This window comes from Theobroma cacao, chromosome 9 (genome assembly GCF_000208745.1).
Source record: "Theobroma cacao cultivar B97-61/B2 chromosome 9, Criollo_cocoa_genome_V2, whole genome shotgun sequence".
NCBI classification, from domain to species: Eukaryota; Viridiplantae; Streptophyta; class Magnoliopsida; order Malvales; family Malvaceae; genus Theobroma; species Theobroma cacao.
The window spans coordinates 2,735,983-2,857,419 of NC_030858.1; the positions used below are offsets into that span (position 1 = coordinate 2,735,983).

Below are 121,437 nucleotides of genomic sequence, written 5' to 3' on the forward strand. Positions count from 1 at the left end.
GAAACTAACTAGAAAAGAGTGATTGGGTAACCTGGGATCACAAAAATAAGAACATCGCAACATGAGATCAAACCAGCAGGAACATGAATTTACTTAGATGTACCAAACGAAACTTAATAGAAAAGAAGTCAAATGAGGGTTCTTGCCTTGTGATCATGGGGTTTTGATTCTTCAGGTTTAGTCACTGTTTGATCTTGATGAGAAGCAGTATTACTGTTGAGGAAAGTGGAAGCAGACAGAGAAGTAGCAGCTTGTTGGGGTGAAAGAAAAAGCTGGAGATGTTGCTCCTCTTTTAGCTTCACAAGGGGAAAAGGAAGGGGTGGTGGATTCAGATACACCGGCGTCATGGCAATAGAGAAAGAAAGAGAGAGAAGATATTAAGATCGTAGAATTGTAGCTAGCTAGCTGCGTTGTCCAGTAAAGGGACCAATATATAAATGGGATAGGGCAAAGTGCCTAATTAATACTGTTGAAGGGGTCTTACAAAGGAGGAAGGGTAATTAAAGAAGGGGGCAAGGAGAGGCCTGAGAGGCATTCACGTGACCTCATGTCACCCAAACAAAACAAGATAAACAAGACAAATTGAAAGGGGGTGTAGAATGCTACTACTCAACCCCAGTATGACAAAACCCTATCTGCTCTTTGCCCGTCAAAACCATTTCAAAAAATTTATATATATATACTCTCTCTCTCTCTCACACACACACACACACACACAGAGTACTATATAAGTGATAAATATCAACCGATAGACATTGCTCTTATTATAAAGCATTTGCTTTTGTTGCCCTCCACGCCCACATGCCAGTATTTGTCCTCAATGTTATTGCCCAAAAACTCATTAATGTCTTCCAATTGCAAGCTGTTCTACACTGATGCACCACCCATGTATATCCCATCATCAAGTGAAGCCGATGAAGTTTTAGTTTTCACACATGAGTATCTGAGCTAGCTGTAGCAATTTAACTTTACCCAAAAATCTTACTGCGACTAGTTCCGTTGGACGTGCAAACATAAATAAGATCCCTGTTTTTAGTTATAGAATCCCTTGCATATGAGCAAATTAATAATATTGAAAATGAAATCGTGGTAATAGGTTATTCAACTTTAATTCATCTTCGAAAATTCCCTATAAAAGACTAATGAATTAACCCCCCTTCACCTCCCCCCCGCCCCCCAAAAAAAAAAGCATTAATTTCTTTTTCGTTTCAAATTAATCTCTTATAACCATCTGAAAAGACAAAAAAAAAAAGAAAAAAAGAAAAGGATTATATGCATGTGTCTGGGATCTCGAGCTCTGCAAAGTGCAGAGATTACCAGTGAAAGAGAAGATATGTACAATTCAATAACAAATTAAGATTACCTCCATTTAGATCAGTCATGACCATTTTGTTTCTTTATAGATATATGCTGCACAAGTAAGTAGTATTAAATTTGCTTATCAGCGGAGCAGTGAAGAGATGATTATCAGATGAATGTCAAGCCTTTTACTAGTTTGTCTTTGGGATTATTAAGTAGTCTTGTTAATAAAGAATAATGCAACAGTACAAACCTGTAAAGAAATAAATGCAGTTTGGGAGGATTTGGGAAGGAATAATTTGAGAGGATTTTCCAGATATGAAGAGATAGGTTGTAGATTTGCATGGGAGCATCTTCTGCTCAAAGTCTTGCCAAAAAGCCATCATATGCTTTGTGCAGGCTAGCGACAGTGGCTACCCTTTAGTCCCCACACCTTCTGCCAAATTGATCCTCCATTCTTCATCTTTCAATTTCCTTCTACCACCCTCCGTTTTAACTTATTCCACTCTTAACTGTCTCCCTTTTATCCTCTTCACTGATCTGTCATTTGATGCTCAAGTATCAGGGGCAGTTGTGCACCAGAACAATGGTAACCTATTACAAGTTTGCTTTGTCTGAGACCAAAAGTTCAACACAATCCGAAAATAGTATATAAAATTATTAAACTAAAGCTTCTTTTGGAAACCCAAAGTTCTTTATGTCTTCCATCTTCAAGCTAGCTAGCTGCTCACGTTAGAAAGCAATGATTACATGAATCTGCAGATCCAAGACAATCTGTTTTCTACCCCTTATATATACTTTGGTCCTCACACAACATTTCGCTTTCTTGTCCCATATCGCCTCCCTTTTGTTGTATGTTTATTAAATTTAATTTATGTATTCCCTATATTGATATATATACGTACATATTTAATATGTTTTATATAAACATCGTATTGTAAGAAAATTAACATCTCAAAAATTTACACAACATCTCACAAAAATTTTATAAAATTCGTATTTAACTCAAACTACCAACGTATATAAAACATATCCGATTTATCAACACCGAATTTAGTAAAAAAATCAACAACTGCATTAATCTCATGCATGAAAGGTATGTACGAAAACAGCTTCACCGATACTCTTCCACAAGCGGTGGATAGTTAGCATCTCAAAAAACAGATACTAAAACTACAAAATTCATAAAAAAAAAAAAAATCTAAAGATAATTAGTTCAAGCATTTTAACGTTAAAATTAAGGGGAATGTGATCAATGGCGATAGACTGAGATCCATGAAATCAAATAATTGAAGTCAGTTCCATTATGTATTCATGAAAACCAAACAAACAACACCTATACAATAATTTTGAAAGAAAAAGACAAGATTGTGTTCTTTCAACTTGAAGGTACCTCCGACAAGCAAGTGAATCGTCAAAGGGTTTCTGGCGTTGGCACCACTCGATTTGTTTCACGTCAAGTCATCTCAACATATTAGCGTATGAAGGTGTCTTTGGGTGAGACAGACAAAATATGAGTGATTTTGAGGATCTCCCAGACTAATCTCGACATGTAACAGATTCAATGGTCCAAAGACATGCTACGTAGAGTGTTGTGAATCACTCCCTATGTATGCATCGATGTCTGAAAGCAGATAACTATTACAAATGCGATGATAATAGTAGGAGTATATATATATATATATATAGACAGAATTTGATGATTCATCATGATTGGCTTCGCTTGATTAGGGGGTCCTGCCGCCGTGGCATTTCGGCTACGCGACATTTTCCTCACTAGTACAAGACCCCATATTCCCCCCGCTCGCCATTCATAAAATTTATATTTAAATATAAACATATATAAATGCATTTATTTTTAAAAGAGTAAAAGTTTAAAGATGAAATCTATTTTAAAGATGTTAATGGGCATTGTATTATCTAACTCCATTAAGTAAGATTAGGGTATGTTTTATAATTATATTTGGAAAATTATTACTCGTTTTGGATTCGAGTAGTATTTATATGGTGATTTTAGAGTATCCATTATCCGAACTTGATTATAAATAACGATTTATTAAATTTTAATTTCATGTATATATATTTTTGTTTATAAATTTTTTAAAATTAATATAATACTTATTAAAATTTATTAATTATTTTAAATATGATTTTAAACTTTAATTTATTTTTTATGAACTAACTTTAATATACATAAAAACTTAATTTAAATTTATTTTATTTGAGTATTTAACTGGACTAGTATTTAATTAACGGATAGTGTCTAAGATATTAAGGTAAGGGTTTGAGTAGCAATTTAATAATTTAATTGAACATTTATAAAGCTCAAGTACCTTATAAAATGATAAAATTCAAATTAAAATATTTAAAAAATAAGGAATACCCTATTTATGGACATCCCACATCCAAAACTTGATAAAGCTAACACAAACCAGAAAATCTTTCGTAAGTAATATGCTTTAGGGCCATTTTAGTAATTCAACAGCTTTGCCCATTGGGCATCAAGAAGAGCATTTTTTATTAGAATTGGGCCGCCCACAAAAGTAACAATCCGCACTATCTGGTTCTATCCTACTGTTCTAGATTCATCATTGTGGGCTGTAGGACTATAACACTCCGAAGCCGGAAAAGTCAACCCATTTCCATTTATAACTACGTTGGAAGCAATGGCCAGTGCCTTGGTTCAAGCTCGATTGTTGCCAAAAGTAACGAGCACGTTCGATTAGCTAGGTCGAAAAGTTCGGTCGTTTTGAACCCGAGGTCCAACCTTGGAATATAGGAATGGCGACCTATGAGAATAATGGTTGCAAGGGCTAATTAAGACGTGGAGGTTTCTTATTATAGAAGCCTAAACCTGAGAACCACTGAACCCAAAAGGGTAGTGGAGATTGATCATGGTCCTCAACCTAGAGGCAGCAACGGCAGACGATGGTGGACCAAAGTCTCCAAATTCAGCAATTTAGATAGAGGTTTGCAGCAGTAAGTTGCGTTGTCAAACCACTGAAGCTTTCCCTTTCTTATTTTTATTTTTTAATCTTTTTTTTTTTTGTATATAACCCGTAGGTTCACCCAATTGATTATTGTGGGTTGGGTTGTCATGTTTTCCAGCTTATTCTTTTCCGGTGAGGACTAAGCAAGATTAATGATACGAGCAACAAATGCATGCCGTCATTATGGATTTGAGTAACTTTTTTTGGTTGGTTGTTGATTTCTCTTTGAATCTTTTTGCCCAAAGTCTCTTTTGATTGTGTTAGAATAAGCAGGCAGGTAATTATCGACCAAGCAATCACGTACGAATTATTAAGCAATGAAGAAGAGAAGTTTTCAACATACTCCGTGACCGAAACAAGATGTATTCGTTAGCTTGTATCTATAGCCAGCAAAGTCCATCGTCTAAAAGGCCTAAATGGCAACAATAATTGACAAAGTGCAGTAATATCCAATGTTTTTAAGCTGTTCAATTCACTGCTTGAAAACCAACCATGGCTTTTGTTATAGCCCCATATGGTTTATCAACTTTCATGGTGCAAGAGGCAAAAGGCAAAGGGTTCCATCTGTTAAGTAGTTGACTGGGTGATGTGCACACATCTTCTTAGGCAGGAAATTAGGTGGATGGGTCTAGAAATGACCAAAAGAACTAGGCATTGGGGGAGGTTCAGCAGTAAATTTCTCGGGGGCTTTGCTCCAGCAATAATTTCAGTTACCAGAATTATAGACAAAGCAATGCAAGTTTCGTATACATTTCTGGAGTTGCTGCCATTGCAAGCATACTATTTCTTTCGTCCATTTCAGGAACAATTCTCATCTGTAACTATTTCATGACAAGAAGTTGTACAATAAGTTTTGGAAGTAATAGCATTGTGTCCTTTGATAAGGCTTGAATACAATAAATGTTGAAATGTACGTTATAGTCTTGTAACTGATGTAACTCATAAAGTAATTGCAAGATTGTCGAAGGATGGAAAAACACATTTTACCCATAGTGATGATTAGTCTGTTCTTTACCATATTCCTTGGCTACTGTTGAATTAATATCTATAGTCAAAATAAGCTTTAATTGTATCATCTCTCTGTCTTGGCACCTTTTGCCAATATGATGCAAAAATGCCTAAGCAGCATCTCGGAGGTAAAGCTACATATATATCCTCCCCACCCCTCCTTTGTCTTCTCCCATTTTTTTTTTCTTGTTGGAATGCTTTTACTGGGTAAAATGAACAATGAAGAAGATCATTTCCTTCTTTCCCAAGACTATTTCCGAATGACCCCTTGTTAAGAAATAAGACTTGATCTTGAACTTGTACAATTAGGTTATTATCCATTTAAATTATGCAAAAGGAACTTTGGGAACTTTTAATTTCTTCTCCATTTTTTTTTAATTTTTAAAATTTGAAGTAAATAAGTTACTTCAACCCCTGATCGACAATCTGTAAATGTGCAGTTTCTCTACTCATCTTATCGTGGGAAGCTTATATTTTAAATAGCACAAGATAGAAGTGATCGATGCTCGAACTCAAAATCTCTTAATATTGAGGCAAACGAATTAACGAATTGAATTATCTTCTGTGTAAACTTCTTACTGTGGAGACAAATTGATTGAACCAACTGCTAGTTGGTGTTTCATTCTCCTCCCTTGCAATAAGTGTTCAAAGTGTCTAAAACCGCTAGAATCAAGAATGATTCTCTGCCCTGAAATTGATGCAATAAGTGCTCTCATCAAGTGTTTGTTTCTGATCATTTATATACGAAGCGTCGAATGACTATCACATGATATATCTGATTATCTGATGACATCCTTGGTTGGAACGCATTACAAAGCTTTTGCCTTTCTGTGGGGACTAAATGTCTTGATCAAATCGCTATAACGCACACCCCCACAAAACAAGCATTCGTAGACTTACAGTCTTTTTGAGCTGAACCGTACCCACCTTTCTAAAACATGAAGGTTGAGGAGAAGACTCGATACATTCCACACATACTCACAAAGAACGATACATTTAATCTCATATTATTTCCAATGATTCACCCGAAATAGTCATCAGATTGTACGATTCCTGAAAGCAACATCATGATTGACCATGCCGTGAGCCCTAACACTACTAGCCACTTGCGGCACTTTAAAACAAGGCAATCGGGTGCCCAAATTTAAGCACAAAAATAAAGAAAGACTAGTTATTCTTAAGTTGGTAAGTCAGTATGATACTTTTCACATATCATTGATTAGGTTTTATTGTTTTTGGGTTCAATGTTTACTTGGATTGATGAGATGAGATGAGATAAACTCGAAGTTCGAGGTGAGTCCAGCATTGCTAGAATTCATGCAAGAAAGAATAAAAGTAAAAAAAGGAGTATATTGGTTTCCTATTGTTGTTTAGCAAGCATCCATTCAAAGCCTTATGACAGATGGAACCAATGCACAAAAGGGAAACTAGAAAAAAAGGAGAGAAAAGACAAGAAAGAAATCAAGAGAAAAGAAAATGTGACTGGTTGCTTCTGGTTCTGGAGTACTCTGCACAAGTGTGAGAGGATACCAAAACTACCATGAGAGAAAAGGAAAAAGGTAAGTACAAAAACTCTAAACCCCCCACCCCCCACATAGACACAGAATTACCTTTCCTATGGCCACTGTACCTACACCATAAGAGTGCTCTCTCCCCCTTAATACTCTGTACGGTAAACTTCATGATGGGACTCAAGATCATCAATCATCCCAATCTCAGCTTTCAGGTCAGGTCCACTCCTCGAGTTCCAGTGGACCCCACCCTAGAACTCTTGCCAGCCATTGATCATCACCAACCTCTCCTTCATCACAGCCCTCCATTTTTGCTTGTCCCAAACCCTGTACTCCTCCTCCTACTACATTACCGTCATTGTCGTCAAACCCCAACCCCATCCCAATCCCCATCCCCATCCCCATCCCCGTCCCCATTAGCCATAACTCATTCTCCAGTGGCCCGTTTCGGGTCTCCGGCAACCCTACCTTCACGTCAGGGAAGTTACCAGCGGGTCCCACGAACTCAATGCCAGCCATCACCGTGGATGCCGAGTCAGACATTGAAGCCCCACAGCTCTCACTCTTGACGTCGCTAACAGCAAAGAACGGCGGAGGTGATAAATGAAACTGCGATGAAGACGATGATGACGGTGACGTCAAAGTTGCCGTTGGTGGTGAAGTGTTGTAAGGAGAGCTTTGTATCTCTCTGTAAAGCTCTTGCATTATCTCCTCTAGTTTCTCTTCTCTGACCAAACCCTCATTGGAGAACTCGCTTTCGTCGTCTGAATCGGACAACAAGACGTTTAACTTCCCAGCAATATCGCCGTAAAGCTCAGTCTCCGGCGACTTCGACCCTTCTTCTCCTAGCATCATCATCTTTTTTAGTTGAGAGTTGAAGAGAGTACAGGAGAAGAGAGAGTAACGCGTATTATTATAAAGAGGAAAAAGGGAGAGTGAGAGTGACACGTTGGCAAAGGGAAGTGGTGATGCCACGTAGGATGGTAGGTGTAAGGTAGGTGACGTGGCGGGCAACAGTGTGAACGAGGTGACGAAAGTAGAGACAAAAGATTTGTCAAAGTTGTCAGTTTTGGGATGAAGTAGAAGAAGGAAGATTTGTTTTGAAGACGAAATAAAAAAAAAAAATGAAAAAGAGAAGACTTTTGTCTATGTTTACAGGAGAGAATCAGCTGAGCCAAAAGCCCAAAGGAGCGTTGTGTTGGGTAAACGACAAGGATGGCCTCGAGGAACGCAATTTTGCGTTTTAAGTTTACGAGATTGCCCCTTTCTTTAATTAACCGACAAATCTTGCTATCTTAATTGTATGACTTCTGCACCAATGGCCTTGTAATTTTTGGGATTTAAGTCGCATGTATAATTAAATACACAATAATTATATACATATTAATACTTATATTCACATTTATATGCAAAGAAATATTACAATCCTATCCACTAAATTTTTGACCTCACATCACAATAAAAAATTTATTTTACAAAAAAATTTCATTAACACAATGTAGCACATGTTGTGATATTAATTGTAATAACTTGAATCTAAATATTACTAATTTAATAATTTTTTGAATATAGATTAAGTGACTTTCAAAAGCTTAATCTAAAATTGATAGTAAAAATTAACTTAGACATTTATAAAAAATCTTAGCAATCGTGTATTAAGGTTGATGATTCATCAAAAATAAAATTAGGTAAAAGATATTTAGTCCAAATAAAGTAGTAGGAGTACCAGTTCCGATCAGGTGAAAAATGTACTTTTGTATTTAGATTGAATACTAGGACCAATTACCAAACAACTAGACTAAGTAACAAACAAGGAAGAAAAATAAAAAAGAGAATTTGTAAATTGAATGTCTTTAAACCCCATGTTGGAAGTCTATAATTAAAGTCTTAACAGACTTGAACTTGAATTGTAATGTAGAGACAAGTTTTCCTTGTAGGCTTTAAGCTATGCATTCAAGACTCTATCAGAAGCCTTGTGAAGAAGATTAGTATCAAAATGGAGTTGTAGTAGCAGTACTAGTAGTAAATGCTCTGAATTCAACAGTTAGAAAGTGGGTAAAATGCATGGACCATCAGCTAATACGTTAGGTAAGGGAATTCATTGCAGTCTTTTACCAGGGAACAAGGATATCTGGATATGCATCCCTAACATTGTCAGATAGTCTTACTTGCAAATGTACTTTTGCATTAATCAGAGGGGGGAGTTGCATCTTCGTATTTCCAATGTCTGCCCACTTTCATGTACCACAATTCTATTTAGATTCTCTGCAATTATTCAACCGAACATGCAATGTCGGTTTGAAGGGATCTTATGGTAGTAAGAAAGGGTGTGTCATGAGATATATGCAAATGCTGTTCCAGACAAAAAAAAAAAGGATATAAGCAAATAACATTTGTCTTGCTCCTTCCAAGAGATTGTACCCACCCGTACAACCACATTCATTTAGACAATTACTTGCTTACTACTACATCACTTTCCTTTGGGGAATTGGTCTCCCCTAGAAATAGATATGAGTTGAAAACAGGGTAAAAGAAATTGGCAGCTTAATACTCTGATTTTGATGGGTGAGTAAAACAATTACAACATGTACAGTATACAGCGGCCTGAGCACATTGGAATGATATTTGTACCTCAAAGAAACCTATGATCGAGTGAATACACACTTCTGTTTCATCTCCAAGATCTAATCTCCTTCAAAAGGATCATTAGTCCTGTACGCTTCCACAGCACAGCTATCTTTACATATTGTCTGATAGGACCTATAATGTATATATTTGATTACGGGTTTTTCTCATTTCTGATAGCTTCATCACGGCATGTGGGGAAAGAATAGAATGTTTCAACGAGTTTAGCAAGAACAAACGACAATTACCGCACCTGGAGGTTGCTTTAAGAAACCAACCTGCCTTGCTGGATTGACATCCTGGCTAAATTCATGCCAGTTATCATCTGTCATCAGGAGGCAATGTTGGGCTTTTGGAGCACATACCTATCTTATGAAGATCCTTCAGTCTGCTAGCTGGATTGCATAAACCTGAAAATGGACACCAATTTATTATCCAGGGAGTATTAGACATACAGATTATATGAAATGAGAAAGTGGTCCCAACATACTAAGCTTGGTGGTTAAATTCTTGTCCATTCCCATGATAATTTAAAATTTTCAGGAAGCTTCATTAAAGCATAGCATGAGCATTACCCAAAGAGTAGGATCAAAAGTATTTGCAGTAAGACAGACAGATATGGAACTTTTGTACAATTCTGAAATCTCTATTTGTTATTTTTATTTTTTTCCATTTTTCTCCACACTAATAACATGCAGAGAAAAGTAGCAATGTCTCCCACACCAATTTTGAAATTTGCTACATTACCATCGTAAGTAGAATTCAGCAGAAAATTCAATAACATCCAGTCTCAAAAATCTACTAAAAATCAGAGCAAAAGAACTTTTTTCAAATGGCTATAAGTAATAACAATATTAATGTAAATAAACAAAGACAGAGGTCATGGTGTGCAATAGAAATGAATCTGAAAATGTTCATTGAGTATCTAAAGTTGAATTTATGAAAATTGTAAGGATATTAGCAGAAACTTAACACAAGAATGGGCAAATCCAAGGTTTCTGGACCCATATAATAATGCCTGTGATAGAGCTTTTATAGGGAAAACACAAAGTGTATATACAACAGTAGCCTTGAGGCCCTGATGCTTTGTTAGGTAGTCTATGTTTTTACTTGAGATGAACATGACATCTAAGGATAAGAAATCAAAAGATAAACAAAAAGAAATAACCTTTTACTTTAGTGTTACAAGCTGATGCAAAGGATCTCCTATGACAGCCAGGTAGATAAATGGGAAGGCACAAAGAGACTGAGCAACTTTATGAAAAAAGGATCTTAATGACATGTTTTCTGACAACATTCACACTTTATATGAAAGGAATAGGAGAAGGAACAGGCATATCATAAAAATCTCAGCATGACCTCCGCATTCTAAGCATATATCACATTCAAACATTTTGTTTACAAAATCTAAAATAACAAGGCTTATTAATGTGATTGTGCCACCTGAGCATTTTGGAATATCCCAGACTGCTATTGATGTAGGTGTACATCGAGGATCACATATCGCTCGGTTATCTTCATGATGCACGTTCATAGCTAGCATCCATGATCCAATAGTGACATCCTCATTGTTGAACATTCTCAAACTGAAAGTGGAACAAAGCATTTTATAAAAAGAATAACTATAGGAGGAAAACAAATTGAGAGGTTAGAGAGCAGTGGAGAGAAATAACAAGGATAACAAACTATACAAATAACACCAAGAACAGGTTTGATTTCCATATTATGGATACAATTTTCTTTGAGAATCTTACAGAGGTGGTCATTTCTATTCCATGTTGAACAGAGCATGACAAAGATATCAGAATGCAGAAGTGAGACAATTGGAACTATATATTTGCAACATATCCAAACTTTTTGATTGAACTAAAAGGTGAAAGATGATTAAAAATCCGCAACTGTCTAACTGTCAACTGTCAACAGATATTTAATACAATAGATTTCAAATGAATAACTGAGAAGTTGGATTCTATGAAAATGAGCAGTGTTTAACAGCATGGTGATTCTCAACAAGTAGAAAAGTTGGGTGTAATTTTCACAAAAAAAAGAAGAGAAGTTGGTGTAGACGAGCTATAAGCACAAGTAAACCCATTCTATTATATTAAAACTCGTCCTCATGTGAAAGAACACCTAGCATCTTAGACTTATAATATTAAGTCAACAAACAACTATCCAATTTCCAAGAAAAACTAATGAAAGGGCCCTCACTTAAATAGTCAAATGTCAAAAACTATACAGAGGCAATAATAATCATTTCAGGAAGCATTTATCGCAAATTCACATCATTTTCATTTTGTCCAAAGAAATGCAATCAGGTACACTAAAAACCAAACACAGTCCAACAACTGCAAAGAATAATGCCTTAATCTGCATCTTAAAAGGGAAGATCATTAATTGCATAAGTAAAAGGGAAACATAATTCTATAGTCAGTTCAATATGAAGAACAATTAACAAATAGCAAGTGGAATCAAACTCAAAGCAAGGGCAAACCTGTTATTCCTAGCAGCTGCCAAGGAAGCCACCACCTCTGCAGAGAGAACATATATAGGACCATAAGCATGCAAGAAATACTCATTTCCTATCAGATGTCCTGATTTCTCATACCTGAAATTTTATACTAATAAATCCTCCAAAAACTTTACATATTTCAAGGTAGAATACATATCATCGAAGAGGTAAAAGTAACTAAATGAAAATATCATACCATTTCAATTTAGGGTCAGTGATGACAGGTCCCTTCTTCATGCACCCAATGTAAGTCAGAGAATGGCTTCGTTCCTTAGCAAGAAGAGTTGCGAGCCGATCTGATGAAGCAAAGAAATTTAACATCAGACTCAACACATTAACACTAGAAAACATACACACACACGCACACTCTTTTGGATACCTGGACGCAAATAAATGTCATCATCAGCTTTGACATAATAATCTGCTTCAAAAAGTCTCGAAGCTGCTTTGAAGAACGCCAATCTGAAAATGGAAGGGCAAAAAGAAAAAAAAATGGATTAACTTAAACACCATGATAGTACAAGCAATTGCTTATAATTTTAAGACAGTGCTAATAAAAGTTAAAAACTTTCTTACGTTTTGTAAGGAAGCCTATGATACTCTTCCTCAACATCTATAAGCATAAAATCTCTGTACTTTTCAATCTCTTTCTCAAGCTTTGCCATTTTCTTCAAATCTTTCGATTTCCCTATTACAAACCTGAAACTTAGACCCGTAGCTTGCTCCAGCCTAGGAAAAAGCATCAACTTGTCAGGTACCCTAAACTCAGCAGGGCAAATTACGTTTACCAACATCTTCAATGTCAATTTATATGAAATTAAAGAACCCCAATTGAAGAACTGTCAATCATACCTTAAAAGACCATCTGGGTCGGAGGGAAACCAGGTGCTCCGAAGGGCATCCCGTCGATCACCTGATTCGAACCCGGTTTGGATGCCCACGAAGCCGAGAAACTTGGGGCGATCAACTAAACCTTCGTTATTGTCATCGGCGAGCTTTCCAGAAACAGAGGAAGAGTAAAAGGCTCGGAAGGTGTCCTCGGATTTGCCACATCGGAAGACGGGTAAGGGTTGACGGCGGCGGATGGCGGAGATGGCGAAGAGTGTTCCGGAGAGACCGATGAAGAGGCAGAGGAGTGAAAAGACGATAAGTGGCAGAGGAGCGCGAGTTGAGGAAAGGGTTGAAATGGGCCTTGAAGGCTTGAGCGGTTTGGAGGAGGAGTAGAAGGAAGGGATTGGAGAGGAGGAGCGGTGAGAGAAGAGTGGCATTTTGGTGAATTGTGGGCTGATGGAGGGATAAGAATTTGTATGAACAAAGATTTAAGGCAGTCGGTGCGAGTGGAACAGTACCATAGTGTTACGCTGCGGGTGGGAGATCCAGCTTGAAAATTACCACACCCGAGTGTTTTTTCAGGTCAAAACCAGTTTTATTGCCTCTGAAGCTTTACCAAGAACTGAGAAGGTTTAATTATTTGGAGTTTTGGGCAGAACCCATTACCGATTTGAATCCCTCCTGATAAATTATGTACCAATACTTCTCTAGAGAAACGTAGCTTGTCAGAAATGTATTCAATATTCAGGGTGGAGACCCAGACTACCCAGCCTCACTAACAGTTGTATCGTTCTTCTGGTACTACTTTATCAGGTTGTCATTTAACATTGCCCGATTTGACTTGTAATCCTTCACCACTTCCACCCTTTCAATCTGCATACTACGAACTATAAGGAGTTCATATCATTTACTTTTGTTTTCATTAAGACAAGTACAGCATCATTTTTATCAACAAAATGTCTGTGTCAGAGTCTCATTCGCTGCTTCCCTACCTCTTTAATCATTTCTCTCTCCTAGTCATTGGCGACACTTGCCATTTTATGCACCAATGGAATCAAATCTTAAACAACAAGGAAATAAGCTTAAAAGAAGAGACATTTAACCATAGATAAAGGATCTTTCTTTCCTTCTCAAGGACAACTCTCCACCGTCACTACTTTGGTTCCGCCACTAACACACTTGGTCATCTTTATGGTCTTTTGTCTGTCTTGCCAAGCATCTCTTTCTCAGCCGTGCCCTCGTTCAAAATTAGCAACAAAGATCTTTCTTTCTTTGTTTTAAGGGTTGGAATTGCTAGTTTACACCACCAGGGCACCAACCATTGGTTTTTGCAAGATGCCTGCAAACCTTCCCTATAAAACCAATTTTTAAAGCAATTGGAGAGACAGAGATTAGTGACAGGGCCAATTCTTTCATCTAAAAGCAAACTATTTCAACTTCATACAGCCAATCATTGCCACTTAAGTGTTCAACGAAGAACCTCTTTGGGTAAAAAAACATAAAAACAAAGGAAAGGGAGGGAGAATTGTTAAGAAGATTGAACTATCAATTCCCTTCACTTTGGGGTATTGCCTTTTACAACAGGTGAAAATGGTGTGGAACCTGACAGTATATTATAAATCTACGGTTACAACAATTTTTTTTCTTTTTCTGCGGCCTTCATTGCCATTGTTGAAGAAATTCACAAAAAAAAGAATTTTTATGATTTCCGCAGCCTTCTTCCCAAAAAATTTCCCAAAAAAAAGAAAAAAGAACTAAAAACAGTCTCCTCTAATACTAAGATTTAGGCCCAGATGGCAAGGGAAGCCATCAAACCAGCTCCTAGGAAGAGCATAAAGTAAGATGCTATTTGAAGTCTAAAATTGCAGCTCATCCTCTTACTAAGAAAATCTGCAGCAATTAGATCTACTAAAGCCATATAAACTAGAATTCCAGCTGACAAAGAGTCTAAGATGCCTTCAACAACCAGAGCTGCTGGGCTGTAAGGGTTGTAGAATGAAGCAATGGCAGTCCCAATGCCAATTCCAGCTGGGGTTGTTATGACAAAAAAACATGCCATTATTGTGGTTGATAGAGTTTTGAATTGAGCTTGGGAGATGCAGCCTCCAAGTGCGAATCCTTCAAAGAACTGATGAAATGATAATGCTGCAATTAGAGGTCTTATCGTGCATGGACTCTGGGAAACACCCAGTGATAGGCCAATGATTACTGAGTGTGATACAATTCCAAGCTCCAAAATCTGCAAAAATAGAAAGAGACATGCCTTCATTTGCAAAGTTGTTCAAAACACAAATGCTGCAACAATTTTCACCAGTGTTGTTCCTCCTACAGTACACATTACAACCATGACAAATATGCAAATATCAACACCTCAAACTTTTTGACCAAAATTTAGTTAGCCAAGAAGAAAGAGCTTAATAAGAATTAAGACACTTTTGCAAGGCATTGAATGGAAAACCAACAAGGTGACTATCGGAAACAATGTCACTGACAATTAGGATAACTGACTTGACCGATCAAAGATAAGTGAAGAGCCTCGTGTGCTTATACACCAGTTAAATTTCGTCACAGCAGTTGCACAAACCAGAGATGGATGATTGATCACCAAAAGTTAATTAAACAAGGTTAAAAGATTTTCCTAGCAGTCATTATTTTGGTTAACAAATAAGTAATAAACGTATGCACTGCCATATGAGATGAAAATAAGCAGATAGGGATTGGGCTTGTGAACACTTCAAATCTTCAGACTTATGGCATATTCAGAGAAATAAAGCCAAGTTTGGGGGTGAAAAGGAGCAATTCTCGGCTCCACTGACTAAGCGAAAGGCACAGGCATATGTCGGTAAACATCCCACTATAATTCTACCATTAGGATAAGACAACACTTAAAAGGAAGTTAGATTTGTCTGCCAATGTCCAAAGAAGACGACTCCTAGCAAAAATAAGTTACTGATCTTACATCAACTGTCATTTTTTTTCAAGTTGACAACCAAACCAATAAAGCCGAAAATCCAAGTAGATCCCCAAGTCCCAAGCCCAAAACCTGTCAATAGTTGACCATTCCCTTGTCGCTTCTTTGGTGAAAAAAAAAACCACAGGAGGTCCCACATGACACAAATCAAATGCCAGTAGGTTCGGTGAAGTTTCTTACTCATTGGCGTTAACCCGCCCCCAGCAAGCAAGACCACAGTAAATTGCACTAATTTACTTCCAAACAACACCATAAATAAAGACAAAGCAAAGTAACTAACCAACACTGCAAAGCAAAGAGAAAAAGAGTTTAAGCACAAGATATAAATTACCTGGGAAACTACGACGTGCCTCACTCCACTATCATCATCCCCACCTCCTAAGCCATGCTCATGTCCATGTCCGTGTCCATGACTATGCCCATGTCCATGTCCGTGTCCATGACTATGCCCATGTCCACGGTCATGTTCATGTCCACGACTCCTCACTAGTCCATCACAACCATCCTGTCCATGTGGATGACTATGCCTATGATGTGCTGCATGAGCATGCATCCCAACAATGTGCATGCCCCCACCTTCCTCTTCCCCAAAAACCTTCCCCCCATTCCAATCCTTCCCTTCCACAATTGGCACATTTGCAGACTCCGAATCCGGCTCCACCGGCCCGACGCTACTCTGCTCTTCCATACTTCCCCTAGCTAAACCTTGTTTCCTCTCATAATACTGAGTCCCCACAAAATCCACAAGCAAAGTAACCAAAGAAGCAATCATAGCAAAGAACCCTGAAAATGGGAACTTTGACCAAGGGTATTTTGGTAAGCAAGGATCCGTGAGAGCATCGGTACCACCAGAGAGCATGTGGACGAAGCCGGTAGCAAGAATTACGCCGGCGGCGAAGGCCTTGGCGGCAACAAAGAGGCTCCCATCAGTACGGAGGAACTTACGGTGCTTGCCAATGAGCGGAATAGCAATGCCAGCGACGCCAGCAAGAAGGATGGAGGCTATTGCTATAAGCTTTAGCTTCAACGCTGCTGACTCGTCACGGCAAACCTCTAGCTCCGATGATTGGCAGCTTGTGTTGGTCATTGAATCGGTTACCGTCCCCAAAAGGGACTCTGGGTTTTTTTTGCCCAATGAATAAAACTCAGTCAGAGAAAGATTGAAACTGATCAAATGTCCATACAATTGAAGAATTTTGACAAAGGTAGACAACTAGGTAACTTTCTAAAAATCAATTGGGTTAACCTATGAAATCCGAGAACCCAAAATCAATGTTTTCGATTTTTTTCATTTGATTTTCAAAGTTTCCCACCTGTCAACAACCCAGAAATAGAAAACAAACAAAAGTGTATTGAAAATTACCTGAGAAAAGCCTAGTCTTTGATCCGAAACGATTAAGGTGGAGCAGCGGCCAGATTTCCTGACATATACACACCCAAAAAAATATTCAACACATTAAAGAAACAAAAACAAAAATCTAGACAATAAAAGGAGGGGTTTGAATCCCGAGAAGCTAACCTCAATGAAGAACATGGGAAGAGAAAATCTGAAGCAAAGCTGGTGGTGGGATCAATATATATACAAATATAAACAACCGGAGGTTTTCCTTTTTATTTTTTTTTTTAGTTTTACAACGACAAATGACTAATCAAAGTGAAGAAGACCAAGAATCTCTAGATCACAAGTATACGTATAAAGATTGTGTCATCCCTCAACCCCAATCAAAAGAAGGAAAAAAATAAATAAAAAGGGAGAGAAAGCGAACACGTCCGAGAATGATGGTATTGGAGTTGATGTATGCTGATGTTAAAGTCGTAGTCTTATAGGCTGCCGCATAGCAAGCTGCGTTTAGAAGACAGAGAAGAGAGAAAGCAACGGAATTTGGAGAGAGTGTCGACATAGGTTGACGAAAGGTAAGGTAGTGGGAAGAGGTGGAGTCTACAGTGGCGACCTGTTGTTAAAAAATGAGCGCGACTATGTCGACATTGTTTGTATATCTTTGTTTCCCATCTCTCTCTCTCTTCCCGAATGTTATCATTTCGCACTTCTTCTTTTTCTTTATTTGCGTGTCGGGTTGGTACTTATTCCTTCTTTATTAGCATCAAGAGCGAGTATTTATTCTTCTTAGGTTTTTTTTAACCACGATTGGACCGTAGCGAACTTTCGTGCCACACGCGCACAAAGTGTAAGCCAAACGGTTCTATGTTTTTCAGTAAAGGTTGCTCATTTTCGAAATGGAGTGAGGAAAAATATTACATATTATTATTTAATTATTTTAAATTTTTTAAAATTATAAATATTTGTTTTTTAAAAAAAATTAATTTTTAAAAATTATTTATTAATCAGATAATAATATTTCGTTTATTGATATCGTTTCAGTTCCAAAGGTTTTTTTTGTTTAGAAATCAAATATGGTGGGTCTTTTATTCAATGGAACACCCCATTTAAAATGCAACTATTGGTTAATTATTTACCAATTTAATATTCCCATCAGCTTGTCCTTTCGGCCTTTGGCCTTTGGGGAGGAGAAATGGGCATATAAATTCAATAATAAATAACATGTGGCAAAACCCATGCCTTTCGAAACGACAAAACCTATTCATGTCCAAAGCTCATCTAGGGCTGACTTGTCATGTAAATATTCAGATGTGGTAAAAGCCTAATTCAGCTCATCTGGGCCAAAGAATCAGTTGGGCTTCCTCAGACAGGCAAAAGAATCAGTCACAGAGGATAAAAGCCCAATTCAGCTCATCCAGGCCAATCAGTCCCTCATATGACAACAAAAGGATTCCAAACCCAAGGCAGCACAATCAAACTTTGAACGTTGTGCATTGGGTTTTTGGGCCATTGCACCTAAATTGATACTAAAGATTCAAGAGTAAGAGCAGGAAAATATAAATAAATAAATAAATAAATAAAATTAAGTTTTAAATCCTAAACCCTAATATCAGAATTTTGGTAAACATTTAATGTAAATTTATGAAAGAGACACTAAATCAGATATAAAAGATTTTTGTTTGGTGTAAAACCTATTAACACTGTTGGGGTTTCAGGTCATGAAAAGTTAGTTATTGACATAGACCAACATGATTGGAAAATAGTTGTTTTAAGTTACAAAATGCTGCCTAGAGCTTCCTTTTAAACAGTTTCAACGTGGGAGAATAAAATGGTCCGAACATGCTTGAAATGTTTGGACTTTACCAATCATGTGAAATGCTGCCTAGAGCTTCCTTTTGAAGAGTTTCAACGTGGGAGAATAAAATGGTCCGAACATACTTGAAATGTCTGGACTTTACCAATCATGTGAAAACCATACATGTTGGTCTTCCATACCCTTCATTTGAAACCAAGATATGTCTTGTCCCAAAACCCAAAGACTTATATGTTTTTGTACAAAACTTTCTGAAAAGAGTTGGTAAGCTGTTACATTCCACATCTAATTTCTCAAATATAAATATATATATATATTTCTTTGTTCAATTTGGTTTATTATACATTGCGAATGCAGTAATTACGACACTTTGGACCACATGGTCTCCCCCATCATTTTGAGTTTGCATTTTGCTTACCACCAACATTGGACCTGAATTAGTTTAACAACACCTTTAAGTGCTTTAGTTCTAACACTTGCAATGCTGTTTGTTATTGTCCATGGTGATGATAACAATAGTTTTTAGATGGTCAATGGTTTGGCTTTCCAACATTTAAGAAACACAACAAAGAAAGGAAAGGAAAGGAAAAGAAGAAACGAAAGAAAATTTTCAAAGTGAAAGAACATGAAATAAAATAACGACTTGGTTCTTTTGTTCAGCATAAAAGTTGGGTAATGAATGACAAAGACCGAGTACAATTGAAACTTTCATTACGTCACTTGTTCAAACATATCAATATAAATAGAATAGAAACTCTTTGTCTTGTTTAATGTTACATGTTCAGTTTTATAGGATCAATTGAAATCTCTAAAACCTAATAATAAAAAAAAATTTATGAATGAATACCGCAAAATAAAAAAAAAACTACAAACGAGGATAGAAGATTTTTATATAATAATAATAATAATAATAATAATAATAATAATTAACAAATGAAATAAAGAAGGGATTTAAGTGAGTGTAGGTGAAAACGGCGCCGTTAGAGGGTGAGCTGTAAATGCGATCCCTGTCAGCACCCCTTAAATGAGAGGCAGCTACGACCTCACATTTACTCACACTCTCCCACCAAAGCCACCCCCTGGTCCCTCGCCTCCTTTGTCCGTTTCCCACAGACCTATCACGCCCCAACACGTGCCTCTCCCAAACAAATAATTAACTAAAATATATATATATTAACCAACAACGCTGGATCCCCCTCCCAGAAAATATCCAAACTCAAGATAAAAGAGAAAACCCTCCTTTTCCACGTAAAAGAGAAAATAGGCAATAGCTGTTTTTATTAATTATAATAAAGAGAAAATGTGCCTTTTGAAACGGTTTGGGTGAATAGGCAATGGCCTTAACCCTCCACTCCTGGCTCCCACCCTCATCTTCATTATTTATTTTTTCTTCTCTCTGCCCTTCCATTGTGGTTGTGCTCTTTCTCTTTTTCTCTCTTGGCAAGAAACAAGAAAAGCAAGCCATGTTGGAAGAATCAATGTCGACTGCTGGACCGTCCATCTGGGCTTCCATATTCAGCTGGTTTACTCCAACTGTTTTCTTTGTATTCCTCAATCTTACAATTGGTACCATTTATCTTACTTCCAGCTTGGCTTCCAACAAGCCTGGTGTTGGGGAAGGGCAGAGACAGGAAGGAGAAGAAACCCCAAAACTTGTTAGACATCCCTCTGTGTTACAGAGGCTGAAATCTATCAACTTGTCTCCTTATAGATCCCAGGAACCTGTTAGCACTACTGTCACTGCCTATGAGAGAATCCCAGATGTGGATGATGCTCATTTCTCTTTTCAACAACAAACCCCTGAGCAAGACCAGAGGCAGCAACAGCCTTCCATCTTTAGATCTCCTTCCGTTTTGCAAAGGCTTAAGTCTGTTAACCTCTATAGTTACTTGTCTCCAGAGCGGACCACCGTTCACAAAAACCAAGAAATTTACACCCATTACACTCCAGCGCAAGCCCGTGAGGAAGAAGAAGAACAACAAAAGCAAGAATCTGAAGAAGAACAAGAAAACCAAGGAGGGCTGAAGGAAGAAGTAATAGAAGAGGAAGAGGAGAGAATCCAAGGTCAAGAGCGAACCCTTGATGAAATATTCAGTCAGCTGAAGGATGGTCATGTTAGGAGGACCAAATCCGACACCAAACCATCATCTGGGGAGATACCAACTAAGCTGCCAAAGAATATGAGGAAATCAGCTAGCGTTAAATCGGCCTTTTCACATTTTGAGGAAGAGGACATCGTGGAAACTCGTCGGCCAGCTACTGTGAGGGAAGGCAAGGCTAAAGCCACAGAGGAGGATGAGGAGGTGGACGCCAAAGCTGATGATTTTATCAACAAGTTTAAGCAGCAGCTGAAGTTGCAGAGGATTGATTCCATCCTTAGGTACAAGGAGACAGTGAATAGAGGGAGTGGACGGTGAGGTAAATTTCAAATTTTTCTTAGGGGAAGGTTAGGTTGCCATCCCTTTCTTGTTTTTTTCTTTTTGGTTAATTTCGGGGGTTTAATTATTGGGGTGTAATGTACGTGTAGATCTACTGCTAGTATTGTTTACGTCTGTTGAGCCTTCAGTTCAAAATATGGAACTTTCATTTCATTTCTGGTTTCGTACTGTCCTCTTTTTTTTTTTTGTTCCATTTCCTTTCAATGGCGTTCAGGTTATTTCCGTCATTCACCAGGCTTATATCCATTAATGCCCATAGCACTCTGGTTCATGAATCATGATTGTTGCCATTGCCATTCCTAGCATTAGCCTTAGCTGCTCTAATTGCTTAGAAGATAAAATACTATGTAGGGGCAGTTTAGTGATTTCATCAAGACTGTGAAACCCTGTCTGTTCAACTCTGGAAGTGGGGGAAAACTGGAAGGAGAAGGACTTGCTTTGCAGCAGAGAGCCAGTGTTACTAAAATGCCCACAGATGTTTGTGTTGATAGAGGCAGAAAGGGGATCAAGGAGATGGGGCGATTTGGTAAAAGGAGTTTTGTTAAAATTTGGTTGTCCACAAAATGCTGATCCATACTGTGGCAGGAGCTTGGCTGTGCTGCACGTGGGAGATTTTGCTTGGGTGCTGTGCATTAACACCCAAATTTAACGTGCATGTTAAGGAAGGATTTTTATGTAATGGGGAAGGGGGTGGAGGGGTTTCCAAAATGAAAGCTTTTAGTAGGCCAATAACACCAATCAGGTTGAATTTGGGGGATCTTTTCTTTGTTACCATTCTTTATGTTGGTGGGACTGATTAAATTATTAAGTTACTTGAGCTCTTTTTCATAGCACTATGATCGTGTGTTTTTACTTTGGATGAAAAGTGGGTCCATATTATCCACAGTAATCGATCCAATTTGCCATTACCACTGAGTAGTTTAAGTCATCGTTAGAGATGGAAATGACATCAAAGCTACCAAATACAAATTTTGTATTCAACATTAATTGACCTCTGTCGTCTTGTCACAGAGTTTTGATTTCAGAGTATCCAACACCATCTCCCCCCCCCCCCCCCCCCCTTCTCCTCTTTTTCCCCTCTTTGGTCGCTCGGATTGGTTCAAAGTAGGTAGATCTTGTGATGTAATGACATGAAATTTAGATGGTTGCTTGCTCCTTTGGTTAGCCAAGCGAAAATGAAGAAGGCCACGTTTATCACGATGGTTACTTGATGACAATTTTAATGTGTTTGCTTGCCCGTTCAGAAAGGGGCTGATTCTGGAGTAATAGCTCCCCCTGGACAAAAAAATCACTAGTCAGATTTGGTATGGCAGAGGTCTAGCAATCATTATATAATAAAATAAAGCAAAAATTGGGAATACGTGTAAAGTTGTAGAACATGGCAAATTGGCAATTCAACCTTTTCTTTTTTCCTCTTTTGTTTTCTTGCCTTAATTTATGGGCATCTTAAGCAGAAGCAGAATATAACAAAATGGAGCTTAAGAGAGGTGTCGTTAGCATAAGTACTCACCGCATGAGAACAAAAAGGGTTGTTGGCCAATGCCTTTTTCACTTCAACATCCAATTTAGAGAAAGTTTCATACAAGCCAGTGGAAATTGGCAAATTGGCCTGCATCAAGAATCAGGATTGGGCCTTCATTTTGTATCTAACTAGTTAGAAAAAGAATTGGGTTTTCATCCTATTTTCAGGTCCATGAAAAATGCAAAAAGCCCATGTAGGGAGCAACAGGGGACATATGAAACATCGTCAAATCAAACGAAAACAAAAGCAAATCGAACATAACGACATTCGGATTCCCCCACAAGAGAGCAAATAACAAAAGAGAAAATAGAGAGGGAAAAGTTTAACAGCTTCTTATAAAGAAGAAGAACAACACGAAAGGATGGTTTGGATGGTGAATCAACAGGTAACAAGAGGAAGAAGATGTCGAATATGTGGAATTGCATTGCTATGTTGGCTTTTCTTTATGATGGTTACTCCTAAGATCCCACTTTCTTATAGGCACCATCTCTTCGCTGACATGCGCAATTTCCTCGGTATCCCCTTTCAGTTCAAGCTTTTATTTTTTTCCCTCTTATGTTACATCATTTCATCACGTGCATATGCCGTGACTTTTTGTATGTGGGTGTTCTTTGGTTTGTCTATAGGAGTTCCTAACACGTTGAATGTGATCACCAATTTCCCTTTTCTGATTGTGGGTGTTCTGGGATTTGTTCTTTCCCTGGGAGGAGGAAGCTTTTTCAACATAAGGTCTATTTTTCTTTTCCTTCTTATTTCATTGATGTCTTCTAGTTAAAAAGGTTACATTTTTGTGATCATTCGGTGAATAACTGATGTTTTCGGGCATTGATTGCAGTTTGAGAGGAGAGGTGTGGGGTTGGTTGCTATTCTACGGAGGGATAGCTAGTGTGGCTTTTGGTTCTGCTTATTATCATCTTAAGCCTGATGACAATAGAGCAATGTGGGACACCTTGCCGGTTAGCATTGCAAGTTTACTTTTTTATTTATTTATGTTTTTAATTTTCAGTTTTAGTTTTTTTATATGATTTTCTATGTTTGATTTTCTTGGGAAAATGATATTGGAGTTAACAGCATTTTCTCAGTGGTGACTGTTAACAGTTCTATTAGAAAGTAGAAATGGAATGCCCATCACTCAACTATTGTGCCTAACACAACTATTTGCCATAGTTGAAATGATGAACTTTGACACTGTTGTTCTATTCTTCTGACGTTTCTGACGTTTCTTTCATTTGCCAATAACCAATAGTTGAATTTCACTGCTTTGTTGCTTTTGCTGTGTTTTTATTATTTTTTAAAGAAAAAGAATCGCAAATTGCGGATGACTTTCATTGCAACTTTGTCAATAACCAAGCGTCATTTGAAATTTTACTACTTTATTGCGGTTGAATGTATTCTAATGTTAATATCTATTGTATTTTTAATTTAATTCAAAAATTGCAGATGATGATTGCATATTCCTCACTATTCTCTAGTTTTATTCTGGAAAGACTAGGAGAGAGGATTGGATTAAGTTGCCTGTTTTCACTATTAGTTCTTGCTGTTCTAAGCACAAGTTATGCAAGGTTTGGTTCTTGTTCCAAATTTCTGTTTATCTGTTTGTTTAATTGGTTGAAGCTTGTTGTTCAAATTTCAATTTGTTTTGGCTGAATATGACTTGCTAGTTGGTTGCAGAACATTTAATGATCTTCGGTTGTGCATGACATTCCAGTTAATTCCATGCATAGCTCTTCCAATCATGACATTTTTGTTCCCACCTAAATATACGCACTCAGGATACTGGCTTTGGACATCGGGTATGTCCTATGTCTTCTCTTTCTCTCTCTTGATCCATTTTATTTATTTAAGAAAGACACATTCAAGTTCCTATTCCACGATGGTCCTTTAGTGTATTAGCAACTGTGCAAATCAAGTGGAAGGGGTAATAAAGTAAAGACCAACTTATGTGATGAGGGGATCTATGAAGGCATTGGGGTTTGCTCTGTGGCTCATCTGAATTGTAGTCCAATTTGGGCTCTGGACCTCATGGTTTTGCCTTTTATAAGGTGCCTTTGTGTGGATGGTTGGCCGGCCCTCTCTTTATATTCAAGAGACTCCCTTAGTTCTACTTGAGGCAGGATTCATGGTACTGAAGCAATTCCGGTGCACAACAGAAAGATTTGGCCTTTTGATTAAATTTTATAAATATATACCTTACCTGTTGTATAACCTATTGTTGAGTGCATTTGAAACACTAGTTAAAGTGTTTGCAGTTTTGTGCATGTTATAAAGTAGGATAGCAATCTCCCTTTGCCCTTCTCGAAATAAGTAATTATATTTATTAAGTCAAATCATGGTCGTAGTTTGATGAAACTCTTGAGGACTATAATTTAGGATTGGAGAGGGCAGAAGGCATTATAGGGCTTTAGGTCTATGCATTGCAGTGATACACTTTCTTGTATTTTTTTTGGACTATATGTGGAGAACGTCTTAGTGTTGGATGTTTGTTCGTTTGAATATTATTTTTTTTATTTTTTAATTTCTCCATCTCTGAGGCAAATCTGACTGAACCTGAGGTGGAAGCTCTTGCTGGAAGATATGGAGTGGTCTAATAATCCTCTTCGGCCCTTTGGATAGTCTTCTTTAATCTTTATGGCATTTAGTTCTCTGTCTCTGTCAATTTGTGAAAAGCATCAGCAGTTCATTGTATTTTTCTATCACTCTCAAGAGTGTTGCTTTACTTAGAAAATATGAAACCATCTGCTACAGGGGTTTGCATCCTAGCCAAAATCGAAGCTCTTGCTGACATGAAAATATACCGTGCAAATAATTATATTATCAGTGGACACTCCTTGGAGCACCTATGTTCAGCAATTGCCCCTGTTCTGGTTACAGTTATGCTCATGCATAGAAGCAGCAGATTTCAGAGGTATCCAAATTTTAAGATTTAGTTTGGAAATTATTAGAGGCAATTTCATAACTCATGTAAATGACTGAAATGCATGTTTCAAGGCATTGGAAGTGGTATCATTTCAATGGCGAATTCATAACCTCAGTGTGTTTTATTTCGCTTCTATTTTTGTGTTCAAATTATTAGAGAAGATAGTTTGCTTCTTCCCATTGTTCTGCAGTTAGAACATTGTTTTCCTTTGCTAAGTGCTATGGGAGGATCAAGTTCAAGATGCCCTCTTAAACATTTAATCTCTAATATGAATTACATTTGCTGACTGATGACTTGTGGAAAAAGTTAAGTGGTTTTGTTTTTTTTTGTACTTGTTACTCATTACAGATTAGGTGAAATCAAAGAATGTCCTTGACGAAGAATCCGAAGTGGATGAAGGCATTCCTAGGCCAATATGTAGATTGTCTGAGAAATTTTTATGTGAAGAATTATCAAAGATGACAAATGATCTGATTACCATTTAGCAGTTGCTAGACACATCTTAACCAATGAAGAACTCAATGAGATTTCTTCTCCTATGCTTTCCTCATGCTGAAAGAATGAAGAAGAGTAGCATCTGTCAGCCATCATACCATGTAACTTTGCTCAGGATGGCTTTGTTGTCTTTTGACCGAGTTATCACACCTTGTGATGTTGCCCATACCATGTCATTTTCCGGGTGTGAAATTGTGGCCATAGTGTACTGCACCATTTTGCTGGCATTGCGCCACCTTTTCCCCCTTTACCCCCTAATATGTTATCTGTACGAGTCTTTTGTGATATGAATTACACTCACCCTACTGACTGGTGAATTTGTAACAGCCTTTGGAGCTATCCTAGGAACTTACTAAAGATTGTACTGACCTTCACGTAGCAGTTGTCAAATCGAGATTCGAACAGGGAATCAAAATCTTAATTTTCTAAATAGAGAATATCAGTTCGGAAATGTTACTTTTTCCTCAACAGTCATGTCTCTTAACTATTGATCAAAGTTTTCCTTTCGTTTAAAGGGAAGGTTTCCCCCCATCTTTTCATCCTTTTCTTCTTGCCCATTGTCTATTGGGAATGAGGTTGTTGAATGATCTGGTTATGGAAAGCAGATTCACATGAGTAATCACAACCATATTCGTGTTGCTTGAAGGTGGAGAATGTCAAATGTCAATCTTGTTTGTGAATGTCTCCTATGATTATTTTCGTCAAAAATACATGATCATGACGATGGGAAATCGACATTAAAAAAAAATAAAATTGTGCCACATGCATAACATGAAGTGTGCTTTAGGTGACAAACATGCCTATGCCTCCACATGCAAATTGTTCTTCTTTGGACAAATGTATCATGTTCATATACCTCTGGTTACTATACTCACATGCACATGCATGTGCATAAGAGTCACATTAGCCATGGCTAAATTCTACGATTTTCCATATGGATCAAGTTTCTGTGAGGTAATTAAATTCCTTTACATCTTACCTGCCTAGTTGAAACTTTGGAGGTTTGGGAAAATAATCTGAAAGCTGACTTGTTATGATTATGAAGAAACAGCGTCACATCCTCAACTACTAAGACTTGCTTAGCCTCGACTTTTTGAGTTAAATTCAAGTGATCGAGCTGGAATTAACTTAGAAATGCAACAATATGCAGTAAAAAAAAAAAAAGAGAGAAAAAGATAAGAAGATAGTAGCTAGAAAGCAGCAAACCTGGTAATTTGGTTCGAGGAAGCACAAAGTCAAGCATGAAAGATCAGTTCGATCTTCCTACTGGCTTCTTCCCCGTGTCTTTACCCATAAACAAATCATTAAACTTACGTATGGGAATCGGTAAAATCAACTTATCGATGAAATGCCCCTTTCCAACTCCAACCCAATGCTTAATCCATTCAAGTTAATATAATACGACCCCATCACATGACAATAATGAAGATAATCATCTTCACCTTTTCAAGTTCGAGCTAACCCAAACTCAGTCCGAGTTCATAATTTTTCCTGATTTTTTTTCCCAATTATTATTATTATTATTATTATTTCTGGGGTCCTCTCTCTTCCTCCCGAAACAAAAACCTGGAGATAATATTGTCGCCAGGGAAAGTACAAAATTCATCATTCCATCTAAGGCCAACATCTCCAGTTTCCATAATCAAAAAGCTTAGTGCTTATAGATTCATAATTGGGGTTGCCCCTCCCCGCACCACTGACCACCCCCCCTTTTTTATAAATTAAGTAGTTGATGTTAAAGATCCTCCAATCTCGAAACCAGGAAATATTAATTAATGAAGTAATTATTGAATTTGGGTTTTAAGTTAATGCAACTGGTTGATTTGGATTATTTAACTACTAATTAAGTTTCTTTGCAGCAATCCTTTTGCATTTCAAACACCTAACCCAGACCCGTCGGTGGCCTTTCCACCATGTCTATCTTCTTCACTGTTTTAGCAGCTGGTCAAAACTTGAATGCCCCCCACAGTCTTTCTACTGTGATCCCCAAATGTATTCCTTTGTTCTACTACTTTTGCTTGGTTTAAAAGTTGTTTACTGTCCACCTTTGATTCTTGCCTTAACAGATGAGATTGGCAAACACAAAATCAAAAGCATTTTCTCCTGACAGAAACTGTCAAACTGGTCCTGGAAATATTCTTTAATTTGCCCTTTTTAGGACATAATTAAAACCAGCAATAAAAAGGGCAGCAAAAAAAAAAAAAGATAGAAAAATTGAATAAATGAAGCTTCTCCTTTCCTAACAAAGTTATTTATTTTGTCATAATTGACGTAAATCCACTTTGCAGAAATTGTCTGGAGACAGCTAGGGGAATTTAGTTAAACCATCCTATGAAGCTCACTCTGAGCCGTCTGATCTAAATGTGGACCCCATTTTATTATTTTTTTTCTCTTTGGCTGATAATTTACTCCATCATGACATCCAAAAAGCCCAAGTGATCTAAAGAAATTCACCAACGTGTGTCGAAGATGTTGTTTCCCTTTGGACATTTACAGACAAAAACACTTGACATTGAAGTTTGAAAAGAGAAAATTTTTACAGTCATACAAAAAAAAAAAAGAGATTCCAAATCTGGTGAGGTGGCACCATCCCCTTTGGGTGGAGAGTAGCTCTCCTTTGTCTACAATTCTTCTCCTCAAATTCACTCTTTCTCCCTTTACAAATCTCACCCCTTGACTCTCCCTTTGTCTTCCAAGAACCCTCCCAAGACGTACTTTCTTCTTCTGTTTTTTTTTTTTTGTTTTGACAATGTCAGACAGAGTCTTCCCTTCCTCCAAACCGGCCGCCGCTGCTGCTCCACCTGCCGCAAATGGTGGCACTGGAGGTGCTGCAGCAGCCGCTACAACCGCTACGACCAATGGTGGCACCACAAAAACCCACCTTTACAACCCTACTTCTCGCCCACCGTACCGTCCGCAGCCTCATAACCGCCGTCACCACCACCGTCCACGGCGGAACTATTGTTGCTGCTTCTGTTTCTGGACCATCCTCATAATTCTCATCCTTGCCCTTTTAGTGGCCATCACGGGCACCGTCCTTTACATCCTTTACCGCCCTCACCGCCCTTCTTTTACCCTTGCTTCTCTCCGTGTTCACCGCTTAAACCTCACGACCACCGCGGACTCCTCGGCTTCCCACCTATCAACCCTTTTCAACTTGACACTTTCTTCCAAAAACCCAAACTCCCATCTTTCCTTTTCTTACGACCCTTTTGTAGTCTCATGCGTAACAAGCAACAGCGATGCTTTTATAGGCAACGGAACATTGCCAGCTTTCTTCAGTAACAGCAAGAATGAGACAACTTTCAGGGGAGTGGTGGTAACGACATCAAGTGATCTAGATGCGGAGACGGTGAACAACTTAAGATCGGATCTGAAGAAGAAAAACGAGATCTTGTTGAAAGTTCGGATGGACACGAGAGTGACAGTGAAAATGGATGGATTGAAGAGCAAGAAAGTTGGGATTAGGGTAACGTGTGATGGGATTAAAGGAGCTCTACCAAAAGGTAAGTCACCATCGGTGGCTAATGTTTCTGGGGCTAAGTGTAAGGTTGATCTCCGGATCAAGATCTGGAAATGGACTTTTTGAGAACACACTCTCTCAAATCCCAATTGTTTTCCTTTTTTTTTTTAACTTTACATTTTCAATGCTTTTGATTTTTTTTTCTTTTACTTTTTTGGGGTTTGTAAAAGAAATGGCCAAAAGAGAGTCATGAAACAAATCAAGAACCAATAGTGGGATGAGAACTGTGAGTAGTTTTAGGGTGGAGGCTGAAGACTCTGAAGAACAAGATGTTGAAATTAGTTTTTCTTTTTTGGAGATTTTCCATATAGTTCTGGTGTTGTAAGTGATTTTGGATTTTCATTTTATTTTTATGAATGCAATGTTGTAATACCATGAAAGAATTACTATCCAATTATGGACATTTAATTCCTACCGTTACTGTATTCATCTTGTTTTGATTGCTGGGTTTAATCACCATAATTAATTAAGAAGCACAGCAACCCAAATGCCACCGCCATCTCATTAAGCAAATGACCACCCCTATGTGTTAAAAAGTTGAAAGGTTAAGAAATGGTAGAGCATTGGTCCAATGGATTGGAGAGTAAATTAATGCTTTTTGGCTCTTTTAGGAGGGAAGGAAAAGACAGAAAAGTGAGAAGCGGCATCAAGGGATAAATGGTAAGGGATTTTGCTTTACCCTTTTTTTAAGTAAATAATAATATATGTGCTTAACATTGCGTGGCCAGCAGTCCAATCATATTACTGAGGTTAAATTCGATGGTTATAGAATGTGGCTACATCCAGGCAATACCCCAATGCATAGAAGGTACTGAAATCAATGGCTCCATGCTTTTCCGTGAATCTGAATTCAAACAGCCCCATGCAGGAAAAAGGTCAAAAGTACTAGAAGAAAATCATGGGTTTACATCACTTGTTTTGAGTTCCCACGTTGTAGTTTGAAAGCTTGACGCTGTCGGTAGAACTTAACCATGATTTTTCTATTATGGCAAATGCAGCTGTTAGGCTGCATCATCGCCATCAAGCTGCATTACCTAGAATCAAAAGGGTAATCTTTTACTCTTTCATTTGATGTTTCCATTTCAACTTGAAGCCATAGAATTGCTATATAGACGACATCATGTTCAGTTTGATAGTAATACCTTGTAATAAAAAAAAGACGAAAATGATTAGAACCCAAGGGTTATACTGACAACAGCTTATATATTAGGGGAGAATGCCCCCTAAAACGACTATATTTTGATTTATGAGTATCATTTAAAAGTAGGGGCAAGGATCAAGGATGAGACTTGTCAATCTTATAATACGAGTATGATTTTATAATTAATGTTTTCAAGTGCATCCCATGATGGCGAAAGGAAGTAAATTGGTGTGCACGTGGTTTCTGTGTGCTATTGGTCTGCTTAGACAGGGGCAGTTGGAATTTTGTCAGATGTTTGCAAACCTTTCTTTAAGAGTTCTGATCACAAGCGCTCAAATCCCACTGAGCTTGACTACTACAAGTATGGGTTTGGACCATTTTGGCTGGACTTTGTTAAGTTTTTTTTTTAAAAAAAAAGGAGGTTTAAGATCATTAAATTTCAGTTGACTTTTTTCCGATTTACAATGATAATATATATTCAGAAAAATTTTTGTCATGAACAAGAAGCAAAGCAAAGAGCTTATCGATTGGAGGGGGAGGGAAATGTAAGATTCTTTGCACCCTGTTCTCTGGCTGAACACTACCGTTTGCTTTCAGGTAAAACACTAGAAAAGCCGTAGCAAAATGACAAAGAGCAAGAGGGAAATCGTGTCAGTGTCACCCACTAGATCTTGGAATCTAGGCCTTACTTCTGGACCTTCGTATATTTGGACCCGAGTAACGCGTAACCAGATATCAAATATGGTTTGGAGGTGGGCCAAGTCTTTGGAGCTAAATATCTTCCTCGAAAATGTCAGCTTGGGCTGTTGAGCCAGACATGGCCTGGCACCTTGTACTATTAGAATTTGTCTGTCCATGATCTGGGATTCTAGAGTTGGCCCATAGCCAACCACCGTCGAACCAATTCAACAACAAATCAAGCACAGAAACTATTTGTACTAATATTTTCTACATTGTTACTGGTGTAATTTCAAAGGGTGTATCGAGTTCAGATCCTAATCTCCCTTTCTTCTCCGATGCAAACTTTAGATTAAAATCGTGCATTTACTTCAACTGTTACTATAATTTGACTTGGAGAAACTTCATTTCAAGTCAATAATTGATCCTGATGATAATGATGAAACCCCTTAGTCAACAAAGCTGACACCTGAAACCCAAAGTCTTGAGCAGTAGAATTTTGGTTTATGTTTCGTTAGGCAAAGAAAGCTGCGATTGGTTGTTGAGAAATTTTATCCGAGGTTGGGACTGGAAGGAAAACGAAATGCAACCAAAACAAAACCAAAATGTGTTAACAGTGATGGACAAGGCTGTCCACTTCAGGCTCTTGCTGGAATCCCTCTGGCGTTGTGGATGCTACTACAAGGAAAGTCTCAATCACACTACTCGCAAAGCCAACCCCTTTTATGCTCTGCTCTTCTCCTTTCATACCCCTGACCTAATCTCGTGTTTGGCTTTTATGGCAGCACGCGCTTGTCCCACGCTCCCTCCTCACGTGCCACCTTCCTATTATCATCAAATATCAACGGCTACTTAAGTCTCACTCGCTCAACTCTACTCGTCTCTTCCATTCTTGATTCTTTCTTTTTTTTTTTCCCCTTCCACTTTCTCGGGAAACTTACAGAGAAAACGAAAGGCAAAAAGGAGAGCAAATGTTAATCGCAATTTACTTCTTGTTCTTCTCTCTGGGTCAATGTAGTGTTGATTTTAACGCATTATTGTCTTTTAAAGACTCTGTTTTTGACCCCTCAGACTCGCTTTCCTCCTGGGTTAACTCATCCAATCCTTGCAATGATTCTTGGTATGGTGTCACATGCAACCCTGCCACTCACCGAGTCACAAGACTCGTTCTTGAGAACCTAAACCTTTCCGGGTCAACTCAGCCACTGAATCAGCTTTCTCATCTAAGACTCCTCAGCCTCAAAAACAACCGTCTTTTCTCTTCCTCCTCTGTTAACTTGTCTTCATGGCGTTACATAAGGCATCTTTACCTCTCTGGAAACCATCTCTCCGGAGTATTCCCCACCGGAATGTCCACCCTCAGGCGGCTCCACCGGCTCGACCTTGCATACAACGATTTCCACGGCGAAATTCCGATGACCGAATTGACTCGACTGCCTAACTTGTTGACTCTCCGTCTCGAGTACAACTCGTTCACTGGACCCCTCAATTCAATTGCGTCATTTTCTTTCATTTTAGACTTTAACGTCTCGAATAACAACCTCTCCGGCGAGATTCCTGCGTGGATGTCACGTTTCCCCGCCTCTTCCTTCCAAGGAAACAAGGACCTCTGCGGCCAGCCTCTGCCGTCCGATTGTTTTAATCGGACGGCTCTCCCTGCGCCCTTAAAACAAAAGATTCGTCATCCTGAAAGCAAGAGGTTAGGCGATGGGGTGGTGCTGATGATCGTCGCCGTCGATGCAGTGGCGGTTATAGCCGCGCTGGTGACAATCACGTGGTGTTGTTACAGGTACAACTGTCGCTCTGGTGGAACCCACAAGGAGGTTCTACAAACAAAAAGTGGGTCAAAATTGCAATGGCGAAGAAGTGGGTCCAGGGAACAGGAGGTGGAGGCGGAGGAAATGGTGGTGTTCGAAGGGTGCGAGGGTTTTCGAAAAGTGGGTGATTTGCTGAAATCTTCGGCTGAGTTGTTAGGGAAAGGAAGTGTGGGGACCACTTATAAGGTGGTGATGGACGGCGGTGATGTGGTGGTGGTGAAAAGGGTACGGCAGAGGAGGAGGAGGAAGGCTGTTGATGGGTGGTTGAGAATAATTGGTGGGTTGAGGCATGCTAATCTTGTGAGCCTTGTAGCATACTATAATTCCAAGGATGAGTTGCTTTTAGTTTATAAGTTCTCACCAAATGGAAGCTTGTATTCCCTCTTGCATGGTAAGTACTTTGGTCGCACTGCAATTTGCATTTACTGTTTTTGTAATCTTTAAGGTTTTGATTATCCTGTAATAAATTTCCTTTGTCTCAATTTGTTTTGCAGGAAATAGGGGACCAGGAAGGACGCCGTTGAGTTGGAGTACGAGGTTAAAGCTAGCTTCAGGGGCTGCCCTAGGCCTAGCTTTTATCCATGGTTACAACAAAGCCAAGATCTTTCACGGACACCTAACATCCTCAAATATCATAGTTGATCGACAGGGCAATGCCTGTATTTCTGATTGCGGTCTTCACCAAGTCTTGCATGCCCCATCTTTATCAAACGATGACTACAAAGCCCCGGAGCTCATGCTGAGCAATGGTGAAGATGGTACTAAGCTTAGAAAGTACACCCAAAAATGCGATGTTTACAGCTTTGGAGTGATCCTGTTGGAGATATTGACAGGGAAAATGGTGAGCGGAGAAAGTGGGATGAGTCTGGTGAAATGGGTTCAAAGCGTGGGAAAAGAAGAGTGGGCGTGGGAGGTGTTTGATTTTGAGATGTTGGGGGACAAGGAGATGGAAGAGGAGATGGTGGGTCTCATGCAAGTGGCGTTGCTTTGCGTGGCTGTGTTGCCTAAAGATCGTCCAAAGATGAGCATGGTGCATAGGATGATCGAAGATATTGGGTCTAAGGGTGCAACAAATGGTGGGACGATTTCTATTTTGAATGATTTCTCCTCTGATTCTTCTCCTGCTCTATCAGAAAGAACTCTTGGCTTCATATAGGTAAAAATCAGTATAGCATTAATAAGTTTCATGAGACAGAATGTGGAAGGAGATCAGTCATGAATGACAGTCTTTTCTTTTTTCCCCTTTGGGTCAATTGAGATTTGTACAGAGTAGTGATAATATTTGGTTGTCATTCTTTCAGTGTGAGTTACAAGCATTTGATTGAATCACATTCCTTGAGACAGTTCCCTAAATAAAATCCCAACGAAAGGATTAATCTAATTTAATATGACACTTTGTTTTCACTGAAGTAACTTTTCAACCTCAAGAGAAACAGGACTGCGTGGGGACACTAGATGGTAAGATGTTAGTCGTTGCTGAGGCAGAAGATGGTGTCAGACCATGGAGGAACAAGAATCTGAAATCGGATGCTTCCAAACATGGAAGAGGGGCCGATCAAATCTTGCCATGCCCTCTCATCCATACCTCCAAAAAAGAAAAGTTTAATTGTAGAAGGAATAAATTATTTGTAGCCAATGAAATTTCTGATCTACCACAATTAAGACAGCACGACTTGTTTTGCTGAACCTTGCCAGGGGAAACAAGAGGGACCTGGTAGGGGCCGTGCTGAATTCCTTCAACCAGAAGCTGACTTGAGAAAACCTGAGAACCAGTTAAAATGGCTGTAAATGTATACAAAAAGCAATGCTGCAGTGTCACATGGTGTTGTCGCCTTCTGGCAAGCCGAGAGTGCCATTTTTTTTCCTATCAAGTCAGTGCCTATAGGCTGGCTTTAGGGTCCAGTGGCTGCCGTTTGCAATCTGGCAAAGAAAAATAGCATAGCTTTACTCTATTCCGAATCCAAACTAAACCATTAGGGCCTATTTCGTGGTCCACGAAAATCTTTCACACGGCTAGAAATTCTTTTCTTGCTTTCATAGTTTGTCCTTTCTAGTAAGAGTAAAACTAGTCTTTATTTCAACACCCACTCTTGAGATAATTCATGGCCTTCCAGAAGGGAAAAACCAAAATAATTAGAAATTGTATCTCACTGTTTATTTTGCACTAGGGAAACAGTGTAAAAACATAATATTTTCCTCGTATGGATAATATGAAACAAGAAATACAACTTTGACTGTACTCTGAACAAGATTTGCCCCTTTTGCACTATTTCCTCTGTCACCATTTTTACACCACAGAGAAAGATACCCAAAAAAAAGGAAGGCTAAGTAAGGACTACAAAGAGACTTAGACAGTGCTAGCTGTGGATTTTTCTAACTCATCTATCTCTTGCCATTTGTGAGAGTAAACAGGGAAGCAGCAGACTTGAGATCATGCTTCAGCTCATGTTGAATTGACCCAACCTCTTCCTTTGACACAAGTTTGTCACTGAAGAAAAACCATATGTTATTAGATTGTTAATTGAAGCAGCAGTATGGAGAACAATGATTCATTTACTTAAATATGCATCTACCCTTTTACTAAAAAAACCTAGGAAAAGCTGTCTATACTCAACTATGCCAAACATGGTCCAGAAAAAGATCTTCTATCTCTTCATACATGTTACAATCCATTGTAAACCAAAATAAACTTATTCTACATGCAAGAGCATCAATCACATCGACATTGTTCTACATGCAAGAGCAGACTTAATTAACATCTCCCAGCTTTAATTTCTACCATGGCTTAACCATTCGTTGCAAATAAGTACCAAACAAGAGCAGTAGTAAAACAAGAAAAAAAAAATAGCTTCCATTGTAAACTCATGGGTACATTGCTGCTTCATATATACGTGGTATATATTTCACGAGATGTTATACTGAACTCTTTGATAATACACAGAGATATACAGGTTGCACAGTTACTAATTTTATTCAAGCTTGACAGAAAATTTCAGGTGCATTGCAATCAGGTATTCTACGCTTTGATTAAGAATATTACCAAACTTTATTAGGCAAGTATTTATTAAAGAATATGCCTAAACCTGGAAGGAGTTGTTTTTACCACAATATTCTTGACTGTAAAGGCTGCACTGTCTACCATTAGCCAATGGCAAGAAATTGTTTTGAAAGAGAAGGAGAAATGCACATGCTGACAATAAATACGAATAACTGAAAAACATGAATCACCAATGTATCCTTATTGCAAAACTTAAATGCTTATAACTTTAGCTATAAAAAATGATTAATCCATTCATTTAATACGTTTAACTCCTTCAAACCACTTAAAATTCCTTTCTACCAATTTAAAAATCACATAATACATAATCAGAGAAAATGAAAAAATTACTGGTACATATATATTTGCTGATTATATACGATACCACAATGACAACTTTGATGACTAAAAAACATTACTGCTTGGTTAGTTGAAGACATGAAAATGAACTCCTAGTTGTTAATATACAAAGGGTTTTCTTTGATCCACCCCACTCATTTCATATCAGTAACTAATATTACGGTGAAATTTGAATATGTAGCACAAACCTGCATTGAATCGATACTTTGGAGTCAAAAGGAAACGATCCGGCTCCCTTGTCATCAAACACCGGGAGAAGCGGTTTAATATCTTCACCTACATCTGACAAACCCGGACTCGGATTCAACTTCTACAGAATTAAGATCAAACACGGTATAAACTTGCAATAAAGATAACGAACCATCATAGTTACCCTGAACAAGGTTAACCTCTCCTTCTCGACAATGAACCGGCATGGCATCATATACAGTCAAACCCTCTAAGCACTGAAGAGCATTGGCCTCATGATCACCAACTTGAACCATTTGCTGCTGCCCTGATTGTTGTTGACTGGCAGCAGCAGTCTGGGCTTTGCAAATGGCAAGCTGGTGGAGCACGAGGTCACGCTCAGCCTTGACCCAATCAATCTGCATTTTCAAGTCGGAAATAATCCCATAGCAACCACCAACAGGGTCGTTAGCCCTGGTGTTTGCTTCAAAAACAATTGATTTCATGGCAATGAGTCGCTGTGGCGGGTCGAGGTTTCTAATGATTTTGACGATGTTACTAACGCCGAAAAGTTTGTGGGCATTAAGGAAATCCTTTTGGTGATTGGCAGGAAAAAAAGGAGCCAAAAGACAGTTACGGGTGCATTTCCTACGTTGGTATTTACATGCAGCACAGGCTGGAGAACCGGCGGAGCAGTTGTTCCCCTTGGGCCGTTGCATGTTTTTGTAGGCCGGGGGAAATCTCTTTGGGGTGCTTAAGATTATTTCGCCGTCTTTGCAGGAAAAACAGAGAGAAAAGAGGAGAATTAAAGACCTAAGAAGAAAATGGAGGGGCTTAACCGATTTGTTCGGCCGGAGATAAATTAGGGACGTGCTACTCTACGTGTCATGGGGGTTTTATTTTTTTTTTAAATTGGATTTTAAATATTTTAAGATTATTATGATAATATTTATATTTTTGGGATAATTAATTTATCTCATTTTTTTAATTATCAGAAAAATTCATTCTCTTTAATTTTTTTTTAAGTTTAAATGGCCTGCATTTGTGGCAAATTGTCAATTTTAAAACACGTTAACGAACTAAATAATGTTATTTCGTTAACAAATAAATTTAAAAATTAAAAATTTAAAAAAATAAATATTCATAAAATTAAAATTAGAAGTTTTGCTCAATTTTTTTGTTTAATTGAATAAAAAGATTTTAATTTATTTAATTAACCATAGGTAATCAAATAAACTAAATTATAAGTGACTTTTTTTTTGGGAACTTGAATTAAAAAGTTTGAAGAATGAAAAGTAATTGGCTAAAATATCTTTATTCGTAATTTTTATCTTCTTTTATTAAATTTATCTGTATTTTCTTTTTTTTAATAAAGATATAATGTGGTAAACAAATTTTAGCTTTAAAAATTTTAATAGAAGAAATTATCTTACTATTTTTTTTATTTTGGGCCGTTAATGGGACCATTACTACATTTAACTGAGCCCATCAATAGATAATTTTCAGTGCTTTTTGATTCTCGTAATGGACTACTGGGCCCATTGGTCCATTATCACGTAGCCCATATTTTTTCCAAGTATGGAAGGGACTTAGCTAAAACTTGGCTGGCCTTCAGCCATTTCAGGAATAATCCCAATTTTTCTTTGTTCTTTTTTGAATGACAGAAGTTAAAATATCTGGAAAAGAGTGAGTACAATGAGCAATTATCTTGCAGGATGATTATCTCATCTTCATGCTCAATCCTTTGTATGTGTTCCTCTTTTCAGTTCTGAATTATAGCATATAAGAGATTCAGTAAATGATAAAATCTTTTATATTGCTTCAGTTCATGGATTTTGTGTGTGTGTGCGCGCGCTCTTAGATTGTTCTCAGTAGCCAACTCATGACCGTATGGTTACAGCTGTTTCAAGATGCAAGCCAAGCATGTTATGGACTGTGGGAATGGCTTGAGTTGAACTACTGCTCACAGATGTGAGAGTGTTTGTTGGGAGTGGAGGGCTGGGGTTTTGGTCCTTTCACCACTAATCAATCATCTCATAGGTGTATTTCATTCATTGGCTAGCTCCTCCCCAGGCTTCAGACCCCTCTCTTGTGGCAACCAAACTTTGGGTCATTACATGTAGAGGAGCCTGGTTGGCAACTATGAGAGAGGATTTGCAATGTCCAATTTTCCAGAACAAATTGTATGTTTATTGATGCAAATTGCAAATCAGAACTTGTCCAAAGGAGAGAATTTGTTTGCAGCAAACAGCACTACATATTTTGAATGGATCTGGTGAGTAGTAAGGATCTGCAATCTGCCTGTCGAAACAATATACATGATAGAACTAAAACCAACAGCATTATGAAGAGAGAAATGTATCAGGAAATCCAACAGAGAAGACCACTGTTAAAGGACACATCTTCAAATTCCAAATTGACTTAGGCATTGAAAAACATCAAATGTTACATCTATTGATTTTGAGAAACTCTCAAACAATCATACGAATCGACCAGAGCCTATCAAAATAAATCACTAAAATAGATGCAATATTTTACATTCAAGTTCCAACTTATCCTTGGCTGCACTTTTCAGCATGAACAGAGGAAAATAAGTATGCAACCTTTTAAGACCTAATGATAAAAACATAAGCTGATCCATAAACATGCAGCTCAATTACAAATAGTTGAAGCCTCCAAGAAAAAAGACAAAGATGATTATTCCTACACTGAAACCATGGATAACCACCCTCAGATATCATTCGAAATAACCTTACTATACCCAATTCATGGTTGGACTAAATAACTCCAGCTGCAAAACTTAGAGACCTTCACATTTTCCATCTTATCCATGAGTGTTAACCGCTTCCCAAACTAAGTTCTTTGGAACTGGGTTGGTGAGATCCCTAGCCTGCAAGGCTGCTGATCGAAGAGTCCCTATTGTCATTGCATTAGCCTTCCAAAATGATGCACTGTTGTATGGTAAACTGTGTTTCTTGCATAGCTCCTTAACGAATGGGGAAATTTTCCTGAGATGGCAGCGAGGCAACCTTGGAAACAAATGGTGCTCAATCTGGAACTGCAAACCGCCATGAAACCAGTCCATCCAAGATGAGCACAATATATCAAGTGTCCCAGCAGTTTGCATCTCAAACCAATCGTTCCCACTAGGAGGTCCAACGTAAACACTCGATGAGAAATGATTCAAACAGAACTGAATATGTTGAATTCCAGTTACAGAGAAACTAGCAACAACAAACATCACTCTCTCACCCCAATTAGGCAAGCAAGAAACAAGTAGCGGATACCAAGTCCAGAAAACAAGAAGCCCCAAAATCTCCTGACCCCTATTTGGTACCTTCCTCTTAGATAACAGCAATGCGAAAGACTGTGCAAATAGATTAATCCTAGCAAAACACATTACAGGGTAATATGTCCAATGCTGGTAACTAACCAAGAACCTAGCAACAGAATCAAAATTCATCTTCCTTTCATAAAAATAAGACGTGAGTGAATGAAAAAACTTCGAAGATACCACAAAAAATGGCATGTGTTGAAGATCTGGATCGAAATCAAGACTATTACAAGCAATGTGATGAGCATTGTGATTCCATTTCCACCATCCAATACTGATCCCTGCAAGGCAATTCCCAGTAAGGATCTGAGCAAGTCTATTGAATTTTCTGTTGCACATAACCTGGTAATGCCCAGAATCATGTCCCATCCACCCACTCTGTATCCACAAGAATCCCATTAATCCACCAGAACAAAGATGCGCCCAAGTGGTGCTGCAGCATAAAACACCATAAACACTGATAAAAAACAGCAACGCTATGAAACAAAGTGAAATGCATGTCCCGTGTCCCTTCTTTTCAAAAAGACCCATCTTTGAAAACTCACCAACGAGTTTTCTATAATCTTTGGATACCTCTGAGACAGCGTAATCTTTGAGATAATACCCAGTGAAGAACTTGTCAAGATATTGCCAAGCTGAGCCTGGATGATAGGCTACAAATGCATCAGTAGCATCTTGGCCAGCCAGATTTTGCAATGGAAGTGCCCCTCCAGGGTGGTCTTGACTCCATTGAGTGACATCATAGACCTTGCCCTGTAAAGAGATCCATAGATCTCCTGGTTTTTTGTGCTCTTCAAGCTCTGCTTGGGAAATGTACCTCCTTGACTCTGCCATTGGGGCAAGAAACGAGCAACCAAAGAATGGATCTGACTTGAAGTGTTTTCTCTTCCTTCCTCGGGTGTGAAAGGAAGAGGCTTTTTCAGTGTAGAATGATTATGGCATGAGAAAAGAAAAAGAGGCTACTTTGGGTTGTGTTTTCTTTCAATGTCTGAATGAAATTTCTCAGCTTTATGCCTGGCTTTTGCTTTGCTTTTGGGGGTGTGAATGTGATGGAGCAATGAAGGGAGGTGATATCACCATTTATAGGATGAAAGGTGGGTGGGGTTTATACAGCCAAGCAAAAATGAAGAAGAGCCACAGAATAATTTAAACGGCAGAAGCTGATAAGCGGCAGAGCTTAATACGAAATATCTTGTGCTTAGGTGGTAAGCAAGAACATTGACTATTTCTCAAAAACTAGGGCTGAAGTTGAGAGCATAATGGGAAAGTGGGGGCAAACTTTTTTAAATCTCCTTTTACTTTTTATGCTCAATCAATGTATAATTTTGAATTTTGATTTAAAGGAAAGAACATTTTTGGTTAAGAAATGAGATGAAAACAAATTCTAAAACAAATTACCTTATTAGTTAGAATTAGCCATGTGGTTTTCCTTCCTCATCAACTTTAAAATGGTAGGTAAATAAATAGGTCAAACTTTATAAGAAATAAAAATTGACTCCAAACAAGACTTAAACAATTAAATTTATCATATTTATTATTTTTAAAATCAAATATCATCGTTACGGAATCTCCATAACTTAATTATGATCACAAAATTTTATACAACACTCGAAATTACTTACGAGAATAAAAACTTTTGTAATGCTTATGTCGTTGATTATGTCATTGGAATGATTGTATTATACAAAGACAAGAATGGCTAAGTTAAATTAGGGTAATGAATTGAGAGCCTTGTGGTCTTGACACAGCAAGTAGAAAAACACTGTGGGGGAAATGGAAGCGTACAGGTAACACACCCCTGGCCATGGGCAATAGTATAAAAGAGAACACATGCAATGCTTTCAAAGCTCCAAGCAACTTTAAAGACCATGGAAATTTCCCATCGTTTCCTCTGGCGGGTGATAGGAAATTTCCCAATCATTGTGCCACTTCTGCCATATACGGACAGCTTTCCAGCTATCGCTAAATTGTTTTAACACACAGTGTAAATGTAAATATCGAATACTGTCAAAACCTGACAGAACGACGAAGCTGTAATATAATTCTATCTTGTGTCAGGTTGGATTTGACGTTAAAATTGAATTTCTGCTCCATTTTTAAATTTTTAATAAATTGTCTGTTCTGTTTCATAAAACAGTTTTAGTGAGTGAATTATTAGCACATTAATAGCACAGTTTGGGCTCTTATGAAAAAGGGGAAACCTAAATGAATGCAAAATGACCTACCTGTAACGGAAAATTAATTTGTGGGGGCTTTTCGTCATTAACTAGGTTGTTGGTTTGGTTTTAACTTTTAATTGGCTTCAACTGTTTAATTCATTTGCTCAAGAGTTTATGTATGTATTTTTTTTAATTTTTTATCCAATATATGTATAGTTTAATTTTAAAGAATCTAATCAATACAGAATAATATTTATAATTTGTTTCAATGACAAATACGTGTATAATTTAATTTCAAAAATCTTTCACTTAATAAAAAGGAAAATACAAAGGTAATTAATGGATAATTAATGTTGTTGGGCATTAATATTTCAATTTTAATTTTCATGACCAAATTATGGAAAAGAATATCCGCACATTAGATTCTCCCTCCTTGACCTTTCTAAAAGGGAATATCCCCCCACTCGTACCGTATTATACAAGGGACGTGGGATTTTTGTTTGAATGGTAGGTGAAGGGAAAGCAGTATGGAACGTTAGATAAAATGGGGGCAAAGCAAATCAAAATCAACGTGGAAATGGACTCAGCCAAATATTAGAATATGCCCACCCGCATCAGCTGCTATAATCGCACCCCAATATTGTAACTGCTTCTTCCATGTGCATTATACTCATTTCTTGCTGACTAATAATACTCTATACAGTTTTTATTAATATTTAAAGAAAAAAAATTCAAATGTTATTATTATTTTTTAAATTATATATCAATTAATAAATTAAATACTCGAACGTATATTTTATACAGCTTTCAATCTAAGGTATATCTGAACTAAACAGCACCACAAGGACAATTTTCCATATTAAGTTTATCAACGGTAAATAATAAAATTGGGAATATCCCAATTCTTATATTTTTACCCTACTCAATTAAGGGTTTTTTGTGTCTTTTTTTTTTTTACCTGACCACATCAATGTTCCTTTATTTTATGCAATTAAATTCTTACTTAGTAATAGAAATATAGCAAATATTATTTTTAGTAACAACACTGATTTCTTGTATATGTGAAATTGACATGAAGCGTTGACTAGATAGAGCAACAGTTATTGCGGTGGAATGCCATGTCATCAACTTTTTCCTAATGATTATTAATGTGGCACATCATATCACAAGAAATTCCATATCATCAATTATTTTCGTGTGTAGTCATTCTATCGTATTCAACTCTGCGTATGTAAAAAATAATAATTATTTTACGTTACATTTTTATTATAAAATAAAAATTCAATTGAGTAAAATAAAAAAAAACTTTACTACGTCCAACAAAAATGTAAATACTTAATTATCTAAACGGATATAATTTAAGGACTTAATTTTTTTTTTGGGAACTAGAGACTTTTTTTATTTTTTTAACCTAAATTAGATAGATTAATTGGGCTTGCCTAATTTGTCCATTAAACTGCAAAAATGGCCCCAACTGGTCCAATAATTGAGATCCAGCCCAACCCAGATTCACTCACAACCGAGCCCCGTCTAGCCCACAAAGATAGGCCTGTTCCCTCACAAGAAAGAGAGGAGTACCGAAAAGAAAAGAATCGGGTTCCCTTTGCATGATTGCTTCCCACTGTAACCCAGACAAAAACATTATTTTTGGTTTCAGAAATCTGTTGGGTTTTTTATTGTTACACCAATACATCCAAAGCGGAGAGCAGAAAAAAGTGTTCTTTATATAGAAAAGCTTGAAGAAATGGCAGAGAAACCTCAACCAGTGAGAGTACTATACTGTCCCATATGTTCTCTTCCAGCAGAGTACTGTGAATTCGGCCCTGATTTCGAAAAGTGTAAGCCTTGGTTGATCAAAAACGCCCCTGAGCTTTACCCAGATCTCTGTAAAGGTTCTACGTCTTTCTTTTTTAAAAAAATTATTATTGAGTGTAAATATTTGCATGCTTATTTTATTTTATTTTTATTCCGTGTCTTCTTTTTGTTTGCTGATGAAACTGACAATAAAGAAGACACCGCTTTGTTTTTTTTTTTTCTGGGTTTTGTTGTTTTGTTTTGGCTTTGGGTTTTAAATTTACTTTCTCTGGAGGTTGTTTGTCTGATATGGATTGATGAATGAAGATAATAATCTCTGCCTTTTGCTATTGGATAGTGTCCTCAATCTTTATTGCGTTTCTTAGTTTTGATTGTATGTAGGAAGTAAAAACTGGAAGAGTAAGAGAAGAAATGATTTGTTCTTCTTCTTTTTCATGTGACAGTGTAGTAAGTTAATAATTGTTTTTGATGTTTAGAGGCTAATGAAAAGGAGGCCGAGAAGGTTTCTGAACAGCTCCAATCAGTTGGTATTTCCTCTGCTGATGGGGCAGCATCTTCAGCTCAACCAGGTTAGTATGACTTCTTAGTCATCTACTTATTTAGGCAGCATTCTTTGGTTTTATATTGGGAATATTCTTTCATAAACACAGATAATTTCTTCACAATTTTATTCATCATCTTTCAAGAAGAAACATTTTCATTAACTTCTGAGCATCTAACACAAATAATGTCTTCAAACTTTATTCATTTGGTTTCAAGAAGAAGCGTTTTCATCCTCACTGCTCCAATGTTTGTTTTAATTTATTTTAGTACATTTCTATTTTGCAGGGGATACATCATCATCTAAGCAAGAAGAAGTTAAACGTCTTCCTGGTGCGAAAATAAAGAAGAAAGTAAGGCCCTTTTTTTGTAGTTCCCTTGGCATTATATGCACAAAACATTCATAGGATTTTGAAGGTTTTGATCCCCAATCTCAGGATGACATTTTCTAAATTAGCATAGAGTAAATTGCATTTTCTTTCCTATGTTTCTTGTCTAATTGAATATTGTTGATATGCGGATGATTCATGTTCTAAATCATGGTGAAATATTTACATAATTCTTAGTCAAAGTCATTGCTTGTGGACCTTTGCCTACATGCTCGGTTATTATTAGGATATGAGAGTAACCTATCTTGTTTTCCTTTTTTTCCCTGCTTTTGTTTTTGGTCAAATAAAAGGAGAAACAAGAGGTTGTTATTGAGAAGGTTGTACGTAACAGGCGCAAATGTATCACCATTGTGAAAGGGTTGGATCTTTTTGGTGAGCCACTTACTGATATGCCTCTCTTTCATTCTCACATTTATTTTTCCATCTCCTGATTAGCTTTTTTAAAAAAAGTTAATTTCTGATGAGTAGATATTTTTTTCAGGAGTCAAGCTTAGTGATGCTTCCAAAAAGCTTGGGAAGAAGTTTGCCACTGGAGCATCAGTTGTTAAGGTGTATAAAATGCCATTTGAACCTGTAGTTTTCATTCCAATATTGGTTCTTTTTCTTACAAATATTTTGATGGTTATTTCTTTTAGGGGCCAACGGACAAGGAGCAAATTGATGTTCAAGGGGATATTGCCTATGATATTGTGGAATTTATTACAGAGACCTGGCCTGCTGTAATTTCTCCTGTCATCTTATTTGTGTTTCCTTCAATATGAAAATGCTGCACACGAGAAAATATTAATGCATGATTGATTATTTTCTTTGTTTTGCTATTGAAAAGAATTATTTTTTGCTTTGCACATGGAAATACTATTCAACATGAAACTCTGCAATTCCTACTTAGATATAGCTCTACTACAAAAAAAATGATTCTTTATTGCCTTGAAAGTGAGGTTATGCTGTTCATTACTAACACAAAAGCTTCTTAAAATTTCACTATGGCTATATTCTTTGAAATATTCTACTAAATTCCCTTAGGATGCTGTTTGAATTTTTTTTATGCTTGACATAAGTCTTCATGTTCTGAAAATTTGCTCTCTCTCTGAATTGAAGTTTCTGTATTTGCTGTGCCCTTTCAGGTGCCTGAAACTGCTATTTTCTTCATTGAGGATGGAAAAAAGGTTCCAGCCGCTTGATTCTAGAGCTTGAAGCAGGACTCGGGGCTGAGCTTTGACAGCACATTGATGAGCCAGCTTTTGCTTTGACTGGACAGAGCATCTATTCATCTTAGTTGGATTGGATAATTTTCACCAAACCTGCTATACCTTTGAGAAGAAGTTCTGTCATTTGAGAGATAAAATTGTGTACTGCTGAAGCATTACCCTTCACTGGTCCTTGAAAACATCATGCTACTTTAATATTTTTGGCTTGCGGCATAATCTTTTGCATGTGAGCAGTGTTTTTCTTTGATGGGCAAGCACTATAAGTACCGTTTTGTGTGAATGAAGTTGGTGAAAGAAAGTAGATAGATGAAGAATATCTTAGCACTTGAAAGTAATGGACCTGTTTTGAGCAGAGCTTCATTGCTAGTGCTTAGATGTATCTGATGAAATTCGAGATTTATGGTCAGTACGGATCGATTTTCAAATCTACTGAATGCTTGTGGCAAAGCTCAGTGGGAATACTTCTGGCTCTATGATCACAATGGACGCTCTGCTTGTCTATTATGCCTCACTTGGCCAAGCTTCATCTCCACCTGGAGAGCTAGAAAACAAGGAAGACAAGCAAACTGAATGTCCTAAAATCTAGAGCGTGCAAGCAAACCGTTAATTAAAATAGAAAAAAAAAAAGTTAAACCAATAGCTGAATGGAGTCTAAATTTTAGAGGCTAAAAGAAAGCATAAATCCCTAGTTGGATTAGAGCTCTCAAAGGGTAAAGAAAGACGGAGTCATTGGATTCACGAGCCCATGGGTGATTTGATGGGGCTTTGTTTAATTAGATTCGGACCCAAATACACACCAACAAAAATCTTTCACTTTGTGATTTAATAGTAGTGGATAAAACGAATATCCGCTCCCTGTCTCCTTAGATTCGTCCCGTAGTGTGGAGAACCGAAAGATCCCCTCTTTTGTCTCCCTTAAACGAGGAACAGAGGCCCCTCTTCTCATCTCATCCCAAGTTTTTATAAAAGCCTCTTCTTCTAAATTTTAGTTCTAAGCTTTACTTCTCTCGAGGTAATCACTATCCAGTTCAGCAATGCTCTCTACTTTTTTTCCTTTCTTTTTTTTTTTCATTTTTCCATTGTTAATGGTTCTTTTAAATGTTTATTGGTATGCTTAGGAACTGTTGGTTATTCTTAAATGAGAAAGCAAACAACTTTAAACGGTTGGGTGTTTATGATTAATGCCTTTTTTGGAGTGGGCTTGCTTGTATGGTTCAGCTATGCAGCTTTAGTACTTGATTTTCATTTTTGTCTCAAATAGATAGAAAATAGTGTTGGACTCAGATTTTAGTATGAGCTTATAGCAGTGGTGGTTGTTATAACTCTTTGAATTGCCATTTTATTGGACAAAAGAAAGGGTTTCCTTCTTTCCCGACAACGTTGAAACTTGCTCTAGAAGAGCAAACCAGAAGTAATACAAGGATTGAGGTAGAATTTCTTTTTGCCTGAGGGACATTTCCCTGGCTTTCGAAACTAATTTTGGACCATATTGGTATTTTGCAGGGGCATGTGAATATTGTTGGGCACAACCAAACAGTAAAATGGCACATTTGCTGTCAACTACATGCTCTGTAAAGATCTCATCTAGCTACAGACCTTGTGGTCAACCTCTGAATCAGGTTCGAACAGCACTTCCTACCTCTTTTACCATTCAGACTTCCAAATCCCCCTTCAAAAGGCTTGTTTTCCAAGGAGACAGGGGAGGAAGAAGTTTTGTGGTTCGTGCAACCGCCGCACCTGTACGCCAAGAAGTTTCCGCTCAATCCGGGTCTGGTTCTAATCTGTCCCCAAATGAACCTTCAAAGCCTCAGCGGGTCATGATTATTGGTGGAGATGGCTACTGTGGTTGGGCTACAGCCCTCCACCTGTCCAACAGAGGTTATGATGTTGCAATTGTGGACAGCCTTGTCCGGCGGCTTTTTGACCACCAGCTTGGCCTTGACTCCTTGACACCGATTTCCTCTATCCATAACCGGCTCCGTTGTTGGAAAGCTACCACTGGAAAGACAATTGACCTTTATATTGGTGATATTTGTGACTTTGAGTTCTTATCCGAAACCTTTAACTCATTTGAACCTGACGCTGTCGTCCACTTTGGAGAGCAACGGTCTGCCCCTTATTCAATGATCGATCGATCAAGAGCTGTGTTCACTCAGAAAAATAATGTAATCGGAACACTCAATGTTCTTTTTGCAATAAAGGAATTCAGGGAGCAGTGCCATCTAGTAAAGCTTGGGACAATGGGAGAGTACGGAACTCCAAACATAGATATTGAAGAGGGTTATATAACAATCACTCATAATGGAAGGACCGATACTTTGCCTTATCCAAAGCAAGCAAGCTCTTTTTATCATCTCAGTAAGGTTCATGATTCAAATAACATAGCCTTCACTTGCAAGGCTTGGGGCATCAGAGCCACTGATCTGAATCAAGGAGTGGTTTATGGGGTAAGGACCGACGAGACTTCAATGCATGAAGACCTGTATAACCGGTTTGATTATGATGGAGTATTTGGAACAGCATTGAATCGGTTTTGTGTTCAGGCTGCTGTTGGGCATCCCCTTACAGTTTATGGGAAAGGGGGCCAGGTGAGACTCCTCTATTCGAACCTACTATTGATGCCCCACACTTTGTATTTTGTGTTTTATTTTCCATAAATACCTTAGGATATATATTTACGCTTGGATTCTGCTTTTGGGAGGAATGACTGTTCACTGCAAGTAAACAGTTTTCATCAACCGAATTTGTGCTTAGTCAGTTTTGTATCTTATGCATCACAGACACACACACCATTTATCGGATATGCTCGATGTTTCATGGTATACACTTGACACACACTCCCAGTGCCCATTCCTTCGACATGGTAGATGTGCCACCATACACATATTGGACATGGATATTTTATAATGCAGAAAATTCCTTGGTACAGTTATGTTCGGCTATAATTCGAGGATGGCATTTTTCCTGCATGCATGTCTAACTCTCTCTCTCTCATGTTCTATTTATAAAATTCAGACCAGGGGTTACCTTGACATAAGAGACACAGTTCAGTGCGTTGAACTTGCTATTGCAAATCCAGCACAACCTGGTGAATTTCGGGTTTTCAATCAATTCACTGAGCAGTTTTCTGTCAATGAACTAGCTGCCCTTGTAACAAAAGCAGGAGAGAAGCTTGGACTTGATGTGCAAACCATATCTGTGCCCAACCCAAGAGTTGAGGCGGAGGAACATTATTACAATGCAAAGCATACTAAACTCATTGAGCTGGGACTCAAGCCACATCTCCTCTCAGACTCTCTTCTTGACTCATTGCTCAACTTTACTGTTAAGTACAAGGATCGTGTTGACAGAAAACAGATTATGCCTAATGTTTCTTGGAGAAAAATTGGGGTGAAGCCACAGACTGTGCCAGCTAATTAAGTGGTCGACAGATGTAGATGTCAGAAAGTTCTTGTTTACCTTGTTGTATCCTTTTGCCCTTTGTAGATGGTGCTGCAGTTCTTTCAACTCTTCATGGTAAGCGTGGTCTGTAATTTGCCTCTGGAATCTAAACATGGTTAAATTGGTTGCACGTGAGAGAGTAATATGACTTGAGTTCTTGGATCGTGGCCTTTGGTGTGGAACACTGTGAGCCTGTTTTGTATTCAGTTGCTTATATCTTGATAAGGTGGAAAATATCAATAATAATTACTGTAATATATTCGTAATTTAAAGTGACTGAAGTTCTCCAATGTTGTTGTTATCCTGTTGCTTTTCACTCGTCCTGTGGTAATACATGAACTGAGGGCTTTGTTCTTCCCAATTTTAACCATAACAGTTATTCCAAGTCATCTCACTCTAGGAGGTGATTCCATGCTAAGTTGGATGTACCTTATCTGCTCATTGTTCGCCACTTTTAAGTAATATATAATCATATTGCAGATAGGTATTTGGTTTCTAGTACAAGTTAAACCTCCCTATAGAAGTTGAAACCAAAGTAATTTTACTTTGTATGATGTAAAATTATAGCTTCATGGCTTTTCCATTGCAGTAACAGAGTTTCCTTTAACAATAACCTACAAATCAGTTAACCTACAAAACAATCAATAAGCTTAACTTCCTGGATCCCACAAAGAAGAAGGCCGTAGGGAATGCAGCAAAATCTAAAGCTTCAAAATTCAACCGTGAAGGTAGCTTTTACATCAGCTAGGCAAAAATCTCCAGGGTCTATTTTCTTCTTTCAGGAACATGTATGTTATTCACTATTTATCAGATACGTGATTTGATAAAATCAAGCCCTCTTTTGCATGATTGGAAGTGTTGGGGTATGTTCTTGTCTTCACGGACTGCCCTTATAAAATCAAGCACAACTGTAGCTAACTCATCTTGGTGTGAAGTATACTCATGATCAGCTCCTTCAATTAACTGCAGTTTATGATTTCGAATAAACCTGGCAAATTCCAGGGCATCTTTGGCTGGTACAATTTTATCCATGGTTCCATGAATTGTCAACACCCTGAAAACAATGGCATCAGGATTAAAACACAAGCGATAAATCTATGCCAACAATCACATCTTTACCGAAGGTGCAAACTAGTTATTCCCAATGCAAACAGTTAAATCTGATCTAGAGGGTGGGCGATCATAATTCAGTATATCCAGAGTATTTGTCTCTGGCAAGTGACATTCACATTGCAATTGATCCAGCCGTATCATGACATGAACATTAGAAAAGCAGTCAATGCTAGCATTTTGTAACCTGCAATTTTGATCAATCAAAAGGCATGATGCATGAGTGTCAGTGGTTAATCGGTCCATCAAACTTTCTTCAGTTACACGATACTCAAACTTTCCTGCAAATGAAAAAAAAAAATCCTTGGTTTCGGAATAAAAGGAACTAGTTTATCACAAATTGTTTACTGGAAGGTGACAGCAGAACTTTAAATATGGGGACAGAAGCATAATACAAAAGCTTACCCTTTCTATTCTTAACATCAATATACCCATTTTGCTTGATTCTTTGCAAGAAATCTTTACCCAATCGACCTTCCATGCCTTTCTCTAGATGGAAGCGGCCAGAAATATTGATAACAGCTGGTACATCATTGTACTTTGAAGCATAGAGAAGCACCACATTTCCTCCTGCAGAAATTTATTTCAGCAGTATAGAACTTACAAGAATTGATCAATGAACTCTAAATTTTGATCCCTAAAAGCCCTTTTTTTTTTAAAAAAAAAAAAGGAGGACGTGTAAATCAACGAAGTTCTTTCCAACTTGAAAAAACTCCATTAACTGCAGCTTAATATGGAATGCATTACTGTTTTCTGCAATAGCAAAGTAACACTACTCTCATGGTTGTGAGGAAACCTTTAAATATATAAATTAAAATTCTTCACAACATTGAGTATTAGATTCAAATCAACAGCTTGACCCTCAAAGCTTTTCATGAATTTAGAAAAATCTGAGAAATTCCCTCCCTATTTATTCTCATTTAGAGTTTGATTATACTGATTCATATCCTAGTTGTATATTACATTAACAAACCTTTACTGTGCCCGATGATTGCAGTTATTAGACGTTCCTTCTTGTAGAAATATTGAACAACAGCTCGTAAATCCTCAGCTTCTCTGCGGTAGTTACCATACATGAAGGAACCTTCACTTTCCCTGGAAGACAAAAGCACGAATACCCTCAATAACCATTGTTTGTATCAGCAACTTGTAACTTTATAAAGCTTGCTTCTTCTACTTCAGTCTTCAGTCATCTTACCCATTCCCAGCAAAGTCAAAGCGGAAAGCACTGATTCCTTCTCTTTCTAACGCAGTGGCCAGACTCACCATGGGTATGCGTTCCTATACACAAAACACGGATTTATTTGTGAATTGGTCTTCCTTTATACTTTACAGTAAGAAAGCTACACGGTTATAGATATGAACTCAAAGAACAATCACAACTGATGGTAATTAATGTAATGTGTATTATATCTAACAATTTACCCACCTTCTTTGATTGAAAGCCATGGCAGATGATAACAAGATCCTTAGAACCTGTTTCATGTAATATTCCGACGAGATTCTCCCCATGGTTGTTTTGAATTACAATTCTCTGATGTCCAACTGTTGCAAATTACATATATCAGAATGCAATTTGAGTTGTGTTACGATGGTTAAACAAACAAAGCGACAAACCAATCATGAAAGAGAAGAAGAAGAAGAAAACCATCATCCATCTTTCTTAATTGATTTCTCTCGAAAAACCCACATCTTACCTGAAGTCATGGAGGTACGAGTTGGAAACGCGCCGACTGAAGGTTTATATTGAGGGGTCGGAACTGCCTTAAGGAGACACGTCTCTGAAATTTGGGAGGTAGCTCTGTTCTGAAACTAACCTTGGATCTGTTAGTTAATGTTTGGTCCAAACCAACTTACGGTTGTAGTTCTTGTTGGACAGTTAAGCGCCAACATTTACATAAACTACCAATCGGATTTCGGGATTTAACATTTACATCTATAGCTTGGACTTCTTGTCTTTTGAGTGAACTTAGTTTCCTTTTTCTGCCTCTTTTACTAATTAAACAAAAAACCAAGATTTTATTTGTCTTCGAAGAGAACAAGCTAATATATACATAAATTTGAGTATGAGCATCTGTTCTCAGTTCTCACGTTCATAGGAGCCCAAACAGATGGTCATGCCCGTCGGGCCAGAGCTCATCTTTTCCTCACAATGATGAAAGATTGGTTCGGTCACTTATTTTCAGATTCCTGTCTCGACTACAACACTTTTTACATTTACGGTTAAATAAATCCTGGAAAGTACACAAATCCTTAGTTCTTGCCAGGCCTCCATTCACATAACAGGTAATGAAAAATAAATTAGTCAAAAACGCACTTTATTATAAAGGCTTTACAAGCTAATCCGCAGGAGCGTAAACTTTTAAATGGAACATTATCGTTCACTGTAAGAGAGGAAAATTGTTAAATCAAAAGGGAAAGAAAAAACAAAAGGGTTTGGGGGGGGGGGGGGGGAGTGCCATACATTTTTCTAATGCTCAAGTTAACTGCTACACTTGCCACGGCGACATGGATGACATAGAATTCTTCTACAGCATTCAGTCTATATATCAGACACAAGGTTATCCATAAATAAACCCAGTGGCAGCAATCAGGCAAAGTTCCTAGAACTCAAAGGATGGTGAATACGTATATGCACATTCAATTCAATAAATAACCACCAGGCAAGAGGCCCTACCAACCCCTTGCACGCTAAGATCCAACAGGAGCAACGCCTTTGGCTTTAGCTGCAGCAGATGCGGCAGCAGCAGCTGCAGCAGCTGCTGCAGCCGCTGCAGATGCAGCCGGACTTGGACTTGGAGGCACTGGATTGGACTGAGGTCCATTCTGTGGTGCAACCATCTCTTGATGCTGTTCTTGTTGCTGGTGCTGAGAGTTGACCTGGTCAAGTAGAGCCTTAATCTGACTCCCTGTGAGTGTCTCATGCTCAAGCAATGCATTAGCGAGTGCATAATGTTCTTTGCTGTGGGTTGTGAGGATGGTTTTTGCATTGTTATAAGCATTTTCCAGAAAGTACTTCACTTCTTTCTCTATAAGAAGTCTAGTCTCAGTGCTCATGCTCCTGCCGTTGTCATTATAATCATGAGTAACAAGCCCCACCTCTTTACTCATGCCATACTTTGTAACCATAACTCTAGCTAGTGAAGTTGCGTGCTTCAGATCAGAGGATGCACCAGAAGTAACTTCATTTTCTCCAAAGATGAGCTCTTCTGCAACCCGCCCCCCCATGGCAACATCAAGCCTTGCAAGCATCTGCTTTCGAGAGAGGCTTGTTTGATCCTTGTCAGGCAACTGCGAAACCATGCCAAGAGCCATCCCTCGGGGGACTATTGTTGCTTTGTGAACAGGAAGTGCCCCGTCAGTATATATGGCAACAAGGGCATGGCCACCCTCATGGAAAGCTGTCAATTTTCGTGATTCATCAGAAATGACAGCTGACTTGCGTTCACTTCCCAATATGATCTTGTCCTTTGCATACTCCAAATCAGCCATTGTCACTGCTTTAGCACCGTCCATTGCAGCCTTCACCGCAGCAATGTTGACCAAATTTGCTAAATCAGCACCAGAGAACCCAGGAGTACCTCTAGCAATGATCATTAAATCAACATCATCGGCCTTCAAGACCTGCAATGCAGCAGAGTGAATTGTTACACATGCATGGCTACACACAAGTTCTACCAGGAAATATCACCTAAACTAATAATTACCGTAATGTAATTTTCAAAAAAAAAAAAAAATACTGTGATGCAACATATACCTAATGTCGGAAATCAGACTACAAAATATTGATGTAATTGAAACATGTAAAATAGCAAAGACACTTATTAGAAGCATGTTTGAAAAGCTTATATCCAGCAAAATTTACAATACATGCGCCAATGTGGCCTGCCAAGCATCGTCCACGCAAAATATTGTCTAGAACATGAACAATCAGCCACTGACAGGTGTCAACTCAAGCTCAAACTCCTAAAAGATGTCGACTTCTACAGAGTGAACACAATACCTTTGACATGTGGGATTCCATAATCTGTCTCCGTCCTTCAACATCTGGATTAGGAACAATAATGCGGCGGTCAAATCGTCCAGGTCTCACCAGTGCCTTATCCAATGATTCTGGAAAATTTGTTGCTGCAATCACAATAATTCCTTCATTCTGTTTAAAACCATCCAATTCAACGAGCAACTGATTCAAAGTCATCCTCATGTACTGCTGGTCCTTTGGATTACGGCTTCCACCTATGGCATCTATCTCATCAATAAATATAATACATGGTGATCGCTTCTTTGCAGCAGCAAAAAGATCTCTCACTCGTCGAGCTCCAACTCCAACAAACATCTCTTCAAACTCACTGCCACTGCAGGAAAAGAAAGGTACACCAGCCTCTCCAGCAATAGCTCTTGCTAACATAGTTTTCCCAGTGCCAGGTGGACCAACAAGCAAGACACCTTTTGGAAGCTTGCCACCAAGACGAGTAAAGCGCTGCAAGAAGGGTACGTAAAAAGAGGGGGGAAAAAGTCAACCTTTCTGTTCACTCAAGAAAGATGTGTCAAAGGAAAATGCAGTAAACTAGTCACTATAGGATAAATATCAATGAATAGATAGTTGAGTGGTGCAGGAGATCCCCTCCACAGCAATGACATGGATAGATAACACCGCATGTGAATATGCAAACCATAATATGTTGTAAGATTCAAAGTAGAAGCAGTTTTTTCAACCATGCTACTTTCCTAAGGCAGATACCAATGTAAATGAACCAAAGGAAGTTACTCAAGCTACTTCATCATTCATCCTGAGTCCGAAAATTCAGGGATTAGTAAAAACTCTGAGCACTCTACAAAGGGGAGAGAGAGAGAGATTTATCAAATCCAAAACTGCATTTACCTTAGGATCTCGAAGGTAGTGGACAATTTCTTCTAGCTCTGCCTTTGCCTCATCAACACCTTTCACATCATCAAATTTTGTGTTAGACTCCACACTGGGTTGCACCTCTTCATGTAGACCAAGTCCTGAAACAAGGATATCAGTGAATCATTATTCAGAGAAACAATTAAAAGTTTAAACGTGTACATAGACACCTTTTGAAAAAAAACATGTACATAGACAATTTTAGAGAAAAATTTCCATGTCATTTTAAAGTATTACCTTTGCTAATCCCTCTATCCTCAATAAGTGCTCCTGCACCAGAAATCAACAAAAAGCCAAGTGCAATAGTACGTATAGTACGCCACAATTGTTCTTTAAAATGTCCTCCTTCTGCTGCTACCATGTGGATAGGAGCACTAGCAGTTCCTAGGACACCATCTTTTGTAGATTTTCCCACATTTCGCAAAGCTGAAAGGCCTCCTATACTCTCTTCCTCCCTTGCTGAATTAGCAATACCTGCAATTTTGAACAATCTCTTAGCAAGCAAAAATTCAGAAAGGCAAATAGTCGAAGTTGTTCAGAAAGAAAATGCCTAACAATATTTTGGTAAAGATTTTACGAATGCTATCAGATTAGAAACTGCATTCAAAGATTCCTTCAACAAAGTGAAAAAATATTGCAAAACTAACATTTTAAAAAAACTTATGCATGCCAGATAGCAAGACCACTCACCTTTCTGTAATGTCTTAAGTAACTCACTTTCATCCAGCCTGTCAACTTTGACTAATGCTTTAACATACTCAGAAAGGGCAGATCGATTAGAATGTAATGATGGCTGACTTTCAAATAGTCTTATCACTGCTTCAGGATCATTTCTATGGTAAAGTTCTCTTAAATGAGCAACTTCACTAGCCTCATCTATATCACGGACTCTGCGAGCTAAATTGCCAACATAGCTTGACTTCAACCTCTGTTGGCCACTCAAAAGCCTATTACCTGCACCCCAAGAAGATAGCAACTTAGGCAACATAGTTTTTGAGTTGAGAACAAGGAAAGCTAACAATGAACGTTAAAGCCAAGTGGTTTGTTGAAAGAGAATAAAATTAAGAAGACAATGATAGAACAGAAACTTTTGATTGAAACACACATACAAGAATGATGAGTTCGACTGAGCAAGTTCCCGAAATGTCCCAACTCTGATTGCTGTCTTGAAACCTGTTTTAAGATGAAGATGGAGCTTATTTCTTTATACAAAGCATAAGCATACAAATCTAAGTCAAACATGCAAATTACTAAACAACAATTACACACACAAAATATTAACTAAACCTTGCAGCAATCTAATTAGAGCTAAAAATAACTTCTTTTTAACAATCGTTCATGCAAAACCACATTCCCACATATGCAGATTGATGAAATGAAAATTGCAATCCCCTAAAGAAACTGAAGTTTTGTGCCAGTAGAAGTCCCAATCAGCTGAGCAACGGAAATTAAAATAGAAGATTTCAAATCTCAATTCCGGTAATCTTTTAATTACCCACTCTAATACCTAGCTCGGATACAAGTGTTAAACGTAACAGCTTTAAGCTGTTCAAAATTAGGGTTTCCTCAATTTCCAAATTTCAGAACATTATATTACAGAAACCCAATATATAAATAACAAAAAAAGCAAAAAAATTTATATATATAAAAAGTTAAGACCTAAGCAAAACGAATCTTAAAAGAGAGAGGGAAAGCAACCTGAGTGATTAGGTGTCTCCAAGCCATCGCCTTTTACAGAGACCCAAAAAGGTCCGATCCTTCTATCCTTGCTCTCTCTCTCTCTCCGACGTCTATGGGTGCGTTTGGTTATCGAGAAAAGAAGGAAAACAAAAATAAATACAAAAAAAAAAAATCAGAAACAGAGTGTTGAAGAGAAATAATCTGAATGGTAAGATCACTATCACTTGAGCAAAAGCTTATGCATTTTGGTTTGGTGGGTGCGTGCCCAGGAAGAAGAGTTAGTCCAATGTCCTGCTACAAAATGTCGGATTTGCCCTTTCAGCTTTAATCTTTTCTCGTCGAGTATTGACCCTTTCAAAATCTTTCCTTATTTTCTTTTATGGAGATATTTTTTGTTTTTGGTTGTAGAAATGTTACATCATGGATTTTTGTGAAGGGGAACTGAGATTCTTATGGCTTATGCCAATAAATGGTTTAAAATCTAAATGGGAGAAATAAAAAAAATAATAGTACACCAATAAATTAGTACAAATTTTATTTTTATTTTTCTTTATTATTTGTACAAATATCATATATGATTTTATGTAAAAAATCATCCCCCACTTTATCGAAATTTTACAAATTTGGGATAATTTTGAATTGGTTTTTAACATGTTTAAATGGGTAGATCCAACAATAGGTGGGTTTAGACTGAAAGCTATGGCTTGGGCTTTCGTTGAAGCCTATTGACCATGGCTTTCTATAATTTTCATTCACCTCAAATTAAGTCCCACAATTTGTATGTTATTTTATTTTCATATATATCTTAGGCTATATCTTTATGCTTTGATCAGGGACGGACCGACATAGAATGAAAAAAATCCCTGCTGATTATACTTTTTATACTAAAGTTTTATATAGTTAATAATGTTAATAAACTTATTAATTTTTTACAATTGTGTAAAAAGTGAGATCAAATACTTCAAGTCAAAATAGATTTAGTTATAACACCAATTAAAAAAATTCCTGAATCCATTTTGGTTCTGCTTTGGGGGAAAATCACTGTTCACTGTCAACATGTCGGTTATTCCCTATTTATCAGATACGTGATTTGATAAAATTAAGTCCTCCTTTGCATGATAGTAAGTGTTGGTGCGTACTTAAGATCAGACCATGCACCAGAAGTAACTTCATTTTCTCCAAAGATAAGCTCTTCTGCAACCCACTCCCCCAACACAACATCAAGCCTTGCAAGCATCTGCTTTCGGGAAAGGCTCGTTTCATCCTTGTCAGGCAACTGGGAAACAATGCCAAGAGCCATCCCTCAGGGGACTATTGCTGCTTTGTGAACAGAAAGTGCCCCATCAGTATGGATGGCAGCAAGGGCATGGCCACCCTTGTGGAATGCTGTCAATTTTCGTGACTCATCAGAAATGACACCTGACTTGCGATCACTTCCCAATATGATCTTGTCCTTTGCATACTCCAGATCAGACATTGTCACTGCTTTACCACCATCCATTGCAGCCTTCACAGCAGCAATGTTGACCAAATTTGCTAGATCAGCACCGGAAAACCCAGGAGTATCTCTCGCAATGATCATTAAATCAACATCATCGGCCTTCAAGACCTGTAATGCACCAGAGTATATTGTTACACATGCATGGCTGCACACAAATTCTACCAGGAAATATCACCTACCCTAATGATTACTGTGATGCAACATAAACCTAATGTCAGCAGTCAGACTACAAAATATTGATGTAATTGAACCAACATGTAAAATAGCAAAGACACTAATTAGAAGCATGTTCGAAAAGCTAACAGCAATGGGGACTGCCAAGCACAGTCCATGCAAAGTATTGTCTAGAACATGAACAATCAGCCACTGACAGCTGTCAACTCAAGCTCAAACTCTTAAAAGATGTTGACTTCTATTGAGTGCACAAGATACCTTTGACATGTGGGATTCCATAATCTGCGTCCGTCCTTCAACATCTGGATTAGGAACAATAATCCGGCAGTCAAATCATCCAGGTCTCACAAGCGCCTTATCCAATGATTCTGGAAAATTCGTTGCTGCAATCACAATAATTCCTTCATTCTGTTTAAAACCATCCAATTCAACGAGCAACTGATTCAAAGTCATCCTCATGAACTGCTGGTCCTTTGGATTACGGCTTCCACCTATGGCATCTATCTCATCAATAAATATGATACACGGTGATCACTTCTTTGCAGCAGCAAAAAAGATCTCTCACTCGTTGAGCTCCAACTCCAACAAACATCTCTTCAAACTCACTGCCACTGCAGGAAAAGAAAGGTACACCATCCTCTCCAGCAATAGCTCTTGCTAACATAGTTTTCCCAGTGCCAGGTGGATCAACAAGCAAGACACCTTTTGGAAACTTGCCACCAAGACGAGTAAAGCACTGCAAGAAAGATAAGTAAAAAGAGGGGGAAAAAAATCAACCTTTCTGTTCAGTCAAGAAAGATGTGTCAAGGGAAAATGCAATAAAGTAATCACTATAAGATGAATACCATGGAATAATTAGTTGAGTGTAGTGAATTGAGATGCAGGTTATCTCCTCCACAGAAATGACCTGGATAGATAACACCATGTGTAAATATTCAAACTATAATACACTGTAAAATTTAAATTAGAAGCAGTTTTTTCAACCATAATACTTTCCTAAGGCAGATACCAATGTAAATAAACCAAAGGAAGTTACACAAGCTACTTCATCATTCACCCTGAGTCTGAAAATTCAGGGATTAGTAAAAACTCTGAGCACTCTACAAAGGAGAGAGAGAGAGAATTTTCAAATCCAAAACTGTATTTACCTTAGGATTTCGAAGGTAGTGGACAATTTCTTCCAGCTCTGCCTTTGCCTCATCAACACCTTTCACATCATTAAATTTCGTGTTAGACTCTAAACTGGGTCGCACCTCGTCATGTAGACCAAGTCCTGAAACAAGGATCTCAGTGAATCAAAATTTAGAAAAACAGTTATCAGTTTAAATGTGTACGTAGACAATTTTAGTGAAAGACTTATATGTCATTTTATAGTTCTACCTTTAGGAAGCCATCTATCCTCAATAAGTGCTCCTACACCAGAAATCCACAAGAAGCCAAGTGCTAGTATGAATAGTATGCCACAATTGTTCTTTAAAATGTCCTCCTTCTGCTGGTAACATGTGGATAGGAGCACTAGCAGTTCCTAAAACACTATCTTTTGAAAATTTTCCCACATTTTGAAAAGTTGAAAAGGCCTCCTATATTCTCTTCCTCCCTTGCTGAATTAGCAATACCTGTAATTTTGCACAATCTCTTAGCAAGCAAAAATTCAGAAAGGCAAAGAGTGGAAATTGTTCAGAAAGAAAATGCCTAATAATATTTTAACAGAGAATTTACAAATGCTATCAGATTAGACACTGTGTTCAAAGATGCCTTCAACAAAGTGAAAAAATATTGCAAAACTAACAATTTAAAAGAAAATAATGATGCAAGATAGTAAGATCATTCACCTTTTTGTAACATCTTAAGTAACTCACTTTTATCCAGCCTGTCAACTTTGACTAATGCTTTGACATATTCAGAAAGTGCAGACCGGTTAGAATGTAATGATGGCTGACTTCAAGTAGCCTTATTACTGCTTCAGGAGCATTTCTATGGTAAAGTTCTCTTAAATAAGCAACTTCACTAGCCTCATCTGCATCACAGACTCTGTGAGCTAATTGCCAACATAGCTTGACTTAAACCTCTGTTGGCCACTCAAAAGCCTATTACCTGCACCAGAAGAAGATTTCACTTTAGGATTAGGCAAAATAGTTTTCGAGTTGAGAACAAGGAAGCTAACAATGAAAGGTAAAGCCAAGTAGATCGTTGAAAATAATGATAGAATAGAAAATTTTGATTGAAAGACACAGACAAGAATGATGAGTTCTACTGAGAAAGTTGGCGCAATGTCCCAACTCTGATTGCTGTCTTGAAATCTGTTTTAAGGTGAAGATGGAGCTTATTTGTTTATACAAAGCATAAGCATACAAATCTAAGTCAAGCATGCAAATTACTGCTTTAATAAGCAAAAATAACTCACACAAAATATTAACTAAACCTTGCAGCAATATAGTTAAAGCAAAAACTAAATTCGTTTAACAAGCCTTCAAGCAAAACTACATTCCTACATATGCAGATTAATGAAATAAAAATTACAATCCCTTGAAAAAACTGAAATTTTGTGCCAGTAAAAGTCCCAATCAGCTAAACAACGGAAATTAAAATAGAACGTTTCAAATTTTGATTCCCTACTCTAATAGCTAGCTCGGATTCAAGTGTTAAGTGTAACAGCTTTAAGATATTCAAAATTAGGGTTTCCTCAATCCCCGAATTTCAGAACATTATATTCTAGAAACCCAATATATAAATAACAAAAAACAGAGCACAAATTTTTATTAATAAGAAATAAAGACCTAGGCAGAAACAATCTTATAAGAGAGAAGGAAAGTAACCTGAGTGATTAGGCGTCTCCAGGCCATCGTCTTCTACAGAGACCAAAAAGGTCTGATCTTTCTACCCTTTCTCTCTCTCCGGCGTTTTTGGATGCGTTTGGTTAGCGGGAAATGAAGGAAAACAGTCATAAATACAAAAGAAAGAGAGAGAGAGAGGGAGGGGGGGGGGGTAAAGATAAAGAGTAAGCGTCAGATCAAATAATAAAAAATCTGTTAAACATATTAATAGGTAAATAATATAGGTAATATTATGTATTTTTTTATTTTTACTTAAAATATAAAATATTATTTTTAACATTAATATTTATATTTAATTACTTTAATTTAGTGAAATTCATTCATTTCAAATATTTAAATGTTATATTATAATTTAAAGATAAATTGAAATTAATACTTAAATGTAATATACATAATATTAACATTAACGTTAATCCAAAGTATATTGTTTTTTAAGTATGTATGGTTTTTGTGGCTTATACTTGTCTGTGTATTTACATAAATTTTAAAAGGTATTTGAGACTTTTTGAAACTTGAGAAAGATGGAATAGAGGTAGCAAATACCTATTTTGAACTTTTTGAAGTATTGATAAAAGGGAAAAGGAAACAAGAGCAAACGTCAGAAAAGTCTAAGCTTGCACTCGAGTATTTTGTTCATTGATTAATATAATATCTCTTGTTTAGAGAGGATAGTTTCACTTCCTCCAATTATTAAAAAAAATTTCATCAGAAAGGCCTAGCCGACGACGACTACAGTGTCAGAGATAAAGCGAGGGAAAAGACGTTTAAAGAAAAAGGTTGGCTAGTGGTAGAAGAAGGAAGTTAAAATAAAAAAACTTTAATAATTAGGGTTAAATTAGAAATTTTACTAAAGATCAAAACTACATAGTTTTATTGAGTATAAAAAGAAAAAAGAGTTAAAAAACTTTTTGTACATTTTGTACCAAATTATTTCTTTACATATATAAAATGCTGATAAACAAAACTAAATATATATATATATTTATATATATGATATCTAGTTTTATTTTTCTTATTATATGTTATATATTTTAGTTTCTATTGTTGTTATGATATGTAATACTATTTATAATTCTTAACATCAAATGTAGATAAAATTTCACAAAATTTACATCAATCAAAGCTTTAAGAAAATTCTTAACATCAAATGTAATACTTATTACTTTTGGGTTTTTTATTCTTTTATTTTTTCAATTAGGCTCATATATATATAAAAAAAAAGAGAAACATCTTTTTAGTAATCGAATTTGTGTTAATTTTGGGTCGGGTTTTAATGTGTTTAAATGGGTAGATCCAACAATGGGTTGGGTTTAGGCCGAAAGTTATGGTTTTGGTTTTTGTTGAAGCCTGTTGGTCATGGACAAAGCCTTGGTTCGAACCCAATGGATCCAAACGTATACATTTTCAGCCCAAGAAAAAATCTAAAATCTGTAATTCTCAAAATAAATCCAAATGTTGACCATTGCTTTGGTTTAAACAATGTGCTAATTAACACATTATTTATTAATAAATATTAATTGAGAAATAATATCACAGGCAAATAATCCGGTGCCAACAATTAAGGAATTTCATTATGATTCAAGTACATTGACATTTTACTTATTCATGTTAGGTTACATGTCACTTCCAAAGTTCCATTCGTCTATTGAAAAATAATTATGTGGAATTAACTTATGGAGTCTACCTAATAATTGTGATAGAAATGGGTTAATCATCATCAAAACTCAGAGCAATAAAAGGAAAGATAAACTAAGATATATAGATATCTAATCCAACCATACAATCAATTAAAAATGAAATTTGCAATGTATTTGGAGTAAAAAAAAAAGAAATTCATAAATTAAAATTTATAATTATATAAATTTGATAATTCACGTAGAATACAATACTATTAAATTATTAAATTTATTCAATTATCTTAACTCCATCGATTACAACTTTGATTGAAATATAATTTAAGTCATTAAATAAACTTGATAGTAAATTCAAAGGTTGAGATGTGGTTTGACGTAATAAGGAGGCAGTGCTTTAGCTGTAATGTCACACCGAATCAATAGCTAAATTAGTCATGACGCAGACTCAAATTGATATTTTTGAAACCATTGTCAGTATTAATACGAATTATACTTTTCGAAAGAAAAATCCCATTTTGGTTATAATTTTCTCTCCCTTCTAAATATCATCCAAGGATACTCCTCCAAGTCCACAAATATTATTCATGGCATCAATCATTAAAACCTTTTTTTTATTATGTTTTTTGAAAAAATTAAGGATTAAGAGAAAGGGGGCATGCTGTTTAGGAGAGAAAAGGATGTTACTATCATTCTCCTCGGGATTTTGAACCCTTTTTAGCCATTAAGGTGTCAAAGGGGCATCTCCTTTTTTCGTTTTACAGACGAATAGCATCACCAAGCAGACACGTCCATGCACTGTTCGCCAAAATTTTCTTTTGCACCATCTTTTTGGGGTTTGAACGTTAAAGCTTTAGCAACAGTCCGTGCTTTTTGCAGAATACAAACCTAAATTTGTTCACAAAAAAAAAGTGAAGTGATGAATGGGTACAAAACCTTTGTCTGAGGGTGTTGTATACTGAGGAATTGAAGCCATCATCATAACCTGTAGCAGTTCAAATAAAACCCTAAACCTAACCTTTAAGTTTATAAACTTTTTATTGGCAAAGCTTAAAGCATGCCCAAGGAGTGGCATCTTTCATATTTTTATTACCAAGTTGGTTGATCAATTTGGTTATATTTATAATTCTATTTTGAGCAAAAGGGTTACTTGTAAAAAATAGTTAATGCAATTAGTTCTTTGGTGTATAAAAACATGATTCCGAGAGGATACCAATTTACATGATGATCATGGCAATGGTATCAATTCAACATGTATGAACCTCTCTGATCCAGGAAAGAAAACATTATAAACCTAGCTCCATATAGAATTGCATAACAATTTCTTTGATTTCTTTCTACATATATACCTTTGCAATTTACAGATATTGATAATTATATTTTATCCCTCGCAACTCTTTCCCATTCCCAAACTCATTACAAGAAAAAGTAGTGGTACTACTAGTTTTTTTTTTTTTTGTTATTTGATTTTACATATATTATACACAAATACTTAACAATGCACATTGTAATGAACCGAGACAATCTGAAATATTCTTTACTGATTTCCAAGAATCAGTTGATAATTACATTGATTTTCACTTTGCTTTATGTTATAATTAATCATTATTGCCATTCAATAGCCCTTGAATATAAATACAAGAAATGTACGTAGAAGCGATGAACTAATGCTTCCATGTACAGTTGCTGTTTTTTCTTTTTTAAGCTTATATAGATGAACAGATAAGAGAGTTGTTCCATATATAAAATAATTAAATTGTAATCAAAATGATGAAAATCGAAAAGATGGCTTAAACTATATGAGGGTAACACCGAGGAGAACTATATTCAGCATCAATATTACTATGATACAACTTTAATTTAAGTTACCACGGAAATTGTAGGCCGCAGTAGTTCTCCTGCTTTCTGATCTTTGGATGGAAAAGATTGGGATAATAATTACTTGAAAAGGCAAGGAACCACAACCTAACCTTGCCACGGGGTTTGACTGTGCTGGTTCTGTTGCCCATATGCTGAAGAAGAGTTTATACGATTAAGCCCAGCTAAATTAGGGAAATCTCTGTAAGGAAAAGCTTTAAGACCCAAGAAATCTCTTGTCAACCCATCATTCCCTCCTATATTACTGCTAGCACTACTACCTCTACCTTCATGATCACTTCTGCTTAACTGGTATTCTGTTCTTTTTGAGAGAGTAGCTTGTTGAAAAGTGCTGTTTCCTAATTTTGTGTCCAATATCCCATTCAAAGACTGTTCAAAAGATGAAGACCCGTCAAACCCACTTGTAGAAGATAAAGAACTCATCATATCATGGAGTAGAGAAGGAGCTGCAGCTCCGGCTCCAGCACCTGCAGTACTATTTGTTGCAGATGCCTGTTCCATGAAACCAGAGGTGGCAGCAGCTTTATTCCCAAAAAATGCCAACTCATGGGGAAACCCACTGCCAAGCTCTTCACGTGCGGACAAACCCAGACCAGAACCAGCTGTAGACGTGGCTAAAGATGCGGAAGTGGAACCAGTGAAACCAGACATGTGAGTCTGCTGGTGAGGTCTTTGCATGGCTGCAGCTGATTGCAAGGGTTTGCTCATTGTCACTCCCATTTGAGCTGCTTTTTGCAGGAGTGCAGTTGCAGACATGTGTAGAGAAGCTGTGGGAGCCTGGAATGGAGGAAGTGTAGAACTAGGGTTTTGGCTAGGGTTTTCATTTTGTGCCAATGGGTGGTCTAAAAATAATGGTGATGATGATGAAAGATTCGTTGAGGGGGGACCAGGCCCAGCTCCGACTCCTGATGGGCAAGTTAACCACGGTGGAATACTATCTGCTGGCACTCCTGCAATGAAAAGATGATCTTGTTCTCTTTTCACTGATAGGGCATGGAGGGCGTCGCTATGGAGTTGGGGTTGCAGATTGGTCATATGTGAAACTGAAGAGCCCGGTTGGTTTGAGGGGAGGAGTGGGTTTGCAGCGGTAATTGCTCTTGCACTCTCTTCAGCTAAAGCATCGCAAAACGCCCTGTGCGTGATGAAACTGTCCCTCCTGCAGCCACAAAAACAAGCAAAAGAAAACAAAAAGAGCAACTTATCAGGGTCAAGGATAAACAGTATTGTACTACCCTTTTTCTTGTCAACCTTTTGTTTTCTCATTCTTTTTCTTCGGCCGAGGACAAAAGACATAGCAGATGTTAACCATTAAAAGTTGAAGTTTCCTAATCTAAAGCAGCACTATATGGTTGGGCCATCCAGGAATTGTTTCTTAAACAATTTAAACCTCTCTTCCCCTTTGTGTATTGTGCTCCACGAGGTTACTATTCTTTTGCTATATTTTTTTAATGGACACCAGGCAAGGTCACTATTCTTGAATGTTTGTAAATCAAGGGAACGTAAAGATGAAATTGAAATCCATTTTGCTTGGTAAATCATGTGAACTTGATACTGTAATCATCCTTTATTCCTCCTCTCTGTCTCTCTCTCTCTCACACACACCCGAAAGCTGACTCTTTCGATGTGCATGCAGAAGAGTGAGGAGAGATCAATCAGAGATCAAGTGAAGATTTGGCGAATTCAGAATAACTTTATCATAGGTTCTGAACTTGTTAATTAGCATGTGTTGAAGTCAATTAAATATGTTGTTCCTTTCTGTTTACCTGGAGAAAAGGGTTCCACAGTCACATCTATACTCTCTTGTGCCACAAATCTTGGAGTGAGCTTTCCAGTCTGATTGAACAGCATACCGCTTGGAACACTTTTCACACTTCCACTTCTTCTCACCATGCTTTCTGCAAAAGTGCTTCTTGATTCCCGTGAGGTCTCCAAGAGCCCTAGCTGGGTCATGGTGCACGCATGTAGGCTCCGGGCACACATATACCTTCTTTCTGATCACCTCCTTGTTTGTTCTTTGCTTTAGTTTCCATGGCAAGTTATGTCCTCTTTTATGAAGCTGAAGATTCTGATCTCTCTGAAACCCTTTGTTACAGATCTCACATATAAATCTATTTGTTGCCATGAGTGTCTTGGGAGACAAAGCTATGACTTCTGCATCTGGGTCTGATTCATACAAATCCACCCAAAAAAGGGGAAAAATTTGAAATCCATATGTCAAACAATGAAAAGAAAAGGTAACTACGACTTATTTACATTAATAGCTTTAATTTGGTTTGAAAAATTAACCTGGGTTGCCTGGAAGACTTCTCTTCTTCTTTGATGGTGGAGCTTGATTTGTTGAAGCAAAAGACTGTTGTGGGTATAGTGTGCCAGTCTCAATTCTGGTACCTGAAGAAGCACTTACTTCACCAGATGTTGAAGTCAAATTGGACATGTTCTCTTCCACCACCTTACTTTTCATCATCTCTCCCAGCCCTTATATTGAATTTCTGGATTTTGTGATGATGACACAAACTACAAGGTTAACTTGTGATAACAAAGCCTATGACCCTCTACATATATATCAACTTCATAATATCTGTGACAGAATGTCCTGAGATCTACTTATGAACCCTAACTTAGAAGCTAATGAAAGTGGAAAGCAGTAAATGCAAGAACAGTAGCTGATTCCAGTTTATTCCCCCGTCCGACTAAATTTCATTTCCTTTTGCTTTGAATTTCTCAGTTTCTTCCTGATAACTCTTCTTGTATTTTGTTTTGATTTCAGCAAGTTCTAGAAACTTGAAGCTATAAACAAAGAGATGATGTAAAATGAAAAGAACAAAAGAGTAGAGAAAGAGAGAAAAAGGACTGAAAACAAGTTCCCAAATGGGATAGCCCCCAAACCTTAAAAACTAACTAAGATAGCTACTCTCTAGTCTCTCCTAATTCGAGTACCGAAAAAGCCTTTGCTTGCTTTAGTTGCAAACAACAAGAGGATCAATATTCAACAAACGCCACACAAGAACTTACAAATTGAAACAAAAAACCAAATTCCTATGATACATAAACACAGAAAGAACGCGTAGAGAAAGAGAGATGAGCGGAAAGGGAGGCGAGAGAGAGAGAGAGATGTGGATGAGAAGAGATTCCTGGGAAGCACTCCACTCATCCATAACCTAAGCCAACAGGCTTGTTTGTGACGTTGCACTCCCTGTCTTTTCTTTTGTTCTCTTCTTGGTCTCCTAGAGAAAAGAAAAAAGAAAAAGAATTCTTATTTTAATTATGAATTCTGCTTCATAAAATAATATTTTTGCTGTCCTTTAAAACCCCTGATTTATTCCCCCATTTCACACCACCTTTCCTCTTCCCATGAAAGTAGACAAAAAGTAACCCCAAAAAATAAAGATGGTGTAGGATTTTGCATACTAAACAAACAGATGCACATATGCCAGGGGGAGAGAGAGAGAGAAGAGACAGATGAGATAAGCGAAGTTGATTACAGATTTACAGGCTTTTAACATGATGGGTAAAAGAAGTTAGAAAGCAAAACCTCTTTCCCCTGTGAAACTTATATAAGCATGATTGGTTCAGTGATTGAATTCCAGCAGACATGCTCATAGAAAGCAGTTCCCAAACTTACTATTTAACTTAATATTCTGACTTAAACATTTAATTTTACTTCATTGAGAAAGCTACTAAATCATTTGGAGAAAAATGCATCAGTATATATAGAGGTCGGTCCCCAATATGCTGCCCAACCCATCATCACTTAAATTATTGTTGGTGAGAGAGAGAAATACTTGACAGCAACATGGTGTCATTTGGCAACATGAAGATAAAGAGTCCAGGGGCCAAAAAGTAAGAAATGTCTAAGTTCTGAGTGATGAATGACCGAACCGTGTGCAAAAAAACATTTTCCTTTTAACACATTTCGAGTTAAATCTCTGTGTTATGCTACTTAGATTGGTTTGATGCTGAACAGCTTGTGGTGTGGCTATAAAGACCAGGATTTGGCTGCCTGAGATAACATGGTCGAGCCAGCAAAAAATGTGAGAAAAACATTGACCATCGTCGACCCCACTCTCACAGACCCAAGCTAGATCTCAAGACACAAAATAATGTGACATGTTTTGGAGATACATTGTCTGTATGTTTTATTCATGTTTTCACAGTAGGGTTTTGTCTTCACACTACCAAATGGGTCGATAAAAAAAGTTGAGCTTAATTTGCCTTCATTTGTCATTTTCAGCTTTATTGCATTATTTTATCTGTTTGCTTACTAATTAATTTCAGTTTGGTGTACTATATTTTCTTTCCCACCAGCATATGTATGCTTCCAGCTCATCATTCCCTTAGTTTAATTATTTTATTAACCCCAATATCACAGTTAAAGGGAAGTTAGCTCAATATTTAATCTATATTCCTAGCTGCCATAGCCCACATGGTTTTTCCTTTTATTTAATTCAACCATAGTCACTGCTGCAATGGTAAATAATTAAGAATGAATTGTAACATTAATTACTTAGTGGATGACATCCAATAAATCCAAAGTTATTTAAATGTAGTACTACATGTAAAAACATATATATATATGCAAATGTTATCCATGTGATTGATGACCCCGTGATATGAAAAGGCTTTGGCTGTTGTTAGTGTTGTTGGGGATGGAATCCAATATGCATTCAACCAGATGAAGATGTCATATCTTCATTCCCTTTTCTTTCTTTCTTTCTTTTTTTTTTTACAATGTCATATCTAACTTTAATTCAGCTCAACCGACATTTCATGGATATCAAACTTCAAATTCAAACAGATGGAAAAAGTATAGTGATGGAGAGTATGCATATATCAAATTGTATCTTCTTTTTCTTTCTTTTCATTGACTATTAGATAAAGTGAATGAACATGTAGCTCGTTTTACCTCTGGTTCCAAACAGAAGAAAGTAATGTTATCCCCACTGTTGGAAGAAAACCCAGAGTCAACACTAGGCCTAGCGTTTCTCTATATAGGGGCAATGGAGGTAAGATGGAAGGCTGTATTGCTTGCCACTCTTGTAGACAAGACCAGAGAAGAAATTTTCCTATGGATTTTCCAAAAGCAGCATTCTTAAAGTTCTTCTCTTAAATTACTACTATAAATTTGGATATGTGGTCTGGGTGCACTTCTTTTGATGTAGGCTGCTCAATAATAGAAGGGAATATTGACAGACATTGACATCAGATATTTTGAAGGGTCTACACTCTACACCACTCCGCAGGAATGTGAAATTGATAAACAGTAATGGGTCTTGGAGAGTCATGGATAGGGTTCAATCAAGAACCTGAAAAAACGATATTCCCGGGTTTAATATAGCTTGTGAAAACAGGTAGATATTGGTTTTATGGACAGGATTTTGGCTCCACAAACCCTGAAAATAGGTATCAGATATGGAACATCAGTCCTTACGGGTAGCATTTCGGTTCTACAAAGGTTAATCTTATCAATTTTGGGGGGTTAAAATTTTGAAATGACAATGAGGCAGACAAGATAAAACCGACAAAAGTTGGCTGGGACCCTTTGGGGCTCAAGGTTTGAGCAAGCTGTGGTTCGTTTCAGATGTGGACCAAGTAATCCACATGGTAGAAGACCCACCTGACTCTAGTCTCATGCCACACTCACTTTGAATCATATGTGTACGTGATAGCTATATAGCAAGAACAATGAATTAAGGTTGGAAAAGAAATGCGACACATGGAACTGAATGAAATGATGAAAGAATGGAATAATCATTCCTGTTTTCACGTATTGCATAGACTTGGAGAAATTTGGCAAGTATTGGAAATGATTACTCCCATTCGCACTGTTGTTGGTTTTTTTTTTTTAAATTTTTCCAGCTTTTTTATGACAATTTTTTTGCTATCAAGACAGAGGGAAAGAGGCTGGAACTGAAGGGACGTTGCATTAGAGTTGTCATTTTGGTTAAAAATGTATAGTGCTCGATTCCAATTTGGAAGAGGCTGGAAATAATTTGTCATCTTCAAAGGGAGAATGACAACTCAATAACAAGGAAAACCACAAAATGATGGGTTCAGCCATGCCAATTTGCCATTTACATGCTTTTTTTTTAGAGGGAATGGTCATTAATCGAAGGCATGGTCAGAATTTTCTCTCTTTTTTTTCTTTTTCTAAATATTAATGGGGCAGTCCTGTAGGGACTTTGGAGGTGTGAGGGCAGTGAAAAATAGTGTCAAACTTGGCTTATTAGTAGGCTTAGCTCTTCTCCTGATGAACTTCTGTCAATCATGGGGATAAATTACATTCGTTAAGGGGTTTAAGTTGTAAGTTTTATTTCTGCTTAATAATAATTCTGAAACTGCAGGGCTTTGTACCCATTGTACCTTGTATTTTCCATGACTTCCCTTCCTGGAAGATTGGTTTGGCCGGTTTTTAAACCATTAAGCCTTTGTAGAAATGAATTTGGAAACATATCTTGATCATGTCAACCCAATCCCTCTTACTCTTGGTATTTCATTCCTCAGTTCCTAGTTAGTTCTCATAGGTTCTTTTACTTGAAGGGGAAAGCATAAACTTGGGGGGTTTTCCCAGTCATTAAATCATATATTTTTCACCCCAAAATATTAAAGCAAAGGTTCTATATACTATGCTGTTAAAATGTGTCATGAGAACACAATTTTGGCTTAACCTATCACTTTTTGCATTATTATCTTCTTTTTTTCCCCAGTATAATTATTTATCAGTTGACTAGCACATATGGTAAGGGCGAAATAAAGGAGAATTGTTACTTCCTTGCTTCCCGGGCTCAGCTCTACTTGTCTCTAGCCACACTGTCTCTTTGTACTTGGTTAATAAATCATATATAGACAAATTTTGGGTAGTTGAAACCTTTTTTTATTTTAATTAAATGAGAAACAAATACAAAATAGTCAAGCTGATGCCAGCAATCATGAATTTTTTATGTTAAGGGAGGCTATCAGATAACCCTTCCACGTCGACATGGCACCCACTGGACAAATATTTATTGCAAATCAAGAATTATTAATTATCTCTTTCGATTAATTTATGGAGTAATTCTTGAATTTCGCATCAAATTTTGATGATTGAGCTTGGTTTTCTTCAGATACCACAAATGAAAACAGTTCAGGACTTTAAAATCAATTACAAGCTGCTCGGGTTGGGACTGATGTACAGACATCATAGGAAGAGACCTTGATTGTCCCTGACAGGATTCCTTATAAATGGTTGACACTTGTCTTAAATACCGAACTAAAGGCAGTCTTAGTCTATGATCTCTGGACAAAGCCATTGGTTACTCGCAGCCTTCCTTTGAGACAACATGGATATGGATATATCTCTACTTTTGTTAGTTGGGCTATCTTGTGTACTGCTAAGCAATGGAATTAAAGTGGAAGACCCTGATCATCTGATAGACAGTATCAGTTTTCAATCCTTCCAGGTTTTACTACCAGCAGAGCAGCCTTACAGAACAGCATATCACTTCCAACCTCCTCAAAACTGGCTGAATGGTATGACAAGCTAGCTGTACTAATCTTGTTCTTACAACATCATCTTTCCTAATATCCAGATATTGTAAAACTTATTTTTTTATTGATGTTTTCTGTTTTTATCATTGTTTGGTATCAATTCGTTCAATTGACTGCTTCAATGATGGGATAAATGGGTGACATTGACTACACAGATCCTAATGGTAAGTAAGCAACTTCTTTTTCAGGTTACCTTATCCTTTTCTCCTTGCTCATGAGCATATGATGAATCCACTCCCCCTATATTTCCTCATTGTTTGGACAACTCAGCAATCTACCTTTAATTTGGAAGAGAATTTGAAACCAGAAAAAGGTCAGTTTGTGCTTTTATATAGTAACCAGGTCAATTCTCAAATCCTTTTATGATTCCACACTTGTAATAAATGAAAACTGTGGAATAACATCTGAGATCAGATGAAGCGGTTTTAGTCCCTTATGTTGTTGCAAGGCACCTGGATGATCACTTCTACTAGTTTACCGTTCTCTAATGGAAAATAGATGTTTTTAGTTTAAGCAGATATGAAGCAACTTTAATAATCAATCCAAGTCATCATCTCTGAGATAGGACCAGGGTGGATGAATCTGAGCTAGCATGTTAAAACTCAAAATAATGAGCTTTTATGTGAAAAAAGTTCCAGACTGGTAAGATACTGTTCCATCTAATGCAGGCCCAATGTACTACAAGGGGGTTTATCACTTGTTCTACCAATACAATCCAGATGGTGCATTGTTTGGTGATAGTATGGTGTGGGCACATTCTGCATCGTATGATCTTATCAACTGGTTCAGTCTTGATCATGCACTTGTTCCATCTGAGCCATTTGACATAAACAGTTGCTGGTCTGGTTCTGCCACAATCCTACCAGGGAATATACCAGTCATTTTATACACTGGAATAGATGCTAACAATCACCAAGTCCAAAACCTGGCAACCCCCAAAAATCTATCGGATCCATTGCTAATAGAATGGGTCAAATACTCCGGAAATCCTCTAATGACTCCACCAGATGGTGTTGAGGGGAATATGTTTAGAGATCCGACAACTGCTTGGCAGGGTCCAGATGGAACCTGGAGAGTAGTCATTGGGAGCTGGAGCAATAACCAGGGCATGGCCATTCTCTACCAAAGTGAGGATTTTGTTCACTGGACTAAGTACCAAGATCCTCTTCATTCATCAGCAAAAACTGGGATGTGGGAGTGCCCGGACTTCTATCCTGTGTCTATTAATAGCACTAACGGAGTTGACACTTCTGTCAAAAATCCTAGTGTTAGACATGTCATGAAGGCAAGTTTCAATTCTCATGACTACTATATAGTGGGGACTTATGTTATTGAGCTGGAAAAATTTCTTCCTGACTCTGACTTTACTGGAACAAGTCTGGACTTGAGATACGATTATGGTAAATTCTATGCCTCAAAGACATTCTTTGACAGCAAGAAGAATAGGAGGATATTGTGGGGTTGGGTAAATGAATCTGATGGTACAGAAGATGATTTACAGAAAGGATGGTCTGGACTTCAGGTGATTTAAATAGATATCTCATATATTTATTGTTGTAAATACTAGCTTTAATTGAGTATGGTATTGGATTGTATTAGAAGCACATTGATACTCATCGGTTTCTGGACAATGCTTTGCAGTCAGTTCCTAGGCAAATTTGGCTTGATAGAACAGGAAAGCGATTAGTGCAGTGGCCAGTGGAAGAAATCAATAGTCTACGTGACAATCAAGTCAATATCTATGGTAAGCAACTTGAAAGTGGATCAACTTTTGAAGTTTCAGGCATCACTGCGTCACAGGTGAGTGCTCTATTGTCCTATATTGTCACCATCATATAGCATGATTTAGTTTCTATTTTCTCATGAACAGTTTGCCATTTATATTTCTGTATCATATTTGAAGTAATTGCATTATCATGACAATTTTCTTACAATGTTTGGAAGGCCGATATAGAAATAGTGTTTGAATTGCCTGAACTAGAAGAGGCTGAGTTCATGAATACCAGTTGGGTTGATCCCCAACTAATCTGTGACAGAGAAGATGCATCTGTCAATGGAAGATATGGACCATTTGGTTTATTAACTTTGGCAACAAAGGACTTGACAGAACAAACTGCAATTTTCTTTCGAGTTTTTAGAGGCCATAAGAGATATATAGTACTTATGTGCAGTGAGCAGAGGAGGTTGGTTACTAACCTAGAAAGACAGACATCCCCACCTCCTTCCTTCTTTCCAGAACTATGCACAACTGTGCAATAATAATTCACATTCATTTGATTCAATGTTAAATATGTGCTCACAGGTCTTCTCTGCGAAATGAGTTAGATAAAACCACATATGGAGCCTTTGTAGACATTGATCCTCGTGAGGAAATGATTTCACTAAGAAGCTTGGTGCGTTGATTTGTGTTTACTTGTCTCTTTGCAGGCCATTTTTGGCGCATTGATTTGTTTTTACCCTTTTTTTTTTCTTGGTACACCTATTGCAGATAGATCACTCCATAATTGAGAGTTTTGGAGGAAAAGGAAAAACTTGTATCACCACTAGAGTTTATCCAAAGCTTGGTGTAAACAAAGAAGCCCACCTTTATGCATTTAACAATGGAACTTTAAGCGTAACAATTTCAAGATTGAATGCATGGGGTATGAATAAAGCCAGGATTAACTGCAGGGGAGCTTTGGAGAATACAGCATCATGCTAGAAAAGAGAAATCATAGCCAAGGCCTTCTTGATTTGTTTTGCATCATTGATGTGGAGAACTTATACTATGGTCGTTGGTGAAACTTTTGTAGTCTGTTCAATTTCTTTCTGTCTCTGTGATTTGCAAGCCCCAAAAAGACTGATATGATTTCTGAATAATTCATATTAAAAAAAAAAACTCTTAGAAATGAGAAGAAAACACTTTTATTCAACTTAATAAAAGAGCTAAATAGTGCTTGATTTTTAGTATTATGCTTTCCACTGGTGCTGCAAGGATAAAGGTGAGGATTTTTCCTGCTTTTGACATGAAAAAGTGACAGTCACATGGAATAGTTGGATCAGCTCATGAAAATGATTAAAGTCATATTACTTCTGTAGAACTTTCTCAGAGAAAATTTTTCTTGCGGTATGATTGACATGAATCACATGATAACATTTTTGATTCCAAGTACTGCAATTATGCAAGTTCGGTTGCAGTTTGTAGTTTTGTTTGTCATATGCTTCCAATTTTTTTTTTTAATAATGGCACAAGTCAAAGACTGCTGCACTGGGGCCACCAACAGGGCAGGTGTGGTCTAAGACAAGATCTCTCATTCATCTTTTTAGCAAATCGATTAACCCTTGTTCTCTTGATTTTGGAATTCCAGAGTCTAAGGAAGACCCCATTGAAGCCAGTTGAAGTTGGGGCTGGTTAGGCCAATTCCCTATGTCAAATTCGGCACACCAATGGCATATACAAGAAACTTGAACCCGAGGTCATCTCGTGGACAATGCTTCAGGAAAACAGAAACGTCTTCCCTTGGTAGAACCAAAATTTGGTTTTAAAATGGCCTTGTAGATTTCCATCTTGACCTTAACTGGCATGCAAAATAAAATATTGATGTATGTTAACTTAGAACTTGAAGTCTTATAATATTGATTGATTCAATCTGATATGAGTTTTATATTCCGAATGCATCTGAATTGTTTTTGTTAGTTTAATATTACTCTAGTGATTTTCAATTGGTGCAATGCATTGCAGTCTCCAGGATGGCCTACTGAAGGAACAATTTACATGTTCTCCAGCTTTAATAATTTTCTTAATTATGGAAAAAAAACCAAGTGTATAGACAAAACAAACAGTTTCGGATAGAGTTGTAAATTGGACTTTGTCTCTGTCTACTACATTCTAAATTGATTTACCATAAAATACTAATGCAAGTAGTCGAGCAGAGTTTATTCTGATGTTTATAAAAATGCAAGTTGACTGTGCAGCTTACTTGATGAAAACGAGGAGAAACTGGCTTGAGCTGACCTTTAAATATTTGTACCTATCCTCATTGAAAGTCTGTACCAACATTGAGTTGTTTAAAATGGCTGAATCTGTTATTTGGCTTGTTGGGTTATTCTTTCTTCTGGGTGGCAATGTAGTTCAAGGCTCTCAAGGAAATGACAAAAATCCTAAGCCTTCTTCAACAGGGCAGCCTTGTAGGACTGCCTACCACTTCCAACCTCCCAAAAATTGGAGGAACGGTATGTTTTCACAAGGTTTATTTGTTTCTGCAGTAAAGAGTTTGCTTTTTCACAACATTATCTTTGCTTTATATTAGTTTTCTCTGATATTGATTTCTTTTTTCCTGTTGTTGACATGTAATCTACAAATGGGCACTAATGGCAATGCAGATCCCAATGGTACGCTTGTTGAACCTTTTTGCCTTTTTCTTTCCCTTTACTTTCTTGATTCTTCCATGTATGAGAAAGTCTACTGTGAATGAAATGCCTCCGAGGTAGTCTCCTAGTAAGATAAGTAACTAACACAAAATTGTTATTTGATTCAGTCAATAGGAAAACATATTTTCAGTACAAACTTTTGGAATAAAGTTTCCAGGTGATGAGCATATCATAGCTTTAGAGAGCATTATGAATTACAAATCAAAAATTGAAATTTCATAGTAATTGTTTTCTGAAAGTTTGTTCTGACACAGTTTCATCTGTCAAAGGACCAATGTACTTCAACGGCGTTTACCATCTGTTCTACCAATACAACCCTTATGCTGCAGTGTGGGGCAACATGACATGGGGTCATTCAGTATCATATGATCTTGTTAATTGGATTCATCTTGAGCGTGCACTTTATCCAGGGATCCTTATGACTTCAATGATTGCTGGTCTGGCTCAACCACATTCCTTTCCAAGGGAAAACCTGTCATTCTATACACTGGAGTTGATACTAAAAATCGTCAAGCTCAAAGCTTGGCACTGCCTAAGAACCTTTCTGACCCCTTCCTTAGGAAATGGGTCAAATCTCCTCATAATCCTCTAATGACCCCCATTGATGGTATTGATCCACAGTATTTTAGAGACCCAACAACTGCTTGGAAAGGTCCTGATGGTCTATGGAGAATCTTTGTTGGAAACCAGATGGATGGCCATGGAACGGCTCTTCTGTACCGAAGCAAAGATTTTGTTAGTTGGAGTAGGAGTGAGGATCCTCTTCACTCATCCAAGAAAACTGATATGTGGGAGTGTCCTGATTTCTTTCCTGTTGCCACCAATAGCAAAGACGGAGTTGACACCACTTCACTGGATAAATCCAACAAGCATGTTCTTAAGGCAAGCTTCAATCACCATGATTACTATGTACTAGGAAAGTACACGCCCAACGGTGACAAATTTTCAGTTGACATTGACTTCACGAATACTAGTAAGGATTTAAGGTACGACTATGGGAAGTTTTATGCTTCAAAGACATTTTTTGACAGTGGTAAGAAGAGGCGAATCTTGTTGGGATGGGTAAATGAGTCTGACAGTGAATCAGATGACATCAAGAAAGGTTGGTCCGGGCTTCAGGTAATCTAAACCATTCTAATATCCTCTTCTCCTTGCTTCTGCTCATAAATTCTCATTCTCTTGATAAGCAAACTGAACAATCTTTAAATGAAAGTGGGTTTAGTTTGAAGATTCTAATAATACTTTGTGTTTCATTTCAGTCATTTCCAAGAAGTATTCTGCTCAGTAAAGATGGTAGGCAATTGATTCAGTGGCCAATCCAAGAGATAGAGAAACTGCATGCCAACAAAGTGAGCATCCGCAATAAGAAGCTTAAGGGTGAATCATTTCTTCCAGTTTCTGGCTTGAAAACTTCACAGGTAACTATAAGGAATTTAATTCTAATTCACTGTTGCTCAATACAATCATTTATATATGGAAAGAATAACCTCCTACATTCCTTCATCTAAATGTATAGGCTGATGTAGAAGTTTCATTTGATCTGCCCAATTTGAAAAAGGTTGAAGTAATGAATCGAAGCTGGGTTGATCCCCAACTGCTATGTAGCCAAAAGAAACCATCTGTTAGAGGCAAAGCTGGGCCATTCGGCTTACTAGTCTTAGCTTCCAAATGCTTGGCAGAGCATACTTCAATTTTCTTCCGCATATTTAGAAACCATGACAAATATGTTGTGCTCATGTGTAGTGATCAGAGCAGGTTAATTGGTTACTGGCCAAACCTTCCTTTCATTTGAGTTGTTTGAATTCTACCTGCATTAAGTTATGGATTTACATGACAATTCTTTAACAGGTCTTCTTTGAGAGAAGGGCTTGACAAACAACCTACGGAGCTTTCATTAACATAGACCCTCGACACGAAAAGATTTCACTAAGGACTTTGGTATGCTGCTTAGCATTTGATTCATTTTGAAAACAATTCAATGTTACTAAAGTTTCTGTCTTGACTTGGTATCCATCTGTTGTTTCTTTCCCATTTTGTTCTTCGACCCTATACAGATTGATCATTCCATTATTGAGACCTTTGGTGGGGAAGGAAGAACTTGCATCACTGCTAGAGTATATCCCAAGTTGGCAATTGAAAAGCAAGCGTATCTATATGCTTTCAACAAAGGCACTATGGATGTCACTATTTCAAGTCTCAATGCCTGGAGAATGAAGAACGCTCACATAGTTTCTGCCACAAAATGAAGAAAGCAGTGTATCAACTGAAAAAAAAAATGGAAAACAAATGCATCCGTGGCATTTTAACCAACATTACTCTGCAGTCCTATCTATATCATTACATTCCTAAAAAATAAATAAAATGCCCAGCTTATGGGTAGAGGACTTGATGTCAAAACCTTCATCAAAATAAAGATCCTCTTCTTTTTATTTTTATATTTTCCTTTTATGCAGATCTTTAATTTCTAACTTGGTAAAAATCTTGCAAAGCTGAGAAGAAGATTAAAAGAAGGCAGTGTTTCATGTATTTTTATATTCCTTTCTGATAACAACCTTAATTCCTCAGAACATTGCATAATCTCTGTAAGACTAGCAAATATGTACTAGTAATTAAATGCTGCTAAACTGAAACTGATAACTTGCACTTTCCACACTGTTGCTCAAAGATCTTTGAGGAATCATGCCTTACAACAATGCCATCAAGTTTGGGCTGTTAGTCTAGGACAGTACCATTCTGCTGTTATTTAATTCTCAAAACATCAGATGCTTAGCACCAGTTCTGAACCTCCCCTTGTGCTTTTTGGATTGTAGAATTGTAAGCAAAAGATTCAAATTGTTCTGGATTCTTGAATTCCAGATCATATGTTACTCATCTAGTTAACTAGAAACTTCAAGAATTATTAAGAGCTAAGCGCAGATTAAAAAGTAAAAAATGCTTCCGTTGTAATAGATGTATGTATGAAGCAGCAGAAGAGGAAGCAAATAGTAGCAATCTCTGCATCACGTGTTATCTAGTTAGATGCTTATTACTATGAGTTTTCTTGATGAAAACTAAGCGTATATTCAAATGAACAAGTTGCATTAAACTATTAATAAGAGTATTAAATTCATTGAATTTGTCTTTATCACAATTCATTACTATAATATACAAGTTGCATACCGGCCAACACTAAGTCCATTTTGATTTTGTGAAATTCAAGTTGATCGTGCAATATACCAGGAAAGAAGGGAAAAATAAGGAAGATGGTTTAATCTGTCCTTCAAAAACTTTCTTTATCTTTTAGTATCTTTGGAGGAAGCGTGTAGCTACCATTGAGCCATTGATGATTGACCTGAAGCTGAAAGTTAGAATGAAGATATCCGTTATTTGGGTCATCGTCTTCTGCCTCTTGTTGTTTGACCATGGAATTCAATGCTTTCATGGAGATGGCAGAAAGGTTCAGTCTGCTTCAACAGAGCAGCCTTACAGGACTGCCTACCACTTCCAGCCTCCCAAAAACTGGATGAATGGTTTGTTTATACAGACTTGATTTGTTTCCATACAGACTGCATTTGCTGTCTAATTACTGTGAATTGGCTTTATCCCTAAATTCTATAGAGTTGATTTTTCTTTTTGCTGTCAATGACATGTAATCTGCAAATGGGCACTTATGGCAATGCAGATCCAAATGGTACGCAACTCTGTTTCTCCTTGTTATGCTGTTCGTATGTTATTGTCTTGATTAGTTCTATCTTTTGATTATAGGAATGTTACAGTACATTTCAGATGTTCTTGAAATTTTTCATATGAATAAACCAAGTCCCACCAGTTAATACTTCCCAAGCATTTACTCTATCTCATTGACCTTTCTTTTGTGGGATTCAGATGATGTACAGGGAAGGTTGTAAGTGGGGTTGATGGGCGTGATTTTTGTATAGATGAATAGAGTAATTTACTGGCAATTTTTTTGCAGGCCAGATTTTGTCAACTGTACTCAGGCTGATGCCTCCATTGTCGGATTTCAGTGGCTTGTATATTCATGGGTCTCCCCTGCTTTTGATTTGAAATGAAATTAATTTAAAAAAAACAAACAAAAAAGGGTAGCTTCTTAGCAATATAGATTACTGTTATTGTTTAGCTACCCTAAGAATGTCATTGATTCAGGAACAGGAGAATGTACTTTAGTAGATACTTTTGGAATAAAGTTTCCCAGATGATGTGAGATATGTTTTTATTTATATATATATATATATTTTTTGCTTCTAAAACTGATCCATCTACCACAGGTCCATTGTACTACAAGGGAATTTACCATCTGTTCTATCAATACAATCCTTATGCTGCAGTGTGGGGTAACATATCATGGGCTCATTCAATATCATATGATCTTGTCAACTGGATTCATCTTGATCATGCACTTTCTCCGGAGGATCCTTTTGATATCAATGGTTGCTGGTCAGGCTCAACCACAATCCTTTCCAGGGAAAAACCTGTCATTTTATACACCGGAAGTGATACTGAAAATCGCCAAGTTCAAAATTTGGCTGTGCCAAAGAACTTATCTGATCCTTTCCTAGTAGAATGGGTAAAATCATCTCATAATCCTCTAATGACCCCTGTTGATGGTATTGATCCACAGAACTTCAGGGACCCAACAACTGCGTGGCAAGGTCCTGATGGATTATGGAGAGTCTTAGTTGGAAACCAGATGAATGGCCATGGTAGGGCGCTTCTGTATCGAAGTCAAGATTTTGTTAGCTGGACTAGGAGTAAGGATCCACTTCACTCGTCCACAAAAACTGACATGTGGGAATGTCCAGATTTTTATCCCCGTTGCCATTGATGGCAAATATGGAGTTGATACCTCTTCACTGGAAAAATTCACAAAACATGTACTCAAGGCAAGCTTCAACCACCATGATTACTACATACTAGGAAATTACACGCCCACTACAGATAACTTTTCAGTTGACACTGATTTCATGGACAATGGTTCAGATTTACGATACGATTATGGTCAATTTTATGCTTCTAAGACATTTTTCGACAGTGCCAAGAAGAGACGGATCTTGTGGAGCTGGATACAAGAGTCTGAGAATACAACATATGACATCAAGAAAGGTTGGTCTGGTCTCCAGGTAAAGTAACCTTGAATCCTAGCATTCTGTTGTATCCGCTGATACAGTTAAAAAGATTGTTTGCTACATAATATGATCAAAAGGACACTCCTTTAGTTTGGCACCAGCATTCACAAAGAACAGATAAGTGATGCCGACGATAAAACTGCATTCCTGCTAATAAGCATTGTAATCAATAAGTAAAATTAATTCTTTACAAGATCAAGAACATTGGCGTTGCAAGGGGGTCTGTCTGAAGATTCTAATGAAACTGGTTATGTTTTTAGTCGATTCCTAGAAGCATTCTGCTCAGTAAAACTGGTAAGCAATTAATCCAGTGGCCAGTTGAAGAGATTGAGGAGCTGCGTGCCAAAAATGTCAGCTACCAGAGCAAGCAACTTAAGGGTGGATCTGTACTTGAAGTTTCAGGCATTACAGCTTCACAGGTAATTGATTTATTTATGTATTGTGCTTAATGCTTAAGAATCATTTATAATTGAGAGAATAACTTACTATACTCCTTCATATTGCTAAAGGCAGATGTAGAAATTTCATTTGACTTGTCCAATTTAAAGGAAGCTGAATTAATGGATCCAAGTTGGGTTGATCCTCAACTGGTCTGTAGTCAAAAGACAGCATCGTTTAGAGGCAGTGTTGGACCATTTGGAATATTGGTTTTAGCTTCCAAAGACTTGACAGAGCAAACCGCAATCTTCTTTCGCATCTTTAGAAGTCATGACAAGTATGTCGTGCTCATGTGCAGTGATCAGAGCAGGTTTTTTACTGGCCAAGATTCTTTCCATCTTGAGTTGCCTAAATTCTTCCTACAGTGAGTTTTGGCTTATTGGAAATTACACTTTCTTTCACAGGTCATCTTTAAGGGAAGGACCAAACAAAGCCAGCTATGGAGCTTTCATTGACATAGACCCTCTTTACGAGAAGATTTCTCTTAGAAGTCTGGTATGCTCTGCTTAACAGTTCACTCTTCACTTGCTGCATTTGATTCATGATGAAAAATGGAACATTTCAAAGTTCTGAAGAAGATAACTTTCTTGACATAGTGCTAATTCATATTCTGATTACCTCCTCTCTTTCTTTCCACTCTGTTCCCTAGCCTGATAACATTATGCTTTCTGATTCATAATTGCAGATAGATCATTCTATTGTTGAGAGCTTTGGCGGGGAAGGAAGGGTTTGCATCACTGCCAGAGTTTATCCCAAGCTGGCCACTGATGAGCAAGCCTACCTATATGCATTCAACAACGGGACATTTGATGTCACTATTTCAAACCTAAATGCCTGGAATATGAAGAAAGCTCAAATAGTTTCTGCCACAAAAAGAAGAAAGCCACATCTCAACTGAAACAAAATAGACAAATGCAACCATATCACTTTAGCAAATCTGTATTACATCATGCTTCTTCAGTCACCCTTTCACTAAATAGTAGCTTATGGATGAAGGTGCTGATAGTGAAACCTTTGAATTAGTTCTCCTTTTCCCCCTTCTATTTTTGGGTATCAATCAGTTGCCTAAAAGAACAATGCAATGGAGCACCATTTTTCACATATATTCCCTTCGGATAACAGGCCCAAGGCATCACCCCCTGAATAGTTTTCAATCTTTTTCCAAAGTACTGTCTGAGACAGGCAATTACATGCTTACCACTAGCTTTCACTTTCACATTGTTGTGTTGTTAATGGTTGCTTTTCAATTGTACAAAGCATCTTTGCCGTAAGCCCGTACCCCGTATCACCTGCCCAAAAATGCCCACAGATTTTGCTGTCCCATTATTGCAGAACTAACCATCCCGATACCACTCCATGTCCCCGTCCACTTTCTAACATGGCAACATGCCCTCCACGCCTTGAACACCAAACTATTTTTTTACGTAAATTACTAGTAAATTCGGATATGCATGTAATCTTACATTTTTTTTAGTATTTGAATTCATCTCTCTTTATTTAATTTCAAATACAATACACATATGACCCACTCCTAATCTTTCTAACAAAATTATTGTCGCTACTAAACTAAAATAGGAATCTAATCATACTTTTGTTAAATTTGAAGGTCTAATTACATCTTAACTTTTCAATTCAATTAAAAGTCATAATGAAAATAAATAGCATAAATTTAAAAGTATAAAGACCCTTAAGAATCCATAATTTTTCCTATTAAATCACAAATAGAAAGATTAAGGTAACACTTAGCAAAAGTTTAAAAGGCTAATAAACCTTACCACAATAATGAGAATCTAGATTAAAGTATTAATAAGACTTTATTAAACAAAATTACTATAAATGAATAATATAAAAACCTAATGTCCCCGGTTGGAAATAACCATATTGGGAGATGAACCGCGTATATCAAATTTCGTTGTTTTTCCCTTCTGGTGACACAGGTAGAAGAGAACAGAAAAAACAGCGTTGTGATAAGAAAACCATCAAAAACTCTGTTTCTATATAAACCAGAAAAAAGGGAAAAAACCAGAGTAATTAATATGATCCCGTTAATAGGCAAAGTTTCAATCTTTTTAGCCAACAATCATTTTTGCATCTTTTTTACACAGTAAAAGAAAAAGGGTTTCTTTTTAATTTTCTGTTAAAGAAAATAAAATTTTGGGTTCTTTGGAGTTATGAGTAAAGAAGAAGATGATGAATTAGAAAACAGGGGAGGGTTAAAACAATCAGCAGGGCGGTACAAATGGCTGGCGAGCTTCCACCGTGATCTGATGGCGGGAGCAGTGATGGGTGGTGTGGTGCACACGATCGTGGCACCAATTGAGAGGGCAAAGTTGTTGCTTCAAACACAAGAGAGCAATTTGGCTATTGTAGCTGGTGGGAGAAGGAAATTCAAAGGGATGCTTGATTGTATCTTCCGTACGGTTGGAGAAGAAGGCATTCTTTCTTTATGGAGAGGCAATGGGAGTAGCGTTCTCAGATATTACCCTTCTGTTGCTCTTAATTTCTCCCTCAAGGTGATAAAATTTATCAAATTTGCCATCTTTTCTTTTTCTTTCTTGGTTCTTGGTAAAAAGTGAAATGAAAAGTGTGATTTTTTCTTTATATTTAGAATGAATTAATGGGTTGGCACGGTTGGTAATAAATTTATCAAATTTGTCATGTTCTCCTTTTCTTTCTTGGTTCTTGGTAAAAAGTGAAATGAAAGGTGTGATTTTCTCTTTATTTAGACCTGTGAGATGTTATATGGAGATGGGTGGTTGGAAGTAGGGAGCTTTGAGAGGAGATATTCAATGCACGTGAAGTGAATGATAAAATGTTTCTTCGAGATGGTGTGATATTATTCGTATTACTGGGAGGTTGAAATGCTAATTTATGCACTTGCTTTGATTTGCTGTGTTTGAATGCAATTAATGTGATCATGATACAAAGAGTGATTCTATTGAAATTTATAGGAGAGTTTAGGGAAAGGGTCCTTATTTAAGCTGATCTGTTTGTGCAATTACTATTATGATTTTCAAGTCAAATCTTTTTTTTTATAATGACTCCCAAGTTAATCTTATTCATGGATAAAGTTGAGAACTTAAGAAATCTATCACCTGTGACGGTGTGCTAATTTTCGTTAAGCTTCCTCGTTAGATAAGAGATCAAAAGGCAATGTGGTGGTTCTTTTTTTCCTTGTTCCATAATACCTTGTCCTTGGAAAGTGTCTTCCTTTGAATTTTCTTCATAAGTCTCTGGTTAGTTTGTGAAAAATGCTAGACTAGACCTTTTCTTTTGACAGATAGTATATAACAATTTTATGTAGCCATAGCATTTACTGCCTTCTGCAAGTCCAATCTTGTAGTAGTCTTTTATGGCACCAGTTCCAATATAGCCTGCAAGGAAACTGCAAATCCTTAGCCATTATTTGGAATGGAGATTCAGTTATGGAAGACGTGCTATGAAGCGAGCAATTTTATCTTGGTTTAATTATCTAAGAGAACAGGGGAAATTGATAGAGAGGTCAGTCATAGGATCCAGGTAGGATGGATGGAACAGGGAAATGCATGGGAATCTTATCTGATTACAAAGTTCCCCAGAAATTTAAGGGAAAATGTTTAGCATGGCAGTCAAACTAGCAATGTTGTATTGGTTTCAGTGTTGGGAATTAAGTATTAACATATGCAAAAAAAGATGAGCTTGGCTGGGATGTGAATACTATTCTAAGATGTCAATATATATATTGGAAGATGCAACTAGGAATCTAAGTATAAGAGAACAGGCAGGATTCATACTCATTGAAGCCAAATGAGGCCATCTCAAGCAAGATGCCATGTAAGAAGGAGAAATACAGATGTTTCATAACAAGATGTGATTCAATGGAGGATATAACTTCTGTGTCAAGAGAGATACATGAAGGCTAAATAAGAAAAGGATGAAAACCATAAAAACAAACCTTGCTCACTGAGTTTGCTAAGGATGCATTCCTGAATAGAGCACAATGATAGAAATATATCCATATAGCCAACTTTATATAATGGGAAAAGACATAGTTTGTCATGTTATGAAGCTCTGAGTGAGTTCTAATATCACTTAAGTTTATGCATGCTTGAGAATGGTTAAAGCTTCTAGCATCGTTTCATGGAATAATTAAATTCCTGTAATCACTGTTTTGGCGGAAAATGGATGGAATATTATATCTGTGGCTCTGCAGAGTATCAGGAAAAAATGGGTGGGATATGATATGCCTTGATACCTGGTAGAGGCATTAGAGGGTTGCCTTTCAGGCCCATGCCAGATGAAGAGGGTATTAACCGGCAACTTTAGTTTAGCACAAGGAGCCTTGTTATGGGGAATTCTGCTATACTTAATATGGTGGTGATTCAGTGTTTTGGCTTGTCATATAATATAGGAGTATATGATAAAGCATGCAACTGAGATCTGAATACAGTCTGAAGAGATAAAGCTTTTGAGGTTTAGATTCATCCTTTTTTCATGAGTATTCCTATTCAACCTAGAAAGGTGTACATATTAGCTGTAACCTGGAGATATTTCAAAATGAAGCTTATTTATTTGTGTTCTTTTTATACTGTTAAATGAATTAGTCATAATGTTATTGATTATAAGGTTTCTGTGAATAAAATTCAAAAGTTGCCATCAAATTAAAGCATAAGATGAAATTGTTTTTTTCTATGTATATGTGCATGCGCACGCACAGTTTGCCTTTTTCTTCTTTTTTTTCTTCTTAGGAGCATTAATTGAGTCTGATTACAAAGATAATCATTATGTTGGAATAATACGGACAGAAAAGTTAAGAGAGTTATTAAATATATGGCCCTAATTCTTGGGCTGACAACTTTTGTTGTAAGAAGTAATTATAGTGTTACTTTCTGGAAGAGTATTGGGAATAAGGGGATGAATTTGCCCAACATATTGCCATCAGTGAAAAGTTCAATGGAATCACTTGAAAATTGCAATTGACATAAGTTGGTGACAGCACATTTGAATTACATAAAATTTTGCTTGATGGTAAGCAAGCTTCAAAGTCCTCAAGGGGATACCCAAGTGTTAAAAAATGGGACTTAAAATTAAACTAGGAGACCTCAGGTTTGAATCTTGGGGATGGCAGGGCTAGGATTTATGTAATAAGAGGGAGTTATCTGCTTTTTATGTAGCTCAAGGCCAATTAAGTCTCCATATGTATGAAAATATTGTCTTCAAAACCAGCGCATCAAAAATGAAAAGTAAATAACTTTTTGCTTGAGTTTTTCACTAGAACTCAGAGTAAACTTACAACATCTCTGTATGGTCTTAATTACTTTGCATCTCTTTATGCAGGATTTGTATAGAAACATATTAAGAAACGGCTATTCTCAAGATGGCCATGTATTCTCTGGAGCATCTGCCAACTTTATTGCCGGAGCTGCAGCTGGTTGCACAACATTGATTATAATCTACCCACTTGACATTGCTCACACTCGCCTTGCTGCAGACATTGGGAGAACTGATGTTCGTCAATTCCGAGGTATCTACCATTTCCTGAGTACCATACGTCAAAAAGATGGAATTCGGGGAATTTACAAGGGTCTTCCTGCCTCTCTACAAGGGATGATTGTTCATCGAGGCCTGTATTTTGGAGGATTTGATACAATGAAGGAAATTTTGTCAGAAGAATCCAAAACAGAATTGGCATTATGGAAGCGTTGGGTGGTGGCCCAGGCTGTGACTACATCTGCCGGATTGTTGTCATATCCTCTAGATACAGTTCGGAGGCGAATGATGATGCAATCTGGCTTGGAACAACCAATGTATCATAGTACACTGGATTGCTGGAAGACAATATATAGGACAGAAGGGGTGATTTCATTTTACCGTGGGGCACTGTCTAATGTTTTTAGGAGCTCTGGTGCTGCAGCCATCTTGGTTTTGTATGACGAGGTTAAGAAGTTCATGAATTGGGGTGGATTGTAGTAGAAAGCAATTTTTGACAGTTTCATTTTTGAGCAGAAGAATTAGAGTAGAATGAAATTCAGGATTATAACAGGAAAATCTTGTAAAGGGCAACTGAGGTTGATACTCTCAAATGCATACCATGCACTAGATGACATTCATTTGCCACATTACTTTTTCAAAACTTTGGCAATTCACACCTGAAGTTTTTTCTTGACGAATAAAAGAGCAAGTTGGTGCTCAATCTTGTGTTGAGGTCATTATCAAATTTCTGTTCTTATTCTTGTTGACAGCTTTTGTCTTTGGGAAGGAGAATGAAATGGGTTCTGTGCCAGTTGGCCCTTTCATATCAACATCAACATTACAGTGTCTGGTATATTCTTGCGGATATCCAGAGGACCCAAAACCACATGGATTTGCTTACTTATTTCGTTACTGCTTCCAATACATCCCATGAAAAGTTAGCATCATGGAAACAAAATAATTTCCCACTCTATTTCAGAAAGTCTTTTTCCTTTCTTTACATGATGCTAGGGGCTAAGGCGGAAGAGATTGCGACAAAGATAATACCAGTAGTAAGAGGAAAACAAAAACTCATCACTTTAACTAAAAGCAGTAGAATATCTGAAGTCCTGATGTTGAGCACCTGTAATTCCAATGATGTTGTGGCAATGATCTCACGTTCACTCCCCTGTTACTTCAATCTTTAATTCCTGACCCACCTGCACTTCTTCACCTATTGTCAAAGATTACGGTGGTGTTTACTCTATAATTTCTCCCTCACTCTTCTGATTTGTGCGCCCTTGATGTGCTTGCTGTTCGGGAATAGATTATGTCACCTTCTAGGCAGATAACGACGACGACAACAACCATAATTTAATGCAACTGCTGTAATAAACTAGTGCAAAACATGAGTTAAGCCCCATCTGGTAAAAAACATCATATGCTGTTTTCTGGAGGGAAATATGCTTATTAATCAAGAATTAGTGCATAGGTTATTCAGTTATCTCTCTCTCTCTCTCTCTCTCTCTCTCTGTGCTTCCCGAAGTGATGTAAGCTTGACTCTAAGCGACAGTGGATGGGGGTGGCATTTAGCGATTGGGCAAAGAAGGATCTGGGGAAGGTCTTAGCTGGAGAGGATTGAGAGCCATAAACAATGGGCCTAAACCAAAATTGGGACCGATTAGGTATGAAGAAATGGACCATAAAAATACCTTCATGCAACAAGTAAAAGTGGGAACCCCATAAAGAAGCCAAAGCAAAACCATGACTTCAGCCATCAATTGGAAAAAAGGGCAAAAGAAAACAAAAGGTGATGAACTGATAAAGTACTTAAAAGATGCTTTTTCCAACTTTTAGACTAAGTTTTTTTTTTTTAGACCTAAAACCCTACCATTAAGGAACTTTCAGTGGGTACTTGAGTTGCCCATTTCTCATTACTTCTAGTTAAAATATACACACAAAATATTGCTCCCTTTTTAGCTTTCTTTCTTCCCACAAATTGCTTATTGTAAGAGAATCATAAAGAGATTCTTCTTACGTTAGGCTGTAAAGATTCTATATGGCGTCAATTGATGCGGTTAATCAACACCATCGCATGGCTGCCATTTGTATTTTAGTAATTTCCTCTTCTTAAATATAATCCCTAGGTGACACCCCACTCTTGAATTGTGGTTGTGGTCATTTGTGGGTTGTCGTTTGATGGTTGTTCTTGTCATCAACCATGCTGTCTTTTCCAAACCCAAAGGGCGAAAAATAATAATAATAAAGCAAATTGGGGTCCCATTGACTTGAAGTGGGTGTTTTAGCTTTTACCCGACTCACCCATTCTCGTTTTCCTTAAATTGGAAAGATTTCCCCCAAAGAGATTGTTGTGGGTGACTGTGGCTCTCCTCAGAACAAATAAATGTACATTGAGATCCTTCCATGGGGTGAGGTTCCACTAACGACATTCCCACTTGCTCATTTTCTATTACCATTATTGAATGCCTCATCATAACATGCAATTGAATGCAATCAAAGATATTTAAGATACCATGTACTTCACATCTCAGCAACAGGTTCACACCAAATTGTTGCTTATTATTATAATCAAAACACTTGCATTCCAATTCTTGTAAATTAAGAAACTAGCCTTAATAGATGCCAAATTAATCCTTATTAACTCACCCTCATTTTGGTTAATCCTCTAGACAATGAGTAAAGAAAATTAAGAACATGTCACGAAAGGAGAGCCCCCACGCGCTGCAGAAACGAAAGTGGGTTTAGAGAGCACCAAGAAATTTGGGTGATGAAATGAGGCTGTCAGGTGGTGGAAGCGAAGGTGTAGCCATGCCATGACGCACCTTTGATTTCTGTCTGATGCCTTGGTGACAATTTGGGCCTTGTCTTATGCCTTCACCTTACTTGTCAGCTAGCTAGCTTCCTTCCCGCGATACATTAGTATATACTAAAATTACAGCTTCCCACGCCCTTTCCATGCTGTTTAATTCACTTATTTAAGCATCTAGCTAGCTTCGTTTCCCAACTGTCTTTCTTTCTCGTTTCATAGCTCACCTCAAGTGTTCTTGGGATCATCAAAAGTAGTAGTAGAAGCAGGAGGAGGAGGAGGACTGTATGACTTTTGTTTTATATTTAATGATCTAAGATCTACTTTAAGGTAGAAAAAGAAGAAACTCTTTAGACTTTATCTTGTTATTAGTGCACAGTCAATTATAGATCTTACACAACTAGTTGGTAGCTTCAACCCAGACAGAATAAAGATTTATATATTCATGAAAGTTGAAACAAAGAAGAACTCAACAATCACAATCTCAGGAAAGATTGAACCACAAATTTGTGGAATGAAATCTGTGAGAATCAAACAGAAAGGCAGCCGAGCAAGAATTCCAGGATATTGTTTTTTTTCTCTTTTTTTCGCTTAATAATTGGAAGAATTTTGTCAAATTATGCGACAATGCCCACTTGGAATGGAGCTCGTCATTGTCAGAAAAAAGCATCACAAAACCTCTTCCCCTAAAAACCCAGATCACATTATTAACCATTCTTTTCATCTAGAACCTAGCTGGAACAAATTTCAACGGCTCTGATTGCTCAATAATTGGCAATGGACCCCACTTCATGGGCCCCATTCCACTCATTGCTCCTTGTCCTAACTCAGATCAAACCCCTGAGCCCCTCCAACACCAAAGCTCAAACCCCCATAACTCCCACTTCACATATCCAAAGAAGAAAAAAGAGCGAGCGAGGGAGGGAGGGAGGAAGAAGAAAAGTTTCACACATACAATCTCATTCACTTGATTGAATTACTACAATTCCCTAACTGCTATTATAATATCTTCGGACTTCGATATGCTTGCAGTATTTTTCTTTTTTCTTTTTTGACCAGCAAAGCTAATGGGGAAAGGGCAGAAAAAGAAGCAGAAATTATTTCTTTTTGGGAAATGAACTGCCTAATTTTATGTTCTTCAACTTACAAAAAAGATACAATTATAATAATAATGACCAGAAAAAAAACCCCAGATTAAAAAAGCATTAAAAATGGCAGCTTGATTTATATGATTTTTAATGCTATAATCATATATCATACCCAGAGAGCGCCAACTTCGACGAGCTTTGGCACAAGGTGGCCACTAAGGTGAAGAGCCACGAGGGATTCAAGGCCGCCAACGCAGGTTCCACCAATGAACACGGCGGGGGCTGGATTCCGAGAGGAGAGGCTATCGTGAGCCGGCGGTGGAGGGAGCGAAGCGATCTCATGGTCATCAAGTTCGATGACAGTAGGGTGAACCCCGATGGTGGCTAAGAGCTTTTTCATGACGTGGCACATGCAACAAGATGAGCGGCTGAAGATGATGACAGGGTGCTCTGATATCAGCCTCCTGATACGCGTCTCCGTTGACTCCTCCTCGTCTATGGAAAGCCCGCCGCTGATGGTGGTGGTACTCATGGGGTTGTTGTTGGATGAAGAGGAGGAAGGTGGTGTTGGCGGTAGTGGTGTTAGATCAAGCTGCACAACGTCACTTGAGCAACTTCTTAAGCTTTGCATCGCCAGAGAAAAACAAGAAAGCTTTTGTGTGATTGTGTTGATGTCAACGAGGAAAGCAAGTGGGATGAGAGTTAAATACAAAACAGAGAGACGGAGAGAGAAGTGAAGAGAAGGGAAGGCAGAGAAAGGAGCTAAGCTATGGTTGCTTACATCAGAAAGTACTGTGTTACATAGGTTCTCTTTATTTTCTTTTGGGATCATGGGATTTTTGGGGTGGGCAGAATTTGGGTAATTAAGCCCACGCGCTTTGAAGCAAGACACTTTCTTTGTGCGTGTTTGTGTTTTGTTTTGTTTTATTTCACCCTAGCCATGTGCATGTGGGCACAATACCATATTTGCATTTCTAGCAGCAAAAGCTTAGAAAGGGAAGAAGCGACTGAGGGGGTTTGGGTATTTTTAAAGGTGACAAAGAATGTCGTTTTTGTAATAACAAGTGGATTCATGCGATAAGATATTAACAGATTTTTTCTTGTCCTAAATTGAGTTGGATAGTCTTTTGTTATTTGATTAATGATTGGAGAATGTGGACTTCACATGCTGAGGCAAACGAGTGAGGAGTGGCAATATGTCGTGCGTCACATAATACGGTAGTTCGGAAATACTGGATTTTTGCCGGAGAGCTGGCGTGGAGCAGTCACATGGGGGGGGGGGGTGTGATCCTAGCAAATGACCCCCTTACGTCACCTTCTCTTCCACGTGGAACCGTTAGATTGTACCGCGACGTACCCTAAAAGCTATACCGTTTCGTATCTCGACCATTTTTTTCCTTTTAATTTTATTATTAAAAAATAGCACTGCTACTAAACACAAAAGCAACCCAACGCAAACGCAATGGGGAAAAAAAGGAGAGCTGACGTGGAGGGAATACTCCATTGGGTGTGAAGGGGGGCATAAATCGAGCCCACCCCCATGGCATAATCATCGGAACGAAATTACACTTTCCTCGTCATCGTGACGTTCCTGAGCGACACGTGGCATCTGCGTTTCACTTTCCTTCAGGCATGGAGGCTGTGGGCTTCCATGGAGGAGAGAGACTGAGGTGAGGCCCAAAGGTAGAGCGAATGAGAGTGTGACACGTGGATTGGCAGCATGCTGCGACGGTGATGGGGATGGGGGCAGGGGGCTGCTTTGCTTTGGTTCTGTTTGGGCTTGTGGGAGGAGGGGCCCACCATCGTGAATTCGGAGTGTGACGGGCATGGTGGGGGTGAGAGGGGGAGGAGTCCCCTTAAAGGAGCACCGTTGATGGTGGTAAATATGGTGTCTGCCATATGTGATGAGTTAAGCAAAGGGAATTGCATCAGCCTCACCCTTGCGCTTGGGCCCACTTAACCCTCTCCCCTTCTTAATTTCATTTATAACCTCAATTATACGTTTCAAAGTGTGCTAATATTTTTTTGTTGTTTGTTTGCTTTAATGGTGCTTAGTATTAAATTTTTTTTAAAATAAGCATTTTGTGATATTTAAAATTTTTTTAAAATTATAAATATATTTAATTTAATGATTGATACATGATTCTTACTCTATTAAATTTTCCTTCTCTCAAAAAATGAAAAAAGGAAATAGTTAATGATTTTGTCTTAATTTGAATGATAAAATGAATAATTTATTTTTTTTATAAATTCAAATTTAATACTGACATAGCAACACATCATAATATCACGTCACTCTTAGGAAGAGAGGAGCTGACCACTATTTTTTCCACTCGAAGCATGATGAACATTTGTGTGTGTTAAAATTACAAGTGCGACCCATTCAATTTTGACTTTTGATTTTCTTTTTTTGGGGTTTAACCGAAAGAAAGCAAAGATTGGTTTTGATTGGAGCAGAAGATTCAAAAGCAAAAGAGTTAGGAACCACAATGCCAATTGATGAGAGGGATGTGGACCAAGGCAAAGCCCCTTTGACAAAATATAAAAAGCAGGAGGAGAGAACACAAAATAGCTTGTGGAAGTGGTACTCGTGGTCACCATGCATCAGGTCAATTCCGAATATCAAATCAACCAAGTTGTCGTCATGCTTAACATCATCAGCCATTGTTGATGGAGGGAAAATCTTAAAGGGCTTATATTGCCAGAACTCCTCAGCGAGCATGCCCTAACATGTCTCAGCTCGTCAAAAGGGCAAAAAAAAAAAAAAATATATATATATATATATATAAAGGAAAGGCTGAATTGGAGGGCACAGACCCGGCATATTTACAGCATTGGCAGGAACCACCTTTATATCTCTTATTATGTATACTCTTCTGATGTCCATGAACTACCCACGTGTACTTTTTATCTTTTATTTATAAGGTTCCCCCAGCATTGGTCTGCTCGACCCAGATCTTCAATTCTCGTCCCCAGCAGTGGTTTAAAATTAGTTAAAGAGGTGTTGTATGAGATGGGGCAACCGTGAGAGATGAGCTTTCATGGACCCATAACGGGGGACCCATATACAGTTATTAACTCTTTCGGTGCCTTCTTTATTAGGTTATGACTCAATCAATGAAGTGCCACTAAAGTTGACCAGATGCCCTAGCTTATAGGAACTTAAAAGACGAGCACCATGCAATCGAATTAATTACGTGAAACAGAGCCTTTACTAATTACGTCTGCTGCAGTGTATCGAACACTTGGAAGGTAGATTTTTTCCTCTCTCCCAAACGGATTTGTATTCAGTTGATGTGTAAAAATAAATTCCAAATTTAATGTTTTACGGTCTCACGCACTTAAGAAATAATAAGACGATGTGCATCATGAATATGTCATGAATACGTATGCGATCCCATAACACTATCATTAATTATTTTTTATAAAATTAATTTAATATTTTTATGGTAAACTCATACTTTTAATTTAAAAGATATATAAATTAAGTAGATGAAGATGCTTATCTATAAGGTAGAGACTCATTTAATTTCTAATTAAAATGAGTTATTTTAACTATAAAGAAAAAAGATCCCACCTTGATTTAGATCTACTTGGATCTTAATATCTCTTATAAGAGCTCTCACGTCTCATGAACTCACATTTTCAACAAAAATAAGAAACTTATTAAGTGAAATAATACCTTACTTATAAATTTAAGATTTATTTTAATTTTTATTGATATAAAATCTGTAATATTAATGTATACATTAAATGATTGAATATCAATATATTTTTTTTCAACAAAAAAAAATGAATTTTTGTTATCACGAGCTTTTGACATAATGATCATGTGTCACTTAATTCTCTTTAATGTTGTCAACTCAAAGATACAATATCTTCCAATAATTTCATTGAACATGTTGGGCGCATCTTTGCCCATGGATGAAAAAATTAAGCCAATGAGGAGAAATTCATGTAGCAAGTGGGAAACCCACGAAATCAATATCCCCTCCCCACACATGTATCTAGGCGTGCTTAGTTTTCACATCGCAAAAGTTGTAGCATATTTCACCACTATTATTTTGTTTTTTCACATAATCACCTAACCTTACTATGCATCCAAGTTGCGTAAATAACACTTTCTCTTTTCCGACATTCGTGGAGAAGACTATCATAATCTAAACATAAAAAAGTCCATTTACGCTTTCTTTAATTAAAACCTTTTTATTTTAATCATTTCCTTGTTGATAAGTTCCAAACTCTTGTAACCAAATTTAAAAGAACTTCCCCAGCACGCGCTTCGCGAGAGTGTGGGGTGATTTTTTTATCTTTTTTTTGACCGGGGAGGGCGGTTTTGCCTTTCTTACACGATTCGTTATTTAAGACAATCCCCACGTGAGTGACCACATGTCCGTACCTTCGAGAAGCGGTGAACTAGGAGATGTTGTCAGCAAATCCGTACCCGTGACCCGGATCCGTATCATATCCATTTTGGGTCCTGGCTTCTCAATCCAGAAGGCGGGGGGGGGGGGGGGGGGTGTTTGTAATTGGTGTCATTGCTCATTATCCCCCTGTGCGCACAATAGCAGAGCCCCTTGTTTTTGTTCTTTTCTCTTTCACTTGTCGGCGCCGCTAGCTTTTTTTTATATATATATATATATATATATATTTAAATGTATATTTATGTAGTTACTTATATCGTTGTTGTTTTTAATGAAATGAGTTCGTTGACTGATTGATGATGACACATGGGTGACGCAACCTGATATGACTGTCCCAGGTCAGATGGTGGGACCCGGTGATGTCATGATCTGAATCTCTGTCGGCTCATAAGTGTAATGTAGTTTCCCTTCGGTCCTTTTACAAAAAGGAAGGGATCTTCGCTGAGCCTTAGCATGGGTTTTGTTCCCCCACCCTGGAAATTTAGTTCTGATCAGGGCCGTACACGTGGCAGATCGAGCGTAATGTTGAGTAATGAAGCTGTGGGGTCGGTATCATTGGGTCAATCGAATTATATTGTGGTTGGCCAGGCCTGTTTTTGGTTAGGTTTTAACCCTACAAAATATGAGACACTGAGGTGAGGGGGTGGGGTGGGGGCGCATGGACATTGATAGGTCATTGGAGCAATAATGTGGAGGGTATTGGATTTTGGGTACCCATTTGTCTAAGAATCTTGATTCTTTGATTGAAATTTTTATTCCATGTATAAAGCTATATTAAATTTTAAATTAAAATCCACATATATATATATATGTATATTAAATGTACATCAAAACAGGATAGAGTTTGTCAGTTCGAGCAATAACTTTGATTTTTTTTAAAGATATGTAATGTACATACAATCTTGTCTTGTCTGTAATGTCTTGATGCTTCATGTTAGAAGCAAAAAAGAGAAAGTTTACAGCTAGTATATGTTCAGGATCTAGATTATTGACTCCTGAGTTATAGATAGATGACAGGAGTAGAATGTAGCTTTATAGCTCAGGCCCATGCATTTTGATTTTAGCCATGGTAAAAGTGTTCAAAAGTCTTTTGGGACTGAAAAGAAAGGAATTTATGGGCCATTCCAGTTTTGCTTGCGCAATGGGTTTCAGAAGATTGTACATAGCAACAAAGATGAAATCAGATAAATGTTTTGACCAAACGAAATGGGTTTATAATATTATTTTCTCTAATCAGTTCACCCTTCCCAGGGTTTTATTTATTCTGGTTGGGCGAATCAGATAGACAGAGAAAAATGAAACATTATCCTCTGGCTGGCCCTAGGCACTTTTAGTCCAAGGCATGCCATGCCAGCCCCAGGGCCCCATAAATCAATTAGACTGTAAATAATGGACAACAAAATGAAGTCATCACCGAGGTGGGTTGTCATAGAAAAAGCCGTGGCAGCAGCCGTCTCCTTCTCCCTCTCTCTCCCCCTCCTTTCGCTTTCCTTTCTCACTAGTTTTTGCAACTTCTTTGGGTGGGCTCCAGCCTGCTTTCTTTTCTTCTGATAAATTTTCTTTTCTGGTTTAAAAATAGCTCAATGATGATGCACACAGAACACTAAAATAATTAAACTACTTCGACCTTTTCCCACAGCCTGTTGCCTCCATGGGGAGATTTCACATAAGCTAATTAAGCTTTTAGTGAATCTCTTTACCAAAAGATAATAATAATAGTAAGGAAAAGAAAGGAGGATGATCCCTTCGAGTGGAAGTTTCGTATGTCATCAGCTAGGAAGAAAAACAAAGGGGGATCCCCTCGATCTATGGAAGGACTTTGGGGTTTGCTGTGTCACACGTGCCTGATTCATAAGTATAAATAGCTTATACATATACATACTTCTAGTTTTTATTTGGTTGGAAGGCTCATACTATTCTTGGCTTTCAATTCCCAAAACGCGGCTTGGCCTTCATCTTTTCTGTCAGTTTCTTGTTCTTATTGTAGCTTAGAGCTTGTTTAGTTTGATTTTTTTTTAATTTAAAAATTATTATAAAATTATTATAAAAAATAATAATTTTTAAAATTAAACTAAAATTATTTGATTAATTTTTTTTATAAGTTATTATTTATAAGTTATAATTTTTGTTAAAATTATCATAAAAAAGTATTTTTTTTTAGAGAGTAATATTGTAATTATTTTTAACAAATGAAGATATTTTTGAAATAAAAATAAAAATTTTCTTATATTTAAAAAAAAAAGAAAAAAAAAAAGCTCCTCATTAGAGTTTTTTTTTAAACTTTTTTTTTAAAAATTTTGTTCTTAAAAAAAAGTTATTTTTTTTAAGAGTTTTTCAAAAGATCATGTTGAATTTGACTTTTACTTTTAAAAAAGTATATAAATTTAAAAAAAAATTAGACTAAATATGCACTTAGTATCATGCTTGTTGCTCAATCAATCTTCCTCATCTCACAAAACTCAGTACAAGCTAGCTAGCCTTGGGGTAAAAACCCAAAGAAAAAAGAGTGTAGGGCCTTGCAGACCAAGATCAAATTGGCCCAAGTTTTCTTGCTTGGAAGGAAATCCAGTAGGCTTCTAGTGGAACATTTGGAGGTCCAACCATTTTTTCCTTGTCCTTCTGTAGAACCTTATAAATGGGCCTGTACCACAATATATTTGTAAACAATGGGCAAAATCATCCACGTCCATGGAAGCTCAATCTGACTTAACGAAGGCCATTTGTTCTCCCTCGGCTCCGGTTCCACCCTGAAAAATCTATGGAACCTACGTGGCAAAAGCTGAGGCATGAAGAAGATTTGGAGTGAGCAAAAGGGCTCCACAATCCGACAATCAACGGCTGGAGGCAAGCCCTTTTGGCTTTGATCCCTGCTTTTTGTCATTCTAAACAGAAGTCTCGAAAAATGGAGAAGTTTCCAGAACTACTGCTTTTGACAAATGGCAGAAACTTCTTACAAACTTCAGAAAGAAAAGCAGACACATCCACTCTCTCTGGAACTTTCTTTTCCACCGCCTTATATTCTCACTCTGCTCTCTCTTCCACCTGACACCCAACAATCATTGTAATCTCAGAACATCCCCAAAAACATTCTCAGTTCCTTTTCCTACGAAAACTGAACCTTAGGACAGAGCTCCGAAATAAACTGAATACTCCATAGAGAAAAACAACGGTACAGTTCACAACATCGGTATTTTTATTGCAAAACCCAAGTGACAAGCAAGACACAAGCTATGGAAGGAGTGGTAATTAAAGAAGAGGAAACGGTGACGTTTGCAGCTGGAACTGCAGGGTTGTCTTCATCTTCATCATCATCATCATCATCTTCTTCTTCTTCTCCGTCTTCGTCTTCGAAAGTTACTCCACAGCCCATGGAAGGGCTTAACGAAGTTGGTCCACCGCCGTTCTTGACCAAGACTTTCGAAATGGTGGAAGACCCTTCGACGGACTCGGTGGTTTCATGGAGTAAAGCTCGTAATAGCTTCATTGTTTGGGATTCTCATAAGTTCTCGACTACTCTGCTTCCTAGGTATTTCAAGCACAGTAATTTCTCCAGCTTCATTCGCCAGCTCAATACATATGTAAGTAAACCACTTAAAAGATAGTCTTTGTTTTCATTTTGTTACTAATTTTGTATAATTTTACCTGGGTTATCGTTGTTTTGATTTTCTCTACCTGAACTCTCTTTCCGTTGTAGTTGAAAAAAAATAGTCCTGAGTATCATCAGCACTGAATATGGCACTTTTCCTGTTTGATTTATTAACTGATGCTGCCGTGATGATGATTCTGATATTGAAAATTGATCTGCTTTTGTTTACTTACTCTTCCTGGTTCCCCAAATGAGTTTGACGTTCCTTGTTAATTCTATATAAATTATTAGTTTGGAGGATTTCCGTGATTCATTTTCTTGTGTACTAGCAGTATGCAGATAAATAAAACAAGTAGATAGATAAGTCGATAAATTAAGTGATTTTGTCGAGTTTCCTCTCTCTGTATCTTAGTCTGATGTAATTCAAGATATACTAACCACTTTAATGCTGTAATGTAATGCAGGGTTTTAGAAAAGTTGATCCTGATCGTTGGGAATTTGCCAATGAAGGGTTTCTGGGAGGGCAAAAGCATCTGTTGAAAACGATCAAGAGGAGAAGAAATATCCTGCAAAGTTCGCAACAGCAGGGAGAAGGAGCTTGCGTTGAGTTAGGGCAATTTGGACTAGAAGGTAAACTTGAGAGGTTGAGGAGAGATCGAACTGTGTTACTAGCAGAAATCGTGAGACTAAGGCAGCAACAGCAGCATTCGAGAGACCAAATTGTTGCAATGGAGGATCGGTTACAAAGCACGGAGAGGAAGCAGCAGCAGATAATGACATTCCTTGCCAAGGCTCTTCGTAACCCAACCTTTTTTCAGCAATTTGCTCAAAAAAAACAAATGCAAGGTGTCGAAATTGGGAGAAAAAGGAGACTAACAGCTAATCCGAGCATAGAGAATTTGCAAGAAGAAGCAATTCCAGTGGTAGTTGATACCGAGCAAGTTCTCAATTACGCCAATCAAGAGCAAGAAGAATTGGCAACCATAGAGTCTGAGATAGAGACATTTTTCACTTCTGCGTTGGACAATGAATCAAGCAGTGAAATCAAGTATCCGATAACAAGTTCGGAGCCCACATCTGGTGGAGCTAATTTAGGTTCTGTTAATGACACGATATGGGAGGAGTTCATAAGTGATGACCTAATAGCTGTTGAACAGGAGGAGGAAATTGTGGTCGGTGATCAGGCTGAAGTTGATGTTGAGGTGGAGGATTTGGGTGTAAACCCTGAAGATTGGGGTGATGACTTGCAGGACCTTGTGGATCAGATGGGTTATCTCAGGTCAAATCCATGACCAAACACATTAATGGATTGTATGATGTTATTGTTGTAGGCTTGAGTTGGTCTCTGCGACACCATTCCTGGTTTTCTTGAGCTGGTATGTTTATGAATCTTAGCTTGTTGTTCATGTTGCTTCTGTATTTTTTTCGAGACTAAAAGGAGTATATCTTTCATACAGCAGGGAGTGGTGGAAGTTGCTAAGGGGCCAACAGATGTTCCTGTTATTCTGTATCCTTTATTGATAATCTAGTCCTTGATTTCCTTTGGTACTTTATAATGCGCTTTGGAATTTGATTTATTAGTTACATGATACTTACTTCTTGCAGTGAAATTTTGCAGGCGACAGAAATTTATGGGGAACCTCTTCAATCCATGAGTCTGTCATGAGCTTCTAGTTCCAGAATTTTGGCTCTATTACCTATACAAGTATGCTCTTTAGGTTCCTGTAAATTATCATTAGTGTTTGTTTATGCAAATTATCAGTTTTAAACTTTCAATCCATACGTATATAAAGGGTTGCATGCTTGATATCCACTTATATTCATCATTTTTCTAGACTAGATAGACCATCTTAGGTCATTACCGAAAGGATTAAATTCTTTGTAAGTGGTCTGATCAAGTGGCAAAACTCAAACCAAATAAGATCTTCCATGATCAGTGTAGAGTAACTAAAATATTTCACAAGTGTGTTTTCCTTGTATAAAAATTGACAAAGTATCAATCATACCAAAATGGATCCTTCACATTCAGAGATTAAAGAAGGAAACCAACGCATGGGAGGTTAAACACCTTTATGAAGAGAAAAATCAAATGGCTGATAACCTTGCTAGGGCTGGGATTAACCGACAAGTGGAGCTCCTTCACATTTTTGATTAAGCTGCTGGGGAGGTATAGATCGGGATGGAGGAACTGGCAGGGGAAGTGGAATCTCACTTACTGCTTGCTGTGAGTTTGTCTGTGTTTTATCCCCTGTTCTTTCTCTGTTGATTGTTGGACTTGATTTTGATGCTTCAGGTATTTCAGCTCTGTTGAAAACTTGAATTGGGGTGGTTTGTGTAGTAAGGGGTGGGTACACTGTTGTATGTATGAGGGAGGGGATTTGTTTTTTGTTTTTGGTGACTGATGGGTTATTTTGTTTTACGAGAGATTTTGATCTTGTACAGAGAATGTCGAGGTTTTTAGGCCGTTATGCTGGGGAGATGCACAACGCCCTTAAATCCTCCTTTTGTTCTTAGCAAGGAAGCTTTACTCCCTGGTTGAATGAAACTTGTTACTTTTCAAAAAAAAAAAAAAAAACCAAGAGAATAATTGTAAGTCAGCAAAGGTGGCGGAAGTGGCGTGGGCTGCTTATGCTCTTGATTGATGAAATGGAAGCATCCTGGATTAGCAGGAATAGATGTTGGTGAATTGTGAAAAAGCATTCAACCTTTGTTCAACGGCTATAAGATAGATGCGTCTCTTTTAGGTGGTGCCATAAGATTCGGGACAATGTCATGCAAGAGCAAGCAAGGTTGGGGCTTTATTGTATTGACAAGTAGTAAAACCAGAGTATGAAACTTTACTCAATTTTGGAAGAAACTGTATTGTGAAGTAATTTGTTGAAAGCCCAAGGTAGAACACAAGCTACAACAGCCCTGTAAGTACAGCACAAAGCAAAATCACAACGTAATTGCGTCCTGAAGCCTGCCAGTTAAGGATTTAATGGTCGTGTGGTTGACAGACAGATTACGAATGTGATCACATCTGAAGGATGCATGTTGAAGCTTGTTATCACATATTATCCGTCCACATGTGAAACCTAGTAGAACAAGATAGATGAGGAGAAAGAGGGTAATGTTATCTGGCTCTGTCTACTTGTACTAATTTAATTAAAACATAAAGCATCCATCGGCATCGTCCTACATACTAAGTAAGACAAAAACACTCAAGAAGGAATCTTAAGCAACCAGGAGGCATACAAAAACACTCAAGAAGGAATCTTAAGCAACCAGGAGGCATCGCAAGGACTGCGGATGTTCTCAATCCGAATGCGTTTAAAGGAATCCTTTTCAGGAATCATACAGCTTTCTTCTGAGAGTAGGATGAATATATATATCCCCAACAGCATCAGGATTAAAAAACATCGAAAGTTGTTGTAAACCAAATTATTGGTCTGCTTCATGGTTATGACTCAATGTTTCATCAAGCAGAATAATCCAATCCTGATAATTTATGGACGGAGAGGGCCGGAAGGTTCCAAGTTTTAACCTGTAACTCCGGAAAAAACCAAAAGAAAGTGTTTCAAAACCCGATTAAACTATGCATGATTTGGATCTCAAATAAATGAGGGACCCTTCCAAGTGGTCTATTCTGTCCATCAAGGGGAGAATTAACGATCCATTGGCTAAACTTCAAAGTTTATGTAACGGTGAGCATCAGAAAGGCCCTACAATGAGATTTATGCTGTCAATGGACTGGTTTCTAATTGGTAGGACTGCATACAAAGGACCATAGTAATGCACAATAATCACATTTTTTTATTCACTATCCAATCCAATATAAATCTAACGGATGCAAATAAACCAAAGGGGTATCCGATTTCGCCAAAATAATCATTCAAATACTGACAAAGACCAAATTCTAGAAAGATGCTTTGTGAAATCCCACTCCTCCATTACCGACTTAGTTTATAATCCAGAACACCCCCCTCCCCTCTTGACAAAGAACCAAACTCCTCCTTCTCACAAAGGAAAAAAGAAAGGAAATGGGTCTAGTTTATGAAACTCCTCAAAGTTTAATTGGTGCAGAAGGGTTCTATCCTAGTGTCCTCATGGTATCGACAATCTCCACGGTGTTAGCCATGGTGGCAGGAGTATTGGTCTATCTGTATGGGCCCTATTGGGGGGTGAGAAGGGTGCCTGGTCCACCAGCTCTCCCGTTGGTAGGACACCTGCCCTTGATGGCAAAGTACGGTCCTGATGTGTTTTCAGTCCTTGCCAAACGATATGGTCCTGTTTTCAGGTCAGTTTGCAGCTTTTCTTTCTTTTGTCCCCTTCAGGAAATGTTTTGATCCTTCTTGGAGATGCCGACCATATCCATATTGCCATGGCAGATTGGCAGCATTTCTGATGAACAATTGTAAAGTCTAATATCCAACAAGTTATTTGCACTTTTGCCTTGGCAACATCGTCCTCCTTCAAAAGGCCAATAAATAAATGATCCTCTATCCTCTTCTTGTTCTAAAGCTTGTTGACACTTTTAGATTTGCATCATCTCTCGTTCAAAATCAATAGAAGTAATCTCTGAAATCGTAATCAGGTAGGACTAAATTTCTGTTTTCTGAAGGATAGTGGATTCAAGGGAAGAAGAAGGATACATAGTCACCTGCAACAGTCGTAACAGATAGAATCATATTTGCTGCATGGTTTAATATTTAGGATTCGTTGGCAATTCAAGAGAAGATAAGGTTTACCTTTTTTCTTAACGAGAAACAGAAAAAAAGTTCATCAATCTTTCTCTTTCTGTTTTTTCCTCTGCAGAAAGTGAGAGGGAGGAGAGTAATCCTTTCTTCTTCTTACAAGGTAGAGCACAGGAAAATGAGATTATGATGGAGACTAGTCCAGAAAACATTTTTGATGACACCATTATTAGAATTCCCTTATCCTTATTTGAGTCATTGACCTTTCACAAGCCATAAATAGTCGTCTCTAGCATTGTCAGGACTCAGGACCATGCCCACTTTCTGATCAAAGTATCTGATACTTGGCTGCATCTGACAAATTCATAAAAGACGATCCATACTTGCATTATCTGATAATTCCAAAGGAATCTCACTTTGTTCCAAAAATGTAAAATGACATAAACTTTCCTTTGCAAATTATAAAAAAAGAAAAAGAAAGTTCAATATGACCTATTGACCGAGTTCCTGACATGCAAAACTTGGTCTGGGCAATGATAATGAGGCATGTGGTTTTGGTGGAGCAGGTTTCATATGGGTAGACAACCCTTGATAATTGTAGCAGACCCGGAGCTCTGTAAAGAAGTTGGAATAAAGAAATTCAAAGACATTCCCAACAGAAGCATTCCCTCACCTATCGCAGCCTCCCCACTTCATCAAAAGGGTCTCTTTTTCACGAGGTGCCAATACACAAGTAGCACAACCAGAGTTCTTTCAATCATGATTATAAGTTTTCTAATTAAGATCTTGATGCCACCTGATTGCAGGGATGCAACATGGTCGACTATGAGAAATACAATATTATCTGTCTACCAGCCATCACACTTGGCAAGCCTTGTTCCAACCATGCAAAATATTATTGAATCTGCCACTGAAAATCTCCATGCTTCTGAAGAGGGCATCACTTTTTCTAACCTCTCACTCAAACTGGCCACTGACGTAATAGGACAAGCTGCTTTCGGGGTTAACTTTGGCCTCTCCAAACCAAAATCAACAAGTGAATCAACCAGGACTGTAGATGACCAAGGCAGTCAAAACGACGAAGTGTCTGACTTCATCAATCAACACATCTACTCCACAACACAACTTAAGATGGACTTATCAGGTTCTCTTTCAATTATAATAGGTCTGCTTGTCCCCATATTACAGGAGCCTTTCAGGCAGATTTTGAAAAGAATACCAGGAACTATGGACTGGAAAGTTGACAGGACTAATAAGAAGTTGAGTGGCCGGCTTAACGAGATTGTATCAATCAGAATGAAAGAGAAGAACCGAGGTTCAAAGGATTTCTTGTCTCAAATATTGAGTGCAAGGGAATCAGAGAATGTGGCTAAGAATGCTTTTACTCCGGACTACATTAGTGCAGTTACTTATGAGCACCTTCTTGCTGGATCAGTAACAACTTCCTTTACACTATCCTCCATTGTATATTTAGTTGCTGGACATCCAGAGGTGGAGAAAAAATTGCTGGAAGAGATTGATGGCTTTGGGCCGCATGACCGGGTGCCAACTGCTTATGACCTTCAACATAAATTTCCATATCTTGATCAGGCGAGTCCTTTAGGCTTCCCCTTTCGACATTTATGCAATGTTTGACAATGACACGGATGTATATCGATGTTTGGGCTAATTCTGTTGATTCGACTTCAGGTGATTAAAGAGGCTATGAGGTTCTACACAGTTTCCCCATTAGTAGCTAGAGAAACATCAAAAGAAGTGGAGATAGGAGGTTACCTTCTACCTAAGGTATTGCCTTCTCTCGTAGAGAACCCAATGTACTTCAATTGTGTGCATGGACTAATGCTTGTCTGTGATTTTCCATCTTCTTTTTTCTTATGCTTTGATGAGCAGGGAACGTGGGTCTGGTTAGCACCTGGTGTCTTGGCAAAAGATCCAAAGAACTTCCCAGAACCAGATAAGTTTAAGCCAGAGAGGTTTGATCCGAACTGTGAGGAAGAGAAAAGAAGGCATCCTTATGCTCTCATACCCTTTGGAATTGGGCCCCGGGCATGCGTTGGCCAGAAATTCTCCTTGCAGGAAATCAAACTCTCCTTGATACACTTATATCGGAATTACACATTTCGACATTCCTTTAGCATGGAGAAACCTTTGGAGCTCGAATACGGCATAGTTCTCAACTTCAAACATGGTGTAAAGGTCACAGCTATAAAAAGAACATGAAGATTTTGTACATGGCTTGAGTTTTATTTCCTCAGTCATACAAATGCACGAAAACTGAAGTAAAAGTGATTTAAAGAAGAGCCAAATAAACAATTGTACAGAATGGATTGCCCTTGAATCAGTCACAAAATACTCAATAAGGTGTTTGCGACAACTTGCTCTCAGATCACCAGCTATTAACTTAATACACATTTCAATAAAATGAACAACAAGATGTTGCACTTTTCAAAGAAACAAACAATTATCAATCTAATCATACAAGCAGTTACCCCTGTCCCTGGGTTTCATTGAGCTTTTATCCAATCGTGTAGGTGGATATAGTGGTCGAGACATATGGACTGAAGGATCAGAACCAGCACTACTTTTTGAATCCCCGTTGTAGAAAGCAGCTGATCTCTTGAACTGGAACTCATCCATGGACTGCCTTTGGATTCTCTGCAAGGCATGATTGCCTGCTCTTTGTCTTGCCTTGGTAGATTCAGTCAAGTTCATGTAGTTTGGTCTACTATTGCCACTCTCCTCTGTTCTATCTGAAGCCAAGATAGTGTTTCCAGAAACTGGTGTGGTAGAAGTGCATATTGAAGATGAAGCAGAGCTCTCATCAAATCGAAATTCAGAACTTGGACTTGAGGACGAGCAAGTAACTAGCCCAATATGAGGAGGCTTTGCAGAAATCCTGGTGGTGATATTGTTCTTTCTGACTTTCACAGAGCATGGTTCAGAAGGTTTTGTATTCTTTCCCACGAGGGACTCTGAACAACTTTTTGATGGTGGAGTTGCTTCTGAAGGGTCAGCCTGTGATTGTTCCATCAATCTAGTCTCCCATGGCCGGGCTGCCATCCAACGTTCTAGCCAACTCCATCCCCAACTATTCTTATCAAACCCTTGATTTTTGAGATATGGAATTGAAGTATTTGTTCGGGTAGTAGAACCAGGGTTTGATCTCCATTGCTGTAAAAGCAAAGAACTTCAATTATCGTTTGCCATGATTAATTCAACATTACAAAAATTTAGAAAATTTCCATCTTAATACCTTCTGAGCAAGAGAATAAGCAAGTGCTCTTTCTCTCTTGAAGGCTCCTTCTTGCCTCATCTGCAGCTTTGCTTTAATATCATCTAGTGTTCCTTTGCTATCACACCAGCCATCCTGAAAACATTATTTACAGTCATACGGGGAAAATTTTTCCAAACAGCTAATAATGACATTAGCAAATTGAAGTGGCAACTAAAGTTTTGGTTAGTAAAACCTCTGCTTCCTTCAAGATATCAGCCTTGCTTCGGCGTTCATCAAGCATCTTTTGAACTGCCTGCCCCTCTGTGGACATTCGCACACGACGGGCCCTAACACGAGCCTGAACACGAACGAGAGCTTGCATGCACCTAAGTGTCACAGCAGCCTGTTTCCTCACCTGTCGACCACGAACTAAGGCTTGAAGCCTCACAATTCCTTTTAAAGCCCTCAAAGCCCTTCTTGCCTACATAAAAATTGCAGGTGAGAATGTACGCTGGTTCAAAAGCAACCAAATATTTCTGCAACAAGCACCATTAACATGAACATAACAGAAACCATATGCCATAGGGTGAAGCACCAATTTGAAGATCCGAGGGTGACTACATCTATACAAATTTGACGTTAAATTTACTGAAGAACATTAATCCAGATCAAATAATACTACTATTTACAATGAAGTTAACATTTCTAAATAAGGAGCTAAGTCCACATTAAAAATTAAGTTTCGTAAAAAAAAAAGAAAAGGGATATGCTTCCTCTATTGGAATATATAATTTTTTATTAGAGGAGGTCCTAATCAAAAGCATTGGTTTATGTAGAGTAAGGTCTCAGTATGCCTTGCTTAGTTTAGCTCCTTCCATGAGTTGAACCCATTTAGATCTAATGTTTATTTACTATTTGTTATGGCTGCGCTGATGTATTAACTGCTGAATCGAGCAACAATGAAGAAGCTCCACTATAGAAAATTTCGTTCACATTCTGCCACCAACGAGGAAAGAAAAAATGGCAGCAAAAGGGAAAGCAAATTTACCAAGAAGCCACGGAAAGCAGTTTGGATGCGAATGGCAGCCCATTCTTGCCTTACAACCCTGAAATCTTTAGGAGGAGCGCGAACTACTTTAGCCATTGCAGCACTGAAAGCATCAGTCCTTGGTGAAGAACCAGATCCTTCTGAATCTGCTCTAAACTTTCCTTTAAAACCCTTCCATGAGGATCCCAAGTCCCCTGAAGAACTCCATAACCTCCACTTCTTACTCTTGCCACTCACCTTTTCCTACATAGCAGAAAGAAAAAATAAAGAGCTTTAGTGCAGAAATGTATATAACAGTAAGTACCTGAACAATGAAGCAGAAAAACGCAGAGCTCACTTGGTCATCTTTTTCAGTTTTCTTGAGACCAATAAGAGATTTCACCCATTTCCCTGAAGCACCCATTGACGGTTCAATGTATATATTCTCTCAGAGCTAGAAGGAACACTCTTGAGGGAAGAAAAGAGCAGAGAAATGCAACAAGTTTGATCTCAACAAGCTCAAAAGAAGGCAACTTGGTAAGAGAAAGGGAATGGGCAGCGATGAGAACAGTGAATAACAGAATAACAGTGAGAAAAAAAGGAAAAATTTTTTTGGGAAAAAAATGGAACTTGAACAACTCTCAAAGAAGAAAACTTTTTTCTTTTCGTAGAGAAAGATAGCAGATTGAGTTAAAACGATAGGACCCAAGTAGAGAGAGTTGAAATAAAAGCTCCCAAAGAGCCCAAAAACAAAGTTTGGGGTAACAATGAAGAACCTGAAAGCAGGAGGAGAGAGAGGGGGAGAGAGACGTGGGGAAACTGAGGGGATTGTGGGTTTGGGGTTACAGGCTTACAGGTTTAGTGGGTTTACAAGGTCCACTGATACCGTTCAACATTTTGAAATTCAAAATGAACAACGGACAAAGAAGGGTTGATCCCGCTCACTGGAATTCCATTCTCTGGTGCGACCAGCTTATCTGTCCTTGTATCCGGAAGTATATATTTTTTTACCACAGTCGGGTTTGGACCCACTGCTTTTTGGAAAATTTGCCATGAAAAGGCACGTCCCATTTGTTTTAGTACATGAAAAAGTTACAAAAAAAGACAACAAGTTACCCGACAAAGGATCCCTCTGGTCAGTGCATTGAAGATCCTGGTTGCTTTGCTGCAGCAAAAACAGTGTTAAGCTGTGTGGCATTTTCGAGTAATTGGCTTGGGACATTTTTTTTTCTCTTTCTTAAAAACCAATTGCTACCTATCCATGGAGGATAGGATACCTTGGGACATTTGTATGGCCAGTGTTTAACCTCTGTTCCATCTCACGTTTCAGAATCCCTATCTTTATCACAACCTTTCACTTACCCACATGATAAATTGATTCAGATGATTCAAACTTGTGAAGTTTTATTTCGATCTTGGATAAAGTTGAGCATAACAAAACAAAACAAAATCTGGGAAGTAGATTGGTCTGATGCCTGTGGGTCTTCAGAATACTACAAACAGCATTTGAATTTTTACAGCTTGGTGGATTTCAAATTGTCTGTAAAGACAACATTTGATTTTCAAATTTCTTGTCCAACGTAACTTGTTACAGCTTGAGACTTCTAATTCACAAAACCAAAATGGGAAACTCTGTTTTGTCTATTTAACAATCAAATCCAAGTCCATTACTATAATTCTGAACTCTGAACTCAACTGTTTTGGCCTAGGATTCTCTGGCATGGGGTGGGAGTAGGTATGGGAAATAAAAAGCATCAGAACAAGTCAATGGGGATTCCTTTTTAAAACTGCAGCGGGAATTAATGGGGCTAATGTAATTGGAGTAAAAGGCAAGCAAGTTTAGGGTAAAGTGCGTAACCCTTTGGTCGTGTGATAAAGCTGCAGCTGAATGAAAATGAGGCGTGAAGAAGGAGATGCCATGGAAAATGTGAAGAGACAGAGACAGAGGGAAAGCATTCAACGGAGGAGTGCTTGGTTTTAATTAAATTACTCCCCAAAGGCTTTACACTTAGGTTGTTGTGTTTTTGTCAGGCGTTGACATCGAGACACAATGAAATTACTGCGGGGTGGGGGAGTTAGCTGTCTTCTCCTTACTAGGCTTTATAAAAGAAAAAAAAAAAATTCAACCACAAAGTAAAAAAAAAAAATGTTAAGATATCTCACTTCATTTTCCCTCAATTATGGAAACCTATAAGCAAGAAAATTGTCTTCAGTACTTTTTCATTTTTCCAAAAAAAAAAATATAGGCTTCAATAATGGTATTTGTTTTACTCGAAGAATTTTAAATCCGTTATAATGTCATGAATTCATATTTTTAATTTAAAAAATATATTTATTAAACAAATGTTATGGTCAATATTCTCCTCGGTTGATATGTTTAATTTCCCTTTTTTTTTTTTGTTTTGTTTCCTAGGTTCTGAGGGCTTTATTCAATTACTCATCTTTAAAGAGTCAGTAGTCAAAGCTCATAGTTCCAGGAATGTTCAGCTTGTATGTCGTCTGTCTCACCTACCCCTCCCCCCCTCTCATACTTCATTTTAATTCCTTTGATAATTTTATCTTAAATTAGAAGTCGCCATAGTTCTTCTCTATACACTATTCTTTCCTTTCTTCACTGTATATTCCAAATATAAACAAAAAGGGAACATGCATGCTTCTGTTTCCTTGGCTAAATAATGGATGTGGTAGATAAATGTTATGCAAAATGATTTGATATTGTAATTAATATTGTTGTATTTAGGAATTTAGATAAATTTATACATAAAAAAACTGACAACAGCAAAACCTTTACATTACAAAAAGGGTTAGGAGGCTAAAAGCCTTTAACAAATTAAAGAAACAAAGAATGTTTTGTCAGATCCCTTCACCTATTTTTACATTTTTATTACGTACTATGTCCACTTTCTGCTTTAAATTTTGCAGGCACAAGAAGTGCTCGACCTTTGGTGAATGGCTCAGAGAGTTTTAATTTGCAGCCATTGCTGACACCCTTGGGCTAGGGAGTCCCATGTATGCCAGCCTGGGGGAGACTCGAATTTTGGGGCTTGGTCGTGGTGATGGTATCGGGCCAGAGTTCCCAAAGCGACCAGGCGTGGCTCTGGGGGATAGGTTAACCTGTTCCAGAGCCTCGGATTGGAGTTGTGTTGGGTAGTCTCTGACACAGCCAATGCGAGGACCAACCCCGCTTGTCCACTTGCAAGACAAACGCTTGGCCATGTTGAATGCTGGTGCCCCCACATTGGCTGCACCGCTGCCCACGCTTCTTTGTAGACTTTCTGTACTGATGCATGCATCAGTTGCGGGCCCATCAACGCCCACAGCCTTTGAATCTGTTGACTTTGGTGTTGCAGCCGTTGGATCTTTGATCTGCCCATGCTTGGACTCATCACCGGCAGCTTTGAATGAGGTGTATTCATCATCTATTGCACATCTCTGCTCAAAAAAAAAAAAAAATGAGAATGTGATGCGCTATTCTGACAAGAGAAATTAATTTCGGAGGCTACTATGAAGCTTAAAAAAAGAAAGTTTCTTGAACTAGAAGGTTTTATTACCTTAACATTGGTCAAATCCACATTGTGTTCCTCAAGGAAAATAATGAATTCCTTGAAATTGTCTTCAGTTGGGAGATAATGACCACTGTAAGGCCAAATAGCCTGGAGAAAGAACAGAAAAAATTTAGCTTCAAAACAAAATCGATGGGAAAATAATTGTGTGTATTGGTGTTTGCACATTGCACAAGATGTTACCTCAAGAACTCCTTGAGAAGCCACCAATCTTCCTGCAGCTGTTGTAGCCCCTCCGGAAAGGAAACTCGAGTGCTGAAAGACACCTTTCTTCTTCTGCCCAACGTACAAGGATCTTGATGTGCTAAGTACAAAAATCCACTTACAACCCTCAATCGTGTCGACAAGCATTCCTGATTGCTTGTAAACAAGCTTTCCACTTTCCACAACCACCTCAAATGCTTCCCTCTCATTCTGCAAACCAGAAAACAGATATTGATTTAATGATTAAGAAATGTTCACAGAACTTTTTAGTCAGAATTGGTGCATTTCACATGGGGTAGAATGTAGAAGTAATAAGAACTCACTGGTCCAAGATATTTAATGCATTGCCTTTGTAGATCAGGTCTTTGACACTTATTAAGATTTAGTTCTTTGCCATCACCAATATCCAACCTTCAATTCCAGGATGGAAAATGGATGTCAGAAAATTTAGAATATAGGGGTAAAAAACAGTGAACTTCACTTTATGTAACTTTCTAGTCAGATTTATGAAAATACAATACCAGTAGAAGAAAGGTTGTGTGCTCCTGCTTGCAGACCAGACATCATAGTAGAAGTGTAAGTTGTGTCCATAACGATGGCGTGGGTCAATCTGCACCAACACAAAAAGAACAGTTACTCATGGAAGTTCCATTGATTTATTTGAAGAAAAAAAAATATTGTATTTAAAAGATATCAGAGATATGATTTAGTTTTCTAATTTCTAATTTCTAACACTGCAGTACAATTTATTGGTTTGCCATGACCTGATACTATCATCAATTGCTCAACCCGGTACATGAACCAGGTTCAAATGATTCCATATCTTAGCCAGAGTTTCCTATGTGACAGCTAGATAAGTCAATGCAGACAGCGTCACAGGGGACTGCAGAGGATATGAATATCTAAATTTAGAAGGATGGAAAGCCAATTTTGAAAGAAAATTGATACTTCCAAGTTTTGAGTTCTTGCATAAAACTTGAATTAGCAAAACTAACTACTTCTAAGCAATCTAGTCTGCTGGAGAACAAATCAACAGGAATAATTCTAATGCAAGAAGGACAATATGGGCTTACAGCTTCAAGCCAATGTTGCAGGGCTAGTTTTTGAGCCTTCTCATCCTTAGATAAACCCTTCCCAACCTACAAACTCAAAAGGATTCTCTTGTCAGTCTTCAAGCAAATTCGCAAAGTAGCAAACCTCATTTAAAGGACTTGTGAAAGCTTGCTAAGGTATTTTAAGGAATTGTGACAGCTTAGTAAAGTACCTTGGCAGCCCTTGTTTTAGCACGTGCCCACTTTGATATGACAGTTTCTGGTTTGTCATAGAAAGAAACAGAACACCTTTTTAAGGCTGCAGAATCTAAGGTCTTCCACCTACAATGTTGAATCAAATGTAAGAACCAAATTACTAAAAATTGAAATCACCAAAGAAAGAACAAGAAAAAAAATGAGGTTATAAGGAGACAAACCAGAGCTCTTCAACCACAACTGCACAATCTGCCAGGTTCCTTCTTGTCCTATAACTTTTGTAGACTTTTTGAAGCTTAGTAGCAGCAGCATCAAGCTCACTTACGGGCCTTGGAGAAAACATTACCACTGGTTCAGGGAGCTTTATGGTGGGTTTTATTGGTATAACGATTTTATTCGCTTTATCGTTTGAAAAGACTGAATTTGCATTCCCTTGATCAAATGAGTCGGATGCTTCAAGCTTTGGTTCTTTGGAATCACCATAATTATTCAACCTATCAAACTTGTTAATTGGAGACTCTGAATCATCCATCTTGAAACTCTTTGCTTTTAGGGTCACCTCTCCATCATCTCTTCCAAGGCTTATGGACCTCACAATAACCTTTTCTATGGTGTCGGTATCACCAAAAACCGGATGTCTCAGGATTTCCTTCCATGCTGATAAAAGGAAAGAAAGGGAAAGACCCATTGATTTAAAAGCTCTTATCCACTCCAACCTGTGATATCATAATGATCAAACATGCTGGTTAGATTGAATGAAAAAAGCAATCCGATTAGTCCCCTGAGTTAAAAAGATGGAAAATTTTCCGAAGGGTTAAAAAACATGAAATTGATCTTCCAAGAGAAAGAAGAACTAGAGAGAAAAATCAAACAGAAAAGAACTTTCACCGCAAAATGAATTCGAGAACCTCACCTACAGATAACAGAAGATGTGGTCCAAAAACCAGAAAACTTTTCCTCTAACTATGAAGTTCCAAAGAGAAGACTTTTGATTGATGAGCCCCAACTGCAAAGTAATGCTCTACTTGTTGAGAGAGCTTATATATAGGCAACTTGCTGGCAGTTTGAACAATCAAAGCTACTGACACTACGTGGAAAATCAATGCTGTGAAGGAAAAAGTTAAAACAATTCAAAGTTGGCGTGTCATGCACAAAGTCAGTAACCCAATTTCACTGAAAGAGCTGAGCTTGGAGGAAAAAATCTAAAAAGTGAATGTGGCGGGGTTTTGGGGGACTTTCAAAGAAGTTTATGAGAAGGATTGAAGAAGCAACAATTACAGTAAGCATGTTTTATATGGAATAAAAAAAAAAGGATGATAATAAAATTATAAAAGTATGAGGCCATGGGCTAAAGATGTTACTTATTTTATTATTACTACTAATTTCTTTTATCCTTTCTTGTTTGGTCGTAGTAGCTATAAAGAGGTGGTGTGGGCTCTATCTTTGTAATATTTGTACTGTTGCCGCTGGAACTTCATTTTCAGCCGTGGTGGGGATCATTACTTCGTAATTGGAAAACTTCAACACTTCCAACCCATTGACGGATATGACTTCGTTTCCATGGATATCTATCTTTTTTCTTCAAATCAGTGGTGTTAAGATTATCATGAGGAAACAGCTAAGCACCCACTTCTTCATTTCAGTATAAAAGGTTGGGTAAATGTTCAACTCTTTGAATTTGTTATTTAGTTGACTTCCAGGATTTCATTTACTTTTGTTAGCAGAAACCAAGGTCAATGATGACTTTCGATTTCCTTCTATTTTTTGGTTCAATGATTTCAAGATTACCATACAGCAACTACTTGTTTTATTTTATACTTAAAATAGAAACAAAGACTTTTCTTTTTTGTTTATTTCCATTTTACGAGTAGTTTAAGTATAATGACATTAGCATATGTCAAGAAATAATAATACATGCATGCATCCATAATTTTATTATAAAATAAGGTTTGATATTGTTTCACACGTTAAATTAGTTTATGTAGAATACAATCAGTCAATACTAATTTCATCTTATATTCCAATGATGAGAGGGTCAAAGGGTAATGGATTCATAAAGTTTCTGCAATCAATGGGGGACCTGACATTACCAACTTGACCCTTAAATGGCCAGCATTTGGGGTCACCCACTTGCGTAGAGGTTGTTGAAGCTATTACCTCACTACCAAGCTTCCAATGTCTTTACCAACATAAATACAATGCACAGTTTCTCAATCCGAGTTATAAGTCAGTATGTATGTGACGGAACTCCTTCACACTGGTCCAGCTCACTAGTGGGCATTAAATACTTATCTTTTTCAGTGCATTATAAATCCATGGGCGACTGTGTTGGTGATGCAAGACAGTCATCCGAAATAAATGCATGAGTGTTATCAGAAAACCATACCCCATTTCTTATGGTAAAGCCAACCAACTTATTCATTGCAAAGCCATGTCTAATAATTTTCTGAAAAAAGTGAAACAAGATAAGGTAGTTGATTGCCTCGCCCCAAAATAGAACATAAAACATAACAAGCACCTGCATCTGGACCTCAGTCATATTATTAATACACTTGTTCATTTCACTCCCAAGTATCATAGTTATAGTACGCGACCTTGAAGTTGTTAGGATTTCAGTCGCCTCCGTTGTAAATCCATCTCCGTTTATCCAGCAGATACTGCCTGTACCTTCTGTCGGGGTGGTATGTGAAGCCAAACCTTCATCATGTCATATGCCGTGAATCCAATTGCCACAGAAGGAACCACCTGACAACCAAATTGTAACACATTACTAATTAGAATTAAAACCATCCAAAGGCCAAGTGAAATAGGCAATTATAAACAAAAGGTCACACTCAACTCCATATAACTCTCCATCTGGATTTCTTGAAAGGACCAATGTTTATTGTTTCTCAAAAGTTAGGACAGACAAAGCTAACAGATACAAATCTGCAAAAGTGAACAGCTATGTTGATATTGTTGCTGAGATATAGACTACCTTAATATAATTAATGCTCAAGCCAGCAAACAATTGTCTCCACCCCTGATTACGGACAATAGTAGTAAGCCCTTCTATTGTGTTCCTGTATCTCCTGCCACCTTGAATTGTTGAACACTGAAGACTTTCAACCTGTACCAAGACGTTCAAAAATTACTTCCCAGCTGGGTCAATCACAAGCTAGGTGCCAATGGAAAAGTGGATAGAGACGCTAATGACTCAATGCAATTAATCATGGTTGGCATCATTAAGAGAACACAATAGCAAGTATATCAGGTTGAACAAACTACTTTCCAATCAGTTTATTTAACCAGGTTGGTTTCAATATATCTAGCACTTATTTTAGAATGTGCATACCTCAAAACATGTAAAACATCCCACAAAAGTTTCCGTGCTAATAATAACACATGAAAGAGAAAACATATTGCTAATTCCCAACAAAAAAGAATAGCAGTTACACCTCCTAGAAATGTATAGGTATGGCACAATACCTGCATCTGTCTCCTTACAACATCTAGTGGGTATGTGAAGGTCTGTCCAAGTAACCCAGCCAGTGCTCCGCAAGAAACATGCATCAGAATTGACTTTTGGTGCTCTTCAGGAACACGTGTCTTTAGTGCCTCATAAATGTAGAACTTTAAACCAGCATAAGGAAGGATCCCAACGAGTGTTGGACCTATGTAAAACAAAAAGTTTCATTAAGAAAGCACAACTTGCAAAGAAAATACATAAGATGCAATATGAAGCAACTAAACTAAAAAAATAAAAAATAAAAACTATATGTTAAGCTAATGAATCACTATTGTCATGAAAGACTGAAGATGCCTTAAATCAGACAATAACAATCATCATGTCAGTAATCAAAATAACTTATGCACCGAACAAGGAGCCTTTGTCAAATAAACATATTCATTCTTAATTTATAATATGAAACATTAAAAACAACTGTCTACATACCTACACCTCGATATAATCCACGTATCCCGCCTTCCTTGTAAACAGTTGTCAGCACATCAGTTATGCCACTATATGCAGGTCGAGGATAGAAACCTCTTATACCAGAACTGAAATTTGTTCTGGTGTCCACAACCTATTGAAACCATAAAAGTTACTTAAAAAGTTAAAATATATAAATAACATTCTTTTCCTTTAGTTATCCAAGGAGCCTGATAAGTACTGACATATTTCCATGGAATGAGTGTAATTTTTCCAAATGCATCAATTCTATGCTGCTATAAGTTTACTTAAAAATTTTCCATTGGAAACTAATGCCATGAGTGCTTTACCAATTCACATGCACAACCAGAGTCAGCAATTACATGATAGTAACAATAGATTGGGTTAAACTAGTCTAAAAGGATGACACATGTACATTATTGTAAATACCGGCCACCCAGATCAACCTCACTTGAAAAATGGAAAAGGATTCAAAAATATTCAAGAGAAACTATGTTATTTCAATCAGAACTTCTTACCTGATACGCAAGTTTAGTACGAGCCAAGTCCAAGGGATAAGTGCATAAGACTGCTGTTCCTCCAGAAGCAGAACCAGCTAAAAGATCTACAACAGGTCCTGATCCCAAGGAAGAAAAATTATCTAAGATCCAACCCCGATACTGCTCGTAAGTCATGAAATGTAAGGCAGCATAAGGAATGATCCGAATAAGACTAGCTCCATTTCCTCTGTGAGTAAGAATAGGCATGATTTAGGCTAACTTCGATGGGAGGACAGAGATAGACGAAAGTGGTAAAATGTTCTGCTAACTTACTTATAAAATCCAAGAACACCTTCAAGCTTTAGTACCTTCCTTAAGGATTGATAAACCCCAAGAGATTGGAAACCATCAGTCCTTGTCTGCTCAATAGAGAAAGAGAGAAAGACAATCATATGACAACTGCAATTAGTAATGTGCATGAAGCATAAAAACACATTGGTGGAGAAACAAAGTAAGCAACAAATAAGTAACTTGATAAACATCCAGCAAGCACCAGAGAACATATATATATAAAAGTTAAGCACCAATGTGACTGGAAATGAATTTTGCTGGAAAATCACTTACTTAATTGTAACTGGCCTACTCAAAAAGTAATAAGTAACAACTACACAAGACCCAAAACCAAGCTAAACATTTAATTAAGGTCAGCATAGCAAAATGCTAAAATAAAAAACACAATCTTTTGCTTTGTATTTATGAATACTGCCTAAATCTAAAAAAAGGTGACGTAGGTATATGACAGCTCACCTGCAAGAGTATTTTAGTCCGTTCTAAAGGTGCAAGGGTAGTTTTAGCAAAAGCTCCAGCAGCGCCACCAGCAATTAGCTCTTTGACGTAAACAGGCAAACAATCAATGTGGGAAACCTCTCTGTGTGCGGTTGAACCATCAACGAGGTCGGCCATGTTTGCTGTCAATGTATGCCCTTGAGGAGAACTCATATCAAAACATCCAACTCGAACCAATTATATTACCAAAGTCTTCCTCAATTCAACGAGTTTGTCAAATTATGATTACCCACCCTGAAGCTTGAAGAACTCTTTATCCCATCTATCTCTTGGGATACAAAAAGAAAACGATTTCTGTTCAAAGGGAAGATTCAATGGCCTGAGAACGTCCAGATGAGAGCCGGGAAGGTTCACAAGCCGATCCTTTTCTTCAATAACAACAAGATTCATCCAAAGACACAGAGAAAAACAGACCACAAAGATACCCAAAACCCAAAACCTACCCTTTCAGTTACAACGCTGCTCCCATGGGATCTTTATCATAAAAAGCTTAAAAACCTTTTTTTTCAAACTAATCAATCTCAATCTAGATTCATCGAAAGTCTTCCTTTAAAGCGCCCAAAGCCACCACTTTCATAAATAACATAACCCTCAAGTACTCTAAAAACCAATCAATGCAAAGAGTTTCCACTGATTCCAGGTTCAAATCATTCAATACCCATGTGAGATTAATCCAAGGGGGCTTCAGAAAACGTACCAGAACAGAAAAGGGGGTTTAAATCAAAAAGGAGAACAGGCATATAAATTTTGGGTAGAAACAAGAATCTAGAAATACCTGTTCTCCTTCAGAGAAAGAAGGAGGAGGTTTCTCTACGGAGGTTTTCTTCCCCTTTCCTTTCAGAAAGCACGAATTCGTTTGTTCGCTGTGCGCTGTTTTGTTGAAATTTAGAAGGGGAAGCGCTGTGATGCTGACTATGATGCATTAAGGTCGGTGGAGCTCAAACCTAATCCACGTTGGATGTTCCTACTGTGCGGAAATGATTTATTAGGGCGCAACAACATAGGCGATTGGCTGATTTGGACGGACCAGGATGTCCTTTTAAAACAATTTGTTTGATTTGTCAGTTTTCACCTGGACCTCACGTAGCTAACATCCTCAGCCAATTGCTTTTTGTATTCTAGATAAGTACCGGAGGAGGAAGAGTCCTTGCACAACTCAAAAATGAAAAATCTCATATGACATTCGGTTGATGGGCAAGAGTACTACTACCATGGACCATGGGGAGCATGCACTGGAATCATATGTAACATTTCCCTCATTGAATTCTGGTTACTGACTCTAGCTTTACTATATATGGATGTAACCCATGGTAATATAGCAAGTTTTGCAGAAAATTTTGGGTATATATCAAGAGATTTTACCAAAGATTAAAATATCCAATTTTTTTAAATTTTAATTAAAATTTCAAACAAATTTATTAATTTTTGAAATAAACATTCTATTTTAAAATTTATATTTTATTAGACACATAAGTCTAATAGTTAGTGTTTTCATCAATTTGATAACATGATAATTAAAAAAAATAATTTTCTTATTTATTAATTTTAAAAATTATTATTATATAATTTTATTAATTAAAAAAAAACTCTCAATCAAGCTCTCTAGGGAAGTTGCGGTCGAACTCTCTAAGGGAGCATTGGTGCTCCGTTGGAGAGCTCGATCGAAACTCTAGATTTGGTGTTTGAGTGCTCTTTGGGTGGTCGGTTGATGCAAGAGACACTGCAGGTCGATTTAAGAAAAAAAAAAAAAGGTTTAGATATTTTATATTTAATATTGACATCATGTCTAAGATGAAGTGTTCATT

The 121,437-nt window shown here is 37.6% G+C and overlaps 23 protein-coding genes and 2 pseudogenes across 28 annotated transcripts in view; 12 read left to right on the plus strand and 13 right to left on the minus strand.

Annotated features, from left to right (window-relative positions):
* Positions 1–601, minus strand: part of LOC18588059 (putative GATA transcription factor 22) — a 2,040-nt gene extending 1,439 nt beyond the window's left edge. Inside the window, exon 1 of the mRNA XM_018126545.1 lies at positions 147–601. Coding sequence (XP_017982034.1) covers positions 147–347 — 201 coding nt within the window. The 5' untranslated portion in view covers positions 348–601. The remainder of the gene's footprint in view (positions 1–146) is intronic.
* On the minus strand, positions 9,188–14,189 carry LOC18588061 (probable beta-1,3-galactosyltransferase 12). The gene is made up of 7 exons (XM_018127538.1): positions 12,795–14,189; positions 12,519–12,671; positions 12,322–12,404; positions 12,139–12,238; positions 11,925–12,038; positions 10,877–11,019; positions 9,188–9,843 (listed from the first exon to the last, which is right to left on the minus strand). The coding sequence occupies exons 1-7, from the start codon at positions 13,208–13,210 to the stop codon at positions 9,755–9,757; spliced, it is 1,098 nt and encodes a 365-aa protein (XP_017983027.1). The 5' UTR covers positions 13,211–14,189; the 3' UTR covers positions 9,188–9,754.
* LOC18588062 (zinc transporter 4, chloroplastic) lies at positions 14,299–17,754 on the minus strand. The gene is made up of 4 exons (XM_007012222.2): positions 17,264–17,754; positions 17,108–17,165; positions 16,076–16,860; positions 14,299–15,012 (listed from the first exon to the last, which is right to left on the minus strand). Exons 1-4 carry the CDS (start codon positions 17,276–17,278, stop codon positions 14,557–14,559), a joined length of 1,314 nt encoding a protein of 437 aa, XP_007012284.2. The 5' UTR covers positions 17,279–17,754; the 3' UTR covers positions 14,299–14,556.
* Positions 20,169–21,497, plus strand: LOC18588063 (bromodomain-containing protein DDB_G0278469). Its single transcript, XM_007012224.2, has one exon. It carries the CDS (start codon positions 20,231–20,233, stop codon positions 21,311–21,313), a length of 1,083 nt encoding a protein of 360 aa, XP_007012286.1. The 5' UTR covers positions 20,169–20,230; the 3' UTR covers positions 21,314–21,497.
* LOC18588064 lies at positions 23,113–26,736 on the plus strand. The gene is made up of 7 exons (XM_018126702.1): positions 23,113–23,371; positions 23,483–23,585; positions 23,692–23,812; positions 24,297–24,418; positions 24,528–24,649; positions 25,602–25,761; positions 26,122–26,736. The coding sequence occupies exons 1-7, from the start codon at positions 23,218–23,220 to the stop codon at positions 26,147–26,149; spliced, it is 810 nt and encodes a 269-aa protein (XP_017982191.1). The 5' UTR covers positions 23,113–23,217; the 3' UTR covers positions 26,150–26,736.
* On the plus strand, positions 28,749–30,217 carry LOC18588065. Its single transcript, XM_007012226.2, has one exon. The coding sequence runs from the start codon at positions 29,018–29,020 to the stop codon at positions 29,855–29,857; it is 840 nt and encodes a 279-aa protein (XP_007012288.2). The 5' UTR covers positions 28,749–29,017; the 3' UTR covers positions 29,858–30,217.
* Positions 32,288–34,808, plus strand: LOC18588066 (probable leucine-rich repeat receptor-like protein kinase At1g68400). Its single transcript, XM_018127916.1, has 2 exons — positions 32,288–33,818; positions 33,922–34,808. The coding sequence occupies exons 1-2, from the start codon at positions 32,582–32,584 to the stop codon at positions 34,581–34,583; spliced, it is 1,899 nt and encodes a 632-aa protein (XP_017983405.1). The 5' UTR covers positions 32,288–32,581; the 3' UTR covers positions 34,584–34,808.
* On the minus strand, positions 35,581–37,771 carry LOC18588067 (LOB domain-containing protein 22). Of its 2 annotated transcripts, none has more exons than XM_018127917.1 (3): positions 37,198–37,771; positions 37,013–37,106; positions 35,581–35,915 (listed from the first exon to the last, which is right to left on the minus strand). In XM_018127917.1, the coding sequence occupies exons 1-3, from the start codon at positions 37,709–37,711 to the stop codon at positions 35,810–35,812; spliced, it is 714 nt and encodes a 237-aa protein (XP_017983406.1). In that variant the 5' UTR covers positions 37,712–37,771; the 3' UTR covers positions 35,581–35,809. The 2 variants fall into 2 exon arrangements, with proteins under 2 accessions (XP_017983406.1, XP_007012290.2); XM_007012228.2 differs by having other exon boundaries at positions 37,186–37,771.
* Positions 39,382–41,563, minus strand: LOC18588068 (acyl-lipid (9-3)-desaturase). Its single transcript, XM_007012229.2, has one exon. The coding sequence runs from the start codon at positions 41,158–41,160 to the stop codon at positions 39,817–39,819; it is 1,344 nt and encodes a 447-aa protein (XP_007012291.1). The 5' UTR covers positions 41,161–41,563; the 3' UTR covers positions 39,382–39,816.
* On the plus strand, positions 44,068–46,717 carry LOC18588069 (translation machinery-associated protein 22). The gene is made up of 7 exons (XM_007012230.2): positions 44,068–44,377; positions 44,777–44,869; positions 45,129–45,193; positions 45,520–45,601; positions 45,711–45,778; positions 45,865–45,948; positions 46,354–46,717. The coding sequence occupies exons 1-7, from the start codon at positions 44,230–44,232 to the stop codon at positions 46,408–46,410; spliced, it is 597 nt and encodes a 198-aa protein (XP_007012292.2). The 5' UTR covers positions 44,068–44,229; the 3' UTR covers positions 46,411–46,717.
* LOC18588070 (UDP-sulfoquinovose synthase, chloroplastic) lies at positions 47,251–50,179 on the plus strand. 2 transcript variants are annotated; one of them, XM_007012231.2, is made up of 3 exons: positions 47,251–47,449; positions 47,941–49,025; positions 49,453–50,179. In XM_007012231.2, the coding sequence occupies exons 2-3, from the start codon at positions 47,979–47,981 to the stop codon at positions 49,855–49,857; spliced, it is 1,452 nt and encodes a 483-aa protein (XP_007012293.2). In that variant the 5' UTR covers positions 47,251–47,449; positions 47,941–47,978; the 3' UTR covers positions 49,858–50,179. The 2 variants fall into 2 exon arrangements, with proteins under 2 accessions (XP_007012293.2, XP_017983084.1); XM_018127595.1 differs by lacking the exon at positions 47,251–47,449 and adding an exon at positions 47,534–47,865.
* LOC18588071 lies at positions 50,391–52,794 on the minus strand. The gene is made up of 7 exons (XM_007012232.2): positions 52,686–52,794; positions 52,418–52,533; positions 52,187–52,269; positions 51,962–52,083; positions 51,394–51,558; positions 51,176–51,269; positions 50,391–50,932 (listed from the first exon to the last, which is right to left on the minus strand). The coding sequence occupies exons 1-7, from the start codon at positions 52,693–52,695 to the stop codon at positions 50,686–50,688; spliced, it is 837 nt and encodes a 278-aa protein (XP_007012294.2). The 5' UTR covers positions 52,696–52,794; the 3' UTR covers positions 50,391–50,685.
* LOC18588072 (ATP-dependent zinc metalloprotease FTSH 4, mitochondrial) lies at positions 53,329–57,936 on the minus strand. The gene is made up of 7 exons (XM_018127936.1): positions 57,593–57,936; positions 57,004–57,067; positions 56,585–56,848; positions 56,132–56,368; positions 55,871–55,995; positions 54,992–55,468; positions 53,329–54,612 (listed from the first exon to the last, which is right to left on the minus strand). The coding sequence occupies exons 1-7, from the start codon at positions 57,617–57,619 to the stop codon at positions 53,680–53,682; spliced, it is 2,127 nt and encodes a 708-aa protein (XP_017983425.1). The 5' UTR covers positions 57,620–57,936; the 3' UTR covers positions 53,329–53,679.
* LOC108660472 lies at positions 58,535–62,181 on the minus strand (annotated as a pseudogene).
* Positions 65,347–68,784, minus strand: LOC18588073 (protein indeterminate-domain 7). Its single transcript, XM_007012236.2, has 3 exons — positions 67,879–68,784; positions 67,356–67,755; positions 65,347–66,748 (listed from the first exon to the last, which is right to left on the minus strand). The coding sequence occupies exons 1-3, from the start codon at positions 68,054–68,056 to the stop codon at positions 65,680–65,682; spliced, it is 1,647 nt and encodes a 548-aa protein (XP_007012298.2). The 5' UTR covers positions 68,057–68,784; the 3' UTR covers positions 65,347–65,679.
* On the plus strand, positions 72,652–76,062 carry LOC18588074 (beta-fructofuranosidase, insoluble isoenzyme CWINV6). 2 transcript variants are annotated; one of them, XM_018128259.1, is made up of 7 exons: positions 72,652–73,098; positions 73,272–73,280; positions 73,785–74,638; positions 74,758–74,916; positions 75,061–75,299; positions 75,419–75,509; positions 75,605–76,062. In XM_018128259.1, the coding sequence occupies exons 1-7, from the start codon at positions 72,909–72,911 to the stop codon at positions 75,815–75,817; spliced, it is 1,755 nt and encodes a 584-aa protein (XP_017983748.1). In that variant the 5' UTR covers positions 72,652–72,908; the 3' UTR covers positions 75,818–76,062. The 2 variants fall into 2 exon arrangements, with proteins under 2 accessions (XP_017983748.1, XP_017983749.1); XM_018128260.1 differs by having other exon boundaries at positions 73,042–73,098; positions 73,272–73,429.
* On the plus strand, positions 76,158–79,961 carry LOC18588076 (annotated as a pseudogene).
* On the plus strand, positions 80,721–84,182 carry LOC18588077 (beta-fructofuranosidase, insoluble isoenzyme CWINV1). The gene is given in 8 exon segments (XM_007012240.2): positions 80,721–81,035; positions 81,188–81,196; positions 81,792–82,333; positions 82,335–82,643; positions 82,910–83,068; positions 83,159–83,397; positions 83,492–83,582; positions 83,773–84,182. Coding segments are annotated over 8 exon segments (1,749 nt in total). The 5' UTR covers positions 80,721–80,848; the 3' UTR covers positions 83,986–84,182.
* On the plus strand, positions 84,981–89,270 carry LOC18588078 (probable ADP,ATP carrier protein At5g56450). Its single transcript, XM_007012241.2, has 2 exons — positions 84,981–85,600; positions 88,404–89,270. The coding sequence occupies exons 1-2, from the start codon at positions 85,259–85,261 to the stop codon at positions 89,034–89,036; spliced, it is 975 nt and encodes a 324-aa protein (XP_007012303.2). The 5' UTR covers positions 84,981–85,258; the 3' UTR covers positions 89,037–89,270.
* On the minus strand, positions 92,276–93,407 carry LOC18588079 (glutaredoxin-C6). Its single transcript, XM_007012242.2, has one exon. The coding sequence runs from the start codon at positions 93,262–93,264 to the stop codon at positions 92,599–92,601; it is 666 nt and encodes a 221-aa protein (XP_007012304.2). The 5' UTR covers positions 93,265–93,407; the 3' UTR covers positions 92,276–92,598.
* On the plus strand, positions 99,749–103,017 carry LOC18588081 (heat shock factor protein HSF30). Of its 3 annotated transcripts, XR_001929504.1 has the most exons (4): positions 99,749–100,434; positions 100,907–101,721; positions 102,061–102,147; positions 102,885–103,017. XR_001929504.1 is itself a non-coding variant. In XM_007012247.2 (3 exons), exons 1-3 carry the CDS (start codon positions 100,087–100,089, stop codon positions 102,095–102,097), a joined length of 1,200 nt encoding a protein of 399 aa, XP_007012309.2. In that variant the 5' UTR covers positions 99,750–100,086; the 3' UTR covers positions 102,098–103,017. The 3 variants fall into 3 exon arrangements, 1 of the variants encoding a protein (XP_007012309.2); XM_007012247.2 differs by having other exon boundaries at positions 99,750–100,434; positions 102,061–103,017; XR_001929505.1 differs by having other exon boundaries at positions 99,752–100,434; positions 100,907–101,818; positions 101,900–103,017.
* Positions 103,217–107,459, plus strand: LOC18588083 (cytochrome P450 711A1). Its single transcript, XM_007012249.2, has 5 exons — positions 103,217–104,721; positions 105,685–105,837; positions 105,925–106,708; positions 106,808–106,903; positions 107,009–107,459. Exons 1-5 carry the CDS (start codon positions 104,465–104,467, stop codon positions 107,336–107,338), a joined length of 1,620 nt encoding a protein of 539 aa, XP_007012311.1. The 5' UTR covers positions 103,217–104,464; the 3' UTR covers positions 107,339–107,459.
* On the minus strand, positions 107,394–110,302 carry LOC18588084 (protein IQ-DOMAIN 1). The gene is made up of 5 exons (XM_018127628.1): positions 109,718–110,302; positions 109,381–109,623; positions 108,586–108,813; positions 108,372–108,485; positions 107,394–108,289 (listed from the first exon to the last, which is right to left on the minus strand). Exons 1-5 carry the CDS (start codon positions 109,781–109,783, stop codon positions 107,588–107,590), a joined length of 1,353 nt encoding a protein of 450 aa, XP_017983117.1. The 5' UTR covers positions 109,784–110,302; the 3' UTR covers positions 107,394–107,587.
* LOC18588085 (IQ domain-containing protein IQM1) lies at positions 112,125–115,610 on the minus strand. The gene is made up of 9 exons (XM_007012251.2): positions 115,287–115,610; positions 114,595–115,089; positions 114,391–114,499; positions 114,200–114,265; positions 113,648–113,736; positions 113,450–113,537; positions 113,106–113,336; positions 112,911–113,012; positions 112,125–112,791 (listed from the first exon to the last, which is right to left on the minus strand). The coding sequence occupies exons 2-9, from the start codon at positions 115,059–115,061 to the stop codon at positions 112,324–112,326; spliced, it is 1,620 nt and encodes a 539-aa protein (XP_007012313.1). The 5' UTR covers positions 115,062–115,089; positions 115,287–115,610; the 3' UTR covers positions 112,125–112,323.
* LOC18588086 (graves disease carrier protein) lies at positions 116,774–120,625 on the minus strand. Its single transcript, XM_007012253.2, has 7 exons — positions 119,594–120,625; positions 119,120–119,205; positions 118,826–119,033; positions 118,308–118,440; positions 117,842–118,026; positions 117,351–117,482; positions 116,774–117,118 (listed from the first exon to the last, which is right to left on the minus strand). The coding sequence occupies exons 1-7, from the start codon at positions 119,783–119,785 to the stop codon at positions 117,017–117,019; spliced, it is 1,038 nt and encodes a 345-aa protein (XP_007012315.2). The 5' UTR covers positions 119,786–120,625; the 3' UTR covers positions 116,774–117,016.

Coding starts and splice junctions, on each gene's coding strand:
- LOC18588061 (XM_018127538.1), bottom strand. CDS start 13,210: ATGCCACTCTTCTCTCACCGCTCCTCCTCTCCAATCCCTTCCTTCTAC. Junction 12,405..12,518: donor CATAGGCTTCCTTACAAAAC/GTAAGAAAGTTT, acceptor TTCCATTTTCAG/ATTGGCGTTCTTCAAAGCAG. Junction 12,239..12,321: donor TGACATTTATTTGCGTCCAG/GTATCCAAAAGA, acceptor TTGCTTCATCAG/ATCGGCTCGCAACTCTTCTT.
- LOC18588062 (XM_007012222.2), bottom strand. Junction 16,861..17,107: donor AAAGACTAGGCTTTTCTCAG/GTAATTTTCAAT, acceptor AAAAAAACCCAG/AGTCCCTTTTGGGGACGGTA. Junction 15,013..16,075: donor GGCACGTCGTAGTTTCCCAG/GTAATTTATATC, acceptor CTATTTTTGCAG/ATTTTGGAGCTTGGAATTGT.
- LOC18588063 (XM_007012224.2), top strand. CDS start 20,231: ATGGCCTTAACCCTCCACTCCTGGCTCCCACCCTCATCTTCATTATTT.
- LOC18588064 (XM_018126702.1), top strand. CDS start 23,218: ATGGTTTGGATGGTGAATCAACAGGTAACAAGAGGAAGAAGATGTCGA. Junction 24,419..24,527: donor CTAAGCACAAGTTATGCAAG/GTTTGGTTCTTG, acceptor AGTTGGTTGCAG/AACATTTAATGATCTTCGGT. Junction 25,762..26,121: donor AGAAGCAGCAGATTTCAGAG/GTATCCAAATTT, acceptor TACTCATTACAG/ATTAGGTGAAATCAAAGAAT.
- LOC18588065 (XM_007012226.2), top strand. CDS start 29,018: ATGTCAGACAGAGTCTTCCCTTCCTCCAAACCGGCCGCCGCTGCTGCT.
- LOC18588066 (XM_018127916.1), top strand. CDS start 32,582: ATGTTAATCGCAATTTACTTCTTGTTCTTCTCTCTGGGTCAATGTAGT. Junction 33,819..33,921: donor CTTGTATTCCCTCTTGCATG/GTAAGTACTTTG, acceptor TTTGTTTTGCAG/GAAATAGGGGACCAGGAAGG.
- LOC18588067 (XM_007012228.2), bottom strand. CDS start 37,711: ATGCAACGGCCCAAGGGGAACAACTGCTCCGCCGGTTCTCCAGCCTGT. Junction 37,107..37,185: donor TGTTCAGGGTAACTATGATG/GTTCGTTATCTT, acceptor CGGGTTTGTCAG/ATGTAGGTGAAGATATTAAA. Junction 35,916..37,012: donor AAAGTATCGATTCAATGCAG/GTTTGTGCTACA, acceptor GTTTTTCTTCAG/TGACAAACTTGTGTCAAAGG.
- LOC18588068 (XM_007012229.2), bottom strand. CDS start 41,160: ATGGCAGAGTCAAGGAGGTACATTTCCCAAGCAGAGCTTGAAGAGCAC.
- LOC18588069 (XM_007012230.2), top strand. CDS start 44,230: ATGGCAGAGAAACCTCAACCAGTGAGAGTACTATACTGTCCCATATGT. Junction 44,870..45,128: donor AGCATCTTCAGCTCAACCAG/GTTAGTATGACT, acceptor TCTATTTTGCAG/GGGATACATCATCATCTAAG. Junction 45,602..45,710: donor GAAAGGGTTGGATCTTTTTG/GTGAGCCACTTA, acceptor TATTTTTTTCAG/GAGTCAAGCTTAGTGATGCT.
- LOC18588070 (XM_007012231.2), top strand. CDS start 47,979: ATGGCACATTTGCTGTCAACTACATGCTCTGTAAAGATCTCATCTAGC. Junction 49,026..49,452: donor TTTATGGGAAAGGGGGCCAG/GTGAGACTCCTC, acceptor TATAAAATTCAG/ACCAGGGGTTACCTTGACAT.
- LOC18588071 (XM_007012232.2), bottom strand. Junction 52,270..52,417: donor ATGGCTTTCAATCAAAGAAG/GTGGGTAAATTG, acceptor TTTTGTGTATAG/GAACGCATACCCATGGTGAG. Junction 50,933..51,175: donor TTGATTGATCAAAATTGCAG/GTTACAAAATGC, acceptor CATTGTTTTCAG/GGTGTTGACAATTCATGGAA.
- LOC18588072 (XM_018127936.1), bottom strand. CDS start 57,619: ATGGCTTGGAGACACCTAATCACTCAG. Junction 56,849..57,003: donor CAGTCGAACTCATCATTCTT/GTATGTGTGTTT, acceptor CTTGGGGTGCAG/GTAATAGGCTTTTGAGTGGC. Junction 54,613..54,991: donor TGGAATCCCACATGTCAAAG/GTATTGTGTTCA, acceptor GCTGCATTGCAG/GTCTTGAAGGCCGATGATGT.
- LOC18588073 (XM_007012236.2), bottom strand. CDS start 68,056: ATGATGAAAAGTAAGGTGGTGGAAGAGAACATGTCCAATTTGACTTCA. Junction 67,756..67,878: donor AAGTCTTCCAGGCAACCCAG/GTTAATTTTTCA, acceptor TGTATGAATCAG/ACCCAGATGCAGAAGTCATA. Junction 66,749..67,355: donor TGTGGAACCCTTTTCTCCAG/GTAAACAGAAAG, acceptor TTGTGGCTGCAG/GAGGGACAGTTTCATCACGC.
- LOC18588074 (XM_018128259.1), top strand. CDS start 72,909: ATGGATATGGATATATCTCTACTTTTGTTAGTTGGGCTATCTTGTGTA. Junction 74,917..75,060: donor CAGGCATCACTGCGTCACAG/GTGAGTGCTCTA, acceptor AATGTTTGGAAG/GCCGATATAGAAATAGTGTT. Junction 75,510..75,604: donor TGATTTCACTAAGAAGCTTG/GTGCGTTGATTT, acceptor CACCTATTGCAG/ATAGATCACTCCATAATTGA.
- LOC18588078 (XM_007012241.2), top strand. CDS start 85,259: ATGAGTAAAGAAGAAGATGATGAATTAGAAAACAGGGGAGGGTTAAAA. Junction 85,601..88,403: donor CTCTTAATTTCTCCCTCAAG/GTGATAAAATTT, acceptor CTCTTTATGCAG/GATTTGTATAGAAACATATT.
- LOC18588079 (XM_007012242.2), bottom strand. CDS start 93,264: ATGATCCCAAAAGAAAATAAAGAGAACCTATGTAACACAGTACTTTCT.
- LOC18588081 (XM_007012247.2), top strand. CDS start 100,087: ATGGAAGGAGTGGTAATTAAAGAAGAGGAAACGGTGACGTTTGCAGCT. Junction 100,435..100,906: donor TTCGCCAGCTCAATACATAT/GTAAGTAAACCA, acceptor AATGTAATGCAG/GGTTTTAGAAAAGTTGATCC. Junction 101,722..102,060: donor GATCAGATGGGTTATCTCAG/GTCAAATCCATG, acceptor GAAATTTTGCAG/GCGACAGAAATTTATGGGGA.
- LOC18588083 (XM_007012249.2), top strand. CDS start 104,465: ATGGGTCTAGTTTATGAAACTCCTCAAAGTTTAATTGGTGCAGAAGGG. Junction 105,838..105,924: donor AAGGGTCTCTTTTTCACGAG/GTGCCAATACAC, acceptor ACCTGATTGCAG/GGATGCAACATGGTCGACTA. Junction 106,904..107,008: donor GAGGTTACCTTCTACCTAAG/GTATTGCCTTCT, acceptor TTTGATGAGCAG/GGAACGTGGGTCTGGTTAGC.
- LOC18588084 (XM_018127628.1), bottom strand. CDS start 109,783: ATGGGTGCTTCAGGGAAATGGGTGAAATCTCTTATTGGTCTCAAGAAA. Junction 109,624..109,717: donor AAACTGAAAAAGATGACCAA/GTGAGCTCTGCG, acceptor TCTGCTATGTAG/GAAAAGGTGAGTGGCAAGAG. Junction 108,290..108,371: donor CTTATTCTCTTGCTCAGAAG/GTATTAAGATGG, acceptor TTGCTTTTACAG/CAATGGAGATCAAACCCTGG.
- LOC18588085 (XM_007012251.2), bottom strand. CDS start 115,061: ATGGGTCTTTCCCTTTCTTTCCTTTTATCAGCATGGAAGGAAATCCTG. Junction 114,266..114,390: donor CTAAAACAAGGGCTGCCAAG/GTACTTTACTAA, acceptor TTGAGTTTGTAG/GTTGGGAAGGGTTTATCTAA. Junction 113,538..113,647: donor ACACAACCTTTCTTCTACTG/GTATTGTATTTT, acceptor CTGGAATTGAAG/GTTGGATATTGGTGATGGCA.
- LOC18588086 (XM_007012253.2), bottom strand. CDS start 119,785: ATGAGTTCTCCTCAAGGGCATACATTGACAGCAAACATGGCCGACCTC. Junction 118,027..118,307: donor TGGATTATATCGAGGTGTAG/GTATGTAGACAG, acceptor TGTTTTACATAG/GTCCAACACTCGTTGGGATC. Junction 117,119..117,350: donor TGAGCATTAATTATATTAAG/GTAGTCTATATC, acceptor TTTGGTTGTCAG/GTGGTTCCTTCTGTGGCAAT.